Genomic DNA, 144,179 nt, shown 5'->3' on the forward strand with positions numbered 1-144,179 from the left:
AGCCCACCAGGCTCCCCAAAGAACACTGGAGCGGGTTGCCTTTTCCTTCTTCAATGCATGAAAGTGAAAAGTGAAAGTGAAGTCACTTAGTCGTGTCCGACCCTCAGCGACCCCATGGACTGCAGCCTTCCAGGCTCCCCCGTCCATGAGATTTTCCAGGCAAGGGTACTGGAGTGGGGTGCCATTGCCTTCTCCGCAAGGCTTCTCTAAGAAGTGGTAAATTTCTTTCAGTCGAGATATGTAAATGGTGATTAAAGTAACACTTGTTAGGAATATTCCAAGATGCATATTAGCTTTAGGCATAGTGAGTGAGGAATAGGTAATGAGAAACTAGAGATTAAATCTCCTTAACTTTTTCCAGTCCATCCAAATTTCCCCATTGCAAGTCTGAGTACCCATTGGAATAATGCAATAAGTAGGTTCTCCTTAAAGCCAATTCTAGCCCAGAAGTTCTCTTTAGATTATTTCACCTGGTATAGTTTTTGTGATATTTCTCTTTATATTCATTACAGTATGTTACTTTTATCCCATGTTAGAATTTACAGATGAGAAAAGTGAGGCTTTGAAAGGGTATGTAGCTGGCGTGTGATGTAGCAGAATTTTTATTTTAGATAATTTTGACTTCAAAACCTCTCAATCATAACAAATACTATGTGTAGTATCTTTCTTTGGCCTATAAAACATGGGGTGCTCTTGTAGACTGGATAAACTGTACGATGCTAGGGAACTAATAATACCTTTGACAGGTTTGGTGTGGGATTCCTTCATAGCTCAGTAGGTAAAGAATCTGTTTGCAATGCAAGAGATGTGGATTTGATTCCTGAGTGGGAAAGATGGGCTGGAGAAGGAAATGGCAATCCACTCCAGTATTCTTGCCTGGAGAGTCCCATGGACAGAGGAGCCTGGGGGACTGCAGTCCTTGGGGTCTCAGGAGTCGGACATGCCTTAGCAATTAAACCACATATTCTTGACAGGTTTGTAAGCAGAACACTCAAAAGGAACATTTGAGATTGTCAGGTTCCCAACCTGGCTCTGTGATCTTAGCTGGCTTCTGTGAGTTTATGAGTAAAATTAATTCAAGAATCAGGGACAAAGAGGCAAGGGTGAGAAGGCAAAAGAAAGTCTGAGAAAAAATATATTTTTAAAATGTAATGATATTTACCCAATATCCAATTACCCCAGGCTGCCTGCCCATGTATAATGCAACTCTATCTTTAATCCATTACAGAATGCTCTCAAAATGAGCTGGATGAGCAGAAATGTGATGAACATGTAAAACAACCCAGTAATATTTATACAAATGCAAACAGGATGACCATCTCCAGAGGAAGGAAAAATGCCCTTGGTGGTGCAAATTTCAATTTCCCATGTCTCCACATCAAAGTAAGGCCGAGTGGCCCTCTATAATTAACTGGCAGCTCTGTTTACTTCTTTATTCCTTCCCCTAGGATAGGAAAAATGCAATCAGAAAATAGTATTTTCTTTATTTTTTTCCATTGCCCAAGCTGACTGAATTTTTCTAAATTAAAATGGATCTGGATAAGTAAAGGTCAGTCCAGCTTTGACACTTTCTTCATTAACAGTAAATCGGCATCTAGCTGTCTTTGCTCCTGGCTTTTTTGCTATTTCAAGATGCTTGCAAATGCCATCAGTATCGGCTAGTGAAGCATAGAATATATATCCAGAATTGTCAACAGCAGAGGCAGGCAAGAGGCATTATTATTTACTTCAGCAAGTATTTATTTGATATGCATAACAGTACTGTAAATATACTCACTTGATTTAATACCATACTGTTGACTCTAGAGATAAGGACTTTCTGCAGAAAACAATGAGACAACTGTACATTTCTGCTTACTAAGGGGCTTTGGTTTCTCCAGATACAAAAGTGTGAAAAGTCACACAGTCCCTATGATGTGCTATTGTATTTCCCTCCTTAACTAGATATGTCTATAGTGACACCTTTTTATGGCCCAAATGTATAGGTTCTCTGGAGAGATTGTATAGATTTCTTTTAATAAATATGGTCTGAAGTGAACAAGAAGAAAGGAAATAGTAGAACAATTTAGGGGACAATTAAAATGGAGCAGGAAAAATCTGACAGTGAATCATGAATCAGTATTTGGGCCTGGCCTGTTTTAGGAATATAGAAGGAACTGATTACATATTTAACCACTAGTAGAATCCGGCACGGAGAAGGCAATGGCAACCCACTCCACTACTCTTGCCTGGAAAATCCCATGGACGGAGGACCCTGGGAGGCTACAGTCCATGGGGTCGCACAGAGTCGGACACAACTGAAGTGACTTAGCAGCAGCAGAAGCAGAACCTGGCAACTAATTGAATGAAAGTGAAAGTGTTAGTCACTCAGTTGTGTCTGACTCTTTGTGATCCTATGGACTGGAGCCCACCAGGCTCCTCTGTCCATGGGATTCTCCAGGCAGGAACACTGGAGTGGGTTGCCATTCCCTTCTCCAGGGGATCTTCCAGACCGAGGGTTCAAACTCTGGTCTCCCGCATTGCAGGCAGAGTCTTTACCATCTGAGCCACCAGGGAAGACCTCTAATTGAATGAAGAGGAGTTTAATTCTGAAAACTTATACAAATTTCATATTTAAGATGTGGGACACAAGTAAACATGATTGAATCTGTAAATTCACTTATGTATTCCTGAAACCAGAACAACTAAACATTAACTGTGACTGGTAGTGAGTATATTTGTGAATTTTTCCACAGATTAAAAAATCTATTTTTGTTATTTACTCACTTTTTATTATAGAAGAATTTTGGATTTAGGAAAAAGAAAAGTAAAGAAAGTACATAACTCCCGTACCCAGTTTTCTCTGATTATTAGCACCTTGCTTTACTATCATGAGTTTGTATAATTAATGAACTAATATGTATACATTACTGTTAACTAAAGTTTACTCTTTATTTGTATGTCCTTACTATTTACCTTATGTCCTTTCTTCTATTCCAGGATCCCATTCTGGATACATTATATTCAATAGTCATACCTCCTTAGAATCTCCTTGGCTGTGACAGTTTCTCAAATGTGTCTTGTTTTTTGATGGCCTTGAGAATTTTGAAGGGTACTAACCAGGTCTTTTGAAGAATGTCTCCCAATTGGGATTTGTCTGTTGTTTTTCTCACTTTTAAGTGAAATTTGTGTGTTTGGGGGAGGAAGATCACAGACATAATGTACCATTTTCATGACATCATGTCAAGAGTAAATACTATTAACATGACTTATCATAGTTGATGTCAACATTAATTGTCTGACTGAAGTGGTGTTTATTAGTTTTCTCTCCTGTGAAGTTAGCCTCCTCACCAATGGAAGTCACTTAAGCATTAGGGAGTTTCTAGGAAGACAGAGTAGCTACAAAAATTAATTATTTTTTTTTCATTTGCGATTTAAGGGATTTTATTTTGATGAGAATATCACTTTTTTGTTTTATGAATTGTACTTTTGATGTCAAGTTTAAGAATGGTTTTCTCTAGCTTAGATCCTATAGAATTTCTCCCATGTTGATTTCTAAAAGTGTTATAAATTTCATTTAAATTTGAGATCTATTTCGAGTTATCCTTGTGCAAGGTCTGAGCTTTAAGTCAGGTTTGTATTTTTAGTCTGTTGATATCCAATTGCTTCAGTACCATTTGTTGAAGGGACTATTCTTCTTCTACAGAATTGCTTTTGGATGTTTATCAAAATCCATTTGGGCATATTTATGTGCTCTATGTCTGGTTCTCTATTCCACTGTATTGATCTGGGTGTCTTGTCTATACTTCTGCTATTATGACATTCCCCTGCTACTGCAACTATCTAACAGACTTTAATATTGGATAGAGTAATTTCTCCCACTTTTTTGAAAGATTGTTTTAACTGTCCTAAGACCTCTGGCTTCCCATATAACTTTAGAATTAGCTTGTCTATACCACTAAACCGGGGATTCCCCAGTGGCTCAGTGCTAAAGAATCTGCCTGCAATGCAGGACACACAGGAGATTCAGGTTCGAGCCTTGGGTCAGGAGGATCCCCTGGAGTAGGCATGGTAGCCCACTCCAGTATTCTTGCCTGGAGAATCCCATGGACAGAGGATCCTGGTGGGCTGTAGTTCATGGGGTTGGCAAAGAGTAGGAACACAGATGAACGACCAAGCATGCATGCATGTACATATCACTATAGGAATCACATTAAGCCTAGAGATCAATTTTCAGGAGAAATTGATACGTTTACTATGTTGAGTCTTCCAATTCATGAACACAGTATGCCTCCCCATTTGTTTGTCTTCTTTGATATGAGAAGAATTTTCTTAAAGATTTTGTTGTTTATGCCTGTTTGCAGGTCTGTATTGAAGGCTTTTAAAGTGTCCATGCCCTATTTCTGGGAGGCAACCCAGAGAACCCAATGTGTCTTTTTTTTTTTTACTTTTTGAAGTCTTTCCATGGTTTTGTTGTTATTATCTGTTGTTATTCTCAGAGATTTTTAGTTGTAAGAGAATGGGCTAGGAAATGAGAATACTCCATCTTGGCAGAACCAATAAGTACTTTTTTAATTAAAAAGAATGTAACAAGTTGAAATTTTAAGCTGAGTTTGTTACTTAGCTTCTGTCAGCCCTGTAGTGTATAAGACATATAGATTATTAGCCTTAGCCTTCCCCACCACACACTTGTGCTTAATGGTCACACACAGAAGACATTTGCTTCTCTCATGCTCTTATTCTGTAGACACTTCAGATCAGATCAGATCAGATCAGTCGCTCAGTCGTGTCCAACTCTTTGTGACCCCATGAATCGCAGCACGCCAGGCCTCCCTGTCCATCACCAACTCCCAGAGTTCACTCAGACTCACGTCCATCGAGTCAGTGATGCCATCCAGCCATCTCATCCTCTGTCGTCCCCTTCTCCTCCTGCCCCCAATCCCTCCCAGCATCAGGGTCTTGTCCAATGAATCAACTCTTAGCATGAGGTGGCCAAAGTACTGGAGTTTCAGCTTTAGCATCATTCCTTCCAAAGAAATCCCAGGGCTGATCTCCTTCAGAATGGACTGGTTGGATCTCCTTGCAGTCCAAGGGACTCTCAAGAGTCTTCTCCAACACCACAGTTCAAAAGCATCAATTCTTCGGCACTCAGCCTTCTTCACAGTCCAACTCTCACATCCATACATGACCACAGGAAAAACCATAGCCTTAACTAGACGAACCTTTGTTGGCAAAGTAATGTCTCTGCTTTTTAATATGCTATCTAGGTTGGTCATAACTTTCCTTCCGAGGAATAAGCATCTTTTAATTTCATGGCTGCAGTCACCATCTGCAGTGACTTTGGAGCCCAGAAAAATAAAGTCTGACACTGTTTCCACTGTTTCCCATCTATTTCCCATGAAGTGGTGGGACTGGATGCCATGATCTTCGTTTTCTGAATGTTGAGCTTTAAGCCAACTTTTTCACTCTCCAAAGTAGTGATTTAGTTCATCATGAATCTATTGCATGATTTAGCTTTTAAGTATTCAGTTTTGTATTAGAAAGAATCTCCACACTGTGAAGAGCCAAGGCTATTCCCAAACCATCCCCAGTATCTTGCCTCTGATGCTATAGTCCATAGATCTGTTCTTCATATGATCACACTTTTAAAATCAGAGGACAGTCAGAGTAGAGGCCTATGTGTTAGTAGATCAGATACAGTAACTTAATTATGGACACATTAGGTGTTCTTTGGTTCCCATAACTTTTTCTTTGAATTAAGAACAATGAGTGTTTAAAATCTATTTGTCCACAAATTGGAGAGGGATATGTAAATAAAAGCACAAGAAAGCATCTCAGGAATCATCCAACAGTGGAGCTACAGGACCAGAGAAGGAACGGATCTAAGAGTTTTATATGCTGTAGTTATAAAAATGTGTAGCAGCAACAAAAAAAGGCCATGTTTAAGAAAATTGTCAGTGTTCTTGGAACATAAATGAGGAAATCCTACCATGTATGAATATTTTGTGTCCTTATCTATGTATGGTATTATTTTGACTTAAATAGAAAGTTAAATTCACAATCGCTTTTTCCCTAAATCATATTGATTCTCACTTTTTATAAAATTCCTTCGATATAAACATAACAGTGCAGTATAATAAATCATTACATAAAAAGTCATCAAGTCATCAAACATAAACCTACGTGTAAAACTGTGGGGTAATAAGGACTTACTGAGATTGCCTTATAACAGCTTTTTCTTTCCTAAAAGCATTTATTAATTATAATAAAATGTTGGATTGTTACCCGTGTGCAATAAGCTATTTGATTAGTGTATACATGAAGAATAGAGTAGAGCCATTTTGATTTCTCTTTTGGATATTTCATTGTGTTTAGTATAAACAGCCATAAAAACTATGCTGCTGGTGGTGATATACTACTGTTATATAAACAATAGTACAAGTATCCATTTGCAGAAGTAGGAAGGATTAGATGCATTTTTGTAAGAGTTAAGTATTTGTAAGAGTTAAGTCTTTCCATGGTTTTGTTAGAAACTATGTTTCTAACCCCCATGTTCTTAGAAATTAAGGTTAAGTTGGAAATAGGATAGTTCAGGAAAGGGTTTAAAGAGGATGAATAAAATAGGAAGACTTAAGAACAAAAATCACATACTGGGTCTATCAAGTTTCTGTGTCTTCAGATAGTTGTACCAGTTTTTGTCAGGTGATTCTGAATCATCAGAAAGGTTAGATGCAAAATTCTTGGGGTACAAAATCAAATTTCTGAAAATGAGCCTTGAAGTATTGATAAATCTTCCTGGACATATTGTAAGATAACCATACTTTAAAGATTCATCCCCTTGGTACATTACCTTATTCTTTTTTTTAATTTTTTTTATTTTTAAACTTTACATTATTGTATTAGTTTTGCCAAACATCAAAATGAATCCGCCACAGGTATACCATGCTCCCCATCCTGAACCCTCCTCCCTCCTCCCTCCCCATACCCTCCCTCTGGGTCGTCCCAGTGCATCAGCCCCAAGCATCCAGTATCGTGCATCGAACCTGGACTGGCGACTCGTTTCGTACATGATATTATACATGTTTCAAGCCATTCTCCCAAATCTCCCCACCCTCTCCCTCTCCCACAGAGTCCATAAGACTGATCTATACATCAGTGTCTCTTTTGCTGTCTCGTACACAGGGTTATTGTTAGCATCTTTCTAAATTCCATATATATGCGTTAGTATACTGTATTGGTGTTTTTCTTTCTGGCTTACTTCACTCTGTATAATAGGTTCCAGTTTCATCCACCTCATTAGAACTGATTCAAATGAATTCTTTTTAATGGCTGAGTAATACTCCATTGTGTATATGTACCACAGCTTTCTTATCCATTCATCTGCTGATGGGCATCCAGAGAAACAGAAAGTGGTATACATAATACATGTACATAGGCATCTCCTATCTGTCTATCTATCTGTCCATCCATCCATCCATTTATGGAGGGAGGATTTTGAAGAAGATTTTGGGGATTGGCTGGCCTGAGGTCTATAAGACAAGGTGTCAGGCTCAGGACAGAATTGATGTTGCATCTTGATACATAATTCCTTCTAGGAAACATTTTTTTGTTTGTTTACTGTTAAGGTCTTGATACCCCACACTGTTGAGACTAATTTCCTATACTTAAAATTAGTAATTGAAGATGTTAATCACGTCTGTAAATTACCTTAACAGTAACATTTAGGTTAGTATTTGATAAAATAACTGGGAGGGCACCAGGCATGTCATCCAGTTATGTGGAGTGGCTGAAGGGCACATTCTTGCTAGTCAGAACCTGATAAGATATGGTCCACTGGAAAAGGGAATGGCAAACCAGTATTCTTGCTCAAGAACCCCATGAACACAATGAAAAGGCAAAAAGATATGACATCAGAAGATGAGCAACCAAGTTGGTAGATATCCAATATGCTAATGAGGAATAGTGGAGAAGCAGCCCCAAAAGGAACGAAGAGGCTAAACTAAAGCAGAAATGTCGCTTAGTTGTGGACATGTCTGATGGTGAAAGTAAAGACCAGTGCTGTAAAGAACAGTATTGCATAGGAACCTGGAATGTTAGGTCCATGAATGAAAGTAAACTGGATGTGGTCAAGCAGGAAATGGCAAGAGTAAACACTGACATTTTAGGAATTGTTGAACTAAAATTGATTGGAATGGGCAAATTTAATTCAGATGACCATTATATCTACTACTGTGGGAAAGAATCCCTTGTAAGAAATGGTAATGTCTTCATAGTCAACAAAACAGTCCAAAATGCAGTACTTGGGTGCAGTCTCAAAAACAACAGAATGATCTTGGTTCATTTCCAAGGCAAACCATTCAACATCACAATAATCCAAGCCTATGCCCTAACCACTAAGGCTGAAGATGCTAAAGTCTAACAGTTCTATGAAGACCTACAAGAACTTCAAGAACTAACACCAACAAAAAGATATCCTTTTCATCATAGGGGACTGGAATGCAAAAGTAGGTAGTCAAGAGATACCTGAAATAACAGCAAGTTTTGCCTTGGAGTACAAAATGAAACAGGGCAAAGACTAACAGGGATTTGCTAAGAGAATGCACTAGTCATAGCAAACACCCTCTTCAAACAACACAAGAGATGACTCTACACAAGGACATCCCAGATGGTCAACACCAAAATCAGATTGATTATATTCTATGTAGCCAAAGATAGAGATGCTCTATACAGTTAGCTGGAGAAGGAAATGGCAACCCACTCCAGTATTCTTGCCTAGAGAATCCTGTGTACAGAGGAGTCTGGTGGGCTGCTGTCCAGGGGGTCGCATGGAGTCGGACATGACTGAAGCAAGTTAGCATGCATGCACGCATTGGAGAGGGAAATGGCAACCCACTCTGGTATTCTTGCCTGAAGAATCCCAGAGATGGAAGGGCCTGGTGGGCTGCTGTCTATGGGGTCACACAGATTTGGATACAACTGAAGAGACTTAGCAGCAGCAGCAGCAACATACAGTGAGCAAAAACAAGACCTGGAACTAACTATGGCTCAGATCATCAGCTACTTATTGCAGAATTCAGACTAAAATTGAAGAACATAGGGAAAACCACTAGGCCATTCAGGTTTTACCTAAAGAAAATCCCTTATGATTATACAATGGAAGTGAAAAATAGATTCAAAGGATTAGATTCTATCTTCAGGCAATCTGGAGGTTCATAATATTGTACAGAAGGTGGTGATCAAAATCATCCCCAAGAAAAAGAAATGCAAAAAAAGCAAAATTGTTGTCTGATGAGGCCTTACAAATAGCTGAGAAAAGAAGAGAAGTGAAAGGCAAAGGAGAAAGGGGAAGATATACCCTACTGAATGAATTCCAGAGAATAGCAAGGAAAGAAAGTGAAGAATTCTTAAGTGAACAATGCAAAGAAATTGAGGGAAACAATAGAATGGGAACGATTAGAGATCTCATCAAGAAAATTAGAGATACAAAGGGAACATTTCTTTCAAAGATAGGCACAATAAAGGACAGAAAAGGCAAGGACCTAACAGAAGCAGAAGAGATTAAGAAGAGGTGGCAAGAATACACAGAAGAATTGTACAAAAAAGGTCTTAATGACCCAGATAACCACGATGGTGTGATCACACACCTAGAGCCAGACATCCTGGAGTGTGAAGTCAAGTGGGGTTTCGGAAGCATTACTATGAACATAGCTAGTGGAGGTGATGGAATTCCAGCTGAGCTATTTCAACTCCTAAAACATAATGCTGTTAAAGTGCTGCACTCAGTATACCAGCAAATCAGGAAAACTCAATGGTCACAGGAGTGGAAAAGTCAGTTTTCACTCCAATCTCATAGATTGGCAATGCCAAAGAATATTTAAACTACTGCACAATTTTACTCATTTCACACTCTAGCAAGATTATGCTCAAAATTCTTCAAGCTAGGATGTACTCCCTTAGCAGTACATGAACCTAAAACTTCCAGATTTACAAGCTTGGTTAGAAAAGGCAGAGGAACGAGAAATCAAACTGCCAACATCTGTTCAATAACAGAAAAAGCAAGGGAATTCCAGAAAAACATAAACTTCTGCTTTATTGATTAGGCTAAAGCCTTTGACTGTGTGCATCACAACAAACTGTGGGAAATTCTGAAATAGATGGGAATACCAGACCACCCTACCTATCTCCTGAGAAACCTGTGTGCAGGTCAAGAAGCAACACTTAGAACTGGACATGGAACAAATGACTGGTTCCAAATTGAGAAAGGAGTCCGTCAAGTCTGTATATTTTCATCCTGCTTATTTAACTTACATAAAGTGCACATCATGTGAAACATTGGGCTAGATGAATCACAAACGAATCAAGATTGTGGGGAGAAATATCAACAACCTCAGGTATGCAGATGATACCACTTTAATGGTTGAAAGCAAAGAGGAACTAGAGAGCCTCTTGGTCAAGGTGAAAGAGGAGAGTGAAAAAGCTGGTTTAAAACTCAACATTCAAAAAGCTAAGATCATGGCATCCAGTCCCATCACCTCACTGCAAATATATGGGGAAAAAGTGGAAACAGTGACAGACTTTATTTTCTTGGGCTCCAAAATCACTGCAGATGGTGACTGCATCCATGAAATTAAAAGACAGTTACTCCTTAGAAGAAAAGTTATGAAAAATCTAGAAAGCATATTAAAAAACAGAGACATCACTTTGTCAACAAAGGTCTGTATAGTCAAAGCTATGGTTTTTCCAGTAATCGTGTATGGATGGGAGAATTGGACCATAAGAAGGCTGAAGGCCAAAGAATTGATGCTTTTGAAATGTGATGCTGGATAAGACTCTTGAGAGTCCCTTGAACTGCAAGGAGATGGAGCCAGCCAATCCTAAAGGAAATCAATCCGGAATATTCATTGGATGGACTGATGTTGACGCTGAAGCCCCAATAATTTAGCCACCTGATGCAAAGAGCTGACTCCTTAGAAAAGACCCTAATGCTGGGAAAGATTGAGGACAAGAGGCAAAGTGGGTTATGGAGATTGAGACGGTTGGATGGCATCACTGACCCAATGGACATGAATTTGAGCAAACTCAGGGAAATAGTGAAGGATGGGGAATTGTGTTATGCTGTCTTTCATGGGGTCACAAAGAATCAGACATGACTTAGCAAATGAACAACATAGCTTAATCTTGTTAGTATATAGAAGTAACCACCAAAGTTTCAATATACTGTCCTTCACTATGGCAGTGTAATTGTGGTAGAAGAGAAACATTTCAAAACTGGTAAGATGCTGAGTTTAGAGCTACTTTGGCAAGATAACATCTTCTACAAAACTGAGGAAATTATATCTTGACTTGATGAGGGTATCCTCTCATATCTGCTCACATGTTGACTTCTTAGGGGCTATATATATCAGAGAAAATTCATAGTTAGTGTTTTTCTCCCCAGTTAGGATTCTAATGAAGACTTGTTTTGGAATTAAATGAATAGCCTAGAGCAAAATCAGCTGTACCTAGTCTGACCCAAGTTTGGCTGCATTCCAGCTTTTTGATCTAGGGACCTTGTTCGATGCTTGAGTTACAGGTTGTCCAATGTAATCAAAGCTGTACCGGTAGATTACACATTTCAACAACTGACCTGGAAGCGTATTGAATAATTAACCTCCATCGATACTAGAAATTTCGGTCTCCTAGCAGGCTTCACATACTGTGATTCACAGGGTCGCAAAGAGTTAGACATGACTTTGCAACTGAACCAAAACATGCTCGTCCCTAAAAAACTGTACTGTTTTTCTAACTTCATATGGGAAGGTGATATTTATTAAATATCTGTAGTAGATTAGATGTTGGCACAAGTGAGTTATCCTGAATTGTTTATAGGCTTTGTAGAAGAGGTAAATATAAAAACGTAACAATATCCTCTATACATTGAGTCATGAAACTGCATGCTGATTTAATTAAAGAATTATAGCTTAGGATGACAAATTGATTGGGAGAAAGAAGGCCATTACAAATGATATCTTTGGCAATGTGGTATCTGAATCTTGAAATATAAATAGTGATCCATGCGATGGACAAGTCAAGAATATTAATAACAATAGCAAACATTCATGGAATGCATACTTAACCTCTAACACAAGTTTATGCTTTATGAGCATTATATTGTTAACTCTAAGAGGTATTTGCTGTTATTATCCCATTCATACAGCTTAAGAAGTGTGACCTAAGAGAAGCTAAGTGGGGGACCAAACATTTAAACCCCCACAGTCTGCATCTAGATCACTTATTCTTGTCTGTGATTCCTGCCTTCCCTATAAAAACATAGAAGACAATCTATATTATGATGTAAGAGGACAACCTGTGCAAATGGTGTGAGGGAGCAGAGCTGAATAATGACAATTACAGGAGGGGCCACATAATGAAGAAGCTCAAATAAAATTTAGATTTTGTCTAGAATACAGTGGAGGACACTGAAGGATTTCAAGAGTAGGAAGGCATGTTCAGACATGCCTTGTAAAAGTTACTGTGGCAGTCATGCAGAGACAGAGGGTGTAGGCTAGTGAAATAAATGACACAGAGACAAAACAGACTGATACAAGATGAGGTGAGAAATAAAAAAGCATGAAAAAGAAGCAGTAAAATACAGAGAGCAGACAAGAATAAAGAGTCATATTGAAGGTAGAGAATTTCTAGGGTTGGATGACAGATGGCAAGCAGATGGCAAGTCATCTCTGGGATGACTCCAAGATTTCTGGAACAGATGAATGATTGTAACTTTCATTGAGATGGGGAGTAAAACAAGAGAATAAGTAGATTTTTCAAGAAGGAGTAGGACTTCAGTTTTCCTTATTCATTTAAATTGGATGGACTTCTGGCCCTGTGCTATCCAATATGGTAACCATTAGCCATACACAGTTACTTAAATTTAAATTCATTAGAATTAATTAAAATTAAATCTCAAGACCTCATGTCCACTAGCCACATTTCAGATTCTTAACAGTAACATGTTGCTAGGGGGTGGTCATTGTATTGGACCATAGATTATAAAAAATTTATATTATTGCAGAAAGTTTTATCAGAAAACATTGCTCTAGAGCATGCAAGTAAAGATATTTGTTAGAAACTTGAAAATGTTTTCCTGGGATTCAGAGTGCCATTAAATGCGTTGCCTCAGGAGGTAATCCTTTTCTAATCTTGGAAGAGATATCTTGAATGAAGATGTCAGATGAATATTTAGGTTATTACATCCACAAGTGTCCTTGAATGGGTTCCCGCGGCTGCATTGTTTGTTAGGTTAATACATACAATGGTTATTAAATGTGATAATAATGATGATTATGATGGAATTGCTTTGAGAAAAACAGTAGTCACTTTTTAAATATTAAATTTATTTTGATACAATGCTCTAAACTTTTCAAAGCAAAACCCATCAAAATACTGCAAAGAGTTTTTAGTATTTTTAAATATCTGTGTAGTTATATGAATACATAATTTGTAGGTATTAATATACATTTGACATTTTTGGCTCAGCTTTGGTTTGATGTAGATAGAGAAGTAATTAATTTCTGCTTTTACAAACATTTGGATTATAACACAGTTATTTAATCTTATGCTTTTTAGATATAATTTACATACCATAAAGTACTCCAATTTTAAGTGTATAATTTCAAAGATTTTCAGAAAATTTACAGTTTTGCAACTTTTACCACAATCTAATTTTAGAACATTTCCATCTCCCCCCAAAAGATCCTATGTGCCCATTTGCACACTTCCCATTGCCACCTCTAGCCCCAGGCAGCCACTCTTTACATTTTGTTTCTGTAGGTATTCCTTTTTAGCACATGTCATATAAACACAATTGTCACCATAAGTGGTTACTATGAGGAGTTTATATAATATTTAACTCTTTCGGAAGCTATCAACGTAACTGTGCCTTTTATATTCTCAGCAGAGGGTTCCAGTTTCTACAGATTCTCTCAAACATGTCTCTTTATTTTAATCATTCTGGTAAGTGTGAAGTGGTATTTAGCTGTGATTTAAATTGCCTTTTTCTGATGACATGATTTTCAGCATCTTTTCACGTGCTTACTGGCTATGAATAGATGCATTTGATGAGGTGTTTTTTAAATATATGTTCCCATTTTCTTCCTCTGATACTCTTCACTTAGTGAGAATATTGTGGGCATGCAGGTGCAGCTTGAATGTGAAGTTCCTTCCTCTACATTCTCATTATTTGTATGTCCGAGAGGGAGCAGTCCTTTGCTTTTTACTTTTTTCCTGTGTGTTTTTCTCTTTTTATAATATGATGTGGGAACCTCTCTTTAGTGTCAGTGGGCATGTCTCAGAATACTTATGTATGTATACATACATAAGATGATTTACCGTGTAAGCAGATATTAGTATAAAGTTATTTTTTTACCTAACTCCTTGTTTCAGCCACTCAACATAGGAAAAAATCCTAATAAAATATAATAACATCATGACTAGTGGCATTTTCTGCCCCAACAGCCCTAGGAAGCCAGACCATTGAGTGAAGCCCTGAGAAACTTTGAGGATCTCTGATTCACTTATTTGGACACATCTGGCTGAGGGTAAGAGTAAAGCATAAAAGGTATTACACTGGTTATTCCTTCTGTAGTAAAAGGTTTTTTTTTTTTTTTTTTTTTAAGTCCACATCAGTCCACCAGCCCATACACTTGGAGTCCCTCCAGATATTGAACATTGATACATCAGTTAGGAACATTAAATATATAGCCCGTGACTTTAAGGAGTTGCCATAAGCACCTATCAGGAATGGTATAAAACATTTTGAATGGAATTAGCCTTAAATCAAGCCATTCTCAAACCGTGAGATAATCTTAGGCTCTAGGCATCATATGGCCTCCAAAACTGGGTCTTTATTTCCTCCTGAGGTCAGTGCTGCCAGGCCTCTAGGCTGAAATTTTCAGTCAGTTGTTCTTCCTAAGGCCCTGGGGGTGGACCCTGTGCTCTGCTCTGCTCTGCTCCATATTGTTGTTCTGGGCTTCCAGAGAAAACACTGTCTCTTGATTAGAGTTAGCTACCCATTTGCAACACCTACCTTCCCAGTTGTCAGCCTGATTGACAGGATTTACAAAGGTAAACAAATCATAGGGCTCACAGAGCTTATGCAAAATAATCAGAAATAACTGAAGATTCATAACTATATATATATATATTTGTAACTGTTATGGGTTTGTCAAAAGAAAGTATTGGGATGGTCAAGAAGTTTGTTTGTTTTTTTTCCATATGATGTAATGTAATGTTTGACCAACCCAAAATATAGCATAAATGCATTTCACATTGGCTGGGAAGACTCACAGTCTGTCTGGATGCAAGTGCTGCTTCATGACTGCCTGAAGCCCACGGTGATTAGAAGAAAGGCTTTCTGTGAGGTAGCATCCTCCTCTGGCAACTGATGATGAAACCATGCAGGAGGGGAGAAAGGACACATGATCTGGGATAAATCTGCAACCAACTCCCAGCTTTTGTTGTTGTGCAGTCGCTCAGTCATGTCTGATTCATTGTGACCCCATGGACTGCAGCATACTAGGCTTCCTAGTCCTTCACCATCTCCCGGATTTTGCTCAAACTCATGTCTATTGAGTCAGTGATGCCGTCCAACCATCTCGTTCTCTGTCAACCCTTCTCCTCCTGCCTTCAATCTTTCCCAGCATCAGGGTCTTCTCTGAGTCGGCTCTTCACATCAGGTGGCCAAAAGTATTGGAATTTCAGCTTCAAAAACAGTCCTTCCAATGAATATTCAGGATTGATTTCCTTTAGGATTGATTGGTTTGATCTCCTTGCAGTCCAATGAATTCTCAAGAGTCTTCTCCAACACCACAGTTCAAAAGCATCAATTCTTGAGCACTCAGCCTTCTTTATGGTCCAATTCCCAGCTAGAAACTGATTTCTTTTTTGATGTAGCATGGGTTTGGGGGTGAATTTACTAAGTGTATTTATACTAAAGATGTGCTGTTTCATATATGATTTTTTTCTAATATTATAATAAAAGTATAAAATGTTTTATTTTTTGTTCAACCTTCAATATCAGGTATGGTTCACAGTATCCTAGGCACATTTCTTGAAATGAGGGTCGGAAACGACTGAGCGACTTCACTTTCATTTTTCACTTTCATGCATTGGAGAAGGAAATGGCAACCCACTCCAGTGTTCTTGCCTGGAGAATCCTAGGGACGGGGGAGCCTGGTGCGCTGCTGTCTATGGGATCGCACAGAGTAAGACATGACTGAAGTGACTTAGCAGCAGCACGCTGTTAAGGATACTTTGCATTCTTCATAATGGACTGGTGGAAATGTGACCCATTTCAATAGAAATCTGTGTATTTATGGTAGCACAATCCTAAAATAATAAAAAAGTTCTACAATGGTTTTCTGTTTTGAAGTTTGTTCCATAATTAAATCTAAATGCCTACTATTCATTGAATAATTTATGACAGTTTTCTAAAAGATATGTTTTTTGGCATCTTTCTATGCTCATCTTTTCTCTTTTGTCTATTTTTTTCCAACAGAAGCAAATAATGTAAAAGTCAATACATCTAAGAACTGACTTTGTGTCATTGGTTCTTAACCCTCCTAATGCTTTCCTTTGTGTGAGCATGTTTTTGTCCTCTCACAGTTGGGAACCAGGATATCTTTGTTGATGTGATAGTAACAGCAGCTCTGCATTGCTCTCAAGCCATGGTAAAGAGGTGTGCTAATTGGCTCCATTTTCAATCCACTTTCCCAAATATAATCTATAATATGAATATATGAAATATTTAGCATGATATTGACAGTTATGTCAACTGAAAATAATCACATTTCAGGAAAGAATCTCAGAGGGTACAAAAGAAACAAAGACTTACCTTTTATTTTTTTATTTTATTTTTAAACTTTACATAATTGTATTAGTTTTGCCAAATATCAAAATGAATCCATCACAGGTATACATGTGCTCCCCATCCTGAACCCTCCTCCCTCCTCCCTCCCCATAGCATCCCTCTGGGTCGTCCCAGTGCACTAGCCCCAAGCATCCAGTATCGTGCATTGAACCTGGACTGGCATCTCGTTTCATACATGATATTTTACATGTTTCAATGCCATTCTCCCAAATCTTTCCACCCTCTCCCTCTCCCACAGAGTCCATAAGACTGTTCTATACATCAGTGTCTCTTTTGCTGTCTCAAACACAGGGTTATTGTTATCATCTTTCTAAATTCCATATATATGCGTTAGTATACTGTATTGGTGTTTTTCCTTCTGGCTTACTTCACTCTGTATAATAGGCTCCAGTTTCATCCACCTCATTAGAACTGATTCAAATGAATTCTTTTTAATGGCTGAGTAATACTCCATTGTGTATATGTACCACAGCTTTCTTAAACATTCATCTGTTGATGGACATCTAGGTTGCTTCCATGTCCTCTACCTTTTAAAATGAAGAATCTCAAATAAAAATAAATAAATAAAATGAAGAGTCTTATAAATATTAATGAACTAAACTGACCTAAAAGAAAACCACAGACTACTCTCCTTCAATATGAAAATGCTGAATGACACAAACAATGCAGCAAGTTTTCAAGAACCATAGTTATTCACAGAATCAAGGATTCTCTGAGATTCCAGGGGATACACTGCAGGGTTTCTTTAAAGACTGAGTTATTCGTGTATATTTTAAGTATAATTCAATTTTTTAAATTCTAAATCACCTACAGCCTTATAGGAACATACTTATTACTCTCATACAAATCCAGATTCAAATGACATTAAAATCTGTAGCCCAGTATGTTGGCTGCTATAAGAAAAGAAGTACTATAAAAACAGCTGTTATTTTTAATCATTAAATGTTCTTTGTGAAGTTAATGTGCAGCCCTGGGAGTGTTCCCACTAGTCACCTGCCTCAGGTCAGGCTTTTAGAGCTGGAGTTCTTCCTCTAATGGCCCCAGATAGAAAGAAAATTCTTGAAGAGTTCAGTTACAATCAAGAATGATAATAGGGGAGTTCAGGGTCCCCTTATCACTCCAGGAGGACACTCTTTGAAGTTACGTGAACTTTATTTCTTGTTTGTAAGTTTATTCAGGTGTTTGTTTTAGATTTTCATTTTTTAAACATGTTGGAAGCTATTGCTCATCATGTTTTTATAACTGAGCAGATATCTCGATGCTGCTGGTCCAGAAGAGTTTGAAGAAATACATCAAAATGAATGAGGAACTGTTACCATCTCTCTTGCCACAATTTTCAGTGGGTTAAATTATGAATGCGTGCGTCTAAGCAGTCTACATTAAAACATATTCACTTTTTAAATGTATGATGTTATAACAGTATAATAATTAATATGAAAATGTCTATTTTAATCTAATTTTTAGACAAAGTTAAAAGTATTTCAGCAGAGCACAGGAGTATTTTTAATGGGAAATACACATGTAGTGGATAATACTGTAAAGACTTACCCAGAATGTCTACAGAGGTTCTTTTTTAGGTGGAGGGAGTATGATTGGTTTTTGTGTTCATTTCCTCATTGATTTTCATGTTCAGATTCTTTTTCAACAAATTTATTTTAAATATTCAATACAACTATTTGAGGAAAAAAGTTGTTTTGAAGTTTCTCTTCTTATGACAACACTATTTTTAACGGAGGTTAGTTTTGTTTTTCCCCACCCCCCCCCCCCTTGAGATTGATGATTATTATCAGGAACTCATATGTGAAAATTAAAGTTTAGATTTTTTTTTTCACCACCAAGAGTTAATTAGCCAAATTAACTAGCTTTTGTAATTTAAATGTGAAAGGATAGGGGTATTTTAAACTGTATCAGGGACCACTTCTCTGACTGGAATGAATATGTGCTCATCTATAAGCTAGAAGAATTGTGTTCGTTTGCAAGGAGCTGCAGCTCATTTTTCCTCATCCTTCTTGGGAAATAGTGAAGGTGTGTGTGATTATTGCAGAAAATGTTCCTTCTGTTTGTTCCCCTATCAAATATGGCCTGGGCACATGGAATCAATGTGACAGTCTGAACAACTGTCCCACCAGAGGAAACTTTCCTGTTCTGAGAGAAGACAGCCTGGCTTCGAGGTTCTGAAGTCCACCTGGGACAGTTTCCACTCTCCTGTCTTGGTGGATGAGCCTGGAGACCTTATGAGAGCCATTAACTGGGCCAAACCACAGGGAGGATCTAAAACTCTCAAATCTCATTATCAAACACAAAGACTGACCTCAAACGAACTCATCCTGTAACACTGGGACCTTACACCAGTCCTTATTTCAACCTCCTTTTCTTGCCACCTTCTCTGAAATCTTCTGCATTCAGGTTGTACCAGACATTGTCCTCTCCTGCATTCCCATCTTCAGCCAGTCTTTCTCCTGGGGTGTTCTCCCCTCCCCTTTTGCTTATTAAAACTGTGCCCCAATCCAAATATCACATTTTCAAGAAGCTTTTCTTAAAAAGAAGCTTTGCTTGACCAGACTTTGACCTAACATGATTTTGTCCCAGGACCATATACCTTCCCCCCCTTCTCTTCTTGCAGAGTAGGCCCTGTGACCATCAAGGACATCTCAGTGCCCTACCCCCACTTCACACTGTGTAAGAGACCTTACACAGTCTCTTTCATTGAATACAAATCAGTTAAATGAAATAGTAGACAAAGATAAAAAGGAATTCCTATACTATATGTTTCAACAAAACAGGAATTCCTATACTATATACTGAAAGATGAACTCCCCAGATTGGTAGGTACCCAATATGCTACTGGAGACCAGTGGAGAAATAACTCCAGAAAGAATGAAGAGATGGAGCCAAAAATAACAGTTGTGGATGTGACTGGTGTTGGAAGTAAAGTCCGATGCTGTAAAGGGCAGTATTGCATAGGAACCTGGAGTGGTAGGTCCATGAATCAAGGCAAATTGGAAATGGTCAAACAGGAGAAGGCAAGAGCAAATGTTGACATTTTAGGAATCAGTAAACTAAAAAGGACTGAAATGGGTGAATTTAACTCAGATGGCCATTATATCTACTACTGTGGGCAAGAATCACTCAGAAGAAATGGAATACCCATCATAGTCAACAAAAGAGTCTGAAATGCAGTACTTGGATGCAGTCTCAAAAACAACAGAATGATCTCTGTTCATTTCCAAGGCAAATCATTCAATATCACAGTAATCCAAGTCTATGCCCCGACCAGTAATGCTGAAGAAGCTGAAGTTGCACAGTTCTATGAAGACCTAAAAGACCTTCTAGAACTAACATCCAAAAAAGACGTCCTCTTCATTATAGGGGACTGGAATGCAAATGTAGGAAGTCAAGAAATAGGAGTAACAGGCAAATTTGGCCTTGGAGTACAGAATGAAACAGGGCAAAGGCTAACGGTTTTGCCAAGAGAACACACTGCTCATAGCAAACACCCTTTTCCAACAACATAAAAGAAGATTCTACATGTGGACATCACCAGATGGTCAACACCGAAATCAGATTGATTATATTCTTTGCAGCCAAAGATGGAGAAGCTCTATACAGTCAGTAAAAACAAGACTGGGAGCTGACTGTGGCTCAGATCATGAGCTCCTTATTGCCAAATTCAGACATAAATTGAAGAAAGTGGGGAAAACCACTAGACCGTTCAGGTATGACCTAACTCAAACCTCTTATGATTATACAGTGGAAGTGAGAAATAGATTCAAGGAATTAGATTTGATAGACTGAGTGCCTGAAGAACTATGGATGGAGGTTCATGACATTGGGCAGGAGGCAGGGATCAAGAGCATCCCCATGGAAAAGAAATGCAAAAAAGCAAAATGGCTGAGGAGGCCTTACAAATAGCTGTGAAAAGAAGAGAAGTGTATAGACTTTAAAACAAAGGCTGTGAAAAGAGACAAAGACGGTCACTACATAATGATCAAAGGATCAATCCAAGAAGAAGATATAACAATTATAAATATATATGCACCCAACGTGGGAGCGCCACAATATGTAAGACAAATGCTAACAAGTATGAAGGGAGAAATTAACAATAACACAATAATAGTGGGAGACTTTAATACCCCACTCACACCTATGGATAGATCAACTAAACAGAAGATTAACAAGGAAACACAAACTTTAAACGATACAATAGACCAGTTAGACCTAATTGATATCTATAGGACATTTTATCCCAAAACAATGAATTTCACCTTTTTCTCAAGTGCACATGGAACCTTCTCCAGGATAGATCACATCCTGGGCCATAAATCTAGCCTTGGTAAATTCAAAAAATTGAAATTATTCCAAGCATCTTTTCTGACCACAATGCAGTAAGATTAGATCTCAGTAACAGGAGAAAAACTATTAAAAATTCCAACATATGGAGGCTGAACAACACTCTGCTGAATAACCAACAAATCACAGAAGAAATCAAAAAAGAAATCAAAATTTGCATAGAAATGAATGAAAATGAAAACACAACAACCCAAAACCTGTGGGACACTGTAAAAGCAGTACTAAGGGGAAAGTTCACAGCAATACAGGCATACCTCAAGAAACAAGAAAAAAGTCAAATAAATAATCTAACTCTACACCTCAAGCAACTAGAAAAGGAAGAAATGAAGAATCCCAGGGTTAGTAGAAGGAAAGAAATCTTAAAAATCAGGGCAGAAATAAATGCAAAAGAAACAAAAGAGACCATAGCAAAAATCAACAAAGCCAAAAGCTGGTTCTTTGAAAGGATAAATAAAATTGACAAACCATTAGCCAGACTCATTAAGAAACAAAGGGAGAAAAATCAAATGAATAAAATTAGAAATGAAAATGGAGAGATCACAACAGACAACATAGAAATACAAAGGATCATAAGAGACTACTATCAGCAATTATATGCCAATAAAATGGACAACGTGGAAGAAATGGACAAATTCTTAGAAAAGTACAACTTTCCAAAACTGAACCAGGAAGAAATAGAAAATCTTAACAGACCCATCACAACCACGGAAATTGAAACTGCAATCAAAAATCTTCCAGCAAACAAAAGCCCAGGTCCAGACGGCTTCACAGCTGAATTCTACCAAAAATTTAGAGAAGAGCTAACACCTATCCTACTCAAACTCTTCTAGAAAATTGCAGAGGAAGGTAAACTTCCAAACTCATTCTATGAGGCCACCATCACCCTAATATCAAAACCCGACAAAGATCCCACAAAAAAAGAAAACTACAGGCCAATATCACTGATGAACATAGATGCAAAAATCCTTAACAAAATTCTAGCAATCAGAATCCAACAACACATTAAAAAGATCATACACCATGACCAAGTGGGCTTTATCCCAGGATGCAAGGATTCTTCAATATCCGCAAATCTATCAATGTAATACACCACATTAACAAATTGAAAAATAAAAACCATATGATTATCTCAATAGATGCAGAGAAAGCCTTTGACAAAATTCAACATCCATTCATGATAAAAACTCTCCAGAAAGCAGGAATAGAAGGAACATACCCCAACATAATAAGAGCTATATATGACAAACCCACAGCAAACATTATCTTCAATGGTGAAAAATTGGAAGCATTTCCTCTAAGGTCAGGAACAAGACAAGGGTGCCCATTTTCACCATTACTATTCAACATAGTTTTGGAAGTTTTGGCCACAGCAATCAGAGCAGAAAAAGAAATAAAAGGAATCCAAATTAGAAAAGAAGAAGTAAAACTCTCACTGTTTGCAGATGACATGATCCTCTACATAGAAAATCCTAAAGACTCCACCAGAAAATTACTAGAACTAATCAATGATTATAGTAAAGTTGCAGGATATAAAATCAACACACAGAAATCCCTTGCATTCCTATACACTAATAATGAGAAAACAGAAAGAGAAATTAAGGAAACAATTCCATTCACCATTGCAATGAAAATAATAAAATACTTAGGAATATATCTACCTAAAGAAACTAAAGACCTATATATAGAAAACTATAAAACACTGCTGAAAGAAATCAAAGAGGACACTAATAGATGGAGAAATATACCATGTTCATGGATTGGAAGAATCAATATAGTGAAAATGAGTATACTACCCAAAGCAATCTATAGATTCAATGCAATCCCTATCAAGCTACCAACAGTATTCTTCACAGAGCTAGAACAAATAATTTCACAATTTGTATGGAAAAACAAAAAACCTCGAACAGCCAAAGCTATCTTGAGAAAGAAGAATGGAACTGGAGGAATCAACCTACCTGACTTCAGGCTCTACTACAAAGCCACAGTCATCAAGACAGTAAGGTACTGGCACAAAGACAGAAATATAGATCAATGGAACAAAATAGAAAGCCCAGAGATAAATCCACGCACATATGGACACCTTATCTTTGACAAAGGAGGCAAGAATATACAATGGATTAAAGAAAATCTCTTTAACAAGTGGTGCTGGGAAAACTGGTTAACCACTTGTAAAAGAATGAAACTAGACCACTTTCTAACACCATACACAAAAATAAACTCAAAATGGATTAAAGATCTAAACGTAAGACCAGAAACTATAAAACTCCTAGAGGAGAACATAGGCAAAACAGTCTCCGACATACATCATAGCAGGATCCTCTATGACCCACCTCCCAGAATATTGGAAATAAAAGCAAAAATAAACAAATGGGACCTAATTAAACTTAAAAGCTTCTGCACAACAAAGGAAACTATGAGAAAGGTGAAAAGACAGCCTTCAGAATGGGAGAAAATAAAGCAAATGAAGCAACTGACAAACAACTAATCTCAAAAATACACAAGCAACTCCTATAGCTCAATTCCAGAAAAATAAATGACCCAATCAAAAAAATGGGCCAAAGAACTAAATAGACATTTCTCCAAAGAAGACATACAGATGGCTAACAAACACATGAAAAGATGCTCAGCATCACTCATTATCAGAGAAATGCAAATCAAAACCACTATGAGGTACCATTTCACACCAGTCAGAATAGCTGCGATCCAAAAGTCTACAAGTAATAAATGCTGGAGAGGATGTGGAGAAAAGGGAACCCTCTTACACTGTTGGTGGGAATGCAAACTAGTACAGCCACTATGGAGAACAGTGTGGAGATTCCTTAAAAAACTGGAAATAGAACTGCCTTATGATCCAGCAATCCCACTGCTGGGCATACACACTGAGGAAACCAGAATTGAAAGAGACACGTGTACCCCAGTGTTCATCGCAGCACTGTTTATAATAGCCAGGACATGGAAGCAACCTAGATGTCCATCAGCAGATGAATGGATAAGAAAGCTTTGGTACATATACACAATGAAGTATTACTCAGCCATTAAAAAGAATACATTTGAATCAGTTCTAATGAGGTGGATGAAACTGGAGCCTATTATACAGAGTGAAGTAAGCCAGAAAGAAAAACACCAATACAGTATACTAACGCATATATATGGAATTTAGAAAGATGGTAACAATAACCCTGTATACGAGGCAGCAAAAGAGACACTGATGTGTAGAACAGTTTTTTGGACTCTGTGGGAGAGGGAGAGGGTGAGATGATTTGGGAGAATGGCATTGAAATATGTATAATATCATATATGAAATGAGTCGCCAGTCCAGGTTCGATGCACTATACTGGATGCTTGGGGCTGGTGCACTGGGATGACCCAGAGGGATAGTATAGGGAGGGAGGAGGGAGGAGGGTTCAGGATGGGGAACACATGTATGCCTATGGCGGATTCATTTCTATATATGGCAGAACCAATACAATATTGTAAAGTTTAAAAATAAAATAAAATTAGAAAAAGAAGTAAGATCTGAGACAAACATAAAAAAAAAAGAAGAAGAAGAGAAGCGAAAGACAAAGAAGAAAAGGAAAAAATATACCCATTTGAATGCAGAGTTCCAAAGAATAGCAAGGAGAGATAAGAAAGTTTTATTCAGTGATCAATGGAAAGAAATAGAGGAAAACAATAGAATAGGAAATACTAGATATCCCTTCAAGAAAATTAGAGATACCAAGGGAACTTTCCATGCAAAGGTGGGCACAATAAAGGATAGCAATCATATGGACCTAAAAGAAGCAGAAGATATTAAGAAGAGGTGGCAAGAATACACAGAAGAACTATACAAAAAAGATCTTCACCACCCAGATAATCATAATGGTATGATCACTCACCTAGAGCCAGACATCCTGGAATGAGAAGTCAAGTGGACCTTAGGAAGCATCACGAATAAAGCTAGTAGAGGTGATGCAATTCCAGTTGAGCTGTTTCAAACCCTAAAAGATGATGCTGTGAAAGTATTACACTCAATATGCCAGCAAATCTGGAAAACTGAGCAGTGGCCACAGGACTGGACAAGGTCAGTTTTCATTCCAATCCCAAAGAAAGGCAATGCCAAAAAATGTTCAAACTACTGCACAATTGTACTCATCTCACACAATAGCAAAGTAATGTTCAAAATTCTCCAAGCGAGGCTTCAACAGTACATGAACCGTGAATATTCAGATGTTCAATCTGGGTTTAGAAAAAGCAGAGGAACCAGAAATCAAATTGCCAACATCCCTTGGATCATTGAAAAAGCAAGAGAGTTCCAGAAAAACATCTACTTCTGTATTATTGACAATGCCAAAGCCTTTGACCATGTGGATTACCACAAACTGTAAAAAATTCTTCAAGAGATGAGAATACCAGACCGCCTGACCTGCCTCCTGAGAAATCTGTATGCAGGTCAGGAAGCAACTGTTAGAACTGGGCATGGAACAAGAGACTGGTTCCAAATCGGGAAAAGAGTATATCAAGGCTGTTTATTGTCACCCTGCTTATTTAACTTATATGCAGAGTATATCATGTGAAATGCCAGACTAGATGAAGCACAAGCTGGAATTAAGATTGCTGGGAGAAATATCAATAACCTCAGATATGCAGACAACACCACCCTTATGGCAGAAAGTGAGGAAGAACTAAAAAGCCTCTTGATGAAAGTGAAAGATGAGAGTGAAAAAAGCTGGCTTAAAACTCAACATTCAGAAAACTAAGATCATGGCATCTGGTCCCATCCCTTTATGGCAAATAGATGGGCAAACATTGGAAACAGTGACAGACTATTTTGGGGGGCTCCAAAATACTGACGATGGTGACTGCAGCCTTGACATTAAAAGACACTTACTCCTTGGAAGAAAAGTTATGACCAACCTAGACAGCATATTAAAAAGCAGAGGCATTGCTTTACCAACAAAGGTCTGTCTAGTCAAAGCTATGTTTTTCCCAGTAGTCATGTATGGATGTGAGACTTGGACTATAAAGAAAGCTGAGCACTGAAGAATTGATGCTTTTGAACTGTGGTGTTGGAGAGGACTCTTGAGAGTCCCTTGGACTACAAGGAGATCCAACCAGTCCATCCTAAAGGAGATCAGTCCTGAATATTCATTGGAAGTACTGATGCTGAAGCTGAAACTCCAATAGTTTGGCCACTAATGTGAAGAACTGACTCATTTGAAGACCCTGATGCTGGAAATATTAGATGCTTAATAAAAGCCTGATAATAAATTAGTGGCTAATTGTGAAAATCCATGTTCCGTATAGTCTATCTTCTATTTCATACATTTCCCCATTTTCTCTCAGCTACCACTTGTTTTTCATTTACATTTTCATGATCCTTCACTTTCCTGTAGTAGAAGGTTGTGATATCTTCTCAGAGTGGAAAAGACTTCCTTCTGATTAATCACCTGAAAGCAAGAAGCTACTCTGTATACAATATGTGATTGTACAATAACAAGAATAGTGTACAAAAAAATTTCAGAGTACCTGTTCAGAGTGAGTTATGAGATACAGAATGGGAATACAAAGAAACAGTGGTGATGTTGCTTGAACATCAGGCTCAGGCCATATTTAAAGCAAGGTGTCCATGGAATTTTCACTGGTAGCAGCATATAATCTCCCTTTTCCCCAATTAGTCAGTATATCAGTTTTCCATCATTGCTATGATAAATCATGAAGAACTTAGTGGCTTAAAGCCCACAAATTTATTCTCACTGCTCTAGAGATCAGAAGTCTTAAACCAGGTTCCCTGGACTAAGTCAAAGTGTTGGCAAGCCTGGTTCCTTCAGGGAACTCTAAAGAAGTACTGCTTTCCTGATTTGGTCTTGTGACGGGAGGCTGTCTGCATCTCCTGGCTCACTGCCCCTTCCTTCATGCTGAAAGCCAACAGGGCAGCATCTTCTCTCCTCTCTGACTCCTGCTTCTATCCTTGTATCTCTTTGACTCTGACCCTCCTCCTTCCCTCTTATAAAGGCCTTGTGGTTATATTAGACTATGCAAATAATCCAGAATAATCTTTTTATCCTTAAATTATTCATGTCTGCAAAGTCCCTTTTACCATGTAAAATAGTGTGTAATACTTCGTGGGAATTGTATGTGTGCTCAGCTTTTCAATATCTGTACTCAACCACCCTTGTCCTTTAAAATACTTCCTCCATCTTCACTTAATCCAAAATATACAGTGAATCTCTTCCCCTCCTGCTAATGTGTCACTTTCTCAGCCCTTTCAAAGAGGTCCTCCTTCCTCCTTCGAACTTTTTCACTTCGAGTTCTTTATATACTTCTGTCATGGCCATAATTTGTATATGCCCTAGCACTGTGGCTGATATGTATTAAGTACTCACTAAATATTTACTGAAAAAGCAGATGAATGAATGAATGAGTATATTAAATATCTGAGTAGTTTCTAGAGGAATCCTCTATAGTAAGTGTTTTCCCATCACTATGCACCACAAAAAAGTCAAGTAATTTGAATAAGCCTCAGAATTATTTTCATAATCAGGAGGAAAAAAACCGAAATTGTGACTTTTTTTACATACTTACATTTTATTTTCTAGAGTACACAAATAAGTCTAAATTCATCTTTTTTGGAACTTGAACAAGTTGGCTTAGATTACAGGTTGTCACCACATCTCATTATAAGTAAAGTAAACTCATATGCTGGCTTCCTAGGAGAGTCCCAATTTATGCTTGTTATTCTGTATTAGATTTCAAAGAACCTTCCTTCCCTTTCAATAATATTCTGAGTTGGGTGATGAATTATAATGTCACCCTAATTATAAGGAAAGTTTACTTTTATGGTTATAGGGATATTAAACAGTTGTATAATAAGGGGATTCAAAGGTAGTTAACCTTGTCTACAGACTATCTCAAGAGCATGCTAGCATCATTTAATCCATATGCAACATATACCTTCTCTTTCAAAAATGTTTATGGGGTGTCACCTGTGAACTTCTGTTTTATACCCTTCTACATAATGTTTTGCTTATTTCCTGCCCCACGTGCATTCTCTTTCCTCTTATTCCTGCAGTTCAGGCCATGACCACATTCTATAGACAAAGGTTCTGCAAGATTTAAGAAGCACAAGTTAAAAATTCAGAACAACTCTTTACTGTTTAGGTGATAAAAATTTAAATCATTGACTATGGTGAGCTTAAAAATGTGACACCCTCTCCCCTCTCCCAAGGCAATCCATCTCCTAATTCCCAGGAGCTCTTGGGTTCAACAGTAAAGAAACTGCCTGCGATGTAGGAGACACGGGTTTGATATCTGGGTAGGGAAGCTCATCTGGAGGAGGAAATAGCAACCTACTCAAGTATTCTTGTCTAAAAAATCCCATGGACAGAGAAGCACAATGGGCTTGCAAAGAGTCGGACACAACTGAGCCACTAAACCACCACCACCACCACCACCACATGTGGCAATAAAGGGAAGAGACAAAATTTAGAAAATATCTTTCTTGTCTTAGAGTTTGGATACTTCTGTATTTTGAGCAACAACACAAGAGATGACTGTACACCTGGACATCACCAGATGGTCAATACTGAAATCATATTGGTTATATTCTTTGCAGCCGCAGATGGAGATGCTCTAGACAGTCAGCAAAACAGGACTGGAAGCTAGCTGTGGCTCAGATCACGAGCTCTTTATTGCCAAATTCAGACTTAAATGGAAGAAAGTAGGGAAAACCACTAGACCATTCAGGTATGAACTAAATCAAATCCCTTACGATTATACAGTGGAAGTGACAGATTCAAGGGATTAGATCTGATAGAGTGCCTGCAGAACTATGGACAAAGGTTTGTAACATTGTACAGGAGACCCTGATCAAAACCATCCCCAAGAAAAAGAAATGCAAAGAGGCAAAATGGTTGTCCGGGGAGGCCTTACAAATAACTGAGAAAAGGAGAGAAGCAAAAGGTAAAGGAGAAAAGGAAAGACATATCCATCTGAATGCAGAGCTGCAATGAATAGCAAGGAGAGATAAGAAAACCTTCCTAAGTGATCAATGTAAAGAAATAGAGGAAAACAATAGAATGGGAAAGACTAGAGATCTCCTCAAGAAAATTCAAGATACCACGGGAACATTTCATGCAAAGATGGACACAATAAAGTACAGAAACTGTATGGACCTAACAGAAGCAGAAGGTATTAAGAAGAGATGGCAAAATTACACAGAAGAACTATACAAAAAAGATCTTAATGACTTAATGGTGTGATCACTCACCTAGAGCCAGACATCCTGGAGTGCAAAGTCAAGTGGGCCTTAGGAAGGATCACTATGAACAAAGTTAGTAGGGTGATGGAATTCAAGCTGAGCTAATTCAAATCCTAAAAGATGATGCTGTGAAAGTATTACACTCAATATGCCAGCAAATTTGGAAAACTCAGCAGTGGCCACAGGACTGGAAAAGGGCAGTTTTCATTCCAGTCCCAAAGAAAGGCAATGCCAAAGAATGTTCAAACTACAGAACAATTGCACTCATCTCACACGCTAGTAAAGTAATGCTCAAAATTCTCCAGGCTAGGCTTCAACAGTACGTGAACTGAAATTTCCAGATGTTCAAGGTGGATTTAGAAATGGCAGAGGAACCAGAGATCAAATTGCCATCATTTTTGGATCATAGAAAAATCAAGAGAAGTCCAGAAAAGCATCTACTTCTGCTTCATTGACTACGCTAAAGCCTTTCACTGTATGTATCACAACAAAGTGTGGAATATTCTGAAACAGATGGGAATACCTGACCACCTTCCCTGCCTCCTGGGAAATCTGTATGGAGGGCAAGAAACAACAATTAGAACCAGACATGGAACAATGGACTGTTTCATATTGGGAAAGGAGTGTGTCAAGGCTTTTACCCTGATAATTTAACTTTTATGCACAGTACATCATGCAAAATTCAGGGCTTGATGAAGCACAGGCTGGAAACAAGGTTGCCAGGAGAAGTATCAATAAGCTCAGATATGCAGATGTCTCCTCCCTTATGGCAAAAAGCAAAGAGGAACTAAAGAGCCTCTTGATGAAAATGAAAGAGGAGAGTGAAAAAGCTGGCTTAAAACTCAGCATTCAGAAAATGAAGATCATGTCATCCAGCCCCATCACTTCATGGCAAGTAGATGGGGAAACAATGGAAACAGTGAGAAACTTTATTTTTCTGGAGCCCCAAATCACTCCAGATGGTGACTGCAGACATGAAATTGAAAGACACTTGCTCCTTGGAAGAAAATCTATGACAAACCTAGAAAGCAAATTAAAAAAGCAGGGGCTTCACTTTATCAACAAAGGTCCATTTAGTCAAAGCCATGTTTTTTTCCAGTAGTCATGTACGGATGTAAGAAAGCTTAGTACCAAAGACTTGATGCTTTTGAACTCTGGTGTTGGAGAAGATGCTTGTGAGTCCCTTGGAATGCAAGAAGATCCAACCAGTCAATCCTAAAGGAAATCAGTCCTCAATATTCACTGGAAGGACTGACACTGAAGCTGAAGCTCCAATATTTTGGCCACCTGATATGAAGAAATGACTCATTGGAAAAGATTCTGATTCTGGGAAAGATCAAAGGCAGGAGGAGAAGGGAATGATAGAGGATGAGATGGTTGGATGGTATCACCAACTCGATGGCCTTGAGTTTGAGCAAGCACTGGGAGTTGATGGACAGGGAAGCCTGGTGTGCTGTGGTCCATGGGGTTGCAGAGTCAGATATGACTGAGCAACTGAACTGAACTGAGCTTATCTTTTGAACAGTTGTTTGCAAAACATAGGGTGAGAAAATAGAACTGATATTAATGTTCATAATGTGGGGCTATTGTATGTATAGGGATGGGAATTGAAATAGAAATTCTAGGTCATGACCTGTATGAAAGAAAGATAATGTCCTTAGCTTGGAGTATATTGAGTTTGAAATTCCTGTAGAACCCGCTGATAGATGGACATGCTCAGAAGTTTTAGTTAGGGCTGGAGAGTGTAGAGAGATGAACAAAATAAGGTAATTGCAGCCAAGGAAATGAAGACCATGTGTAATAGTTAGATTTCTACTTATCTTCCAAGGCCCAGCTCAAACCTAAATCTGAGCACAGTTTATGGAACCGTATGGACATTCAATGAGAGCAGCTACTTGACTGACTGACTAAAAGAATTAATTTCTGCAAGAAACTTTTCCAACAGCTTCATCCCACAGTGAGTGACCTTTCCCACATCTCCGTTCCTGTAGCATTCGCCGCCTGGGCCACTCATTAGGCAGCCATATGTATCTCCTTCTGTTGGATCTCACTCTCTGCTTATGCTCTGTCTTACCAGCTGGCTAGGCAGCTACTTAAAGACAGAGCCACCATGTAAGCATCTTTGTATTCCCCACAGCTTCTAGCTAATCCTCTTGCCTGACATCAGTGCTAAAGAAAACTCTTTGGAACAACACAGAGCAGCCAGAAGCTTGCTGTAAAGTCCCCACATACATTTATGATCTGCAAAAGGGAAGAAACAGTAGTAAAAGCAATTGTAGTTGAACACACAAAATGAGTTAATTGCTAGTCTAATTTCTTTATCCATTAACTCAGGCAATTCCTGAGGGGACAACCAAGACAGGTTGCTATTATTTTCCTCTTTGAACTGATGAGGAAACTAAAACCCAGAGACTTTAAAAATGGCCCTAAAGATACAAATCTAGACAGTGATGGGTCTGACCCCCAAATCCATTTAAGACTCATAAACCTATGTTTTCTTAAGTGGGTCCACCTGTTTTCTCTTTGGCTACTTCATCCCTTTCAGAACACCCAATGTTCCTTATCATTTTTTGGAGTCAGGAATCTGGAAGTACAGGGGACCACAGGCATGTGAAGGGCCATCTTCACTCCATTCCATGCAGGGTAGGGGCCTTCAGATCACAGCAAGCCTCAGGCCCGGGTACATATCAAAGGAAAGGGCAACACAGATCACAAGAAAGTCTTGATCTTGCTCCAAGAACGTGGTTACCAGGGCCCCTCACAGTGTAAAGCTGCTGTTGCCACTCTTCCAAGAGTGAAAAGGCCAGGCCGGATGAAAGCAGACCTACACTTCCTGCCAAGAGAAACAGCAGGAGCTGGCCTAACCCTTGCCCAGAGCAGACTGTGTCAGTAATAGTGGCCATACTTTCAATCTCCTTAACCCTTCCATCCCTAAAAGGAGGTTTTATCTTAGGCTGCTATGTCTTCTCCAACCCTCCCCTCACCCCTCAAGATAGGTTGTATTTTAACAGCCTCCCAAAGAAATCTACATATCTTGAGTCTATTTTCTAAGTCATAATAAGCCCAAATACTGTGCTTTGTGTTTCTTAATAATTACAAAAAAATTAATATGCATAACTGCTAACAGTAGTTAGTTATAGTATTTATTAGAATAATGTGTTGAGCTCAGTTTTAAGCAATTTTTCTATTTCTAACTTTATAATCCCACTATAAAAAGTAGGTTTTATATCCCCTATTATCTGATTACAAAAATTATGTTCATAGAACAGAATCCTAGATAATATTCTAGAGTTTTTAATGTCATGTCTGGACTTGAATTCAAGTTCAGTTTTTCCATATTATTCCATTATACCACAGATGCTGTTAAAAAGCAATGGTTAGTATGGTAGAACTTTAAAGCTTATAAACCTATTCCATCAGAGATCAGATCAGATCAGTCGCTCAGTCGTGTCCGACTCTTTGCGACCCCATGAATCACAGCATGCCAGGCCTCCCTGTCCATCACCAACTCCCGGAGTTCACCCAGACTCATGTCCATGGAGTCAGTGATGCCATCCAGCCATCTCATCCTCTGTCGTCCCCTTCTCCTCCTGCCCCTAATCCCTCCCAGCATCAGAGTCTTTTCCAATGAGTCAACTCTTCGCATGAGGTGGCCAAAGTACTGGCGTTTCAGCTTTAGCATCATTCCTTCCAAAGAAATCCCAGGGCTGATCTCCTTCAGAATGGACTGGTTGGATCTCCTTGCAGTCCAAGGGACACCTATTCCATATGCATTATCTAATTTTATCCCTATAGGAATTCAAGAAAGTAGGAATGGCAGGCAGTGTTCTCTTTTATAGATGAAGAAACTGAGGCTCAAAACAGTTAAACTATTTGTCTGAGGGAATGTGGAAAGTTAGTGGCTGAGTCAAGAGTCAGGAGTTTCTTGTGGAATGTTCCTGGATGCCTCCTTCCACTGCATCAAGACAGGCCATCAATAACCAAAGGCCCATTTAATAAGTGCTTCTGTTCTCTCAATGACAGGGAGATGCTTTAATCTAGTTTTATTATATGAACATATTGACAATCAAAAAGGCAAATTGCAGGCACTTAGAAGCCATGAAGTTAACACAGGAGAAAAAGGCTGCACTGGCAGGGTACCCTGAAGTCCAGGTCCTCAGGACCAGCATGTAGGTAGCTGGCCCCTGGCTTCAGGGTCCCTGAGATGTAAACTTGGAAATTCAATGTGAAAGTGGCTTATGACACAAGTTTTAGCATCAGAGAAACCTAGGCTGGGTTCTAGGTCTGGTTTGGGCCTCTGTGGACCTGATGGCCCTTGGCATCAGATTTCTGGTCTCTAAAGAGGGATACGGATAGTGCCCAGTTCATGGGGCAGCTGTGCTGGCTAATGGAAATAATACTCATAAGGCATTTAGCTCAGAGCCCAGCATAAATAAAAAAGGAGATTAGAGGTATTGACAGACTTGGGGCTAGGAGGGAAAGCTTGGGGCTAGACAGGGGGTGCTGAATGTTTGCTTTTTGTTCTGCTTTTTGCTCAAAATTGATTCTCAGTGGGTATTATCAAATTTATCTTATTTTCCCTACCCTTTCATTGACACAGCCTCTGAAAATTCACAAGGTACTTGTCACAGGAATTAGCTCACTGAATCGTCACAGCCAGTCTTAGAGAGATGCTGTGAAGGAAGTAGAGATCTGAGAGAGGGAGAGGGGCTTGCCCATGTTTATACTCTGAATATCTGGCAGGGCAGCAGCCAGAAATCACCTCTTCCATCTTATTAGCCCATTCTGGTAGTTTGTCCTTGACTCCTATGGAAAGAAAGATAAGCCACAAATATGAGTGTCTGAAGGACATCAAAGGATACCCACCCATCTCCCAGTCATGATTAAGACTTTCCTATGAACATTTTGGCACTGGGGAGCTCCCTGATATGTGCACCTTACCTTTATCAGTTTCTCTCTGAGGCAAGAAGTTGCCATCTTCCTTTCTATAACACCTTTATCTTATAGCTCAATGCCTGGCACATAGTAAAAATGTCCATAAATGTCTGTTAAGTGATCTGGTTAAATTAGAATATTATATTCACTGGAGTTAATTTAATTTACTCCAGAGTTATGTTTCTATATTCTTCGTTATGAAGTTTCCATTTATTGGTTACCCATTACTCAAACTTATAGTTTGCCGAGTATTCCTCATGGTGTATGTGATCAAAAACTTGAAAAAAATTCAGTGTTGGAGATAACACATCTGTCATTTTTCAAAGGACTAAACTGAGGCATAGAGAAATTAAGTAACTTGCCCAGATGTATATACCTGGTAAGATGATGGAGTCAGGCTTTGGTTCCAGGAAGTGTCATGTCAGAACTCATATTCTTACCACCACTTATACTATTTCTCAGTATTGGTTGATTCTGTCATCTAATCACACAGAGTGGGTCCACAATAAGGAAATTTTGTTCTTGATAATAATGATGGCTACTAATAATGTTGACTTGTGAGGTGATCAGGAGGAAAGCTGTTCTCCCAAGTTGCAGGAAAGTGAATTGTTTCTAAATGCATAATTCCTAACAGAGTTTAGATTCTACAAACGTTCAGTGAAAGAGAAGAAAAATTACAGACGTGATAGAATTCAGATTTATGCTACTGGTTTGTTCTGTTTAAATTGCATCTTTTGGTCTGTGAGATCTGAAAACCCTTTTCTATCAGTATAAGCATTTGCACCCTTCAAGCATGCAAATACTTAAGGGATCTCATTAGAATTATATTATTTTTATCTTCCATAGTAGTTCACCTCTAATCATAATTGGCCAGTTGGTAAATGTCCCCAAAGTTTGTCTTTTATATATATATATATATATTTTATCTGTACTAGAAATGTCATTTGTCTTTTATTCTCATGAAAACAGGTGATATGGCCCAACAGACAAAGAGAAAGAAATAGGAGACGCTATTCTACATAGGGTGAAATAGATTTTAGAATGCATAGTATCTGTTTCCGGAGAAGGCAATGGCACCTCACTCCAGTACTCTTGCCTGGAAAATCCCATGGATGGAGGAGCCTGGTAGGCTGCAGTCCATGGGGTTGCTAAGAGCCGGACACGACTGAGCGACTTCACTTTCACTTTTCACTTTCCTGCATTGGAGAAGGAAATGGCAACCCACTCCAGTGTTCTTGCCTGGAGAACCCCAGGGATGGGGGAGCCTGGTGGGCTGCCGTCTATGGGGTCGCACAGAGTCGGATACGACTGAAGTGACTTAGCAGCAGCAGCAGCATCTGTTTCTTCTCTAAATGTTTCAAATACTGCTTCCAATTATTTTGGGGTCCATGTGTAAATCAGACTTTTAGTTTTTTTTTAATTTATGCTTTATTTGCTTGTTTTTAATTACATAGAAGTTTCTCTTTCATCTTGGCATAGTTGAAATTTAAAATGCTGTTTAAAAAAAGAAGCATTGAATTTTTAATAATTTTTATTAAAAGGTTAAAGACCTTTTCTTCTAATAATTAATTGGGCTTTGACAGGAACCCAGAGACAGGTCATTTTAAATCAGCTTTCATAATAGATACGACTTGAAAACAATTAAGCAACTTCCCATAGGTCACTTAGTAAAGTCTGCTGCTGCTGCTGCTAAGTCACTTAAGTCGTGTCCAACTCTGTGCGACCCCATACACGGCAGCCCACCAGGCTCGCCCATCCCTGGGGTTCTCCAGGCAAGAACACTGGAGTGGGTTGCCATTTCCTTCTCCAGTGCATGAAAGTGAAAAGTCAAAGTGAAGTCACTCAGTCGTGTCCAACCCTCAGCGATCCCATGGACTGCAGCCTTCCAGGCTCCTCCATCCATGGGATTTTCCAGCAAGAGTACTGGAGTGGGGTGCCATTGCCTTCTCTGTAGCAAAGTCTAGCTAGGTGTAAAGTAGTAACCATACCCTTAACTCCACCAAGGAAGGTCCACCTCGTACACTAACTTACAGAATAAAAGCAAGTCTGGGACAATGAAGTTATATCTTATAATTCTCAAACTCCATGGTCTTTTCCAGAGTTATCCAACATTTATGATTTCAGACTCATTGGGACAGACTTTAGATTATAGAAGAACAGACTCCATGATTTAGCTATCACAAAGTTTGGAGTGGGATCTGAAAGGCTATAGGTGCAAGAAAAACCCAGGTGAATCTGATGATTAACTAGGCTTGGGCATCATTGATTACAGCTACTTGCAAATCACTCCAGCCTAACCCAGCTCATAATTGACTAAACAGCATGGACCAGGGGAGAGAGTATCGGAGAGCTCAGTTTTACTTTTGCTTTAGATGCTACCTGGTGAGCTCTGGACAGTTCACCCCTCCCTCACCCTTTTCCTTCACTGTATCAAGGTGAGAGCTGGATGACCTTTCTAGCTGTAATCTCCTGTGATAGGACAAAGCAGTTTAGAATGAAAATATGTGATTATCTTGGCCAATTCTGTGCTTCCTTTTCTGTTTTCATTTTCTTTTCCATCCAGAAAGCAAAGCTCATAGTCACCCTCAGATATCTTCTGCCTTTGAGGTAGGCCTGTGCCAAGAAAGCCTGCAAATAAAGTGATGTAAATGCCAGTCCTTATAGACCGCTCTCTACATTCATGTCACAGACAACAAGCACATTTTCAGAGAGTGGAAGAAATACCCTGGGTTTATAGGAAGAAAAGATGAATTTTTGAAGAGCTGAGAGGGTCTCTTATGGAATTTTGAGATTACCTTTACCCTTTGAAACAACTCTGCTGAAAAATATGAGATTTTGAGAAGGTCTCTTTGGCATATTTTTGGTCTGTAATTTTGTGTTTGTTTTTTGTTTGCTTGTTATTGTAAGAGAACTGAAGCTGTGAACTAAACAGCAGTGTGTGTGTGTGTGTCTGTGTGTGTGTGTGTGTGTGTGTGTGTGTGTTGGGAGCAAAATGGGAATTAAGAAAAAGAAGAAAAAAGACTTGAGAGTAAGTGGGATTTTTCTTTCCGAGCAGATCTTCAATAAGAATTAGATAAGGGTGTTGGAGATAGGACCAAGGGATGCTATTTCCTTAAATATGTGTTTCTCCAAATCTGTTTTGTGGACTATTAGCATAAATGTCTGCAGACACTGTTAAAAACTATCTGTATTTTGGCGCACAAATTTGGAGAATAAATAAAGGAAGCCGCATGGTTCACATTAAAATAGTAATGACACTGGTAAGTTCCATAGTTACAGTAAATACTTGCTAAACTTAATTATCAAAATGCATCTTCTGCCCCCTCCGCAAAAAAAAAAAAAAAAAAAACAGTTATGAAGGACCTAACTAACTAGTGTTCTGTAGAAACCAGGCTGCTGCCAGTTAGAATTGGTTGCGCTGAGCTGTATAATGCAAATGTGAAAGATGTTCCTGGTTTCCACTAACCTAGTAGTCATGGAAAAAAATATATCTTCTAAATCATGTTTGTCTTGGGCCAATAGCAAAGAGGAATGCTGTTAACTGAGGAAGAATTGTTTTTTTTTTAACTGAAGTCACAGTAATTTACTCTGTATAGTAGTTGCAGGGTGAGGGAAATACTTTAAACCAACTAGAATCTGTACCCTTAACTGGGAGCAGGGTGGGGGTAGAGTGATGCCTTTCCTAGAGATATTGAGGTGCTAAACTGAATTGTATTCTTCAGGTGTTTTTAAAAGGCATATAATTGATCCAACCAGTCCATCCTAAAGGAGATTAGCCCTGAGTGTTCATTGGAAGGACTGATGTTGAGGCTGAAACTCCAATATTTTGGCTACCTGATGCGAAGAACTGACTCATTTGAAAAGGCCCTGATGCTGGGAAAGATTGAGGGCAGGAGGAGAAGGGATGACAGAGGATGAAGATGGTTGGATGGCATCACCAACTCAATGGACATGAGTTTGGGTAAACTCCGGGAGTTGGTGATGGACAGGGAGGCCTGGCGTGCTGCAGTCCATGGGATGGCAAAGAGTTGAAAACGACTGAGCAACCGAACTGAACTGATAATTGTTTCAGTAAATTGTAGACAATTGCTCATCCATGTCCCATATCTTCAGCTGAAAATTTTAATTTAGAAGGTCAGCAGGTGGTCACCATTTGTGATTTAGGGCCTTCCAAGCATGCAGCTTTCTGTTGTTGCAGAAGAGTGAGATTCACAGGATCAATTAGCCTTAAGAATCCAATTGCCTGTTGGATTTGCATCTTTTGATTACTCGAACAATGAAATGAGTTTCTAGGTTCTAATGCTGACTCTTCCACCCATATGATGTTGGATATGTAAACCAGTTCCTTCCTGTGCATAATGGATGTTCGTTCTCATGTCTGCTCTGCGAAGATCAAAAATACTAAATGACATGCATACTTGAAAAAACTTTGTAGATCAAAACACTAGTGATTTCTAGTCAGGCAACTGCTAGTTAGTAGAGTATTATCTCTGAGCTGGAGCTGAACCCATACCATCGCTCTGGTTTGCCAGCTGATTCCTGTTAAATCTGGTAGGGAATAGTAATAAGGGCCTGGAAAGCTGATGTAAAAAGGGTTTTCTCTGTTTTGCTTCTTATTATCCTTTTGCTTCTTGTCTTTTTCAACTTCCTATCCTGTTAGCAACACCCCAGCAGTTTCTTCACTCTGGTGGTGACAGGTTAAAGTGTCAGTAGTTGATCCCACAGAGCTTTCCCATGGGTTGCATAACTAGTTTCTTTGGATCCCTCAGACTCCAGCACCCTCCTGCTAGTACCTCTTCAGAGTTCCACATCCTGGCCAAGTGGGGCACTTCAGCTTTGAGAAACCAACACTTTCAAGGAGTAACCTCTTCTCACAGGTCTGAATTTCTTTTCTGCAGGACTATGAATTTTAAAATTTAAATAATTCCAGTCTCTTCTCATTGTTCCTCAGGCTTTGGGTTGGTAGCTTGTTTTGGTAGCTGTTTTGTGTGTACGTATGCGTTTTAATTGAAGTACAGTTGCTTTACAATGGTGTGTTAGTTTCTGTGTACAGCAAAGTGAATCAGCATATTCATCCGCATATATCCCCTCTTTTTTGGATTTCCTTCTCATTTAGGTCACAAAAGAGCACTGGATAGAGTTTCCTGTGCCATAGAGTATGTTCTCATTAGTTCTCTATTCTATACATAGTACTGTGTATATATCAATCCAACTCTCTCAATCCATCCCACCTCTTGGTATCCATACATTTGTCTTCTATGATTGTATCTCTGTTTATTCTTTGAAAATGAGTTCATCTATGTAATTTTTTTCTCGATTCCACTCATATGCATTAATATGTAATATTTATCTTGCCATGTCCTGTCTCTTCAATTCGTCAATAACTAAATAGTAACACTCTGCCTCGAAGAAGGCAATGGCACCCTACTCCAATACTATTGCCTGGCAAATCCCATGGATGGAGGAGCCTGGTAGGCTGCAGACCATGGGGTCGCTAAGAGTCGGACACGACTGAGCAACTTCACTTTCACTTTTCACTTTCATGCATTGGAGAAGGAAATGGCAACCCACTCCAGTGTTCTTGCCTGGAGAATCCCAGGGACGGGGGAGCCTGGTGGGCTGCCGTCTATGGGGTCGCACAGAGTTGGCCACCACTGACGTGACTTAGCAGCAGCAGCAGCAACACTCTGCCTAAAAGAGCATGTTTTTTTTTTTTTTTTCTTGGACCCTTAATGATAAAGTAAACTTATAAACCAGGATTGTTTCCTTTCTCCCTGCCCCCAACATACTCATGTTTGCTTTGTACATTTAAGCACATAGGCATAGTCTTAACTGCTACAGAAAAGTCTGGTCTCTTGGTTCATCATTATAAAGATCTTATTCATAAACATTTTATTCTCTTGGTCTATCTTAATGCTCACACTTTTGCTGGAGACATAAATCAAATATTTTACTTTGCTTTTAAAACTACAGGATATCTCATTTTATCGCAGTATGAAGATAGAGTATAACTTACAAATTGAAGTTTTGTGGCAACCCTGTATCAAGCAATTCTATTGGTGTAATTTTTCCAACAGCATTTGCTTGCTTGGTGTCTGTGGCACATTTTTTGCGAGAACTGTCAATTCTCACAGTATTTCAAAAATTATATTTGTTTGGAGATGTGATGTTTGTTACTATTTAAGCATTTTTAAAACAATGTGGTGCTTTCTAAAATAAGATATGTATATTGGTTTAGACATAATGCTACTGTACACTTAAACTGCAGTTTAATGTAAACTCTTAAGTAGTGGGAAACCAAAAATTTATATTACTCACTTTGTTGCAATATTTGATTTATTGCAGTTGTCTGGAACCAAGTGTTTGATATCTTCAGGGTATGCCTGTTCTTGAATTTAAGTGTAACAGCTTTATAAGATGAAAACCATATCTTGGCTTCAAAGTTGAGAAGTAATCAGAAGTAGTAGCAGTTATGAAAACTTGAAAGTATACTCTAAAGGGTGTCAAATCCAGAAATGATAAAAATCAAAACCAGATTGGTAAAATAGCACTTGTTGTCCACTCGTAGAACAGTTTGAACTGGATGTCTTCACATTCCAGACTGATATGAAGCTCAGAGGCATAAAGTTACAGGATGGCTTATAAAGTGAAAATGAAAGATTCCCTTAACCTTTGCAATGACTGGAAATTACAGTTGGGGTTTCTAGATAGCAGAAGAATGGTTAAAAATTATTTATCTTATACTATTTTAGAAAGATGAATTAAATTTATTTCTTGAATATCAGAGGCATTTGCAAGAAATAACCTAAGTTGCACTTATGTTCATGAAATAAGCTAAAACTAGATTTGCTTACATGGCTTAAATGGTTTCACTGCTCAGAATTTGTTTAGTCTCAATTTTGTACTGTACTTTAACAGGGGTAGAGTTACCAACAGCAAGTTTCTGTGCCAAATGCATAGTGAGGCCAAAAATATGGAAACATTGGCTTTGGAGCTCTTTCTGGTTACAGGCAATATTATTTTACAAAAGATGTACAGCACAGGCAGTAAAGCACAGAAGTTAAAGTAAAAGTGAACAGATCTAATAATGGAGTCTGATTTGTTCTTCCATATACAATACTGATTCCCTGGTAGCTCAGCTGGTAAAGAATCTACCTGTAATGTAAGAGACCCAGGTTCAATTCTTGGGGTGGGAAGACCCACTGGAGAAGGGATAGGTTACCCACTCTAGTATTCTTGGGATTCCCTGATGGATCATCTGGTAAAGAATCTGCCTGATATTTGGGAGACCTGGGTTTGATTCCTGGGTTGGGAAGCTCCCCTGGAGAAGGGATAGGCTACCCAATCCAGTATTCTTGCCTGGAGAATTCCATGGACTGTATAGGCCACGGGGTTGCAAAGAGTTGAACACAACTGAATGACTTTCACTTTCTTTCACTTTCGTACAATAGTTGGCCTCTTATTATCTACAGCTGATTGTTAATATGGGAAAATGTAGGCTCAATATTTGTATTTTTAATAAACATCCAAAACTTTTTATTTGAATCTCCTAATCTTTAAATTTTGGCCACTTTAAAAAAAAGTTAAATACTAAGAAGGCTACTTCTGTGAACCTGTGAAGCTCTCCTCAGAACCAGATTTGGTCCCCTGAGCATCAGTTGCCAACTTTTATTTTAGACAATCTCAAACCTTGTCCATCAGCCTGGTTTGAATGCATATGATATGATATTCATATTAGTAGCAGAAGAGGAAGAAAAGGACCCTCTAATCAAGAGGAGAGACTCAGTTATGATTAGAAGCAATTGATCACTAATCATAATTTCAAAATGTTCCATGGCTGAGTAAGTGGTCTTATTTCTGTAACAACTTGGGAAACTATAACATTGTAAGAGTCCCTGTTGAGAAATTCTAGGAATTTAGAATTAGAAGGATATTCTTAATTATATTTAAGTAATTAAAACAGTTTTAACACTTCCCTCTTAAGATAGACTTTGAAATACTAACATCTAGTTTTAGACAAGTATATGGCATAAAAAAAAAATTTGTAACAATTCACTGCTACTCTCTAGGGTATGCTGGATAAGGTTGGGATTACGTTGATGGAAGGAAACTCAGAATGGCCTTTAGAGAAGCATGCCTTGAATTCTCTAGATGAATGAACTTGGTCAGAAAGGATTAAGATATATTCTTGCATATGGTGGCAGATGGTGACTATAGTATTTATACTAGATTCCTATTTGGCTTGTAAAGAAACTTTTAATCATTACATCAAATTCCTATTGTTACCTGCTTGGGGGAACCACCAAACACATGCTATTTTTTTTACTTTCTCTTCATTGGCACAATTACTTCCATATGTGGGCCTGGATGTCTTCCCCTCTGTCCATATTATCAGTTCCTGTTTTTAGAGGACAGCTTCTAACCTCTTAAGAGGCCTTTTCAGACTTTGTTAATAAAAATCCATTATTTGTCTTTCTATCACAGCATTCTGTTTATATGGCTGAATTTCATGGCTCCATATTTGTTCTTAAAATATTTCAACCAAGACTTTCTGTGTTGTTTGTTTAGTAGCTAAGTTGTGTCTGACTATTTGCAACCCCATAGACTGTAGCCTACCAGCCTCCTCTGTCCACGGGATTTTTCAGGCAAGAATACTGGAGTGCATTGCCATTTCCTTCTTCAGGGGATCTTCTAGACCCAGGTCTCCTGCATTGCAGGCAGATTCTTCCCTGACTGAGCTATAAGGGAAGCTCAACTCATGACTCAGGATTCAGTTCAGTTCAGTCGCTCAGTCGTGTCCGACTCTTTGCGACCCCATGAATCGCAGCATGCCAGGCCTCCCTGTCCATCACCAACTCCTGGAGTTCACCCAGACTCACGTCCATTGAGTCAGTGATGCCATCCAGCCATCTCATCCACTGTCGTTCCCTTCTCCTCCTTCCCCCAATCCCTCCCAGCATCAGAGTCTTTTCCAATGAGTCAACTCTTCGCATGAGGTGGCCAAAGTACTGGAGTTTCAGCCTTAGCAGGATTACAAAACTAAAAACTGATATCTACCTCCTGAGCTATACATTGGTAATACTTACCCTACTATGGCACTTATTTGCCACACAGCCATGGTCAGAAAACATCAACTGCAATTGTTTCTATTCTTATACAAGTTTTCACTTCTCCAGTGGTTTCTCTGTCAACAAATGGCATTATCATCTAACCTGATAAAATCCATGAATCCAGACATTCTTCTGATGGAAAAAATTTTCATGTATTGAGATATGGGGAATTCATTCCGGTTTATGCTGGATTTGGCTTGAACTTTGTTAACTAAAACGGCATGTCTTATGGCCCATCAAACAGACATTGTACATCTGCTTTAACCACTAAAAGGATGCACTTATGATTCAAAATGCAGTAACTGTGGTTTAGGCATTGAGAATGGAGCTGGATACACTGGGAATGTGCTTTCAGGTCCATTGTTGCATTTCTAAGAATTCCAGTTTTCTGTACTCTCTCAAACTTGAGGACATGACCAACCATTCCCAAAACAGTATCTTGCTAGCAGCTGCCAGCCATAACTTTATGGTCTCAAGTTAACTTTACGCAACAATTTCAGACCACCCCCCCCCCAGTCCTTGCTTAACAAGCACCCTTAGTTCTTGCTTGCTCCAACTATAATTGTTAAACAACTCCTGTAACTAACTGTACCCTTGTGGTTTATAAACCTCTCTCTTTTCATAGTCCAGTAGAACACAATTCAAGTGCCTCTTGAATCTGCGTTTCCCAGGCTGTAGTCTCATTTCTGTTCAAATAAAACTTTTATATTCTTATTGTCTATGGATTAATCTATGCTTCCTTCTCCTTATTATCCAAAGGTAATAAGTCACAACCTTGGGAGTTTCTCAGGTGAAATCTGAAAGACTGAACAAAGTGACAGGCCATGGCAGATAAGTAGATGGCTGCTGCTGCTGCTAAGTCGCTTCAGTCATGTCCGACTCTGTGCGACCCCATAGACGGCAGCCCACCAGGCTTCCCCGTCCCTGGGATTCTCCAGGCAAGAACACTGGAGTGGGTTGCCATTTCCTTCTCCAATGCATGAAAGTGAAAAGTGAAAGTGAAGTCGCTCAGTCGTGTCCGACTCTTCTCGATCCCATGGACTGCAGCCTACCAGGCTCCTCCGTCCATGGGATTTTCCAGGCAGGAGTACTGAAGGTGGGTGGCATTGCCTTCTCCGAAATAGATGGCAGGGTTCATCAAAGGAATTTATTTGGCTTGCCCTGGGTGGCTACAAAATTACTGGATCATATCTTCAACAGCCCACCAGAGTCTTAAAAGCTTATACAGAATCCTTAACTTGGTTCAGACACCTATTTAGTCTAGGTGATCTTGTCAATACCTTATTCTCTCAAGGCTGTGTCCTTGAACTAGCTTCTAGTATGGGATTGGTGTAGGCAGCATGCCTATTGCAAGGACAAAGAGGTGGGGATGAGCCTGTAGTTGCCTGAGTCCAGTTTAGGTCAACTGGAGGGCACAACTTGTACATACCTCCTCCATTGGTCTCCAATTCTGTCTCCTTTTAGTATCTTAAATGGAAGGGGTAAATTATCACCAAGACTTAGAGATATGTTAACCACATGCAAAAGGGAGCCTTGTTTGGTTCCTGGTTTAAAAATTAACTGTTTAAAAAAGATAATATTGGAGACTCTGAACAATGACTGGATGTTAAGTGATACTAGGAAATTGTCAGTATTTTTCAGTTGTAATAATGGTTATGTTTGAAAAAATTCTTTTAGAAAATACTTAAATATTTATAGATGAAAAGATAAGTATGATTTGGTTTAAGAATCTCGTGGGATGAGAAGGAGCTGGGAATATAGACAACAAAATATTGAGAAACACTTCTTAATATTTAGATATATGTCATTATTTCTAAACATGACCTACTTGGCATTCCCAGTGGTAATCACCTTAGTTCTTCCCATTCCCACTGTGGAATACACCAATTACCTCTTACCTATGTTCCTACAATAGTTTTGAATTGGTCTTACCTTGTCAAATTTATCTTCTAAATGATTATAAATGTTTAATTCTAAACATGAAACTTACTTTTTTTTCCTGAAAACATGTTTTATCCATTCCCCTTAAAATCCTCTGGGTCAAATAATTTGAACTTCATGCCATTTTTCAAAGATATTTATTATCTGGCTTCTCTGATTCTTTCTCTCTTTACTACCCATGTACACTTCTTCTGTAAACAGAATTTTCATTTCATTGAACTTTGACATAATCATCTGTCTCCTGTCATATCAACTCAATTGGGAAGCCATTCCTGATCTCTAGCCATTTTCCAACATGTATTTAGTATTTTCATGCTTTTCAGCTATTTGCTTCATTGTTATTCTAGTTAGACTCAAGGATGTTAAAGAGGTTATAAGCCACTTGCCAGTTTCTATAAGTTGGCAGTATTTGCATGAATCTGTGAGAGGAATCTGAGTCTTCCCCTGGCTTTGGGGAGGGGCAGGGTTTGGGGAGAGGTGTGGGGTGGGATATGCTGTGAATGATTGAATGTCTGCCAAGGAAAAGAGTGGAAGGGAGTGACTGAATGCTTGCTTTTGTGACCACTGATCTGTTTGGAAACAATTGGTGTGTTATACCCATGTGCTATGTTAGATCCATGGTGTCTGATATTAACCTTAAAAGGTACATAAAAAACAATGAAGTTACTCATTTAGTCTTTATGTAAAGACATAGAATACATGGCAGTAACCACATAAACTTGTGTCTATTTAACTTTGGAATTCTTGCCTCTTTTAAGAGAATAAAGCAAATATTCAATGGCCAGTGTTCTTGAAGCTATTTCCCCAAAGTTTAGAGTATCTAGTCTTAAATTATAAAAGTAGGATGTAAAAGAAGACTGTTTTGCTTTCAAACTAGAAGCTATTTTGAAATAAGGCATAGAACACTAAATAACTGAAAAGAAATTAAGTGCTTGACTATGGTCTATGTTCATAATTGTTTTGGGAAAGCCAATTAGAAATGGAGAAGACTTTGGAAATTGATGTTGATCTGAAACAGACTGCTAGATATTTCTCTAGCGAAAATGGGTTTATTTGAGATCAGCAGAGAATTACAACCAGAGGTTTGTAATTATGGCTAGTCAGTCAGGGCAAAGGAAGGAGAACCCATTTACAGGAAGGAAAAGAAAGTTGGGAGGGCTCCAATAAACAGAGCCCATGACTTTTCATTGTCTGAGTCCTTGCCAGGAAAGAAGAGTCTTCTTATGGTTGGAACTCTGCTACATTCACAAGGTATGTGTGTTCTCCCTTCTGGCCTCTCGTCTCTATTGAGGCTTCTGTTTATTAATTTATATGTCTCTTATTTTTACCCACTTATATGTTGGCCATAATTTAGCCCTGCTTTGCTGCCAGAGGTGAAGTGATTTGCACCTTACATCTCTTTTTGGGGCTTATTGCTTTTTGGATATCTGTCTATCATGTTGCCTTGTGAATTCAGTTCTCTTGAGCTCCCATATGCATGATTTTATTGACTGTTGAGTTTGTTTTTGTTGTTAGACTGCATCATGGACTCGGTGGACATGAATTTGAGCAAACTCCAGAAGACAGTATGGATAAAGGAGCCTAATGTGCTGTGGTATACGGGGTCACAGAGTTAGACACAAGTTAACTAACTGAACAATAACAACAAATATTTCTCTGGAGCATTCATTCTATAGCCTACAAAAAAGCAGAGCAGCTCTGGTTTCCCATTTTGCTGCAGCTGTGACTAGCAGACCTGAGATCCTGGTGACACAGATGGAAAGACTGAGTACTCTCTCATTGGAGAGCTGAGTCCCTACAAAGGCTTTTTCTTAGACTCACGCATACTAATCTTGTCTATTTCTAGTAACAGGTGCCTCTAAAGAAAAAACAGAGATGATAGTTCCATCTTTACACTTGCTTTATAAGTCAGGTCATGTATAGGGGAAATCTGTGAAATCTTAAGTATGCCAATATGGACACAAATCCTGATTTTATTTTTCTACTTATTTTTGTGAAGTTGGAAAAACTAATTATTTAGTCTGAACATTATTTGTGACATTCATATAGGGGGAGAGACAGTTCTAACCAACTTTGTGGTGTGTATTAGATGTGTCCAGCACAAAATAGGTACTCAGAAAATATTAATGGTAGTGGTGATGAGGATGGTGTCATGATGCCAGTGATGGCGGTGGTGATGTTGCTGACAAGTAACTGAAGAAGATAGCTCTAAGCTCTCCATTTGTCTATTCACATTAAGCACAAAACTGTGGACCAATACGTGCATACCTCTTTAGTCTTCTTGTCTCTGAACCCCTCTTACAAGCTATGCTGCACTTTTATAGTTATTGCTGTGTACCCATGCTGAAGCTATATCCTGTTCTAGCTTAAAAATCTTTAATTACTTAAAATGTAGAAATCATCCATTAGGAAGCCTGGCACATAGTAAATACTATTAATATATATGTATTAGCAGCTGTTAACATTACTATTTAAATTGTATAATTAAGCATCTATTTCATACAACTATTACACTTTAAGTTTGGCCTCATTTGTTCCCTATAAATCATCTGCATAATATCTCTAGATTTCTCAATTGTTTCTCTTGTGGTCAGGTTTCTATAACTTTCACTAGCATTTAATATGTAACCTCTTAGAATGTTAGGCCTAGAATTGACCCTGTTGCTATTATTCTAAACAATACACATCATGTATCTTTTACTTTCCTGAAACAAAGTAATGTCTTAAACTCATTTAGTTTAGCATGACTCTGTAACTGGCTGCCAACAAGCTTCCATGGAGCTGCCAACTCCGTGTAAGCTTGTCTCTCAATATTCTAATATGGTTCACAGTCTTAGTGTAATTTATCAGAATTGGAAAGTAGAACTATCTCCAAGTTTTTCAAGGGTTTATAAATTGTTAAATATTTTGGTTCTCTTTTTTCCCTGTCCTGTGGAGGTCTCAACACACTTTGACCATGATGACAACTTTCCCCCTTAACTATGGTTTGAGTCTTCTCCCACCATCTGGCTTCTGCTTCTATAGGCCAACCTAATTTTATACAGAATGATGTCCTTTCCTGATAGGGTTGTCATTGAAATAGGAGGCTGCGTGTGGTGCTTATGGTTTTGAGTAAAATTTTATATTTGAACAGATTCTGTACTGAGCACTTTACATAGAAAATTGCATTTGATCTTCACAAGGTTATGCCGTGGACAGGAAAACCAGATTTGACTGAAAGGTAGTAGTCAAACTGCCCAAGGCCTCTAGTCAAGCTGCTGCTGCTGCTAAGTCGCTTCAGTCATGGCCAACTCTGTGAGACTCCATAGATGGCAGCCCACCAGGCTCCGCCATCCCTGGGATTCTCCAGGCAAGAACACTGGAGTGGGTTGCCATTTCCTTCTCCAATGCATGAGAGTGAAAAGTGAAAGTGAAGTCGCTCAGTCGTGTCCGACCATTAGCTACCCCATGGATTGCAGCCCACCAGGCCCCTCCGTCCATGGGATTTTCCAGGCAAGAGTACTGGAGTGGGGTGCCATTGACTTCTCTAGTGTTCATCTAAGCACTCTGAGACCTGGAATAGGTTATATGCTTTCTGCATATTTCCCCAGGATCTAGCATCAATTCTATGTGCTTCTGAATTCCATCAGATTGGCAATATTGGCCAGAAGTGAACACTTGTAGACTAACCACACCATCCTATAGAAACACAAGTATTAGAACCAAGAAAAGGAGTCAGAAAGGATTTTAAACCCTGGTGCTAAGCACTAGATCACCACGTGTGTCTCATGATTTATGTGTGAAATGTCTGTAGTTGAGAGGAGGTCACTCAGACATTTAAAGAGCCATTGAATTTGAATAATGTGTGCTCTATATTTAATTCATGAAAATGCAAACCCTAAAAATTGGTACAAAAAGGTCAAATTCCACATATTCAGAGTAGTTTTTCCTTTAAGCTCCAAATAAGTACAAAATTAATTTGGAAAGAACATACTTTAACTACTGGTGATTCTTTTTTTTTTTTTTTCCCACTAAGGGTAAGGTATGTATTCTAAAACAGCTGACCACACTCCAAAGTTCCAAAAAGTTACTCCTTTGTGGGTACCTCTCCACCCAGGCATCTAAGCTATTCTAATAACTGTGCACCTAATTCACTAATGATCTTCTGACAAATGGTTTTCAGACTTTGTCTTTTATAAAACTGGCTGCTGTAGTACAGTTAGAGGAGAGGTGGTGAATCTTCAGTTTGGATGTAAGCCTGTGAAACCAAAATCAAGGGCTATAAAGGTCTCCAAAAAAAAAGTTATGTATTCTTTGACAGCATGATTACTATTCTGTTATTTTGGGAGGCTGTTTTAAAGAATCACTTAATATTTCATGCATACATCACTTTTACTACCAAATATCATTTGGTGACATTAGTTAATTTAAAATTGTTAATATGCCATTTTTTAAGTTTAATTCATGAGATACCATTAACTAGACAGGTTATCCATATTGAAAACCAGTATAAATATTTCTGTTGGAAATTGAAGACTAACAAAATTAAGATGACTATCTTTGATAGATTTTATTACTTGAATAATACGGTAAGACCCACAGATGAGATGAGTAACACAGAAAAGGCTTTTCTATTCAGTGTTCCAAAGAGGAGGGAATATGCCATGACCTGGTGGTAAAGAAAGGGTGGTACCTGTGGACAAAAGCCTTCCTTGTAGGTTCTTTGGGAAAAAATGATAAAACAGAATTAACAACTTTAGAACTGAATAGTCTGTATAATTTCACAGTGTTCTGGGGCAGAGAAGCTGTCCCTAGTTGTCTGATAGCTGGTCCTGGAGCTAACTGGGCAGGTAGATAGTGGCTCAGTGAGAGAGCACCATCAAGGAGGTGGCTATGAGTACAGGCCCTTGACTAGTTTGTTTGCATTTGAAAAGTACTGGCACTGGGCAGACTACTTACCATCTCTAGGATTTTCAGAGAAGGCAATGGCACCCCACTCCAGTACTCTTGCCTGGAAAATCCCATGAACAGAGGGGCCTGGTGGGCTGCAGTCCATGGGGTCGCTAGGAGTCGGACATGACTGAGCGACTTCATTTTATTTTTTCACTTTCATGCATTGGAGAAGGAAATGGCAACCCACTCCAGTGTTCTTGCCTGGAGAGTCCCAGGGACGGGGGAGCCTGGTGGGCTGCCGTCTATGGGGTCGCACAGAGTCGGACATGACTGAAGTGACTTTGCAGCGGCAGTAGCAGCAGGAATTTCGGTAGCCCTTGGAGGAGGAATTCTTCCTGGGTCAACAAAACTCCACATGTCCAAGCATTTGAATAGAGAAAACAGAAGGCATGGTTATTACAATGACACTTATCAAGACTTAAGAGCCAGAGCACTAAAATCGCATTGGAAATGTTCAGAACAATGTGTTTTTTTTTAAGAGGAAATTTCCCTTCTAGCAATACTCATCCTTACTTTATGATAAACTACTAACAACTTTGAGGTGTGACACACATGGCACATATTTACATATACAATTTAACTTTGACATATGTATGCACCTATGGAACCATCACCATTAACATAATGCACTTATTTATAACTTTCAAGAGTTGATTTGTAACCACTTGTAGTTCATCAGTCTTGACCCTCTCTATTCACACTTTCTATTTCCCAATAACCAACTAATATGATTTTTTTCATAATGGAATAGAATACATTTTATAGAATTTTCCATAAAATGTGATTTTTTTTTGGTCATGCTTCAACTCAACATTATTATTTTTGAGATTTATATCTACTGTTCATTTTTTTAAAAATTAGTTTATTTATTTTAATTGGAGGCTAATTACTTTACAATATTGTAGTGGTTTTTGCCATAGATTGACATAAATCAGCCATGGGTGTACATGTGTCCCCCATTCTGATCCCCCTTCCACCTCACTCCCCATCCTATCCCTCAGGGTTGTCCCAGTGCACTGGCTTTGAGTGCCCTGTTTCATGCATCAAGCTTGGACTGGTAATCTGTTTCACATATGGTAATATGCATGTTTCAATGTTATTCTCTCAAATCATCCCACTCTCGCCTTCTCCAACAGGTTACAAAAGTCTGTTCTTTATATCTGTTTCTCTTTTGCTGTCTTGCATATAGGGTCATGATTTCTATCTTGCTAAATTCCATATGTATGTGTTAATATACTGTATTGGTGTTTTTCTTTCTGACCTATTCACTCTGTATAATAGTCTCCAGTTTCATCCACCTCATTAGAACTGATTCAAATGCATTCTTTTTAATAGCTGAGTAATATTCCGTTGTGTATATGTACCACAGCTTTCTTTATCCATTCATTTGCTGATGGACATCTAGGTTGCTTCCATGTCCTAGCTATTGTAAACAGTGCTGTGATGAGCATTAAGGTATACACGTGTCTCTTTCAATTGTGGTTTCCTTGGTGTGTATGCCCAACAGTGGAATTCTAGGTCGTATGGGAGTTCTATTTCCAGTTTTTTAAGGAGTCTCCACACTGTTCTCCATAGTGCTGTACTAGTTTGCATTCCCACCAACAGTGTAAGAGGTTCCCTTTTCTCCACACCCTCTCCAGCATTTATTGTTTATAGACTTTTTGATAGCAGCCATTCTGATCTGTGTGAGATGGTACCTCATTGTAGTTTTGATTTGCATTTCTCTGATAATGAGTGATGTTGAACATCTTTTCATGTGTTTGTTAGCCAGCTGTATGTCTTCTTTGGAAATGTCTGTTTAGTTCTTTGGCCCATTTTTTGATTGGGTCATTTATTTTTCTGGTATTGAGCTGCACGAGCTCCTTATATATTTTTGAAATTCATTCTTTGTCAGTTGCTTCATTTACTATTGTTTTCTCTCATTCTGAAGGCTGTCTTTTCGCCTTGCCTATAATTTCCTTCATTGTGCAAAAGCTTTTAAGTTTAATTAGGTCCCATTTGTTTATTTTTGCTTTTATTTCCATTATTTTGGGAGGTGGGTCTTAGAGGATCCTTCTGTGATTTATGTCAGAGTATTTTGCCTATGTTTTCCTCTAGGAGTTTTATATTTTCTGGTCTTACATTTAGATCTTTAATCCATTTTGAGTTTATTTTTGTGTATGGTGTTAGAAAGTGTTCTAGTTTCATTCTTTTATAGGTGGTTGACCAGTTTTCCCGGCACCACTTGTTAAAGAGATTGTCTTTTCTCCATTTTATATTCTTGCCTTCTTTATCAGAGATAAGGTGTCCATAGGTGTATGGATTTATCTCTGGGCTTTCTATTTTGTTCCATTGATCTATATTTCTGTCTTTGTGCCAGTACCATACTGTCTTGATGACTGTAGCTTTGTAGTATAGTCTGAAGTCAGGCAGGTTTGATTCCTCCAGTTCCATTCTTCGTTCTCAAGATTATTTTGGCTATTTGAGGATTTTTGTGTTTCCATACAAATTGTGAAATTATTTTTTTCTAGTCCTGTGAAAAATGCTGTTGGTAGCTTGATATGGATTGCATTGAATCTATAGATTGCTTTGGGTAGTATACACATTTTCACTATGTTGATTCTTCCAATCCATGAACATGGTATATTTCTCCATCTATCTGTGTCATCTTTTACTTCTTTCATCAATATTTTATAGTTTTCTCTATATAGGTCTTTTGTTTCTTTAGGTAGATTTATTCCTAAGTACAGGCCACCTCATGCAAAGAGTTGACTCATTGGAAAAGACTCTGATGCTGGGAGGAATTGGGGGCAGGAGGAGAAGGGGATGACAGAGGATGAGATGGCTGGATGGCATCACTGACTCGATGGACTTGAGTCTGAGTGAACTCCAGGAGTTAGTGATGGACAGGGAAGCCTAGCGTGTTGCGATTCATGGGGTCGCAAAGAGTCAGACACGACTGAGCGACTGAACTGAACTGAACTGATTCCTAAGTATTTTATTCTTTTTGTGTCAAAATGAATGAAATTGTTTCCTTAATTTCTTTCTTTTTTCTCATTGTTGGTATATAGGAATGCAAGGGATTTCTCTGTGTATTAATTTTATATCCTGCAATTTTACTATATTCATTGATTAGCTCTAGTAATTTTCTGGTGGTGTCTTTAGGGTTTTCTATCTAGAGGATCATGTCATCTGCAAACAGTGAGAGTTTTACTTCTTCTTTTCCAGTATGGATTCCTTTTATTTCTTTTTCTTCTCTGATTGCTGTGGCTAAAACTTCCAAAACTGTGTTGAATAGTAGTGGTGAGAGTGGGCACCCTTGTCTTTTTTCCTGACTTTAGGGGAAATGCTTTCAATTTTTCACCATTGAGGATAATGTTTGCTGTGGGTTTATCATATATGGCTTTTATTATGTTGAGGTATGTTCCTTCTATGCCTGCTTTCTGGAGGGTTTTTATCATAAATGCGTATTGAATTTTGTCAAAGGCTTTCTCTGCATTTTTTATCAAGTAGATTTTGGCATTTTGGTTTCCTGTAATGCTGCTATGAAGTTCATATATAAGACTCTGTATGGATATGCTTTCATTCTTAAGTGATAATCTGGGAGTAGAATTGCTGGATCACAAGGTGTTGTCAACTGAAATTAAAAAAAAAAAAAAAAAAGACCCAACCTAAAATTTGAGTTATGTTATTCAGTGGACAAAACTGAGGACATAAGTTTGGGACATAGCATCTCCAATAACTCTGATTGCTATTGGAATGGTGGGGAGTCAGGATATATAGATTTTTCAACAAAGATGAAGGTGGTCAGAACTTCAGAAGATGACTGTTAATTAAGGAAAACCAGATTATCTCAAGGTAACGAATTTAGCATGTTTCAGAATATGGGAAGATGCAAAAGCCTAGGCTCATTAAAATCACTCCTTTCATATGCACCTCAGCTGCCTGGAGCCAATACCCTGTGTTTTCTTGTCCTGCATTTTCTTAGGGTGCACCATGGGGGAGAGGGTGACTGTTGTGTGATAAATTGATAGCAGGATTATATTTTATCCTAAGTTCTCTCAGGGCTTATCATCAGGGCAGGCATAACACGATGGCTTGATGCCTGCAACATCCTTTGTTTACTAATATGGCAGGCAATGTTTTTCATTTACATTCTCTATGTATTTTTTTAAAGAAGTTATCTGTTTTCCAAAGAGGTTGAACCATCTTGAATTCCACTGGCACTTTGTGAGAAATCTGGTTCCACCATATCCTAAACAATTAGTTTGGCAGTAGTATTTTCCTTTTCAATCTGAATTGAAATGGTCTTAAAATGGCCTTAAGAAAAAGCCTTAAAACGACTTTTTTCTTACTTTTTACTCCTCTGAACAGAACCTCCAGTTCAGTGGAGAGGTGAATGCTAATGTAAATACCCGGTAGACAACAATAGATCATATGTTACCTATGTACCATCCCTAGAACCTAGCACAAAACAAGCATGCCGTAGGTGCTTTCTGGATAGTCATTAAAGAGTTCATAAGACTGTCTTCTCTACCATGGTCAGATCTGTGATGTGGGGAGAAAGCTTTTTGTGTTCTGTGAGGAGTGATTCAGATTGTGCAAGAATGTGAGAGACCATGTAGGAGACCAGTCCAGGCAAGAAGCAAAGATGGCTTTGGGTGGTTATCAGGATGTATTCAAGCAAACTATCAATAAAAAAGATAGGTGGGAAAGGAAACCTAGCATTATGTCTGGTACACAAGTGGAACTCAAATACTTGTTCTGAGTGGTGATGAAGGAGGGAAGGGGAAGAAGAATCAGAAGTTAAATTTTACATGTAAATCAAAGAATCAAAGTTCTATGTTTCCCAGTGGTATTAGTGAGAATCCAGATAGACTAATGGCAACCCATGCCAGTATTCTTGCCTGGAGAATCCCCATGGACAAAGTAGCCTGGCAGGCTACAGTCCATAACGTCGCAGAGTCCAACACTATGAAGCGGCTTAGCGAATACACACAGGTAGACTAAACTTCCTCCCAAAATGTGTTGGCTCCTACTTAAAATATCTCTGAACACTTAAAGTCATGTCTAGTTAGCAGTATTTCTCTCATAAGACTGGATGCTTCCCTTTTGATCAAGTAATATTCATGATAATTCCTTTCTAAACCCCTCTCTAAAATTCATTTCCATATTTTAGGTATAATAATTACTATCAAGTGACAAATGTCCTTTCCATAATTTTTTTAAATAACATCAGCTTAAAATGATCAATTCTGAGACATTTCTGAGAAATGAACTATTTCATTTGATGTATACTATAATTCCTTAGTTAAGAATAGACAAGATAATTGAAATGGACTAATAAGCTCTAGTGTATAAGCTTAAATTTTATTTCCCTGGCACGGATCAGATAGAGTTGATTATTCAGTGTGCAAAAGATAGGATTGAGCAGGTTTTCTGACTGTGATGCTGGTTGCCTATGTAATAGTAATCTGCCCTTGCCTGTGTGTATATTTAGAGTGCAATTCATAGGAAAGAGAAAATGCCCTTCACCAGCTGGAGGTCTCAAGTCTAATCTTATTGGCCTAGAGTTATACTCAATATCTGACTGACGAATATTTCCTGCCACATGAATAAACAAAAATGTCACAGTCCTCAGCAATTGCAGCCTTCCAATGTGAGCTGGTGGAGAAGGAAATGGCAACCCACTCCAGTATTCTTGCCTGGAGAATCCTAGGGACCAAGGAGCCTGGCTGCTGTCTATGGGGTCATACAGAGTTGGACACGACTGAAGTGACTTAGCAGCAGCAGCAATGTGAGCTGGTGAATCCTCAGAACGCTGGGCTGGAAGAAGCACAAACTGGAATCAAGATTGCCAGGAGAAATATCAATAACCTCAGATATGCAGATGACACCACCCTTATGGCAGAAAGTGAAGACGAACTAAAAAGTCTCTTGATGAAAGTGAAAGAGGAGAGTGAAAAAGTTGGCTTAAAGCTCAACATTCAGAAAACTAAGATCATGGCATCTGGTCTCATCACTTCGTGGGAAATAGATGGGGAAACAGTGGAAACAGTGTCAGGCTTTTTTGGGGGGCCTCAAAATCGCTGCAGATGTTGATTGCAGCCATGAAATTAAAAGACGCTTACTCCTTGGAAGAAAAGTTATAACCAACCTAGATAGCATATTGAAAAGCAGAGACATTACTTTGCCAACAAAGGTCCGTCTAGTCAAAGCTATGGTTTTTCCAGTAGTCATGTATGGATGTGAGAGTTGGACTGTAAAGAAGGCTGAGCACCGAAGAATTGATGCTTTTGAACTGTGGTGTTGGAGAAGACTCTTGAGAGTCCCTTGGACTGCAAGGAGATCCAACCAGTCCATTCTAAAGGGGATCAACCCTGGGTGTTCTTTGGAAGGAATGATGCTGAAGCTGAAACTCCAGAACGAAGGGCACTCAAAAAGGAGAAGAATACCTGTGATCTAGTAGCTATCAGACCACCATAGCCACTCCAAGTGAACACCAAGGAAGCTCAGGATGTGAAAACACAGGATACTGGCCCCAGATAGCTAAGATGCACATAAGAGGAATGATTTCAGTAGGCCCAGATTCTTGCGTATTCCAATACACAGAAAAACACTAAATTCCTTAATTTGGAATATCTGGTTTTCATTAACAATAATCTTTCAATGTTGACACTTTGTTGCAAAATTTATGTATAATTTCTGTATAACCAGGTTGCCTCCTTGAAGCAGTTCTGTCAGGGTTACTGGAGATGTGTCTCCCAGGTTTGAAGTCCTAAAAATTCCCATCGAAAAAGACATAACTCTCAACTTTAAGGCTGTGAATATTTTTTAATTCAACAAGACACTGTGCAGATTAGTACTTTGCCTCTACAGTCTTCTAGCAGATCATAGAACTCTGTTGGCAAAACTTGTGAGACTATTTCTAAAGACAGCAGACATTTATGGTATCTCCTGTATTTTAAATACTTCTATTCATCTGTCATCTGAGCCCTCTTCTAGAGATGAGAAATTATTAATATCATTAGCATAAAATAATTGGGAAAATATGAGTTTGAATTGACTAATATTGCCATGAAGAACATAGATACTAAAAATAGAGAATAATGGCCCTTAACTGAGCTTAATATGTAGGGCATTAAGGAGACTTGACCAAGGAAGTCTGTAAAACTAGGGATAAAACAAATAGCAGCTTGTAAAATTTTAAGCTTTTTGTATTGAACCATACCTCGACCAGAATATTTAGAGAGCGGCATCATGAAAATGGCTTTGGGCTTGAAGTTAAGAAATATGAATCTATGAGATGTCTTTGCAGGACAGGTTGTATAGAAAGTATATGCTGAATATTATTAAATCCAGATTTTTACTGGACTATTAGCTATACAGAACAAACAGGACTGATGTGGAAGCATAGGATTTGGCCAGGGAAGTGGAAAAAATATGACAGCCTTACCAAGCATTTGCCCTTAGGGCACAGAAGAGCAAAGATTACCTATTAGAAGAATTCCATGTTGGGTGAAATTGTACAGTTGATTTACTCAGTCATTGGTTCAGATAAGATCAGATCAGTCGTTCAGTTGTGTCCGACTCTTTGCGACCCCATGAATCGCAGCACGCCAGGCCTCCCTGTCTATCACCAACTCCCGGAGTTCACTGAGACTCACATCCATCGAGTCAGTGATGCCATCCAGCCATCTCATCCTCTGTTGTCCCCTTCTCCTCCTGCCCCCAATCCCTCCCAGCATCAGAGTCTTTTCCAATGAGTCAACTCTTTGCATCAGGTGGCCAAAGTACTGGAGTTTCAGCTTTAGCATCATTCCTTCCAAAGAAATCCCAGGGTTGATCTCCTTCAGAATGGACTGGTTGGTTCTCCTTGCAGTCCAAGGGACTCTCAAGAGTCTTCTCCAACACCACAGTTCAAAAGCATCAATTCTTTGGTGCTCAGCCTTCACAGTCCAACTCTCACATCCATACATGACCACAGGAAAAACCATAGCCTTGACTAGACGAACCTTTGTTGGCAAAGTAATGTCTCTGCTTTTGAACATGCTATCTAGGTTGGTCATAACTTTCCTTCCAAGGAGTAAGCATCTTTTAATTTCAATAAGACTTGCCCTTAAGTATCATTGTCTTGTTCAGCAATTGGCTAAGATCATCACATACACAATAAAACCTCAGTTCAAAGATTAAGATGAATCCTGAAGAAGTTACTAACAAAAGTTTCCAGGTACTTTTTGCAGCTGTCTTGAATTATCCTAGTTTGAAGAGAACTTTGGTGGATCCACAAACATTGTGATACCAGCATATACCAACCATGAGTGCTAGTTTGATTAGGACTACAGACTTATGTAGCCTGATTTTTAATTTTTCTTCAGAAAAAATAATACACATTAACATAACCGTATATAATTACATTACAGAAGGCATTGGTCCGCTAGTTTTTTTTTTTTTGTTTGTTTGTTTCTGTTGTTTTGTTGCTGTCATATAACCCCAAAATACTTAATTTAGAAGGATGACATCAGGCTATGGTATTGAGTCAGGAGGGTTACTCTATAATAGATTAATAGGAATACTTTTCTCAGACAAGAGAAATCAAAGGATGTTCAGACAAGGGGATAGGAGTAAACAATGGCACCAGGTGAATGAAATTCAGGTGGCTAAATGTGACGTTTTCCACAGTGGTATATTCTGTAATACAACTGACCAGAGCCCCAGCGTGTACAGCTTGTGGTGGGCCAGGTGCTCTGGACACAGCTGTACCTCCAAGGCAGTGACAAAGGTCCAAAAAGATTGGCTACTTGTTTCAAATCCTTCTGTGTGACCTGCTTCTGAGCATGGACCTGCCACCGGCTGGAGCATATAGGATTTTGAAACGTATAAGTGTCCAAAGAGGGAGAAGCTCTAGTAGTGGAGAGTTACTTGGGGTAGAAGTCTGCCAACCAGAGTGGAGAATCTCATTTTCTATAATGCAAAGGTAATAGAACATCATTCAAAATATTACTGAATTTCTCACTTCTTTTAGATGAAAGTGAGTGTGAGCTGAGTGACTGGGATGTAATTGAATGGACACAAGAAGGGCATCAGGAGATCTAACCTTGTGCTTAATTCTTATTCTATCTTCTTTTATGATCCTAAGTTAATCCTTTTCTCACTTGATTTCATTAGAAGTTATTTGTTCTATTTAAACTAGTATTTTATTATAAAGTCTTTTAATTTAAGTGATAATAGTTAACCTTGTAGGAATGTTTGGAAGAAGGCTCAAGAACACTTCCAGGGTTTGGTAATGTTCACTTCTTCTGAATGGCAATTACATGGGTGTATTAACTTGGGTAGGAAATTCATCAAGTTATATCTGTGCTTAAAAAAAAAAAAAAAAAAAAAACACCACCAGTCTAGTAACGATCTTAAATCCTTACCGAACAAAAGGTCAGATAAAAGTATATTTCTGTCTATCCTGCTTTGTGGTCATAATCGTAGGGGTTACCCATTTCCAGAAGAAATCTGAGATGAGAAGTAACTGTTGGTAGAAGAATAACAATAGTAACCTCAGCATTAAACCAGAATGGTCCATTCTTGTAGTTAATCCTTATTTAAATAATGATTTAATGTGTTTTTTTTTTTCCCTTAAATAAGACCTGAATACTTCATTGTGAAATTGTGTTGAGGCATTATATATTTAATAAATTTGAGGCATTAGCAGAAAGCTATAGTTAGTTATCAAGACCTTAGAATCTTAGCAGCCATATTATCGCTCTGTGGTGATATTATTTCACATCACCATGAAACAGCTTATTAAGCTTGTCAGAACAGAGAGACTAGAGCATATGAACCAGATTGCAACCTATCTTTTTAGAACAGATCACATTTAGATAAATGTAGCCCATCATTTGTCATTAAACCAAAATTTCACTTACACTAGGGCTGTGTTTTAAAATGAGAGTGTTCAAAACAGTTGAGAGTTAGGAAGAAGGAACTCGTATATTTTTGGCACTGAACTCTGGTGGTTTCAGGCCATAAAACTAGAGTTGGGACCCACTGAAATATGGTCATATTGAATCCCTCCTCTTGAAGAAATGGAAGAATGAATTGGAAATTTTGAGATACAGTCCCTTGAACAAAATTGAGAGCAAAGACTATCCTACAAATATCAGTGCCAAAAGGGCTAAGTTAGACTGCTGTTTTTAGGAGAGGAATCATAAGGGTATAAATTATACAACCATTTTGGAGAGTTATCTGGAAAAACTTAAAAAAATGAAGTTATATGCAGGCTAAGAGTCAGCATTTCTACTACTAGACATGACTACATCAAATGTACACAGATGTTTCATTCCAACATGGTAGTAACAATGGAATTAGGGTTATTTCTAGTTTTCACTAAAAACAGAAAGAACATTGTGTGATCATAAAAAGGATACTAAAACTAGTGGAAATGAGTGCAATAGAAAGACATGACTGAACATGAGTTTACCTTACAGACACTTATTGGTGAAAAAGCAAGTTGTAGACACTGGGTAAAAATATTTTATAAAGCTTAAAAAACATGGAAGAGGAATGTCCTATATTACAGGAATCCACATATGAGTGGGAAAGAGATGAATGGGAATGATAAACATCAGACTTGTTATAGCAATTACCTCTGAGAAATTGAGGGACAGGTGCAGTTTTGCAATGAGTCCAATGTATATGGTTACTCATTAGTTGTTTTGCTTTTTTGTTTGTGTGTCAAATATTTAGAAAATCTGGGAAGATCAAATTTGTATTTCTTTACTTATCCATTTACCCACATACTCATTCATTAAGTATGTGTAGCTTCTACTTTGGATGTGTACATGTGTGTGTGTGTGTGTGTGTGTACACGCACAGTCAGTCGTGTCCAGCTCTTTGGGGTCCCATGAACTGTAGCCCCTCCAGGCTTCTCTGTCCATGGGATTTTCCAGGCAAGGATACATACGGAAGTGGATTGCCATTTCCTACTCCAGGGGATCTTCCCAACCCAGGGATCGAACTCACATCTCTTGCATCTCCTGGATTGGCATGTGGATTCTTTACCACTGCACTACCTAGGAAGTCCAGTTTGGATGAGACCATCATCTAAAAGCTAAGAAAGCAGAAAATTATAAGCCATCTCCTTTTCCTCAAAGAGTTTATATTTCAGCTGGGATTATAAATCTATCAGAAATGGGTATTTAATATCTAAAGTATCCAATTATTTTTAGAAACAAACTTTAGTTTTTAGAGTATTTTCAGGTTTACAGCATAAGTGAGCAGAAATCACAGGAAGTTCCCATATAGCATCAACCCACCCACAAACGCACAGCCTACCCCATTATACACATCCAGCACCAGGATGGCATATTTGTTATAACTGATGAACCTGCACTGTCGTGTCTTTCCCATAAGCCATAGTTTACTTTAGGCTTCACTTAGTATTGTATAGTCTATGGGTTTTTACAAATACATAACACTTCTCTGCCATTTTGGTGTTATAGAAAATGTTCCTCTGATTCGTATCCATCCTTCCTCTTACCCACAACTGACAATCACTGGTATTTTCACTGTCACCTTAATTTAACCTCTTCTAGAATATCATGTAGGAGAAGGCAATGGCAACCCACTCCAGGACTCTTGCCTGGAAAATCCCATGGATGGAGGAGCCCAGTAGGCTGCAGTCCATGGCATCGCACAGAGTCGGACACGACTGAAGTGACTTAGCAGCAGCAGCAGAATATCATGTAGCTGAACTTATACAGTAGAAAGTCTTCAAATTGGGTTGTTTTGCTTAGGAATATGCATTTAATATTCCTCTTCATCTTTGCATAGCTTGATGGCTCATTTTTTTTAGTGCTGAAAATAAGTTCATTTCTTGGGTATACTACAGTTTATTTAGCCATCTACCAGATGAAAGAAATCTCAGTGTATCCAAGTTTTGACAATTACAAAGCTTCTATAAATATCCATGTTTAGGTTATATGTGGACATCAGTTTTCAGCTCACTTGGAACATGTTCCAAAGAACATGACTGCTGGATCTTATGGTAAGCATAATTTTAACTTTGGAACAAATTATGGTAGTTTCTTGTAAAGTGTGTACTACTGCATTCCTACCAGCACTGAATGAGATTTGTTTTTGTTCTAGATCCTCATCAGAATTTGTCAGTTTTGAGTTTCGCAATTCTATAGGTGGGTAGTGCATTTTATTGTATTTTATTTGCAGAACTCTAACTGCAAATAAATTGCATATGGTGTTGGGCATTTTTAATCAGTATATATTCTGTAAGGTGTCTGATCAGGTGTCTTTACCTTTTTAAGTAGCTGATTAATATCTGTGTTGAATTAAGAGTGTTTGTGTATTTTAAATAACTGTCTATCATATTTCACAAAGATTTCTCCTAGTCTGTGGTGTATCTTACTCTCTTGGCCATTTCTTTTGTAGAGCAGATTTTAATTTTAATGCATTCCAGCTTGTCAACTTTGTCAAGAATTATGCCATTTTGATTTGTACCTAAAAGTCACGGGGATACTCAAGGTCATCTAATTTTTTCTCCTGTGTTCTGGTAGTCTTGAAATTTTGTGTTCTATGTTAGGTCTATGATCAACATATAGTTAAGTTTTGTGAAAAGTGAGATATATGTCTATTTTTCTTTTCTTCCTTTTGCAGGCAGGTAGATGTCCACTTCTTCTACTAGCAATTATTGAACTCTTATCTTTACTCCATTTATTGACTTTTCTCTTTTTGTCAAAGAGGAGTTGGCTACATCTTGTGACTTTCTGGGCTCCTTATGCTGTTTAAGTGAACTGTTTGTAGTATTTTTTCTGACATAACAATTACTGAAGCTTTATACTAAGTGCTGAGGTTGTGTGGCGTCAGTCGTCTTTGTTCCTCTCCATTGAGTTGGTTATTCTGGATCTTTTGCTTCTCCCTATTACTTTTTGAACAAGATAATGTTCTGGGATTTTGATTTGCATTGCATTGACTCTAGAGGTCATTTTGGAAAGAACTGACATCTTTGCAGTATTGAGTCTTCCTATTCACTGACATGGACTATCTCTCCATTTCTACAGAAGGAAATGGCAACCCACTCCAGTAGTCTTGCCTGGGAAATCCCATGGACAGAGGAGCCTGGTGGGCTACAGTCCATGGGATCGCAGAAGAGTTAGACACAACTTAACAACTAAATAACAAACAAAAATCTTTCCATCTGTTTAGTTACTTTCTTTATTTGATTAGTTTTATGGTTTTATTGGATGTTTTTGCTAGTTTTATACCTACATCGTTGAGGAGGGTACTGTTAATGTAAAGGATAATGTGTTTTTTAGTTTCAAATTCCAGTTGTCCATTGCTGGTATATAGGAAAGCAATTGATTTTCATATAGTGTCCTTATATCTTGTATCCCTACTTTAATTATTGCTTAGGTTTAGGGCTTTTTTGGTCATTCTTCAGATTTTATATGTAGAAAATAATAGCACATGTGATCATTTTTATTTCTTCTGTATTAATCTCTATGACTTGCATGTCCTTTTCCTATTGCATTAGTTAGGAGTTCCAGATATTCAAAAGTTGTGTGAGGGAACATCTGGCCTTCTTCTTAATCTTAACAGAAATGATTCTAGTGTCTAACCATTAAATATAGTGCTATATGTAAGTTCTTGGTAGATATTTTTATCGTGTTAAAGAATTTTCCTTTTATCCCTAGCTTGCTGAGAGTTTTTCATGAACAGATTTAAAAAACTGTCAAATGTTTTTTCTTTATCTTTTGATATAATCATATGGTTTTTATCCTTAGCATCTTGATATGTTGTATTATATTGATTTCTGAATGTTAAACCAACCTTTCATAACTGAGATATTCACACTTGATCATAAAATATAATCCACATACATGGAATTCAATTTGTTATTATTTTATGGAGGATTTTTGTGTCTGTGTTCATGAGAGATACTCAACTATAGTTTTCTAGTTGAGAAATTTCATTTTTGTTTGTTTTTGGTATCAGAGTAATGCTGTCCTTGTAGAAAGAATTAAATATTTCCAGTGCTTCTATCTTCTGAAAGATTATAGTGAAGTGGTATAATTTTCCTTAGAATTCACAAGTAAGTTAATCTGACATTTTGCTTTCTCTTTTGGAAGATTATTCTGCTTTTTAATAACCTTGAGGACTGTATTTCTTTTTTTTTCTTTCAGATTCATTGAGATATAATCAATATACATGGCTTTAAATTTAAATTGTACAATTAAATGATTTGACTTACATCAGGAAATGATTACCATAATGGGTTTAGTGAATATCCATCATCTCAAATAGGTACAACATTAAAGAAACAAAATATTTTTTAATTGTGGTGACAATTACTGGATTTATTCTCTTAATAATTTTTGTATGTAACATTCAGCAGTGTTATCTTAATCATGTTGTATATTACTACTACTTCTACTTTACTTCTCTTCAGTTCAATTCAGTTCAGTCGCTCAGTCATGTCCAACTCTTTGGGACCCCATAAATTGCAGCACACCAGGCTTCCCTGTCCATCACCAACTCCGAGAGTTCACTCAGACTCACGTCCATCGAGTCAGTGATGCCATCCAGCCATCTCATCCTCTGTCGTCCCCTTCTCCTCCTGCCCCCAATCCCTTCCAGCATCAGAGTCTTTTCCAATGAGTCAACTCTTCGCATAAGGTGGCCAGAGTACTGGAGTTTCAGCTTTAGCATCATTCCTTCCAAAGAAATCCCAGGGCTGATCTCCTTCAGAATGGACTGGTTGGATCTCCTTGCAGTCCAAGGGACTCTCAAGAGTCTTCTCCAACACCACAGTTCAAAAGCATCAATTCTTTGGTGCTCAGCCTTCACAGTCCAACTCTCACATTCATACATGACTACAAGAAAAACCATAGCCTTGACTAGATGGACCTTTGTTGGCAAAGTAATGTCTCTGCTTTTGAATATGCTATCTAGGTTGGACATAACTTTCCTTCCAAGGAGTAAGCATCTTTTAATTTCATGGCTGCAGTCACCATCTGCAGTGATTCTGGAGCCCAAAAAAATAAAGTCTGCCACTATTTCCACTGTTTCCCCATCTATTTGCCATGAAGTGATGGGACCAGATGCCATGATCTTCATTTTCTGAATGTTGAGCTTTAAGCCAACTTTTTCACTCTCCTCTTTCACTTTCATCAAAAGGCTTTTTAGTTCCTCTTCACTTTCTGCAATAAGGGTGATGTTGTCTGCATGTCTGAGGTTATTGATATTTCTCCTGGCAATCTTGATTCCAGCTTGTGTTAATTTGATATATTTCATTTTAAAAAAATTGGTCCATTTTTATGTAAGTTATCAAATTTGTGGGCATAGGGTTGTTCATAGTATTTATTATCTTTTTAATGTCCATGGTATTTAAAATGATGTTTTTCTTGTTTCTGATATCATTACTGACCCTTTTTTACTGATCTATCTAGGGGTGTATCAATTTAATTGATATTCTCAATGAACTCCCTTTGGATTTCATTGTAGTTTTCCTGAATTTAGTCTTCAATTTTCTTTATTTCTGCTCTAAATTATTTTTCTTTCCCTTGCTTTGAATGTAACTTTCTCCTTCCCTAAGGCAAAAGTTAAGATTATTAAATTTTAGATAATTTTTTTTCCTAACATGTTGTCAATGGCTCCTACAAATTTTGATAAGTTGTACTTTTTTTTGTTAGTTCAAATTTTTTTTTTATCTAGGTGTTATTTATGAGTTTTTTTGTTTAATCTCCTTGTGTAGTGGGATTTCTATTTATTATTCTGTTACTGATTTATAGTTTAATTCTATTGTAGTTTGACAGCCTACATTATATCCTTTCTTTTCATTTGTTTAGGTGTGTATAGCCCAGATGGAGTCTATCTAGTGACTTTTCCATATCAGCTTAAATAATGTATGTTCTACTTTTTGGAAATAGTCCGTAGATGTCAATTGCATACAGTTGATTTATAATGCTGTCAAGTTCAATTATATCCTATGATTTTGACTGCTGTATACATTTCTAATAGTTAAAAGTCTCCAACTATGATAGAATTGCAGGAAAATAGATTTCCTACAATTAGCTTTTGCTCCATGTTTGAAATTCTCTTGTTAAGGATTGTTATGTCTTTTTGGAGATTTAAGAACTTCATCTGTATGTAATGCCCTTGTTTATCCCTGAGAAACTTTCCCTTTTTGAAGTTGTTGCTGTATCTGAAATTATTGCAAACTACTTGCCCTTTCTTTACTAATGTTAGCATGGCATATTTCCCCATTTTGTTTTTTAACATATGTATATTTAAATTGTGTTTCTTATTGACAATATGTAATAGTTTTTTTTTTAATTGAGTCTAACAATCTGTATTAATTGGAGTATTTATGTTTAAAGTGACTATTGATGCAATTGGATTAATATCTATCATATTTGTTACCATTAGCTATACATTGCTCTTGTTTTTATATTCCACTTTTCCCACTTTTGTTTTTAATTAAGCATCTTATGATTGTTTACTCTCTATTTCAGCATAGCATGCTCAGTCATGTCTGACCCCATGGACTATAGCCTGCCATGCTCCTCTATCCATGAGATTTCCCAGGCAAGAATACTGGAGTGGGTAGCCATTCTTTTCTCCAGGGGATCTTTTTGACCCAGGGATGGAACCTGTGTCTCCTATTACTCTATTCAGAGTGTATCACTATACTGTTTTACTGCTTTTTTTTTTTTTAATTAGTTGCCCTAGGATTTTCTATATTCACTTACAACTAACCTGTTTCCTTTCAAATAATACTGTGCCTCTTTATTAGTAGTGTAGATATATTTTATCATACTGAATATTCCTAACTTTTCTCTCTTATTCCTTATATCTTTGTTGTTGTTCATTTCACTTATACAAAATCATCCATACTTAGGTACACACACATATAACGTACATACTTGAATACATTATTGCTGTTACTTGGAACAAACTCTGCTAAGAATATGAAAAATGAGAGGCTAGCCATTATTTTTTACCTTCTTCCTTATTAAGTGTTCTTCCTTTTATATCTAAGTTTCTGACCTATATGATTTTCCTTCAATCTGAAAAGCTTAATATTTCTAATTGGGAAAGTTTACCTGAAATGAATTCTCTCAAATTTTGCCTACTGAGAATCTTTTATTTTCTTTTTTACTTATGAAGGATAATTTCTCAGGGTACAGATTTGTTGATTTTCCTGTTAATTCTTTAAATATTTCACTTCAGTCTCCTTGCTTACAGGGTTTCTGAGAAGTCTGATGGAGCTCTTTCAATTTTGATTGATTATTTTTCCTGTATTTTGGATATGCTATGCCTAAGTGTGTATTCTTGCTATTTTTGCCTTTTTCTTATTTGGTGTTCCCTAAGGGTCCTGGATCTGTGGTTTGGTGTCTGACATTAACTTGGAGAAATCCTCAGCCATTATTACTTCAGATATTTGTTTCTTTCTCCTTATGGTATTTCCATTATGTGTTCAGTTCAGTTCAGTCACTCAGTCGTGTTCAACTCTTTGCGACCCCATGAACCACAGCACGCCAGGCCTCCCTGTCCATCACCAACTCCCAGAGGCCACCCAAACCAATGTCCATTGTGTTGGTGATACCATCCAACCATCTTATCCTCTATCATTATGTGTAAGTAACAACTTTTTCCCAGAGTTCTTGGATACTAACTTTTTTCTAGATGTTTTTTATTTGCTTTTCAGTTTTGAAAGTTTCCACTTATGTGTAATCAAGTTCAGATTCTTTTCTTAGCCACATTCAGTCTACTTGGAGCCCATCAAAAGCATTCTTTACTTTTATTAGTATTTTTTTTGCCTCATTTTTATTTATTTACTTATTTTGATTTTTTTTTCATCCCTCTGCTTTCATCATCTTTCTGTTTTGGTATGTTGTCAATTTTGTCCATTAGATTACATAGGATATTAATCATTATTCTTGTTCTTTAAAATCCTGATGTCACTCTAACATTCTTGACACATCTGACTTTGGTTTTGATGTGACTCAGTTTCTTTGGACTATGCTTTCTGACTTTTAGCATTCTTTGTATTTTTTTCTGCAATAGCTAGACATGATGTACTAGACAAAACTATAGTAAATATGTTATTTATGTAATGAGTCAGCAAAAACAAGACCGGGAGCTGACTGTGGCTCAGATCGTGAACTTCTTATTGCCAAATTCAGACTGAAATTGAAGAACGTGGGGAAAACCACTAGATCATTCAGGTATGACCTAAATCAAATCCCTTATGGTTATACAGTGGAAGTGAGAAATAGATTTAAGGGAAGAGATCTGATAGACAGAGTGCCTGATGAACTATGGACGGAGGTTTGTGACATCGTACAGGAGACAGGGGTCAAGACCATCCTCAAGAAAAAGAAATGCAAAGGCAAAATGACTGTCTGAGGAGGCCTTACAAATAGCTGTGAAAGGAAGAGAAGTGAAAAGCAAAGGAGAAAAGGAAAGATATAAGCATCCGAATATAGAGTTCCAAAGAATAACGAGGAGAGATAAGAAAGCCTTCCTCAGCAATCAGTGCAAAGAAATAGAGGAAAACAATAGAGTAGGAAAGACTAGAGATCTCTTCAAGGAAATTGGAGATATCAAGGGGACATTTCATGCAAAGATGGGCTCGATAAAGGACAAATGGGATGGACCTAACAGAAGCAGAAGATATTAAGAAGAGGTGGCAAGAATACACAGAAGACTGTACAAAAAAGAGCTTCATGACCCAGATAATCATGATGGTGTGATCACTCACCTAGAGCCAGACATCCTGGAATGTGAAGTCAAGTGAGCCTTAGGAAGTATCACTACGAACAAAGCTAGTGGAGGTGATAGCATTCCAAATCCTTAAAGATGATGCTGTGAAAGTGCTGCACTCAATATGCCAGTAGATGTGGGAAACTCAGCAGTGGCCACAGGACTGGAAAAGGTCAGTTTTCATTCCAATCCCAAGAAAGGCATGCCAAAGAATGCTCAAACTACCACACAATTGCACTCATCTCACACGCTAGTAAAGTAATGCTCAAAATTCTTCAAGACAGGCTTTACCAATACGTGAACTGTGAACTTCCAGATGTTCAGGCTGGTTTTAGAAAAGGCAAAGGAACCAGAGATTAAATTGCCAACATCTGCTGGAACATTTAAAAAGCAAGAGAGTTCCAGGAAAACATCAATTTCTGTTTTATTAACTATGCCAAAGCCTTTGACTGTGTGGATCACAATAAACTGTGGAAAATTCTGAAAGAGATGGGAATACCAAACCACATGACCTGACTCTTGAGAAACCCTGCAGATCAGGAAGCAACAGTTAGGACTGGACATGGAACAACAGACTTGTTCCAAATAGGAAAAGGATTATGTCAAGGCTGTATATTGTCACCCTACTTATTTAACATACGTGCAGAATACATCATGAGAAATGCTGGGCTGGAGGAAGCACAAGCTGGAATCAAGATTGCCGAGAGAAATATCAATAACCTCAGATATGCAGATGACACCACCCTTATGGCAGAAAGTGAAGAGGAACTAAAAAGCCTCTTGATGAAAGTGAAAGAGGAGAGTGAAAAAATTGGCTTAAAGCTCAACATTCAGAAAACTAAGATCATGGCATCTGGTCCCATCACTTCATGGCAAATAGATGGGGAAACAGTTTTGAACTTTATATTTTTTTGGCTCCAAAATCACTGCAGATGGTGATTGCAGCCTTGAAATTAAAAGACGCTTACTCTTTGGGAGGAAAGTTATGACCAACCTAGATAGCACATTAAAAAGCAATGACATTACTTTGTCAACAAAGTTCCATCAAGTCAAGGCTATAGTTTTTCCAGTAGTCATGTGTAGATGTGAGAGTTGGACTATAAAGAAAGCTGAGCACCGAAGAATTGATGCTTTTGAACTGTGATTTTGGAGAAGACTCTTGAGAGTTCCTTGGACTGCAAGGAGATCCAACCAGTCCATCCTAAAGGAGATCAGTCTTGGGTGTTCATTGGAAGTACTCATGCTGAAGCTGAAACTCAAGTACTTTGGCCACCTGATGCAAAGAGCTGACTCTTTTGAAAAAACCCTGATGCTGGGAAAGATTTAAGGCAGGAAGAGAGGGGACAATAGAGGATGAGATGGTTAGATGGCATCACCTACTCAAAGGACATGAGTTTGGGTAAACTCTGGGAGTTGGTGATGGACAGGGAGGCCTGGTGTGCTGCACTTAATGGGTCCCAAAGAGTCAGACACGACTCAGTGACTGAACTAAACTGATGTAATGTGTGTTAAGGGAGTCAGGGGAAAAGAAGTGTTCTGCAATGTTGTCATTTTGTGTTAGTGTTCTAGTGAGCCTGTGCCCTTATTGTGTAAACTTCAATATATTTCTTAATACCTGCTACCTCACATGGGACAGGATGAGTGGAAGGGGCTAAATTTGTGTATTTCCCTTTTCCCATGTAGAAGACTAAAGGTAGCTGAAGTTGGGTATTTCCTTTTCTCCACTCAGGACAGCTGATTTAAAAAACAATGCCAGTTTTAGGTTTTGGTAACATTTACCTTGATGGCATTCTCTGTTAAGAGCAGACCTAGGGTACTTTAACATGACTGTTTTCCTCTTCCCTTGGCTGGAAGCCAGAGAGGAGTTTTCTGATTGTCACATGAAGACCTGGTAGAACCCTTGGAGTGAAAACTCATGAAAATATGGGGACCAGTCACGACTGTGTCCCTCTGGAATTTTTAATCATCACATTGAGCTTCAGCAATGTATCAATTACAACTTAGGCTTTCCTGCCTTGTTGCTGTTTCCCACAGAGGTTTCTGCTAGTGGGTTTCTCCTTTGGTAAATTATACTTCCCTGTATCCCTCCTGTCTTTCCCCATTTGGAGGGATGGGGAATGATTTGTATTGTGATTTCACTCCTCTGATTGATCTTAGATGACTCTTTTTTCCTACTTTCTTTGGCCATTTATGTGTTGGGGCAGAGTAACTTAGAAGCTTCTTACCTGACAGAAATCAAAAGTCCTCTCAGCTATTCCATAAAGGTATTAACTTTCTAAAAATCACTAAGCAATAGCATACAAATAACCAGTATCCTAGAAACATGGCAAAAAAATGAGGGAGATATAAGGAGTAAGGGATTTCCTGGTGGCTCAGACAATAAAGAATCCACCTGTAATGTGGAAGACCTGGGTTTGATCCCTGCATTGGGAAGGTTCCCTGGGGAAGGGCCTGGCAACCCACCCCGGTATTCCTGCCTAGAGAATCCCCATGGACAGAGGAGCCTGATGGACTATAGTCCATGGGGTCACCAAAAGTTGGATAGGACTGAGTGACTAAGCACTGCACAGCACATAAGGAGTAAAGCAATACCAACGTTACAAGCATAACTGTTTTTACTTAGACACCTTGCTTTTTCTCCAGGCTATGGTAAAATTCATTAAATTGACAAGTACTCCTACTCAATTCTAGATTATTTAAAAAATTCTCTGTAATCACCAAAATTCTACAAAGAGTAAAATTTGTTGTGTTGACTGCCTTTTTATTATGTCTTGTTCCGCACAGTAGATTTTCAGATAAGTAAATTAAAGCATGGAAGTATTACACTTTGTCTAATGTCCCTAGTGGCCATTTTCAAGTCTGAGTTTAAGCTGTAGAGCCAGATACTTGGCCTCTAGCCTAATAATTTTATGTTTTTGGAGCTAGCCTAGCTTATTTATGTACCAGTCCCATAATGTGATAATGGAGGAATGAGGAAGTCCCCCAGGGTATAGATTCCTGGGTTCACTGTACATTTAATTTCTGTCAAGAGCTGTCCTTCACAATTTCATAAAATGTTCTACCTCAAGAAACCCTGAAAAAGATCTCTTCATCTATTCTGAAATTTCTTTATATATTCCTAGGCAATTCTCTGAGGTGTTTGTCAACTACTGTTACTCAAATAAGATGTCATGAATAGATGTATCCAGGATATACTAGGTTAATTAAAATGAATCAGGTTTCCATTCTGCAGGATTTTCAATCTTTCAAATGCTAACATGATAGCACATCTGAGAGAAGATGGAGTTTGCAGCACTTCCTGAACATTTTCATCCATAGAACCATATAGCTTTTATTTTATTGCAAATAACTAGTCCTATTTTGGGAAGTACAGGTTTAAACAAACAAAAAGTTTTACTGAAGAGACGTCTAGGGCAAAGAGGTACAAGGATTTATTGGTGGTCATACAGTTGATGAGTGGGTGATGGAAGAAACTGAGTAGGGAAAGAAGTTCAGGGAGATAATGAACTAAAAATTTTATTCAAAGAGCTACAACATGTTGCAATACTTCACAGTTTGCCTAATGATAACAAAACTAAACTTGATGGCAAAACAAACTAGGAAGTGATGTGCATAAATTATGTTTCATACTTTTAAAAGTTGTCCCTCGTAATATTACAGACCCATATGGAAAGCTCACATATTGTTTTTGGCAAAAATGATAACTCTTGCGTTAAATTTCTATTTGACATCTGGAGTACAAAAGAGATTTACTTAGGTAGTTATTCCCGTATTGTTGTGTCCAACTCTTTATAAAACCATGGACCACAGCACACCAGGCTTCCCCATCCTTCACGATCTCCTGGAGCTTGCTCAAACTCATGTCTACTGAGTCGGTGATACTTCCGACTGTCTTGTCCTCTGTCATCCCCTTCTCTCACATAGAAATGTTTTAATTTAGCATGTGTTAAATTATACTATAGGTCCAGATTATTAAAGAAGTTCAAGCTGCTCTACCTACACTTGGCATTTTCTATGAGGGCACTAAACAGAGACCCATCTGGGTTAAATAGCAAGGTCTCACAATTTTGAGTGGATGTATTTGTGCGTGTATGTGGCAGAGCTGGGACAGGCACCTAGTTCTCTTCATTCCTGCAGCACAATACTTTCAATCCTGTTGTTGACATTGACATTACAATGTCAACTTTTGGGCAATGACAACACTATATTTGTAGTTCAACTTTATTTTTGTAGGAAAGAGGGGTGATCCAAGAATACAAAACACATACACAATACATTTTACCCTGTTCTGCTATCGCAGGCTGTGTCTATTACATGCTTAAAGTCCCTTAAATTCAGCTTGTTTAAAACAACTATATCACCAGTAACTGCTTCTACTTGTCATGGGCCAGTATTGAACAAAGCCATTTGTTATGGATCTGTCATTAGCGTGCTCAACACTCCTGGGGAACAGGATTGACCTTGAAGCAGAATAAACATATTCTGTGTCTGCAAGGACAACATTCCTAACAAAATCAATGTAAGACCAGATGTAGATTTGAACCAATAAAAACTCAGGGAAAGAATACTCGCTCTGTATTAGAATATGACTTCCTGTGTAATAAGTGATCTTGTAAAATTTTACAACATTCGAGTATATCCTAGGAGGCTTTTTCTTATTTCTCAGGTTGGAATCAAACTAAACAAAGAAGGTAGATAGGCAAATAAAGGAGAATAGAATTGCCTGATTAAATTTCGTCCTATTTTAGCTGAAAATAGTTTCATAAGAAAAAAATTAAATTAAAAACCCTTCAGTTAAAATATGCTTTATTAGCTTGAGTGTTTTATTTCTAAATTTATCCAAAGCTAGAATGTGTGCTTTAATTTTCTATTCTAGCTTCCCAAGAACTGATAATTTGTCTTGAATTTCTTCCATCCAGTACCTATGTATCTAATACACCCTGAACCTCAGAAACCACTGCAAGGGATAAGGTTAAGATTAAGATAAGGTAACCTTAAGATAACTTGCAAGATGGTAACTTATCAGTAAAAGCCAGCTCACATTAAGGGAATGGAACTTGGAGAAACCTTTAAAACCACTTAATCAGTAGTTCCCTTTACAAAGTTTCTGTGTGCGGAAAGACATTCAAAGCATAGGAAATAACAGAAAACAGAAAGGTATATTTGTAGCTTTCTCAGCTTCACGGTTTAGACTTTTGTTCAGAACCAGCTTCAGTCTTATTTTAAATGAAAGTTTTTAACATGATCTGTGAAGCAGTAAGATTCTAGCAGGTAGAATTCATTGAGGGAAATAGTTTCCTGCAATAATATGTGATTTATCCACTAACATCTCTGTGCTATATAGAGGAAAGTATTCATGCGGTTGTCATTAGTTTAAAAGCTGCTACAGTTTTGTCAGTATAATTTTAAGCCATTTAAGATTGTGAGTTGGAAAAACATATTTGAATAGGTATATAATTGTTTCCAAAGTAACAGCCTCTGCATTTTTTTTCTTTATTTTGATTTTTTAAAAAAAATATTTTATTGGAGTATAGTTGATTTGCAACGTTGTATTAGTTTCAGGTACACAGCAAAGTGAATAAGCTGCACACACGCGCACACACACACACATACACACACACACACGTATCCCTATGTTTTAGATTGTTTTCCATAAAGGCCATGCATGACAGAGTACTGGGTAGAGTTCTCTACTGCTATATAGTAGGTCCTTATTAGTTATCTATTTTGTATATACTAGTGTGTATATCAGAGAAGGCAATGGCACCCCACTCCAGTACTCTTGCCTAGAAAATCCCATGGATGGAGGAGCCTGGTAGGCTGCAGCCCATGGGGTCGCTAAGAGTCGGACACGACTGAGCAACTTCAGTTTCACTTTTCACTTTCATGAATTGGAGAAGGAAATGGCAACCCACTCCGGTGTTCTTGCCTGGAGAATCCCAGGGACGGGGGAGCCTGGTGGGCTGCCATTTATGGGGTCGCACAGAGTCGGACACGACTGAAGCGACGCAGCAGCAGCAGCAGCAGCAGCAGCAGCAGCAGCAGTGTATATATGTCAATCCCTGTCTCCCAGTTTATCCCTCCTCTCCTTACCCCTGGTGAACTTAAGTTTGTTTTCTATCAATACATCTGTAACTATTTCTGTTTTTTAGGTAAGTTCATTTGTATATTTTAAGATTCCAGATATAAGCAATATCATGATAATTGTCTTTCTCTGTCTGACTTACTTTACTTAGTATGTTTATCTCTGGGTCTATTAATGTTTCTGCAAATGACGTTATCTCATTCTTTTTATTGCTTATATTCCATTGTATATATGTACCATATCTTCTTCATCCATTCCAATGTTAGTGGACATTTTTGCTGCATCTATGTCCTGGCTATTATAGAAAGTGCTTCAAGGAACATTGTGGTGAATATATCTATTTGAATTATGGCTTTTTACAGATATATGCCCAGGAGTTGGATTGGTGGATCTTAAGGCAACTCTATTTTTAGTTTTTAAAGGTACCTTTGTACTGTTCTCCAAAGTGGTTGTACCAGTTTGGAACCATGCCTTTTTATTTGTAACTAGTTACACTAAAACAGAATCAGCCCTTTTCTACAGATGTGAAAAACAAACACCTTCCAAGTCCTTCATTAGAAGAAAGAACATTTCAGATCCAGTTTTGCCTGGCCCTGAGTATGAAAAAGATATCTTAATTTCTCTCTTAAATGCTTATCTAATTGATTATCCAAAAGTATCAGTTGAGTCTCTGAGATTCCTATTGTTTTAAGGTTATTTCTCCAAATTTTATACGAAATTATTTTATCCTAAATAATTCTTGCTAAAATTTAAGCATGATGTGTTTGTATTCAAGGAAACTTCCTAAAACATATGCAAATATATACACACATACGTATAAAATAGCAAAAAGAAAATCAGAAGGGGAACACTCAGAACACTTGAAATTAACTTAATAGAATATATTGTATCTTTCTTAGAGAAATTATTAAATGTTTAAAACATTATGAAAAATGTTGGATATAAAAGTAGCTCTTGAAAGAGAATTACAAATAGCAGGGTAGGTCAGGAATATCAAAATAATCTGCTTTAGATTTAAAAAGCAAAAGAATAAGATGAATTTGTTTACCTATATGGGTAAATTGTGTATATTCCTGTTTCATAAGGTTATGGGTTCATATACACTGCAGACTAAGAGGCCAGTCATGCTGTGTTCCAACATAAGTTTCTACCTGGAAATTTTCTGGACTCATCTTTCTGAGATACGCCTAAGTTAAGAATTGAGTGAGTGTCATGCTTTCCCCATTTACCAGCCTCATTATTCTGAAGTGGGTAGGCAAAGCAAAGTGAAAAGTGGTATATTGTTACTTTAGGGGAAATACATATTTTAAAGGTTCTCAAAGGTTTTACTATGTCTGCTAAGCCTTGACTGGGTTTTTCAACATTTGTCCAGATGTGTGAGATACTCTTCCTCTTGTAGTTGGGTCATTGCAGCACTTAGGTACAGGTATTGCTATAGCCACTATCATTACTTGGCAACTCTGTTTACTGAAAACCAACTCTACAATTAGGACTGTGCCAGGAAACTTACAAGTACCTCATATACTTGCAAGGCAAAAGAAGTGCCCATGTTTCTTGGAGCAGTCATTGCTTAATATACTAGCTCAAGGTCTTTGAGAAATTCTTTTACTTTCTGAATCTCTCTCTCTCTCTCTCTTTTTTTTTTTCCATGTGTAAAGTGAGTCTTCTAGTGTCATTGACCTATAGGGTTTTTTAGTATTCAAGTGCTCAACACATTTCCTGAAACACATGGTATCTGATAAGGCTTTAATATCTAGAATATTTTCAACAACCTAATTCAAAATGGAGAAAGGGCTCAAAAAGCCTTCTCTCCAAAGAAGATGTGCAAGTTTCCATTAAGCACATAAAAAGATGTTCATCACTAATCATTAGAGAAGTGAAAATCAAAAACTACAATGATATACCACTTGATTCCAACTAACATACTAACGTGCATCCAATTAAAAAATAAATGCTGGTTTAAAACTTAAAAAAAAAATCCTAAAATTTAAAAAAATCAAAAACTAAAATCATGGCGTCTGATCCCATTATTTCATGGTAAATGAATGGGAAAAAGTGGAAACAGTGGCAGATTTTATTTTCTTGGGTTCCAAAATCACTGTGGACAGTGATTGTAGCCGTGGAATTAAAAGATGCTTACCTCTTGGAAGAAAAGCTTTGACACACTTAGGGTGTTGAAAAGTAGAGAAATCACTTTGGCAAATGAAGATCCTTTTAGTCAAAGCTACAGTTTCTCCAGTAGAGTTGGACCATAAAAAAAGCTGAGTGCCAAAGAACTGATGCTTTCAAATTCTGGTGCTGGAGAAGACTCTCGAGAGTCCCTTGGACTGCAAGGTGATCAAATCAGTCAAGCCTAAAGGAAATCAACCCTGAATATTCATTGGAAGGACTCATGCTGAAGCTCCAATACTTTGGCCACCTGATGCAAAGAGCCAACTCATTGAAAAAGACTCTGATATTGGGAAAGATTGAGGGCAGGAGGTATAGGGGCATAAGAGGATGAGATGATTTGATGGCATCACCAACTCAATGGACAGAAGTTTGAGCAAACTCAGAAAGATAGTGAATAGTGAAGGACAGGGAAGCCTGGTGTGCTTCAGCCCATGGGGTTACAAAGAGTCGGACATGACTTAGCAACTGAAAAACAATCCAAAACAAAACAATACTGACAATATGTGGAGAAACTTGAACCCTTCTGTTCTGTTGGTGGGAATGTAAAATGATGTAACTCCTATGCAAATCAAAATGGTGGTTACAAAATGTTAAAAATAGAATTATCAGATTATTCAGCACCTGTATTTCTGAGTCAAAAGAATTGAAAGCAGAGTCTTGAGAGGTTTGTTCATAACAGCATCATTTGCAATAGCTAAAATGTGAGTGACTGAAGTTCTGTGAATCCATGAATTAATAATCAAAATGTGGTACATATGCACATTATTCAGTCTTAAGGAAACTCTAACTTGCTACACTACATGTGATACTTGGGGGTATTTAAGTGAGATGAACCAGTCACAAAATACTAATACCGTATAACTTCAGTTGTGTAAGGTATTCAGAGTAGTCAAAACCATAATGACAGAAAGTAGAATAGTATTTGCCAGGGGCTGGGTGAAAGAGGGAACAGATAGTTACTGTCTAAAGGATATAGAGTTCCAGCTGTACAAGGTGATGAGTTTTGAGGATGGAAGATAGAGATAGTTGCACAACAATATGAATGGACTTAATACCCCTAAACTGAATACTTAAAACTGATCAAAACGGTACATTTTGTGTATTTTCCTACAATAAAAATTGAAAGAAAAAAATCATATCCGATTCTTTAGAACTTTGCTGATGCTACTACATACAGGACTTTGTACACTTTGAAGGCTGCCTGTGTACCTACCTCTAGCAATTTTAAGCATTTGGGGAAAGACTTTTACTCCTCTTGTATCACTTTTAAGTTAATAACTTGTTAATTCAATAGTAACTTATTAAATCCCTTCTGATATGCTTGACACTATGATAAGCCTAATTTACCTTCCTAAATATTCATAACACATTCTTTAGATTTCAAAACCTTAACATATTCTTTAGATTTTAAAAATGATTCCACTCATTTTGCTTTATTTAAGAAAGTGTTTTGAACTATTTTGGTTTTACCTTTTGCTAGTTGCTTCTGTGTAACTCGTCTGTTCACGGACAACGCCGTCAGTGTGTTAACCTGTCTTTGATAGATTCTCTTTCTGTGCCTTCATTTTTATCTTTTTTTTTTTCCTGTTCTGAAGAAACTTAAAAAAATATATCTAGTTCTTATTTTTATTTTTCTGCAATTCAAATTCTGTTCTTGAAAGCCTCCAATGTGAATTGCTTTGTTTCCTAGTTATCTTTTGTTACTTCACTCACATGGTTTTATTTCTCTTTTATCCTTTTACCCTGTTGTTTCTCTTTTTCTCTCTTTGGATTTATATTTCAGCCATGTATTCATTAATTCCTGAAATTTCTTTGGGTTTATATTATTTTAGTCATCTTTCCAATACCGTTCTTTGCCATGATCTGCATTTTCATGCATTGAACCTAAATTATTCATATTTTCTTTAGTACAAGTGAGAACTTTTAAAGTGGCACATAAATGGCGTTTCTTGCTCCATATCTGTTGCTATAATTATCAAATTCCTTAATAGGAATTTAAGGGATGATTCGATTTTTTTTTTTTCTGATGCCTACTTTATAAGCAATAAAACTAAGGTAATATGAAACTTGCCTAAGGAAACACAGCTAGTAAACAGTAAGCAGAGTTAGGCAGTTAGCTTATACCAGACGTTGCTTTTAGAGTTCATGGCATGGGACCCTGTCAAATACTTTTCTTTTACTATTTATTTACAAATACTATAAACAGAGAAATGCATATATAGCATAAGTTTACCACTTAATGAATATTTATAGAAGGAACACACTTACATAACCAACCCCTAAAATATGACCAGCTAACCAGAAGCTTGCTCGCTCTTTTTCCTCTTCCAGCCTTCTACCAGACCTTGTGGTTTATCAGGGTTCTACTTTTAACAGTAAAGAATAATTTGTTTGTTTTTGTACCTTATAAAAATGGAAAATACAGGATCTACTTTGCTTTCTTTCTTTCTTCAGTCAGTTCAGTTCAGTCACTCAGTCATGTCCAACTCCGCAACCCCATGGACTGCAGCATGCCAGGCTTCCCTGTCCATCACGAACTCATGGAGACTGCTCAAACTCATGTCCATCGAGTCAGTGATACCATCCAACAATCTCATCCTTGTCATCCCCTTCTCTTTCTGCCTTCAATCTTTCCCAGCATCAGGGTCTTTTCCAATGAGTCAGTTCTATGCATCAGATGGCCAAAGGTTTGGAGCTTCAGCATCAGTTCTTCCAATGAATATTCAGGACTGATTTCCTAGGGTTGACTGGCTGGATCTCCTTGCACTCCAAGGGACTCTTGAGAGTCTTCTACAAAACTACAGTTCAAAAGCATTAATTCTTTGGCGCTCAGCTTTCTTCACAGTCCAACTCTTACATCCATACATGGCTGCTGGGAAAAATCATAGCTTTGACTAGATGGACCTTTGTCCTCAAAGTAATATTTCTGCTTTTTAATGGGCTGTCTAGGTTTGCCAGAGCTTTTCATCCAAGGAGCAAGTGTCTTTTAATTTAATGGTTGCAGTCACCATCTGCAGTGATTTTAGAGTCCAAGAAAATAAACTCTTGTCACTGTTTTTATTGTTTCCCCATCTATTTGCCATGAAGTGATGGAACTGGAGGCTATGATCTTAGTTTTCTGAATGTTGAGATTTAAGCCAACTTTTTCACTCTCCTCTTTCATTTTCATCAAGAGGCTCTTCAGTTCGCTTTCTGCCATACGGGTGGTGTCATCTGCGTATCTGAGGTTATTGATATTTCTCCCGGCAATCTTGACTCAAGCTTGTGCTTCATCCAGCCCAGCATTTTGCATGATGAACTCTGCATATAAGTTAAATGAGCAGGGTGAGAATATATAGCCTTGACGTACTCCTTTCCCAATTTGGAACCCAGCTCATTGCTCCATGTCCAGTTCTAACTGTTGCTTCTTGAGCTGCATACAGATTTCCCAGGAGGCAGGTAAGTTGGTGTGGTATTCCCATCTGTTTAAGAATTTTCCAGTTTGTTGTGATCCACACAGTCAAAGGCTTTTTTGACTTAGTCAATAAAACAGAAGTAGATATGTTTCTGGCATACAGTCCATGGAATTCTCCAGGCCAGAATACTGGAATGGGTAGTCTTTCCCTTCTCCAGGAGATCTTCCTAACCCAGGATTGAACCCAGGTCTCCTGCATTGAAGGTGCATTCTTTAACAACTGAGCCAGAAGGGAAGCCCATTTCTTTCTTAAAAGATATTCATCATATCCATCTAGTAATTTTTGTTGCTATGCAATATTGCCGTTGTGAGCATATTCTTCAATTTTTCCATTCTAATGTTGATATGAATAGTTGTTTTTTTTTTCCTATAACAAATACTGCTTTATTCCTATATTTTCATTTTGCTTAACGTTTCCAGTAAGTATAACCATAGGCTTCCTGGGTCATATCATGTGTTTTATTAGATTACCCTGAATAGTGTAATGGATGTGCAAATTAACTCACCAACAGTGTGTTAGAACTCTGTTTTATTGATAGCTTGAATATCTCACAGCCAGTGGTTGGTGCTTATCTTTTAATTTAAGCCATTCATATTTTATTTTACTATGATGTCTAAAGTTGAATATATTCATAAATTTATTGCCTGTTTTGGCATGATTTTTTTTTTTATAAAGAGACGAGCCTTTTTTTTCCATTTTTTTCTGTTGGGTTCTATGACTTTTTCTTAGTAATTTGTAGGTGTTCTTCACAAATTGTAAATTGCAGTGCCTTTGTCATATGTACTGCTGCCAGTATGTTCTGCCAGTAATTTGCCTTCTACTCTTATGTTGTGTCCTTTAGGGAACATACATTTTTGTTTTAGTACATTTCGGTATGTTTTCCTTCTTGTTATAGTTTTTGTGTTCTATTAAAGGGCTTTACTCACTCTACAGTAAAATGATGTCCTCTATTCTTTGTGTTCAAAAAAGATTTTTTACCACTTCTTGTATTTATATCTGACATCAATTTGGAACTTATTTTTTTTTTATTTTATTTTTTAAACTTTACAACATTGTATTAGTTTTGCCAAATATCGAAATGAATCCGCCACAGGTATACCTGTGTTCCCCATCCTGAACCCTCCTCCCTCCTCCCTCCCCCTACCATCCCTCTGGGTCGTCCCAGTGTACCAGCCCCAAGCACCCCGTATTGTGCATCGAACCTGGACTGGTGACTCGTTTCATACATGATATTATACATGTTTCAATGCCATTCAAACTTATTTTTAAGAAATGAAATTAATGTCTCTATATATCTTCTAATCTGAATTACCTGGGTGAGATGACCATTTCCCCCCACTTTACTGCAGTTAACTTTGTCAGTGTGAGAAGTCTAGCATAATTTTTGTTATTTATGTGTATACTAATTCTAGATGTTTGATATTTGAATGCTTATTTTTTTGCAACTTAATGCTCTTGTAAATGGTATCATTTACAATTTATTTGTGTGTGTATGTAGAATAACATTTTGGAGTATTTAATCATGTGTTCTGTGACTTTGCTACATAGACCAATTACTATTAATGTTTTGTCTGATATCATTTTGATTTTCTAGATAAGCAGACTTGTCTTCCATAAAGTATAATTTTATTATTTTAAAAGCCATAGGGTGTTTTTTCATTGTTTTATTTCATTTGCTAGTACTCCTAGCATAATATGAAATATAAGTTGTAATTTTTAAACTTAAAAACACACAACAAGAGAGGAGTGGGCTTAGTTTTATTCAGTGTCTTACTGAGGACTGTAGACTGGGAGACAGCCTTTCAGTAACTCTGAGTATATTGCTCTCAAGAGATAGGGGAAGAGCCAGTAGATATATGAATTTGGGGGCTAGGAAATGCATATAGTCAAGCACACATCTTCTAAAATATTACTGCTAATCATGAAAAACAGATATCTTAAGTTAATGATTTTAGTCTTTTTCTGTGTGTGGGAAGATGCAACAATCTGGGGTCACCTAGAAATGCTTCCTGAGATGTACATTTTAAGTGTCTAGAGGTCTGTTTATCCAAAGCACACAATGGTTCATCCTGTTTTTTTCATCCTGAATTCCAATCAGGGCATACTGTGAGTGGGTTACTGTAGTTGGTTTCTACTAAATTCTTGTATAACTGGATTATGAGTGACAATTTTTGTTCTTTTTGAAATTCACATGTAATAGAGATTATTTTCTGTTGCCTACTCTCAAGGGGGAAGCGTTTCAGTATTTAAGTATTGTGGGTTATCAGAGGTCACCTGTCAAGTGTTGGCATTCACGTCTGGTTCTGTGTGAGAGGGCAGCAATCATCTTCCTTCCTATCACTCAGTGTTTTTTTTTTTTTTTTAAATAATCTGTCTCATGTTTTCACTAACCATTCTGTGGCTGTCACTAACATTGTCATCACTGTTACACTGGTGGTTCTTTTTTCTGTAATGCAGCCACCAATCCAGATTCCATGGAGAGATTCTGATGGAGGGTATTTCCTTCAAGATGATGTACAAAAGTACAGAGACCTCATGGTTGAGTTCAAAATTTGTTTCTAGACAAATTGATGGCCAAGACACATTATATACTCCTTAGGTATTGCTCTCCCAGCATCCACCAGAATAATATGATATCCTCAAACACTTCCTAACCCAGTGCCACTCAGCTCTGTGTCCACTGCTTTTGAGGGTTTCCTGGGGTCTTCCTCTCTAGTTGGTATGAAATTTAAATTGTGGAGATTTCCCAGAACATTGACGTTCACAATGTTTTCTATTTCTTTGGAATAAGAGTGGCATCTTCAGCCTTAACTAGCTTCCTGGATTCTCTGGCTGCTAAAGGAATTGGTATTTTTAACTCCAGTATCTTCTGCCTCTGAGCTCATGAAGAGATTCATCTGATCTACTATATAATGTCCAAGTCATTTTTTTGCCTCATTCAGGCCAAGAGTTTCTCTTATTAATAGAATTCAAATAAAATCTGAAGCTAAGGAATATAATTCACATTCTGAGTAGGGGAAATTTTGCAAGCAGTCTTTAAAATTCTGCTTCTTCACAATTTGCCATTGTTCAGCTCAGAAAGCAAAGCTGTAGAATCTCTTAATATTGTGGTAATTAATACCCAATGTGTAATGTCTCATTTTATTCAATTTATACTTAGTGTGCCCTGCCAAAATGTAATAAAGAAAACACTTAAAAAGCCACAAAGGTATAAATTATTAAAACATTTCCTCCTGAAGCATGGTTTTAAATAATACTTAGTGCAATGTCATCTAGGGCATTTGGAGATTATAGTTTACTAATAAATATCTTGGCTGAGGTTCATTCTGCAGGCAGGGATAAATGCAAGTTAGATGTATCTGTCTTCAAAGGTGAATAGATGCCTGCACAGGAAGGGTGTTGGATGCCTTTCATTTGTCCTAAGAAAGCTTGGTTGGTGAGACTTTCTGGAAAAATTGAAGAGAGTAGTGAAGGGTGGGAACTAGGAGCATCCCTGACCCCAAATCCTTTCAGAAAGGATACTTGCTCCAGGATAAGGATAAGCAGAGAACAAGTAGAAGACATGCTCTCAAGATTTGTTAGGATAGGGAGAGAAGATACGGAGAGTGCTAGAGGTAGAGAGATGCCAGCCTCTACGGAGATCAGATAGTAGGAAAGAAGAAAACCAAAGGTCATGGATCATGGTTTTTACTGATTTCTCTCTTTTTAAAAATCTTTAGATGTGAATAGAATGGTCTCTTAATAGTTTCACAGCAAAAAGTCTGTGTTTCCCTAAATAGCTTAGTATTTTTCCTACTTTTCTGATCAAAATGAAGAAATATTAAATGTTCCAATGATACTGGACACAACAGAAACAGAAGAGACCTATTTATAATGTCATATTTTGTTGAAAAGCTTTCACAGGTCCCAACTATAAACCCCATACAGAGCCCACAGGGGAAAAAAGAAGGAAAGGTGATATGAACTGCTTTAGCCAGAGTAAGCCTTTCTGTAGCACAGGTGCTGAAGTTACTGTTTACAAATGGCATGAGGTTGTTCTCCAGACGTGGGCATGTACAGCAGCTCTTGATCCCCTTATGGAGGCCGTTTTTAAGGGTGTGACTCCACTCTGCCTGGAACAAGTATCTTTTCTGAAAGGCTCTCCAGGAGTATCCTGGGAAATTCTGTCATATCCAAATGTGACTTCCTGGTTGGAGAGGAACTCATAGACAGAAAACTCAATTAAAAGCAGTTTTACAGCTTAAAACTAAAATATAATACTCCCAAATGCATTCTCTATTTAAAAATGAGTAGGTCAGACTTGGTACTTCAACATTCCATTGCCTTATCCTTTAATTCCCCTCTATTTTTCTATCCCTTCTTTACATTCATTCTCCCTGGAGAGTCTATTTCAAATCATTTTGAGATACATAACAAAAATAACTTTTGTGCCTACATACTTTGGTTCTTGTTCCAATTGGAACTTGTTAAAACAAAAAAAAGTGGGATTAGTTCTCACTGGTTGAAGCTTAGTTTTTCTACTGTGTTTAAAGTGAGTAGAGGGAACTTGTAACTGACAGCTTGTCTTATTTTAAAATCTGAAACTTTGTACAGGAAATATTTAAGATACTTTTATTGTAGCATTTTTGTCATAGGAAAGAATAAGGAATAACTGAAACTACCAAAAATAAAAGAATAGTTGTATAAATGATGGTCTATCAACATTGTATTAATGGAATGCTATGCAGTTGTTCAAAAGCATAAGATAGAACTACATAATGATAGGAGAAGATTTATAAGTCTTAAGTGAAAAAGGAAAATTACAGACTAATATGAACAATCCAAAACCATTTAGTAAACTCTCAATAATGTATACACACAAATGTAAGATGCACATACATGCATGTATAGAAATAGATCTGAAAGGGTGCGCATCAAAATGATAACTATGAGTACTTCTGAGAATGTCCCAAAACTGTGAATGGAAAGAAGACATAGATTAAAAGAGTATTGTCATGTGTGATAAATAAAAAGAATACAAAGACAATAATAGTCTATATGTTACCTCTGAGAATTAACCAGATAACATCTTGTCTATTTGTTTTTGCTCTTTTTGGTTAAAAGTTACATGCAAATTATAAAGAATTTAAACAATGATGAAAAATATCAAAGTGAATTTGAAAGCCTAATCTTTATATTAGGTGAGCATGATTCAAGACAGCTCTAAGTATGTAAATATGCAGATACACATTCATTAAAAATAATTAAAATCAAAATTCATAAAAGATGCATTAATGCCAAGTTCACTTAATTATAAGGGGGAGAAACTGAAACAGTTGCTGAATTTCAAGTAAATGTCTCCTCATCACAAGATGTACCGTTTCTTAATTTATTCCTTTACGGTTAAGATAAAGGTATTAAAGATGACGATAGAGTCATTACGGGTTTCTTGTTTTGGTTTTCATATTTATTTTTAGACTAAGATTTTTCTATGAAAGATGAAAATTGCTCTCTCACATTAGTTCTTATAATCCCTTTCCTTTAACTGTTTATTTTTGCGAGCTATGCTAATATTTTACTGTTTTTAACATTTTTTTCTGTGATCATCAATTCAATTTAACACAGAGTCTAAATAAGAATGGATCTGCTTCTCACCATCAGTTCCCTTTTTAAAATCAGTTTCTTCAGTCCTGAGTTCTTTGTTTATACTGCTATACTTTAGACAGATTTTAAAAGATTTTTTTCCCAAAAAAATGAGTTTATGGGCATTTTATTCACTGAGGAATTCATATTTGGGCCTCTTAGATAGCTGTTATCCACACTTTCAGAACACAGATGTTCATCTTTTATTTTTTGTTATTGACTTTTTATGTAGGGAAGTCTGAGACTTGTTATATTTAAGGGATTTCTGTGAAAAATCTACTTTTTCTTCATATATGACAGAAAATTTTGTTCTTATTCTTGAGTAAAGTAGCATAACTTGTATGAGTTAGGATTAAATGCTGATTGTCAAATTTTTATAACAGACTGTATGTTCCTCTAATATTCAAGTCATGTATGGATGTGAGAGTTGGACTGTGAAGAAAGCTGAGTGCTGAAGAATTGATGCTTTTGAACTGTGGTATTGGAGAAGACTCTTGAGAGTCCCTTGGACTGTAAGGAGATCCAACCAGTCCATCCTAAAGGAGATCGGTCCTGGGTGTTCATTGGAAGGACTGATGTTGAAGCTGAAACTCCAATACTTTGGCTACCTGATGTGAAGAGCTGACTCATTTGAAAAGACCCTGATGCTGGGAGGAATTGAAGGCAGAATAAGGGGATGACAGAGGATGAGATGGCTGGATGGCATCACCGACTCGATGGACATGGGTCTGGGTGGACTCTGGGAGTTGGTGATGGACAGGGAGGCCTGGCATGCTGCGGTTCATGGGGTTGCAAAGAGTTGGACACAATGAGTGACTGAACTGAACTGAGTATTCCAGTTTTAAAAATCGATTTTAGAGAAATATAGATATTTCAATTTCTTGAACTCTTTTGCTAACTGACACCAAATTTTACCTGGGGACATCTTTAAAATGTCCTCTAATTATTTGATCTCTACTTACTTCTTCATATTTGAACATGTTATATTTTTTCTTCTGTACTAATTTAACATTTTAGTGGCAACTATGTTTCATGCTTTTTACAAGTTGTTCATCAAGTCAACCTTGACACTGAATTTATCTGAGGTTTATACTAATCCCCCTCATCTACTTCTGTTGTTTTTTCCTCTTGTCTTTAAGGTCCTCTTTCATTAAATGGAAGTTTTTGTTGGTGTTTCTATTGCGGTGAGACTTGAGGAGATCTAATTAAAAATAAAACCTCCTCCGAACTCAGAAAACTCCTCCAAAACATTAAGGATAAAGAATGTCTTACTATTGAATAAATATTAAAACAGAATGGCAATAGGATAACAATAGTAGGTAACCTTTCCCAATATTTGCCATGTTCCCCACTCAAAGCTAATTGGTTGACATTCAGCAGTGCATTTAGTTCTCATAAAATCTTTATAAGGTGATTTTTAAAAAATTCTCATTTTACAATGAGGCTCAGAAATAAGAGTAACATATATTGTCACACAACTGGTGGAGACTGCATTTAAGCTTAGGTTTCTCCAACTCTAGAAAGCCTATTCTCACCACTTTGTCTTATTGCTTTCTTCCTTCCAAAGTTGTTTATGATACATCAGTAATACAACTTACGTTAGAATATATAAATATAAAAACAGCATTGTTGGGGGCCAGCGTGAGGCACTCTGCCCATGGCAAAGGTCATGAGGAAGGAGGCTCGACATATGCAAAGGCGGGATCCAGCCTCAGGAGTCCCCCTGGAAATCCTCGAGCATCTACCCCCATAACCAGAGCCTGCCTACTTTACTACTTTGTGCTCTACACCTCTGACTTTACGGGGGGCTGTCCCCCACCACCTCTTTCAGAGAAGGAGTTAACTTAGAGCTCCAGTTAATAATAATTCCTGGGCGTGATAAGAGTGTTTTAACCTACAAACTCCCCTGAAGGTTCTCTAGCCTGCCTGACAGGCTTGTCCGGCCACATGTGATTGCTCACAGCGTCCCAACCATCAGAGGCATGAGATGCTTTAAACCTTCTAAAACCAGGTTCTTTAGAGAAGTTAGAAAATTATTAGTATAAGTATAGTGGGCTGATTAGAAACTGTATTGGTGAAGGGTTTTTCATTTGTTGAGCCAATGTTTACTGCTAAGTCTCCACTTCCCCTGCCCTTACACACATTAATGAATATATAGAAGAAATAAGTATTAACCTTTGATATAAATCACGTTAGACCTTAGGCCAAGTAAATTCTTTCCTTAACTAAAACCCACTACACCCTCACCCTATAGGAATGTAACTTTATTTGAGTAACGTCTGTTTTAAGAATAATCACCCCTGGAGAAATAAGTGTTGACTGACCGCTGTCACAAGGAGAGGGTTGTAAATTGTCAGCAGGCCCCCCTGGCCAGAAGATGATGTAACACCCCTAAGACCTCTGTATACATTTGTGTGAAGCATCTGACTTTAATAAAAGTCAGGACTGCTGTCCCCGCGTGACTTTTGTATAACATCTCAGTGTATAAAAACAGACTCTTGAAAATAAAGAATTGGAATCAATTCCTTGAAATACTGGTCTCCCCATGTCTCTCTCTCTCTCAAACTCTGGCTGAGTCTCCATCTGGAGAACGGAACCCACCATGCTTACTAATTATGCCTCGGCTTCTAAGATCCGACTGGGGAGGCCTCAGTGTCTCCTCTCCTTCGGGAGAACGGAAGGACGCCTGCGGCCTATGTAAGTGGTGCAAGCTACTTGTCTTGAAGTTTTATTGGTCTCCCGCGTAAACCAAGCTACTCAGCCTCTTTTCTCCACTGAATTTTCCTACTGAGCTATCCTCATTCTATTACTCTTTATATCTTTGATGAATATTTAAATAGTCGCTGACGCCGTCTCCCCTTCGAATACCCTGGATCAGCCGGGGCTGGACCCCGGCACAGCATGTCATTATTTTATTTTTGTCCTTGCATTAAAACCTATGTGATGTTTCCTTTTGTCACAGAAAACTGTCTGAGCCTTGTAAAATGAAGTATAATACTGAGCATTATAAAATGAAGGTTCCTACTGAAGTTTTTATCTTGAATATGATTTACTTACTTATTCATTTTACACTTATTCAATAAAAATTTTTAACTCCCTTACATGACAGAAATCTTCCTACATGGTAAGAAGAGATTATGAACTAATAAAAACACCCCTCAAATTCCACTGGGAGTGATTATAAATAAAAACATTAAAATTAAAGAAAATATATCTAAGAAGTAAGGAATGTAAAATATTTTCTTTAAGAAAAAAAGATATGGTATTTCAAGAGGTGATTTTAGAACAGAAATTTGAATAAAGTGAGGGTGAGAGGTGATTGCAACCATGAAATTAAAAGATGCTTACTCCTTGGAAGGAAAGTTATGACCAACCTAGATAGCATATTAAAAAGCAGAGACATTACTTTGTTAACAAAGGTCCCTCTAGTCAAGGCTATGGTTTTTCCAGTGGTCATGTATAGATGTGAGAGTTGGACTACAGAGGAAGCTGAGTGCATAAGAATTGATGCTTTTGAACTGTAGTGTTGGGGAAGACTCTTGAGAGTCCCTTGGACTGCAAGGGACTTCAACCAGTCCATCCTAAAAGAGATCAGTCCTGGGTGTTCATTGGTAGGACTGATGTTGAAGCTGAAACTCGAATACTTACACCTGATGCGAAGAGCTGACTCATTTGAAAAGACCCTGATGCTGGGAAATTTTGAGGGCAGGAGGAGAAGGGGACAACAGAGGATGAGATGGTTTGATGGCATCACCGACTCAATGGACATGGATTTGGGGGTACTCCAGGAGTTGGTGATGTACAGGGAGGCCTGGCCTGCTGCGGTTCATGGGGTTGCAAAGAGTCGGACACGACTGAGCGACTGAACTGAACTGAGAGAGATGTTAAGGCCTAAGGAGGTAACTTTCCAGGTCACATAAAGGCACATTTAGAGGTCATGACATGAGAAATAATTTAGAATGTTCAATAAATAATAGGTTGAGTTGAAATGGATTAGAAATGTTTTGCAGATTTTGCCCTGGCAAATTTTTAAAAAAATCTTTCATGTTATATTTTTCTTTGTTTTGTGTTAGAGAACATTTAAATTCTTGGTCACCTGTAAGTTATTAAGTCACAGTGACTTAATGATACTAGCAATGGATATGCAATTAGAGTTTATACATTATATACTTGGCATATTTTCGAGATCTAGTTTTGTGGAAAATAACTCCCATATGACCCTTATTCCATTCTCATCTATATGATTATCAATAAGGAAGTAGCCATTTTGAATTATAGAACCATGATTGCAGAGAGGCCTCTGATCCAAAATTTTTGTATCTTCCTCTCAATAATGTATTTAGCACCAAAAAAAGGTGTCAGAGCTGTTTTCTTTTTTTCTAATTGCTGAAGGAAAAACAACCAAAGCTGTGGAATCCCTTCTTGTTCCCTTCTACCATGTGGAAATTGTATTTAAAAGAGAAATAAAATGAACTATAAAGAGGAAAATATACACGAGTGGTATGAGAAAGTACTGCTGATATATATTCAATCCCTAGTTCCATTTCTTCCTGAAGTCTTGCAGTCTTCTCATCACTGAATTACCTGAGATACTACAATAATATTTTTTTTATTCTTTTCCTTTTGATTAGGTTATTTTGAACTGAGTTTATTTAACTATACTACTGCTTTTTAACATGTACAATTTTATCTGATTATAGAAATAATTGTTAGTTGCTCAGTCATTTCCGACTCTTTGTGACCCCATAGACTATAGTCTTCCAGGTTCCTCTGTCTGTGGAATTCTCAAGGCAAGAATACTTGAGTGGGTTGCCATTCCCTTCACCAGGGGATCTTCCAAACCCAGGGATTGAACCCAGGTCTCCTGCACTACAGATAGATTCTTTACTGTCTGAGCCATATATCCCTATATGAAAAGGCATTTTCTTAAGGCATTTGTATCAGGTTCCTCATCTATTAATTCTTAATGTCTGTATAAGATCATGTAAGTAGTAAATTGAATACCTTCATTCAGATTGCTAAGGCACAGAAAATCATGTACAAAAAAAGCGATGACAGATTTAGTGTATAGGACTTGCATTACTGACAATTTCTTTGACTTTTTATACCTAAAGATTGAAGGCAAAAGGAGAAGGGGTTGGCAGAGGATGAAATGGTTAGACAGAATCACTGACTCATTGACCATGAATCTGAACAAACTCCAAGACACAGTGAAGGACAGAGGAGCCTGGCATGTTGCTGTCCATGGGCTTGCAGAGTTGGGCATGATATAGTGACTGAACAACAAGAGCAATGGATGGCAAGGGAATTTAATTCAGATGATACTGACCTGCGGAGTTACAGTTGGGCATATTAAACTGCATGCCAGTGAATACAGGAAGGGAACTGAGGAGAGACGCAGATGAGCACATGTTCGCTGCCCGTTGCTGTTCAGTTTCTAAGTCGTGTCTACTTTTTGCAGTTGCTTCATTATCTTGTGGTTCTTGATCATGGATTTGGTTGTTTTTCTAAGGACAATGGGCTTCTCTGGTGGCTCAGTGGTAAAGACTCTGCCTGCCAATGCAGGAGACCCATGAAATGCAGGATCGATCCCTGGGTTGAGAAGATCTCCTGGAGGAGGAAATGGCAACCCACTCTAGTATTCTTGCCTGGAAAATTCCATGGACAGAAGAGCCTGGCAGGCTATAGTCCATGGGGTCACAAAGAGGTGGACATGACTGACCAAACAAATACAAGCAGTCTGTCTACAATTTAGGTACCTGCCTATCTTTGGACTTCCCTGATAGCTCAGCTGATAAAGAATTTGCCTGCAGTGAAGGAGACCCTGGTTTGATTTCTGGATCAGGAAGATCCCCTGCAGAAGGGATAGGCTACCCACTCTAGTATTCTTGAACTTCCCTTTTGGCTCAGACAGTAAAGAATCTACCTGCAAAGCAGGAGACCTGGGTTTGATCCCTCTTGGGAAGGTCCCCTGGAGGAAGGCATGACAACTCACTCCAGTATTCTTGCCTGGAGAAACCCCATGGATAGAGGAGCCTGGCAGGCTACAATCCATGTGGTCACAGAGTTGAACAGGATTGAAGGACTAATCATAGCATAGCTAAGTCCAAGTAGGTTAAAATTCAGTATGTTTGAAAGAGGAAGTTTGGTTTTAGAGAAGGAATGACATCAGCTGCTGGGATAGTAGAAGTGCAGACAGACTGCACTAGAAGAATACTTTTTGAGTGTTTTTTATTTAAATTCTCTGGCTCATTACTTCCACTAACTTCCTACTCATAAATTGACCTCCGTTGGTATGTATTGTCTCAATTTTCTCTTCTGTTAAAATGAAAAATGTGCCACTTAAATCTAATTATTCTATTGTGTATCTCTACTTATCCTAGCCTCCTATTTAGAAATTCTGCTCCCCTGGTTAGACCACATTCTTTCCTATATTTTCACTTCTCACACACACACACACACACACACACAGCAAAATGTAATTTTCTTCAAGTTCCTGTCTTGTTTCTAATTTCTCTTTATAGAAGAATATTTTGAAGAGTGGCATATATTGGCTCCATTAATCATTTCTCATCAGTTATTCCCATGGCCACAAATACTGTTCTATGATGAAATTCCAATTGATTTTTCTTAATCCTTATTATCCTCAAACTCAGTTCAGTTCAGTTCAGTCACTCAGTCATGTCTGACTCTTTGTGAGCCCATGGACGGCAGCATGCCAGCCTTCCCTGTCTATTACCAACTTCTGGAGCTTACTCAAACTCATGTCCATTGAATCAGTGATGCTATGCAACCATCTCACCATCTGTCATCCCATTCTCCTCCCACCTTCAATATTTCCCAGCATCAGGGTCTTTTCAGATGAGTCAGTTCTTCACATCAGGTGGCCAAAGTATTGGAGTTTCAGCTTTAGCATCAGTTCTACCAATGAACACCCAGGACTGTTTTCCTTTAGGTTGGACTGGTTGGATCTCCTTGCAGTCCAAGAGACTCTCAAGAGTCTTCTCCAGCACCACAGTTCAAAAGCATCAATTTTTCTGCTCTCAACTTTCTTTATAGTTCAACTCTCACATCCATACATGACTACTGGAAAATACAAAGCTTTGACTGGATGGACCTTTGTTAGCAAAGTAATGTCTCTGCTTTTTTAATATGCTGTCTAGGTTGGTCATAACTTTTCTTCCAAGGAGCAAATATATTTTAATTTCATGTCTGCAGTCACCATCTGCAATGATTTTGGAGCCCCCCAAAATAAAGATTTGGATTAAAGATTTACTGAGCATGGCCCCATCTATCAGAACAAGACCCAGTTTCCTCCTCAGTCAGTCTCTCCCACCAGGAAGCTTCCATAAGCCTCTTATCTTCCTCCATCAGAGGGCAGACAGAATGAAAACCACAATCACAGAAAAACTAACTAATCTGATCACATGGACCACAGTCTTGTCTAACTCAATGAAACTATGAGCCATGCCATGTAGGGCCACCCAAGACAGACGGGTCATGGTGGAGAGTTCTGTCAAAACATGGTCCACTGGAGAAGGGAATGGCAAACCACTTCAGTATTCTTGCCTTGAGAACCCCATGAATAGTATGAAAAGGCAAAAAGATAGGACACTGAAAGATGAACTCCTCTCAAACTCAGGGTAGAATTCAACATTACTGAACATTTTTTATTCCTTAAAATATCCTCTTAGTTTTTCTCCCAACTCTAAACCATTTCCTCATTATTTATAATTGATCTCAGTTTTTAAATTACAACCAATATTTATCTTTCTCTCACTCTGTACAGTGTCTTGAATCACCTGCACTTCCATGGCTTCTGTGGCTGTTAGTATTCTGATTAGTCTACATTCTGTTTCTCCATCTAGGCTTAGCCTCTCATCTAGATATTAAATATATCCTTTTATGAGTGTGACACCACAAATGAGACTATAATATCCCTCCCCACCAACAATGACTGTCAATACCATCAACAAAGTTTCTTAAATCAGAAAATGAGAAGTCATCCTTGACTCCTTTTTCCCCATTGGCTTTACATGTTTAAGAGCATCAGGTTGACCATGTAATTACATCCCTACTCTCTCTCCATCTCCACTGTCATAGATATCTTGATGCACCATTCAAGTCTCTTCTTCAGAATGTAGTCACTGTTCTTTTAGTTTCCAGAGGTATTGCCTGATGCTAGCTCCCATGAGTCTCTCTGTTGCAACGGCCCCCATTTGAGGGGTTTAATTTCATTCAGTGTTAAGCTCCTCCCCACATACAGCCCATAGCCTATGACAGGTCCATTTGCTTTAAAAAGGAAAAACACTCTTGCCTCACTGTGAAATTGCCTCAGGGATTCCCAGGTGGCGCTAGTGGTAAAGAACCCGCCTGCCAGTGCAGGAGATGCAAGAGACGTGGGTTCCATCCCTGGGTTGGGAAGCTCCCCTGGAGGAGTAAGTGGTGGCCCACTCCAGTGTGCTTGCTGGGAGAATCCCATGGACAGAGAAGCCTGATAGACTACAGTCCATAGGGTCGCAAAGAGTCAGACAGGACTAAAGTGACTTAGCATGCAGGATTTTTAAGGACTAGTTGAGACCTGTGTTTTATCAGCAGCATTATTTAATCTCTTCCTCTGCCCAAGCCTTCTTCACTCACCCAGCTTCTCCAATAAAGACCTGCATATTGATTTCTCTGTAAGAATCTGTTGTGAGATTAACTATCACTTTTTCCTGCACTAGTTTCTCTTGCTTGCCTCCCTGACTCTACTTTTGTACTTCTGGTAAATTTGCCACACTGTAGCTAAAGTGATCATACTAATATCCCACTTGGTTCTGTGGAATCTTTGCTAAAAACAATAACATAAATTCCAATTATAGTTAGGAGAGATTTTAACATCTACTTTACATGATAAATGTGAGATCAAGGAGTATGCCTGTCTTATAAATTCCATAATCTCAAATTCCTGACATTTAGTAAATACTTAATATTTTAATATAAATACATGATTGGTTATGTACCCTATGCCTGAACTCCTTTATCAATAATAGTGAGGAAAAAAAAAAAAAACTAGTAAACTAAATAATCTAATCCTACCTTCTGCTTTGCCTTGAATTAGCTACACGACCTTATGTTACTTTGGAAGAATTTTGCAGGCAATATAATTAGGAGATTTTTCAGATAGCTGATTTCCAAGAAGTCTACAAGAATGATATTATGCAGTGTTTATGTCTATCAAATTATTTATCAACCTGTGTCTGAGTTCACAAGTAAGCAAGTGAAGAATATAAGAACAGTTTACAATGATCAATAAAGTATTATTTTTACTTGTCTGAATTATTCATATTGCCCTTAAAATGAGAAAATGCTCCCCTATCTCTGTCCCCATCACTCTTTAAGTACTGAATTAGGCACCTGGAATACATGTGCCAGATATTCAATACATGAGTACTAAGCAGAGGTTAACTAATGTCTCCAGGATAAAGCAGAGCAGAGATTAAAACAAAGCTGTGTAGATTTTGGTTAGCTTGTAATCACTAAGATGTACTTTGTAGAAGGTCACAGTGGTCAAACCATAATTGCAATGTAAGATTATTTTTCTTGCTAAGTGAGTCAAAATGTAAATATTCATATGTTGAGGAAATATCTGTTAATTTCATGTTTATAAAAAAAAGAGCACTGGTTGGCCTTCAGTTAGTTCAGTTCAGTCACTCAGTTGTGTCCAACTCTTTGCCATCCCATGAATTGCAGCACGCCAGGCCTCCATCACCAACTTCTGGAGTTCACTTAAACTCATGTCCATCAAGTCGGTGATGTCATCCAACCATCTTATCCTCTGTCATCCCCTTCTCCTCCTGCCCCCAATCCCTCCCAGCATTAGGGTATTTTCCAATGAGTCAACTCTTTGCATGAGGTGGCCAAAGTATTGGAGTTTCAGCTTTAGCATCAGTTCTACCAATGAACACCCAGGACTGATCTCCTTTAGGATGGACTGGTTGGACCTCCTTGCAGTCCAAGGGACTCTCAAGAGTCTTCTCCAACACCACAGTTCAAAAGCATCAATTCTTTGGCGCTCAGCTTTCTTCACAGTCCAATTCTCACATCCATATATGATCACTGGAAAAACCATAACCTTGACTAGATGTACCTTTGTTGGCAAAGTAATATCTCTGCTTTTCAATATGCTATCTAGGTTGGTCATAACTTTCCTTCCAAGGAGAAAGTGTCTTTTAATTTCATGGCTGCAATCACCATCTGCAGTGATTTTGGAGCCCCCAAAATAAAGTCTGCCACTGTTTTCACTGTCTCCCCATCTATTTCCCATGAAGTGATGGGACCAGATGCCATGATCTTAGTTTTCTGAATATTGAGCTTTAAGCCAACTTTTTCACTCTCCTCTCACTTTCATCAAGTGGTTTTAGTTCCTCTTTTCTTTCTGCCATAAGGGTGGTTGGCCTTACCTGTGTGTAATTTTACAAAACAGTAAACTCCTATTGAAAAATTTGGAAATCATCTCTTATGCAGTAAATGGTAAATCACTAAAAATCTCTCTTCAGTAAATAGAATTTCAGTATCCTGGTGTAAATTCTTCTAGAGTCAAGATAGTTTCCTTTTCCTAATTTAGTAATCTTTAATATAATAGACAATTTTAGGTAATATTTGATAAGTTTAGTAATAAACTTATATTGCCAGAAAGATATATCGATAGAATTCCAGGAAGTGACATACTACCTCTGGAAACCTTGACTCAGTGGAGCCAAATGTATTAAGACTCCTATGATTAATGGTTTCAGAACTGTTAATGATCAAAATAAATGCTCATCGCCATGCTAAGACAGATGTGTTAGTCTCCGAACACAGTAGCAACTGTGTTGATTGCTGTGGTGACAAAGAAATGCAATCACAGTGGCTAGAGATGTTACTGTTAATCATGGGTGTAATCTTTCTTACACACTTTCTTACTTTACACACATGAGTTGAATGTTAGTGGGGAAATTGTGGTGGAGAGAAGGTGACCTTCAAGGTTTCCCCACTTAACTTTTAGAGACTTGATTTCTGTGCAAAATGTAAATAAGACATGCAGGTCATTTAGCAGGATTGTATATTGTTAATGTCTTGGCTTCTGTGATTATATTTGGTTACAGAAAATGTTAAACATTTGGGGAAGCTGGTTGAAGGGTAACACAGATACTCTTCATTTAGCAAAAAATCTGCAAAATTCAGCTCTCTTATTGCAAAATAAGACAAGGGTGGCTTTGGACCAGACATGTATAATAATTAATCCCTGGCCCTGTTACTGTAAAGAGTCATCACTCTGTCTTTGGATCCCAGTCTGTTCGTCCATTAGAGCAGAGTGTCACAACTTCTGAATGAAACTGAGGTTGTTAGCTCATTCCAAAGCATACCACAATTTTAGGAAGTATAAGTGCTTTTATGAATGGTGTCACCTCTGTAAACACTAGACTTCTATTTCTCTGAAACCTGAGCATTGCCATTACTGCCTGGAGAATGGGATGAGAGTAGAATATTTACAGCTTAAAAGGCTTGGTAATAAATTATTAACCTCAGCAAAATATGTCAACCTAGTTTACAGAAAGAATGGCACATCACTACGTTTTCCCTGTTAAAGTGAGCCATAGGCCTTCTGTCTGCCCCTTCTGGTAACCTGAATGGTCTAGGTTGAGGACACTTGAAGTTTCATCAACCCGTCAGAGGCCCTAAATAACTGAAGTTCAAGAAAGCACATCTTGCTTGTATGGTTTGTGTTTGTTATGTGAGGGTGGCAGTATTGTTCAGTCGCTCAGTCATGTCCAACTCTTTGTGACCCACGGACTGCAGCACTTCAGGCTTCCTTATTCTTCATAATCTCCCAGAGCTTGCTCAAACTCATGTATATTGTCAGTGAGGCTATCCAACCATCTTCCTCTGTTGTCCCCTTCTCCTCCTGCCTTCAATCTTTCCCAACATCAGGGTCTTTTCCAATGAGTCAGCTCTTCACATCAGGTGGCCAAAGTACTGGAGCTTCAGCCTCAGTTCAGCATCAGTCCCTCCAATGAATATTCAGGATTGATTTCCTTTTGGATTGACTGGTTTGATTTCCTTGCAGTTCTAGGGATTCTCAAGTTTCATATTTCAGTGTATAAGCCTTAAGAGAGAGAAGCTTTTATTTGTATTTTGGATGATGAAGAAGCTTAAGTTAATGAGTCCTGTACCCATGACCAGGTATTCATCTAGAAGGTTTGGATATTCAGAGCTAATGGATAGCCAGATGCCTTTGGAACACATAAGACTTTGGCTCTCAAATCTCTATTTTATGTTTTATGAGATAAGGAAAAGGCAAATGGGAGACTAAAGGGAAAATGATCTCAGAAAAATAGGAAAAATGAGATAAATAAAAGAAAGTAAAATAATAGTTGCTAAAAATAAATTATAAGAAATTAAAATCTGAAATCATGATCTTTCTGTAACTGGCTGGTTGTCTACTCCTTGGGCAGTATCTAATGTGATGCTTAATTTTATTTTTTGGGGCGATCTATTGGAGATGCATCTGCTCTGTCTCCTCTGATTTAAGAAACTAAAAAACCCCAGACATTCTAACATCTTGACAGGCATTCCAAATCACACTGGCTTTAACTCCCTCTGATTGTTCTGACTTTCCTGAAGCAGCTCTGGGGTCTCAGCTTGCCTGGCTCACAGGCCTTATGCATCAGTTTTTGACTTCTGAGGATAAGAGAAAGATTATCTAACATGAGAAGTTGTGAAACAGTCCCTCAATTTTCCCTGGAGAGATGGCTGTACAGTCTCTCTCAGTGGGTTATGTTGTGAGTGCTCCCTCTTCTTCCAAGTCATTGATTAAAGAGACTCTGGGGTCTCTTTAATGACTCTATCTGAGAAACCATCCATTCATGCTTACTTATAACACTTATTACTATTATAATTTTCTTTACTACTGGTGTTCTCATGATTCAGAACATCTTCCTTCTCTTTTAGATCATTGTCACTCCATGATGGTGGTTCTAACTCTGAAAATTTAAACCAGGCAATAAGTCAAGAAACACCTGGAGTAACAGGCAAATTTGGCCTTGGAATATGGAATGAAGCAGGGCAAAGACTGATAGAGTTTTGCCAAGAAAATGCACTGGTCATAACAAACACCCTCTTCCAACAACACAAGAGAAGACTCTATACATGGACATCACCAGATGGTCAACACTGAAATCAGATTGATTATATTCTTTGCAGTCAAAGATGGAGAAGCTCTATACAGTCAGCAAAAACAAGACCAGGAGCTGACTGTGGCTCAGACCATGAACTCCTTATTGCCAAATTCAGACTTAAATTGAAGAAAGTAGGGAAAACCACTAGGCCATTCATGTATGGCCTAAATTAAATCCCTTATGATTATACAGTGGAAGTGAGAAATAGATTTAAGGGCCTAGATCTGATGAACTATGGAATGAGGTTCATGACATTGTACAGGAGACAGGGATCAAGACCATCCCCATGGAAAAGAAATACAAAAAAGCAGAATGGCTGTCTGGGGAGGCCTTACAAATAGCTGTGAAAAGAAGAGAAACAAAAAGCACAGGAGAAAAGGAAAGATATAAACATCTGAATGCAGAGTTCCAAAGAATAGTAAGAAGAGATAAGAAAGCCTTCTTCAGCGATCAATGCAAAGAAATAGAGGAAAACAACAGAATGGGAAAGACTAGGGATCTCTTCAAGAAAATCAGAGATACCAAAGGAACATTTCATGCAATGATGAGCTCAATAAAGGACAGAAATGGTATGGCCCTAACAGAAGCAGGAAGAGATGGCAAGAATACACAGAAGAACTGTACAAAAAAGATCTTCACAACCCAGATAATCACGATGGTGTGATCACTGACCTAGAGCCAGACATCCTGGAATGTGAAGTCAAGTGGGCCTTAGAAAGCATCACTACAAACAAAGCTAGTGGAGGTAATGGAATTCCAGTTGAGCTATTCCAAATCCTGGAAGATGATGCTGTGAAAGTGCTGCACTCAATATGTCAGCACATTTGGAAAACTCAGCAATGGCCACAGGACTGGAAAAAGTCAGTTTTCATTCCAATCCCAAAGAAAGGCAATACCAAAGAATGCTCAAACTACCACACAATTGCACTCATCTCACACGCTAGTAAAGTAATGCTCAAAATTCTCCAAGCCAGGCTTCAGTAATATGTGAACTGTGAACTTCCTGATGTTCAAGCTGGTTTTAGAAAAGGCAGAGGAACCAGAGGTCAAATTGCCAACATCCGCTGGATCATGGAAAAAGCAAGAGAGATCCAGAAAAACATCTATTTCTGCTATGCCAAAGCCTTTGACTGTGTGGATCACAATAAACTGTGGAAAATTATGAAAGAGATGTGAATACCAGACCACTTGATCTGCCTCTTGAGAAATTTGTATGCAGGTCAGGAAGCAACAGTTAGAACTGGACATGGAACAACAGACTGGTTCCAAATAGGAAAAGGAGTTCCTCCAGGCTGTATATTGTCACCCTGTTTATTTAACTTATATGCAGAGTACATCATGAGAAATGCTGGACTGGAAGAAACACAAGCTGGAATCAAGATTGCCGGGAGAAATATCAATAACCTCATATATGCAGATGCCACCACCCTTATGGCAGAAAGTGAAGAGGAACTCAAAAGCCTCTTGATGAAAGTGAAAGTGGAGAGTGAAAAAGTTGGCTTAAAGCTCAACATTCAGAAAGATCATGCAATCCAGTCCCATCACTTCATGGGAAATAGATGGGGAGACAGTGGAAACAGTGGCTGACTTTATTTTTCTGGGCTCCAAAATCACTGCAGATGGTGATTGCAGCCATGAAATTAAAAGATGCTTACTCCTTGGAAGGAAAGTTATGACCAACCTAGATAGCATGTTAAAAACCAGAGACATTACTTTGTCAACAAAGGTCCGTCTAGTCAGATCAGATCAGTCACTCAGTCGTGTCTGACTCTTTGCAACCCCATGAATCGTAGCACGCCAGGCCTTCCTGTCCATCACTAGCTCCCGGAGTTCACTCAGACTCACGTCCATCGAGTCAGTGATTCCATCCAGCCATTTCATCCTCTGTCGTCCCCTTCTCCTCCTGCCCCCAATCCCTCCCAGCATCAGAGTCTTCTCCAATGAGTCAATTCTTCACATGAGGTGGCCAAAGTACTGGAGTTTCAGCTTTAGCATCATTCCTTCCAAAGAAATCCCAGGGCTGATCTCCTTCAGGATGGACTGGTTGAGTCTCCTTACAGTCCAAGGAACTCTCAAGAGTCTTCTCCAACACCACAGTTCAAAAGCATCAATTCTTTGGTGATCAGCCTTCTTCACAGTCCAACTCTCTCATCCATACAGGACCAATGGAAAAACCATAGCCTTGTTCCATTGGTCATATATGGATGTGAGAGTTAGACTATACAGAAAGCTGAGTGTGGAAGAATTGATGCTTTTGAACTGTGGTGTTGGAGAAGACCCTTGAGAGTCCCTTGGACTGCAAGGAGATACAACCAGTCCATCCTAAAAGAGATCAGTCCTGGGTGTTCATTGGAAGGACCAATGTTGAAGCTGAAACTCCAATACTTTGGCCACCTGATGTGAAGAGCTGAGTCATTTGAAAAGACCCTGATGCTGGCAAAGATTGAGGGCAGGAGGAGAATGGGATGACAGAGGATGAGATGGTTTAATGGCATCATCGACTTGATGGACACGAGTTTGGGTGGACTCCAGGAGTTGATGATGGACAGGGAGGCCTGGCGTGCTGTGGTTCATGGGGTTGCAAAGAGTCGACCATGACTGAGAGACTGAAATGAACTGAACTGAACATAGATTTTGGAAATGTTCTTGGAGAATTCAAAGTCCTATAAGGGACTCAGAAGTCCACAACAATATTTTACTAATATATTGTAAACCTTATAATTCTGGTTATGGTAGAGTTGCTTTCAGACTCACTTTTGTATCCTAAGAAATTACAGATATTGGCCAAGATTATAAATCCACTATCTTAAGGCATTAGATGTTGGACTGAGTGGGGTGTTTTTCCTTGAAGAAAGGAAGTTCATTAGATGAGTATTATATTCAACCCAAATGTCTGCTAGAAACAGTTCGCAAATGTGCTAAATGTTGGAGCATGAGCAGAGAGTTATAGTTTCATTGTATGGATGATATAGCCAAGTTTAGAGAAGTCAAGATAACTTCAGTTTGCAAGACAGGGTACCCTAAAGAAGTACCTGAAATTTTCTTGGGATTTATTCCTTTGTCCTTTGGTAAATTCTAAGTGGCATGTGGGCAGAGTAAGTTTACACAGGGCCTAGCAGAATCTACATGAGGAGTTGAGATCTGGACAAAAATTTCAGATGTTGCAGCCACCTGGGGATATGTTGAAGTTTTGACCTAGCTAGAGTGAAAATGATTTAAACAATAACATGAGTTTTCAGTTGGGATCCTAGAATGGCTAAAACCAAAAACTAATCCTTTACAGGATCAAATCTAACAATTAAACTGTTTTTCTTTAAAAAATGAAAACACATACAAACACACAGAATAGATATTTATACAGTATATATGTGCACACAGATAAATATGAAGTATTTGTATATATACACATATAGTATAGAATAAAGAATATTTTCAAAATATAAGCAGATATGAATACACACAGAAAAATATAATATAGTAGAAAAAAATCAGTAGTTACATATGAGACAGACATTGGAATTGGCATACATGCTTTAAAAATGTTGACTTTAGAGGAAAATTAACTAGATAAATATAAATTTAAAATGTTCACATAGGAATTCTAATTCTTAAAATATTTGAAATTTAAAATCCAGTGGATGCATTTAGAAACAGATTGTATGTAATAAAAGTTTAAAAGTAAAACCAAAGATGGTTGAAAAAAAGCATGCAAAGATAAAAAAGAATATGATAGAACTATGAGAAAATATCAAACATTTTATCACACATATAATAGTAGTCACAAAATCAGAAGAGAGAAAGTGCAGCAGAGAAAACATATCAAGAAATAATGACTTAATAATATAAGTCATATTAACCCAAACATTCAAAAATCTTAGAGCCACAAACAATAAATAAAACTAAAACCTAAGACATCATAGAAAAACTGCTGAAAATCAAAGTATTACAAGGAGAAAGATAGACAGTAAATAATAGACTTAGGTTTGATTCTTCAGGAAGAGAAAAAATCCAAAATATGTACTCATCCTACAATATAGTTTCAAAAAAATGGAGAAAATTGATATAAAAAGCAAGTGATGGTGGGGTGGGGTGAGGAGAAGGGATTAATGGACAAAAAACAGAGGATATTTTAGGGCAGTGAAGATACTGATACTGTAATGATGGATACATGTTATTCTGCTGCTGCTGCTGTGTCACTTAGTCGTGTCGGACTCTGTGGGACCCCAGAGATGGCAGCCCATCAGGATCCCCCATCTCTGGGATTCTCCAGGCAAGAACACTGGAGTGGCTTGCCATTTCCTTCTCCAATGCATGAAAGTGAAAACTGAAAGTGAAGTCTCTCAGTAGTTTCAGACTCCTAGCGACCCCATGGACTGCAGCCTACCAGGCTCCTCCGTCCATGGGGTTTTCCAGGCAAGAGTACTGGAGTGGGGTGCCATTGCCTTCTCCAAACATGTTATTCTACATTTGTCCAAACCCATGGAATGTAAAATACCAAGAATGAACCCTAATAAAACTATGGACTTTGGGTCATTATCATGTGTCAGAATAGGTTAATCAACTGTTACAAATATACCCCTCTGAGAGATGTTGATAATATGCATTTCTTTTTCATCTTAAAAAAATGTGTTGAAGAAATGCAAGATGGTGATCACTTACATAAAACTCACTCCTGGGGTTATATTCTTTTTATTTATATGTTTTTTCCCAATAAAGTTTTAATTAAAACAAGAACAGGAAGTACTTATGTAATTTTCAATACTCCTCTCAAGGTAATAGATTAAATAGAAACACAGATCAATGGAAAATATAGAATCCAGAAATAGAAAACTTGAAGAAAACATAAGAGAAAATCTAGGTGATCGTTAGTTTGGCAGTGATTTTTAATATACAGCATCAAAAGCAGAATGTATGAAAGAAAATAAATTGATATGTTGATCTTTATTTAAATTGAATCCCTGGGTCACAGCTTTGCCAGTAGAGGGGTCCCACCTGAGCAGAAATGACCAGGCACTGGTACACTCACCACGCTTAGTCACTGGTTGGAAGCTGCCTGAGGATGTATAGTGTTGAATGAAAAATTCAGGGAGATTGTATAGTTGCTAACACTTGGAGGTTGCTAGTGCCAGCAGCACTTCTTGAAGCTGAATGGAAAATTCTTTTTCTTAAATTAAAAAACATATTGGAATATAGTTGATTTATAATTCTTAGATGAATATCTGAGCAGAAAAAGCAGGAAGAAAGTCAGCCGGCAACACTTATGGCTCTGTTTGTAAGGTGTCTTGTAGTGTTTCCATTTAAAGTAGACCATTACCCCCATCAGGCCATGATTCATGACCTGTACACTTTTTACATAATTCATAGCTTGCATTCTGTTTGGATACTGAGTTGGTCCTATTAATGTTCAAAAAACAAAGACAAAAGCGCTTACTAATTTCCTACTCTGGTGACAGGCACTGGAGTACAGTTTTGATGCTGGAGAAATAATGAGAAAATCTAGTCCCTTTTCCATTTCTGCATGTGGCCTCAAATTTGCCTCAATATAAGTGAATAAAATGTTAAGTTGTCATGTTACTAACATTTCTGTGCCAAGAATCCTTTATTGGGAACCTCTGAGGTTACCGACTGAGACCTATTTAACTCTGTATGTCTTTGACTTTCCAAGGCACTTAATAGTTATCTTTAAAAGGTTCATCTTGCTGGGAGGATAAAGCAGAAATATATTAAAGAGTTAAACATTATATATATATATATATGTATATATTGCATTAATGAAACAATACAAACGGGATTACAGGTAATTCATTCTCAACAGACAGTGTTAAATGAAATGGAGTTTTGAGTACAGAAGAGAAAAATAGAACACCTAGCTATTTTGCCACAAATACTCCACACTTTCTTTCCAAAATTAGGAAAAAAGGTAGGAAAAATTCTAAATTATTTTGGAAAGAAACATGCAAAAACATTGGAAAAAGAAGTGTATGGAGAGTGTGGGAAAGGTAGAGATCAAGGCGCTTTTTCAGCCCAGTGTTTACCATCGTATAAATTACTGTTTAGTAAGTTGGTAGTTGGTAAGTGAGCACCTCAGATTAAGGTGAATGAGGGTGAACGTGGGGATGAGGGTTGGGTGACAGACTCATAATTTTGGAAACAATAACTGGCCTGCAGTAGGCACCTCTTTTGAATTCACGGTCATGGTTTTCACATGTTGAAGAGTTTTGAAAATATTCTGTTCCCAGGATTAATGACCACAGCATCTCACTGGGCACCGAGGAAGCTATTTTCTCTCATCTCTTCATTTAAAGTTGATTGTTTTTACCTTCAGTTTACTATCTTAGTGTTCTTGGTAGTTTTACACATTTGTTAGCTTTTTTTAAAAAAAATCAACCATTTATTTTAAACAGAAATCAAAACCATCTCCAGATTTAGTTTTTGCTAACAAGTAGGGTCAAGGTCAATGATTGAGTATGTTTTGCTATACTGCCCATTTAAGACCATCCCAGTAACCTTGGCTGGTAAATCATCTGTGTGTTGTTCTGCAGCTTTTAGAATTAAATAATTTCTTCATCTAATTTTTCTATTTCCCCTGAAGAATAAAACCTTGAGATCCTATCTCAGTTCATGGAGCTGCAAAGATATTAATCCTTTTACACTCTTGCCAGAGAATTCTACCATTTGTGTTTCCAATTCCCATATTCAAATAGGCAAAAGCAGTGAAAGATGTTGACTTTGCAGGTAATATTCTCCTTGTGACCTTTCTGAGGGCATTACAGAGAGTGGGGAGCCTGGATGTAGACAATGAAGGCAAGGAGCAACTCTCAGTGTGCACTTTTATACTCCCTGCAGTTATTATCAGAACAGCTTTTGTGTGAAAATAGGGCAGGAGAGATCCAGGTTTGGTGGGGCCTAAAATGTGTGAATCAGGCACTCTCTGTTTTAAACAAGATGACATAAATACAAATTTAGGAATAAAGTTTCAGCTTCATTAGTTCCCAGTGATTAGTATTTTATCCACTGTAGTTAGTGCAAAGCTACAGAAACTCAGGACCTTGTGAGTGAATTTCACAGAGCAGTTAGACCTCAGAAGAGACTCCTATAGGCAAGTCGGGAGTGGTGAAGGAGGGCTTAACATAGGAGCGAAACATGGTTCAGTTCACCCAACCTACCTGGACCCAGCCTGACTCTCCCTGTTTGAGGTCTTTCATGTTGGGCTTTTTGGGTCTTGAACCTGACAGTTCAATGTAAGCCATTATGTTAACGCCCACTGTTGAAATTGGTGTTCAACTCAGAATGTTCAGAAAGGTTGAGAACACAACCTTTTGTTTCTGATTCTCCTTGTGTCTTCCACTGTCTACCATAATATGCATGAGAAACTTCACTAACTTAACCTTGACACGATGGTAATAGTCACAGTCCAACTTATATGTTTTCCAAGACCCTGTGTTTTTCTCTCAGGACATCATTACAATAAATTTACTTTCGTTTCTGCCAGCATTTAAATGTTTTTCTCCTGTGGTGCTCAGGAACCATTTCCTTGCTCTGAACTGAAGTCACATCCTTCATTCATTGCAGAGACCTGCAACCAGTGGATTCTTTATGCACTAGTTCCATTTATTCGTGACTTTGAATGATGCACCTTCCGAATGATTGATGATTTCTGCCTACCTGTCTAATGCCAGGAAATCTCTTCACTCTAGTAATCCAAAAGTAAATTTGAATTTAAACATCAATTAGAAACTTGCTCTGTAAGGGGAAAATGTTAAACGAGGACCTCTTAATTTGTTATCGTGTCGGTTCTCAGGTGTTAATGTAAGCAGTGTTTAACAGTGCACTACCTGTGGGGAAAGACATTTAAACAAAGACGGACATTGCAGCTTAGACTTTGCACTTTGGAAAGATGTATTTGCATTTCCAAATATGTGTGTGTGTGTGTGTGTGTGTGTGTGTGCGCGTGCACACGTGTGCATTCTTATGCATTCTTTATCTATCTCTGTCTCCTCACACTGAGAATACAGGGAAAGCCTAAGGGTAAACTGGAAAGAATGACCTGGAAAATAGAAGCTACTAGATCATTAGTTAGTGCTGTGTTTTGTATATGTAAGAATGTGTGTTAAGTGCTATTACAAAATTCAGAGCCAGTTAAGAAGGCACTAGTGAAACTCTTAGAACATATTTGATTTAAAAAGGCAGCAAACAAGTTTTCACATGGAAACTTTTTTTTATCTTGGAGCAGATAAGAGGTAATAGTTCTAATAGTTTAGAAAATCTGTCTACACACCTCTGAATTCGAGCAGGTTCCATTTGATTATTTTCAGTGCCTGATAGTTCATTATGATGAATCTATTTTCAACAACATATACAATCATTTACCTGACAAAAGTGTATAGCATCACCACTAGGTACCAAGTTCTAGTCTAGGTACCAGAAATAAGACAGTACACAAAAGAGAAGGTTTCTATTCTGTCAGAGTTTATAGTCTAACTGGAGGAATATATTTCCATGTGTTTAATTATAATTGCTGTAAAGAGTAAGGAATAAGAAAGTCTAAGGGAATGGCTACCTACTACAGTATTCTTACTGGAGAATCCCAAGGACAGAGGAGACTGGAGAGCTACAGTCTCGGGGTGTCAAAGAATTGGACACAACTGAGCAACTAATACCTGAATATGTACAAAGCAAGTAATATTTACAATGATTCTCCTATTTGGAATTCAACTACCGAAGGACCTGAAAAGATGCATCTAATGGTTTTTAAACATTAGACCACCTGACCTGCCTCTTGAGAAACCTGTATGCAAGTCAGGAAGCAACAGTTAGAACTGGACATGGAACAACAGACTGGTTCCAAATAGGAAAAGGAGTACATCAAGGCTGTATATTGTCACCCTGCTTATTTAACTTCTATGCAGAGTACATCATGAGAAATGCTGGGCTGGAGGAAGCACAAGCTGGAATCAAGATTGCCGGGAGAAATATCAATAACCTCAGATATGCAGATGACACCACCCTTATGGCAGAGAGTGAAGAAGAACTAAAGAGCCTATGATGAAAGTAAAAGAGGAGAGTGAAAAAGTTGGCTTGAAAATCAACATTCAGAAAACTAAGATCATGGCATCCAGTCCCATCACTTCATGGGAAATAGATGGGGAAACAGTGGAAACAGTGACAGACTTTATCTTTTCGGGCTCCAAAATCACTGCAGATGGTGACTGCAGCCATGAAATTAAAAGACGTTTACTCCTTGGAAGAAAGTTATGACCAACCTAGATAGCATATTACAAAGCAGAGACATTACTTTGCCAACAAATGTCTATCTAGTCAAGGCTATGGTTTTTCCAGTAGTCATGTATGGATGTGAGAGTTGGACTATAAGGAAAGCTGAGTGCTGAAGAACTGATGCTTTTGAACTGTGGTGTTGGAGAAGACTCTTGAGAGTCCCTTGGACAGCAAAGAGATACAACTAGTCCATCCTAAAGGAAATCAGTCCTGAATATTCATTGGAAGGACTGATGTTGAAGCTGAAACTCCAATACTATGGCCACCTAATATGAAGAACTGATTCATCTGAAAAGACCCTGATGCTGAGAAAGATTGAGGGCAGGAGGAGAAGGGTACGACAGAGGATGAGACGGTTGGAAAGCATCACTGACTCAATGGCTATGAGTTTGAGTAAACTCTGGGAGTTGGTGATGGACAGGGAGGCCTGATGTGCTGCAGTCCATGGGGTCACAAAGAGTCAAACACAACTGAGTGACTGAACTGAACTGAATATTCATTTAGAATTTCTGCTATTGATGCAATGTAAAGGACGAGGGGGAAAAATATTTGGCTCTGGTGACTGTAGGGAACTCTTGTGGGCTACCTGCCCCTTGTTGTTAGTTTGCTTGTGTGTGTGTGTGTAATTTTTTTTTTTTTTCTGAGGATCCAGGGTTCAAAAACTGATAACCATTGAGGAAGGCAGAAATGAGGGCAGAGGGTATGGGAGTCTTCAGAAAAGCAACAGCTTTTTACAATGTAGGGCAAACTCAAACCACGTTCTTAGTTCAGTTGGCTCAACTGCCCTCCCACCAGGTTTTGTTCAAACCTTGGTTATGTATGGAAATACATTACAGATAGCAATGGATATTTTTAATGGGTTAAATATCACCTATGTTTGCTATTGAAAATAATATTCATTCTGCTGCTGTCAGGTAAAAATTTCTACAGTTATCTGTTGGGTCTTGCTAGTTTACAGTGTTGTTCAAGTCTTCCACTTTCTTACTGATACTCTGACTAGATTGTGAATTATTGCAAGTAGGTATTGATATCTCAAACAATATTGAAAATTTTTAATTTCTTACTTCAGCCCAGTCATATTTTGCTTCACACATTTTAAGGCTCTGCTGGTAGGAGTTTATCTGTTTATAATTTCTATCTTACATATGGATTGATGCTTTTTATCATTATAAAATATGTTCCTTGTCTCTAGACACATTTTTTAATCTTTTTTGTTTTTTATTTCTTATTAATTTTTATTGGAATATAGTTTTTTATAATTCTAGACACATTTTAAATGTACTTTATCTAATATTAATATTGCTACTCCAGCTCTTAAGTTTACTGTGCACATTTCATATATTTTATTTTTATATAAATAAAAATAATATTTTATATATTTTTATATTTTCATATGTATAAAATAATAATTTTATATATTTTCATCCTCCTGTGTTCAATGCCTTTTTGTCTTTGAAAATGTCTCTTTTATAAAGCTTAGTCTTGGATTTAAAAGAAAAATCTGACAGTCTCTGCGTTTGGATTGGATTGCTTAATCCATTCAAATTTAATGCTGTTATTTGTATGATTGGTGTTATTTCTGACATTTTGGGTTTACTTTCTATGCATCTCATATCCTTTTGTTCCTCATTACTTTTTATTGCCTTGTCATTTCTAACTGCATATTTTCTAGTGTACCATTTTAAAATTATTTTTATTGGAATGTGGTTGAATTACAGTGTTGTTAGTGTCAGGTGTATAGCAAAGTGAATCAGGTATATGTATACAAATATCCACTCTGTTTTAGATTATTATCCCATTTAGGCCATTGCAGAGTGGCATTTCCTGTGCTATACAATAGTTCCTTATTAGTAGTGTGTATATGTCAATCCAGGTCTCCCAATTCACTCCTCTCCCTTTATCCCCTGGTGACCATAAGTTTGTTTTCTACATTTGTAAACTATTTCTATTTTGTAGATGAATGCATTTGTACCCTCCTTTTTTTTTCCACGTTAGTTGGTGATGGACAGGGAGGCCTAGGGTGCTGCAGTTAATGGGGTTGCAAAGAGTTGGGTATGACTGAGTGACTGAACTGAACTAACGTGTTAGTCGCTCAGTCATGTCTGAGTCTGTGATCCCATGGACTGAAGCCTGCCAGGCTCCTCTGTCCATGGGATTTCCCAGGCAAGAATACTGGAGTGGGTGGCCATTCCCTTCTCTAGGGTATCTTCCTGACCCCAGGATTGAACCCAGGTCTCAAGCACTGCAGACAGATTCTTCACCGTCTGAGCCTAGATTCCACATTTAAGTGAAATCATATGATGTTTGTCATACTGAATGAAGTAAGTCAGACTCAGAAAGATAATTGCTAGCTCTATCCATGTTGCTGCCACTGGAATTATTTTGTTCTTTTTTGTGGCTGAGTAATATTCCATTGTATATGTGTTCTACATCTTCTGTGTCTATTCCTCTGTCCATGGACAATTAGGTTGTTTTCGTGTCCTGGCTGTTGTACATAGTTCTGCAGTGAACACTGTGGTGCATGCAACTTTTCAAATTATGGTTTTCTCCAGGTATATACCTAGGAGCGGATGGCTGGATCATATAGTAGCTGTAATTTCAATGGGTTGGCCAATAAGTTAGTTCAGATTTTTCCATGAGATGTAACAGAAAAGCCTGAATTAACTTTTTTGGCCAACCTAATAGTTTAGTTAGAAAACATAGGCAGAATACTTGCTTACATAAATTGCAGCAAGACCTTTTTTGATCTCCCTGTTAGCGTAATGAAAATAAAAACAAAAATGGGATTTAATTAAAATTAAAATCTTTGCCTAGCAAAGGAAACAAAACAAAAAGTAACCATCAGAATGAGAGAAAATATTTGCAAATGAACTGACCAAGGGATTAATCTCCAAAACATACAAGCAACTCATGCAACTCAGTATTAAAGACAAACAAACAAACAAAAAAAAACAAAACAAAAGTCCAGTCAAAAAATGGTCAAGAGATCTAAAGAGACATTTCTTCAAAAAAGACAAATATATGGCCCAAAAGCACATAAAAGATGCTCACAGTTACTAATTATTAGTGAGATGCAAATCAAAACTACAATGAGGTATCACCTCACATCTGTCAGAATGGCCATTAACAACAACTTTACAAACAATAAATGCTGTAAAGGATGTGGAGAAAAGGGAACCCTCCTACAATGTTGGTGGGAATGTAAATTGGTACAGCCACTATGGAGAACGGTATGGAGTTAAATTGTGCAGATTAGATGGTGCTACTGTTGACCAGGGTTCAAAGTTTTTTGCAGTTATCATTATTACCCTACTGTTTTAAAGAATTAAGCTGAGAGTACTAATAAGCATCTGAAACTCTATGTATGTTTCTCAAAAAAGTAGATAAAATTCTAATCAAGTGTTCATGTTATACCAAAAAAATTAAAGATGAAAACAAATAAAAAAAAAAAGTAAAAAACTAGCTTAAATTTCCTTTTTAAAATTTATTGTATTTGCTTTTTAATTAATGCTTTTCCTAGAAATTATAAATTTTTTCTTAACTGGTTTGAAATACTACAGATTATTTTCAATTTTATACAAAAATTTTTCTCTGGTACAGCTTTATTCTCTCCCTCTTTTGTGCTATTACTGTCACAGAAATTATATCTTTATAAATGTCTACATAGTATTACAAATTTTCTGTATTCAACAAACAAAATTATAATTTATAATAAATTTACTGATATATTTACTTATGTGTATTTGGATGACTATATAGTTACACTTTATTTCAGTCTAAAAGATTTTTTGTTTTTGTACACCGGGTTATTGTTACCATCTTTCTAAATTCCATATATATGCGCTAGTATACTGTATTTATGTTTTTCCTTCTGGCTTACTTCACTCTGTATAATAGGCTCCAGTTTCATCCACCTCATTAGAACTGATTCAAATGTATTCTTTTTAATGGCTGAGTAATACTCCATTGTGTATATGTACCAAAGCTTTCTTATCCATTCATCTGCTGATGCACATCTAGGTTGCTTCCATGTCCTGGCTATTATAAACAGTGCTGCGATGAACATTGGGGTACACGTGTCTCTTTCAATTCTGGTTTCCTCAGTGTGTATGCCCAGCAGTGGGATTGCTGGATCATAAGGCAGTTCTATTTCCAGTTTTTTAAGGAATCTCCACACTGTTCTCCATAGTGGCTGTACTAGTTTGCATTCCCACCAACAGTGTAAGAGGGTTCCCTTTTCTCCACACCCTCTCCAGCATTTATTATTTGTAGACTTTTGGATCGCAGCCATTCTGACTGGCGTGAAATGGTACCTCATAGTGGTCTTGATTTGCATTTCTCTGATAATGAGTGATGTTGAGCATCTTTTCATGTGTTTGTTAGCCATCTGTATGTCTTCTTTGGAGAAATGTCTATTTAGTTCTTTGGCCCATTTTTTGATTGGGTCATTTATTTTTCTGGAGTTGAGCTGTAGGAGTTGCTTGTATATTTTTGAGATTAGTTGTCTGTCAGTTGCTTCATTTGCTATTATTTTCTCCCATTCTGAAGGCTGTCTTTTCACCTTGCTGATAGTTTCCTTTGATGTGCAGAAGCTTTTAAGGTTAATCAGGTCCCATTTGTTTATTTTTGATTTTATTTCCAATATTCTGAGAGGTGGGTCATAGAGGATCCTGCTGTGATGTATGTCGGAGAGTGTTTTGCCTATGTTCTCCTCTAGGAGTTTTATAGTTTCTGGTCTTACGTTTAGATCTTTAATCCATTTTGAGTTTATTTTTGTGTATAGTGTTAGAAAGTGGTCTAGTTTCATTCTTTTACAAGTGGTTGACCAGATTTCCCAGCACCACTTGTTAATATTTTGTATCTCAAATCTGCTAGTAACAAATTGTCTCAGTTTTCATTTATCTGGGAATTTCTCAATTTCTCCCTCCCTTTTTAAGATAGTTTTCTCAGATGTAAAATTCTTATAGTCATATTTTTTCATCTTTTTGTCTGTGTCATCCCACTGCCTTTTCAACTCCATGATTTCTAATAAGCTACCTATTATCAAGTCTTCTCCTGGTAAAAATGAATTTTATTTTTCTTGCTGTTTTCAAGAATTTGTCTTTTGCTTAAAGTTTGTTTATGACATCTTTAGGTGTGGTTACATTTGAGTTTATTCTCTTTGAAGTTTATTGAGCTTCTTGGCTTGTAGATTGTTTTTCTTTTCCAAACTTGGAAAGTTTTCAGCAATTATTTATTTAAATAGTCTTTATTCCATTTTGTCTCTATCTTTTCCTCTAATACTGTGTTTATGAAAATATTGAGATATTTGATGGTGTCCTTCAATACTGAGTCTTCTTTTTTTTTCATTTTTTCCTATTTCTCAGACCAAGTAATTTCAAGCTTTTTTTTTTTAAATTTTAAATCTACCATCTCAAATGTGCTATATTATTTTAAAAATCAAAGCTTTTGTACTTTTTAACTCTAAAATCTGTTTGATTTTTAAAATCATATCCATCTCTTTTTTGATAATCTATTTGGTGAGACATCATTCTCATGCTTTCTTTAGACATGTCTTCAATTAATTGGATTTAAAGTTTTTGTTTAGTAAATCCAACATTTTCAGGGATAGTATTTATTGAGTTTTTATTCCTATGAAAAATAATAAACATTATTTTATATTTCCTTTTTCTTTATATGTCATGTTATCTTTTGTTTAAATCTCTCCAGTCATTTTTTTTTTTTTTTGGATAAAGCATCATCAGATTGTTAAAAGTTTTTGGTTAGTCTTCAAAGTTCCAAAAAAGTTTATTTTACTAATTGTTTCCTAGTGTTCTCATTGCTTTTATGAAGAAGACCTATTTCCTATGTTCTTATGCCCCCACACTGGAATCCCTTCTTTTTTTCCCCCTAATCATTTTTAAGCACAATATTCTAGTGATCTGAAGGCCAGAGATCTGTGAAGATTTTCTTTTTTTATATTATTTTTGTTATATCCAGAGGAAGTTGTTATCTTTATTCACTAGCATCCTTTCTTGCCATCAAAGAATATTCATGTAGGTGGAAGCACTGAATAACTGTTGATACATCAATATGAACTAATGTCATGTTTATTTAAAATTTTCTTAGGTATATTGTCGCAATGTGTTTTACTTTGCATGCAATGCCAAAAAATATATGAATAGTCAGTTTTAAGGACAAAGACACGTTTCTCTTCATATCTTTTCAAATCCCATATCTGCTGTGGCATGATTTCTCTAAAAGGCAGTATATTGATTAGGTGGTACTTTGGTATTGAAAGTGAAGGTATTAGTCACTTGGTCATGTCTGGCTCTTTGCAACCCCATTGACTGCAGCCCTCGCCATGGATTTCCCAGGCAAGAATACTGGAGGGGGTAGCCCTACCTTCTCCAGTGGATTTTCCCAACCCAGGGATAGAACCTGGGTCTTCAGCATTGTAGGCAGATTCTTTACTGTCTGAGCCTCCTTCTGATTCTTTACTGTTTGAGCCATCTACTGGTATTAGCACTTTCATTTCTGTAAAATCAAATTGTCACATGAAATGCCCAGGAGACACATCCTTGAGATAGTCCTTCTACCTGGGGCTTTTACCATTTTTTTTTTAACAATGTTTAGGTGAATTCAATTTTCTGAGGCTGTAAATCATTTCTTTCTGCCCCAGGTGTCAGATTTTTCTTTAATTTCAGGTCTTCTATGACTTTATGAAGTCAAAACAAAAGATCATGCAATGACATCAAACAAAGGAGTGTTTTCACTAGAATTTGGGAGAATGTAATAAGGAATTTTAGATAATTATTTACTTGGACTCTGAAGCATTATTGGTGCACCAGATTCCTGGAACTTCAAAATAACAGCATCAAGTTTAGTGTAAAGTTCTGTTTAACTTATAACTGAGCACCTGAACTGACTGACCTTAGCACTGGAAATCAAAACCAGAGTTCGTTTAGGCTGAACTCTAGAAATCAGCCTAGTAAGGCTGAACCTGGAGATGTAAGCCTATGTGATTTCACCTGTTCCAGCCTGTCTCCTCAGATAGAAACAAATTCTTGAGATGCTTTTTATTGTAAGAAATTGAACTGAGTTAGTAATACCTGGTACTCACCTAAGAGTCAAATTCCATCTCTTCCATTCTCTTTCTCTACCCTCTTCCTATGTTTTTCTTTCACTTGTTTTGATTCAGCAAATATTTATTGACTCACTTCAGTTCAGTTCAGTCGCTCAGTCGTGTCTGACTCTTTGAGACCCCATGAATCGCAGCATGCCAGGCCTCCCTGTCCATCACCATCTCCCGGAGTTCACTCAAACTCACGTCCATCGAGTGGGTAATGCCATCCAGCCATCTCATCCTCTGTCATCCCCTTTTCCTCCTGCCCCAATCCCTCCCAGCATCAGGGTCTTTTCCAATGAGTCAACTCTTCGCATGAGGTGGCCAAAGTACTGGAGTTTCAGCTTTAGCATCATTCTTTCCAAAGAACATCCAGGGCTGATCTCCTTTAGAATGGACTGGTTGGATCTCCTTGCAGTCCAAGGGACTCTCAAGAGTCTTCTCCAACACCAGTTCAAAAGCATCAATTCTTCAGCGCTCAGCTTTCTTCACAGTCCAATTCTCACATCCATACATGACCACAGGAAAAACCATAGCCTTGACTAGACGAACATTTGTTGGCAAAGTAATGTCTCTACTTTTCAATATGCTATCTAGGTTGGTCATAACTTTCCTTCCAAGGAGTAAGTGTCTTTTAATTTCATGGCTGCAGTCACCATCTGCAGTGATTTTTATTGACTTCTATGTGACAAATTCTAGGGTATACAACTTTATTAACACAAGTAAATAATACTGACACCATCTTTCAGGGAACTTGTTTTTATGAAAGAAGGTAGCTACTTTTTTTCTATTTCTGTTTCTATTCCTACTAAATATGTCTACAATAAATGACAGGGATAATACTCTAGAAATTTTGCTTTTTTGCTAATGCTTGGTGATTCATATTATGAAAATAGTCAGTTCTTAGATCAGTACTAAGGCTGGATTCGGCATCTGAATGTGTCCCACGTATTTCATCTCTTTTCTTTTTGACAGTGTGTATGTTGCTTTTATTCACCTCTGTATTCATGTGGAACATGAATTAATACTGTCCGAAGCCTTTGAGGCTTGAAATAGTAGTAAGAGATAATGACCCATGGAGTAGTGAAGCCTTTCTTTCCCTCTGCTCTTCCCACAAACTACCCCCACATTCTTTGGTTTTCCTGATGCATGTGTTCTCCTGAACTGTTGTGAAGGAGTTGCCAGCATTCCATTTCACCTTTGTGTGTAAATATCTTTGAAAAGCAGAGGCAAGACCAGAAAGTGGATTTTCTTCGATGAATGTGGTGAATGAAAACAGAGCATGGCAACTGGCCCTCTGAAGGGTGGGGAGGGATAAACCATTTCAGGAAAGGGTGAAGAGTCTGGATTTTAGTTATGTAAAATACATATTTATCCAGAAAAAACAATAAATAAAATTTAAAACTTTATTTTGTTTTAAAGCATTCTATCCATTTATCTATATGCTGTGCTGTGCTTAGTCGCTCAGTCATGTCTGACTCTTTGTGACCCCATGGCTCCCCTGTCCATGGAGATTCTCCAGGCAAGAACACTAGAGTGGGTTGCCATGCCCTCCTACAGAGGATCTTCCCAACGCAGGGATAGAACCCAGGTCTCCAGAATTGCAGGCAGATTCTTTACTGTCTGATCCACCAGGGAAGCCCTTATGTATCTGTACTCCATGACAAATACAGTCATTCTTTTCACTATTTAACCTTAGATAAAACAAGTTTTTCTGTTCTGCAACTAAATTAATATATTTTTTTCAGGACAAAGATTCCCATTTCAATAAGCTTGTCATTTCCACAAAGACTTAATAAGGAGCCATGAGATTTTTCATGTAGATTTGACTTTTCTAGATGAGAGATGATAATTTCTGATATTTGCATAGTACATAAGACATGACAGACTTTAATATTGATACATAATATTTTATTACACACTCAAAACCAGTTCTTTAATTCCTTTATGGTAAGTAACATGCTTTGTATGATTTCAATTCTTTTATATTGTCAAGATTTGTTTTATGAACTAGGATAGGGTTATCTTGTTTAATGTTGCATGCACACTTAAAAAAATCTGTTTTTTACTATTTGGGTGTAAAATATCCTATGAAAGGGATTAGAACCCATTGATTGATTATATTATTTAATTATTTTGTATTCTTTGAGGATTTTGTCTATAAGTTTTATTTATGACTAATAGAAACTCCACCACTATAAAAACAAAACAAAAAAACAGTTCTGTGAAATGGAGGCCATAAGAACCATTATCCTTATTTTACTTTTTGATAGAAACATATTCACATAATATTGAGTATCTACTATGTGTTATTGGCTTCCCTGGTGGTGCTAGTGGTAGAGAACCTGCCTGCCAATGCAGAAGACTTAAGACTCATGGCTTCAATCCCTGTGTTGGGAAGATCCCCTGGAAGAGGTCATGACAACCCACTCCAGTATTCTTGCATGGAGAATCCCATGGACAGAGGAACCTTGCAGGTTGCAGTCCATAAGACCACCCTGTGTGTTATCACTGTGCTATATATTGCATATACATATTTGAGGAATGCATTTCTTGCCTATTAGAAACTCACATCTAATAGGACATTCAAGCATGTGGACAAATAATTAGAATATGATAAACTGATTCTGTTAACACTGTATTATCTTACATGCAAGGTACTAATGAGTGTTAGAAGTTGCCATTATTATCACTAAGGATCCCATGTTTCCAGTCAACTCCAATGGGGAAATAAAGGGATAGTGTATATTTGTGCAGTAATGCTTGAGCTGAAATATAAAGAAGATAATTTTACCAGGAAGATATTGTCAAGAGGGAGGAAAACATTCTCTAAAAAGTGATAATTTTATGCAAAAGTATGACAGCATGCAATAGTTTGAAGTATTGTGTTTTCATGTAATTTCATAGGAGGTGACATGCCTTTTCCAAGATCATGCAACTATTCCACAGTAGACATTTGGTTTGAATTCACTGTCCTTTTCATAGCAATCCTTCTCTCCAGTTGCAAATGGCCAGACTATGCCTATCACAATGCTTTGAGAGTCTTTAATAGACTGGTGTCAAACCTCCCTCAAATGTGAGCTCAAAACAAATCATCTTGGATATTATGAGTTCCATTCAACATTTTTTTGCCAAGAGGAATACCTCTTTAACAGAAAATTGAAACAACTGTGCTCATGGAATTATTATCACAGGAATAATTAAGTATAATTGAAAAAAAGTAAGCCAATTTGCCATAGGTTTTAGCTATTGCACTGACTGTTTAAGTTTAATGAGCTTCTTGATTCCCTAGGTGTTCAAGCAGACTGCCCTCTAAAATATGGTTTTGTTTGGCAATTTATCTCTGTTCACCTCTCCAATTTGAAACGGAAACCGACCAAGTTGCTCCAATCAGGACTAAAATAATGAAGGATGGTCAATTTATAATCAAATTATTATTACTGTTGGGAACAGATTAATTTGGTATAAATTTATGAGTGAGTTACCTTTGAGCAATAATTAGCTCATCATCTCAGAACTTATTATCATGTTTCTGAAGCTGGTTAGAGGATACAGTCTCTTGCTTAGAGTCAATAGTCTTATTTCAGATGTTCTGGTAATTTTTAGTAGTGTGCTTAGAAACAGTGAATACTTTCATATATCTGTTGGCCATTTATATGTGTTCTTTGGAAAAATGGCTATTTATGTCTTATGCTCACTTTAATTATTTGCTTTTAATATTGAGTTATATGAGATTCTTATTTATTTTGGATATTAACTCCTTCAGATCAGATCAGATCAGTCACTCAGTCATGTTCGACTCTTTGCGACCCCATGAATTGCAGCACGCCAGGCCTCTATTGATACTATTTGTAGACTGTTGTTGTTTAGTCACTAAGTCATTTCCATCTGTTTGCAACCCCAAGGCCTACAGGACCCAGGCTCCTCTGTCCTCCATATCTCCCTAAGTTTATTCAGATTCATGTCCATTGAGTTGGTGATGCTATAAACCCCATCTCATCCTCTGAAATCCCATTGTTCTTTTGCTTTCAATCTATCGCATTATCAGGATCTTTCCCAGTGAGTCATCTATTTGCATCAGGTGGCCAAAATATTGGAGCTTTAGCTTCAGCATCAGTCCTTGTAATGAAATTTCAGGGTTGATTTCCTTTTGAATTTGAACTGATGTCCATCTGAATGCAGAGGTCCAAAGAATAGCAAGGAGAGATAACAAAGCCTTCTTCAGCAATCAATGCAAAGACATAGAGGAAAACAATAGAATGGGAAAGACTAGATCTCTTAAAGGAAATTAGAGATACCAAGGGAACATTTTATGCAAAGAAGGCTCAATAAAGGACAGAAATGGTATGGACCTAACAGAAGAAGAAGATATTAAGAAGAGGTGGCAAGAATATACAGAAGAACTGTTCAAAAAAGTTCTTCAAGACCCAGATAATCATGATGATGTGATCACTCATACTCACCTAGAGCCAGACATCCTGGAATGTGAAGTCAAGTGGGCCTTAGGAAGCATCACTATGAACAAAACTAGTGGAGGTGATGGAATTCCAGTTGAGCTATTTCAAATCTTGAAAGATGATGCTGTGAAAATGTTGCACTCAATATGTCAGCAAATTTGGAAAACGCAACAGTGGCCACAGGACTGGAAAAAGTCAGTTTTCATTCCAATTCCAAAGAAAGGCAATGCCAAAGAATGCTCAAACTACTGCACAATTATACTCATCTCACACGATAGTAAACTAATGCTCAAAATTTTGCTCCAAGCCAGGCGTCAGCAATATGTAAACGTGAACTTCCAGGTGTTCAAGCTGGTTTTATAAAAGGCAGAGAAACTAGAGATCAAATTGCCAACATCCAATGGATCACAGAAAAAGCAAGAGAGCGCCAGAAAAACATCTACTTGTGCTCTACTGACTATGTCAAAGCCTTTGACTGTGTGGATCACAGTAAACTGTGGAAAATTCTGAAAGAGATGGGAATACCAGACCACATGACCTGCCTCTTGAAAAACCTGTCTGCAGGTCAGGAAGCAACAGTTAGAACTGGACATGGAACACAGACTGGTTCTAAATAGGAAAAGGAGTACATCAAGGCTGTATATTGTCACCCTGCTTATTTAACTTATATGCAGAGTACATCATGAGAAACGCTGGGCTGGAGGAAGCACAAGCTGGAATCAAGATTGCCAGGAGAAATATCAATAACCTCAGATATGCAGATGACACCACCCATATGGCAGAAAGCAAAGAAGAACTAAAAAGCCTCTTGATGAAAGTGAAAGAGGAGAGTGAAAAAGTTGGCTTAAAGCTCAACATTCAGAAAACGAAGATCATGGCATCTGGTCCCATCACTTCATGGCAAATAGATGGGGAAACAGTGGCTGACTTTATTTTTCTGGGCTCCAAAATCACTGCAGAAGGTAATTGCAGCCATGAAATTAAAAGACACTTACTCCTTGGAAGGAAAGTTATGACCAACCTAGACAGCATATTCAAAAGCAGAGACATTACTTTGCCAACAAAGGCCCATCTAGTCAAGGCTATGACTTGTCCTTCCAAAGAACACCGAGGACTGGTCTCCCTTAGGTTGGACAGGTTGGATCTCCTTGCAGTCCAAGGGACCCTCAAGAGTTTTCTCCAACACCACAGTTCAAAAGCATCAATTCTTCAGTGCTCAGCTTTCTTTATAGTCCAACTCTCACATCCATACATGACTACTGGAAAAACTATAGCTTTGACTAGACAAATCTTTGTCAGCAATGTATTGTCTCTGCTTTTTAATATGTTGTCTAAGCTAGTCATAGCTATTCATGCAAGGAGAAAGCATCTTTTAATTTCATGGCTGCAGTCACCATCTGCACTGATTTTGGAGTTCAAGAAAATAAATTCTGTCACTGTTTCTATTGTTTTTTCATATATTTACCATGAGGTTATGGGACCACATGTCATAATCTTAGGTTTTTGAATGTTGAGTTTTAGGCCAGCTTTTTCACTGTCTTTCACTTTCATCCAGAGGTTCTTTAGTTCCTCTTCTCTTTCTGGCAGTGTCATCTACATATCTGAGGTTGTTGATATTTCTCCCAGCAATCTTGATTCCAGCTTATGCTTCATCCAGCCCAGCATTTTGCATGATGTACTCTTCATATACATTAAATAAGTGGGTGACACAGCCTTGATGTACTCCTTTCCCAATTTTGAACCTGTCCATAGTTCCAAGTCTGGTTCTAACTGTTGCTTTTTGACCTGCATACAGATTTCTCAGGAGGCAGGTAAGGCAGTCTGTTATTCCCTCTGTTTAAGATTTTTTCAGTTTTTTGTGATCCAACAGTCAAAGACTTTAGCATAGTCAATAAAGCAGAAGTAGATATTTTTCTATAACTCTTTTGCTTTTTCTATGATCCAATGGATGTAGGCAATTTGATCTCTGGTTCCTCTGCCTTTTTTAAATGCAGTTTGAACATCTGGAAGTTCTTGGTACACATACTGTTGAAGCCTCTGTTGGAGAACTTTGCTAGTATGTGAGGTGAGTGCAATTGTGTGGCAGTTTGAGCATTCTTAGACGTTTCCTTTCTTTGAATTTGGAATGAAAACTGACCTTTTCCAGTCCTGTGTCACTGCTGAGTTTCCCACATCTACTGGCATATTGAGTGCAGCACCTTCACAGCATCATCTTTTAGGATATGAAATAGTTCAGCTGGAATTCCATAACCTCCACTAGCTTTGTTCATAGTAATGTTTCCTAAGGTTCACTTGACTTCACATTCCACGATGTTTGGTTCTAGTTGAGTGGTCACTCCATCGCCGTTACCTGGGTCATTAAAATCTTTTTTGTTTAGTTCTTCTGTATATTCTGTTTCTTTTGTATAGTTCTTCATTACTTAGCCTGCTTTATTTACAAATATTTTTCCTGTTCAATAAGTTGCCTTTTTATTTCACTAGTGGTTTTTTTTCACTGCATAACAGATTTTATTAGGCCTCATTTTTTTGTTTTGGTTTTATGCCTCTCTCTTTTGATCCAAAAATATTGGTATATGTAAAAATGTGTTCTGTCTATGCTTTTTTTCTAGGAGATTTATGATTTCAGGTCTTACATTAAGGTCTTTAATCAATTTTCAGTTTATTTTTCTATATGGTATGACAAGATGTTCTAATTTCAGTCTTTTATGTGTAGCTATCCATTTTTCCCAGCACTAATTATTCAAGAGACTGTTTTTGCCCATTATATATTCTTGCCTCCTTTGTCATTGACTAATTGCCCATAAATGTGTGGATTTATTTCCACGCTCTCTGTTTTGTTCCATTGATTTGTCTTGTGCTAGTACCATGCTAGATTTTTAATGTCTGAATTCAAGAAAATTTACATGTCCAGCTTTGTTTTTTCTAATGATTGCATTGGCAATTCAGGATATTTCTTTGGTCCATGTAATATTTAGAATTATTCTAGTTCAGTGAAAAATGTCATGGAAAATTTGATAGTTCAGTTTAGTCATTCAGTCGTATCCGACTCTTTGTGACCCCATGGACTGCAGCACACCAGGATTCCCTGTCCATCACCAACTCGCAGAGATTACTCAAACTCAGCCATTGAGTTGGTGATGCCATCCAACCATTTTATCCTCTGTTGTCCCCTTCTCCTCCTGCCCTCAATCTTTCCAAGCATCATGGTCTTTTCAAATGAATTAGCTCTTCACATCAGGTGCCAAAGTATTGGAGTTTCAGCTTCAACATCTGTCCTTCCAATGAACACCCAAGACTGATCTCCTTTAGGATGGACTGGTTGGATCTCCTTGCAGTCCAAGGGACTCTCAAGAGTCTTCTCCAACACCACAGTTCAAAAGCATCAATTCTTCAGTGCTCAGCTTTCTTTATAGTCCAACTCTCACATCCATACGTGACTACTGGAAAGCTATTACATAGCTTTGACTAGACAGACAAAGTAATGTCTCTGTTTTTTAATATGCTGTCTAAGTTGGTCATTGCTTTTCTTCCAAGGAGCAAGTGTCTTAATTTCATGGCCGCAGTTGCCATCTGCAGTGATTGCTTTGGGTAGTGCAGACATTTTAGCAATTTTAAGTCTTCCCATTCAAGACAATGGATTATCTTTCCATTTCTTTGTATCATTTTCATATTCCTTCTTTAATGTTTACAGTTTTCAGAGTTTAGGTCTTTTACTTCCTTACTTAAGTTTATTCCTACGTGAAACAGCTTCCTATTGTTCTTTTAGAGTACAGTATTTGGGACATAGTGTCTGCCTGTCCCCAGTGGCTTTAGTGGGAGTGTTGGATTTTATGAGAATGCAAGTTGCATCTTGAGCTTCCCTAATGCCTCAGCTAGTAAAGAATCTTCCTGCAATGCAGGAAACCTGGGTTCAACCCCTGGGTTGTGAAGAGCCCCTGGAGAAGGGAAAGGCTACGGATTCCAGTATTCTGGCCTGGAGAATCCCATGGACTATATAGTCACAAAGAGTCAGACATGGTGATCGACTTTCACTTCTCAAGTTGCATCTTTCTTCAGGGTGTGCTGTCAGCTGTCACCTTGATTGGAGGTGGCAAGTCTAGGGCCAGAGCCAGATGTGAGCCAGAGCTTCACCTATGTTCGGTGACTGTCATCACTCTATCAAGGGCAGTGTCAGGTCCCAAGTAACTGTAGCAGAAGGCCCTTGGTTGGATTCGAGTCTGTTCAATTTCTTTCAAGTGTGTGCTCTCTCCCTTCTGAGCACTTCACCCTCAACCAAGAGCAGTATTGGCATGGGCACTAGGCAAAGACCAGAGTGTGGGCTATGACAGTGATGCTCTCTGGCTGCTGTTGGTGTTCTAGACTGTCTCTGATGTGCCACCTGTGTAAGCACCAGCACTTGATGCCCCACCCTGCTCAGTTGCCTCTTTGGGTTTGAGCTGCATCAGTGTCTCATAGCCAGTCTTTCCTTGATCATAACAACTTTCACTCTAGGGCGAAGTGAGCTGAGGCTAGCAGGGCAGGAGTATTTGCTCAGCTCAGGCTATGGTGTTTGTTAGGGCTAAGGGCAGTGTGGGATACCAGTCAGCCACCTATGTGGTTTCAATGTGCCCTCCATGAACTGCCTATGGAGCAAGTAAATGTTCATGCGTTCCTCATGAAAAAAGTCCAGGCTTTTCTTAGGCTTCCTGCTAGTCCCATAGCCCTCCAACCAGCCAAGTGGACTTATCTTTCCTTCTATGGACCCCTGGGCTGGGGCACCCAATATGTGGCTGAAACCACTCACTCCCCAGGGAAGATGTCCACTCACACAGTTTCCCTTTTCCTCGAAGTCCTCTCCCAGGGAATGGGTCCTGAACTGATGGCTTCTGTTTCCTTCTTGCATATGGACCTTTCTTACAGCCTTGGTTGTGCAGGGAGTCTTTCTCCCAGTCTCTGGCTAGTTTTCAGTGAGAATTTTTCTACATGTAGATGTGTATTTGACATGTTCCTGGGGGTTAGGGGTGATTGCTATGTCCTTCTGCTCTGCCATCTTGACCTGAGTTCAGCGTGGATCCCACTTTAACAGTAGTTCTCTGGTTTTGAATTTCACTGTGGCTGTTTACTGACCTCATCTGTTGAGGCCTTGTTTGCCTGAGTGAGATGACTGTGCTCTTCACTCCCCTTCTCCATTGTGAGAAGCTGTTGAGTGGTGCAGGCTTGCATCTTTGGGATGGTCCAGGGTGTCACAAACCATCACAGTGAGGACCCTGGTGTTAGCATTCAACTAGTTTCTTGGAGAAAGTGAAGTAAAAGCTCCTGTGCTGCCAGTTTGAGCAAAATGCAGTAATTTCCAAGAGGGAGTTGGCTATAGCTTTTCCTAAGGTGGTTGTGGTCAAGTCAATGCAAACCCAGCATTTTTTGACTCACGCACATTTTAAGACATTAAGTTAAAAATGACAGGAATATTTTAACTATCACATGCTGGATGAAGTTCATAAAATATATGGGAAATTAGTACAGATATTTCTGCTTGGAAGAGCAGGGTTCCTGAGAACCATAGTGCCATGAGGCATTATCTTGCTCATAAGCAGTTCAGTGGTCATTTTGAGTGAATGTAGGAAGCTTCTGTCCTTTGGCAATTCATCTTTCGCCACACAGATAAAACCCCTATACAGAATTCTCCATTTTGAAAGATACTTTTGTTTGCCAGTACCGCAGGATCAATAAAAACATTCAAAATGAGTTGTTAGCCAGCTATTGTACATTCATAATATGCATTGAGAATTTATGTTCAGAGAGTGCAGTTAAGTGGTTAAGGGTGCTGCATGGGTCATCTCCTTAACTCCCACTGCCTCATGTGAAATCCTCTTATAAATAAAGGAAGCTGAAGCAAAGAGAGGGTAAGTCTGCACAGTTAGTAAATGGAGCTGCTGCTGCTGCTGCTAAGTCGCTTCAGTCGTGCCCGACTCTGTGCGACCCCATAGATGGCAGCCTTCCAGGCTCCTCTGTCCATGGGATTTTCCAGGCAAGAGTAAATGGAGCAGTGGGTTGTAAATCTGGGAGGATGTGACTCCAAAGTTCACACCCTCAATCTTCATGCTTTCCTGGCACCTGTCAAATATGGTGTGCATAATCAAGCACTAGAGAAAACATATCCATCCTTCTCACTTCTTCATTTCTATAAAAAGCGTGGTTCTCTTAACAGGCACCCCTAGTGGGTGTATCACTACCCAGTACTCTCCCGGTGGGGAACATGCTGAAATCGGTTCTTATAGACTGACAGCTGTTGTGAGGGAGTGTTGAATCCACCTGGGTTTTATCTCCTTGTAGTTACCTCTCAGAATAAACTGCTCATTTTAACTCTGGTATCAGGAGATAAAGAAAGCATCTTATGTTAGAGTATGTCTGGCTAATTTGTATTTGGACCACAGAATAAAGGGCAGATCTGTATCTTGGCTCTTGGAGGCATCAGTCATCTGGCCATCTCTAAGCTTTTCAGTCTAATCCTTAACACTCCTCTTCGTCTACCATATCCTGCAAGTTTATCTGGATTACCACATGGCCACTACGCTATGCTAAGTCGCTTCAGTAGTGTCCGACTCTGTGCGACCCCATAGACGGCAGCCCACCAGGCTCCCCCGTCCCTGGGATTCTCCAGGCAAGAACACTGAAGTGGGTTGCCATGTTCTAAAGAATTAGGTTCTTTACTTCCCAACTATACCTGTTAAGAGTAAGAGGAATAACACTTGTCAAATATAACTTTTGGTTTGATGATGAGTCCAATTCTTTCCCAACTTATTAACCTATTTACAACAATGAGAAGAGGTTTACAAAAACTAACTTCTTTTATGAACTAAGAATTCTATGCCACTTTTAACCAGTAAAGACCTACTGTTTAGCACACAGAACTCTGCTCAATGTTATGTGGCAGCTATGGATGGGAGGGAAGTTTCAGGGAGAATGCATACATGTATATGTATGGCTGAGTTACTTCACTGTTCACCTGAAACTATCACACCATTGTTAATCAGCTATACCCCAATACAAAATAAAGTTATTTTTTAAAAAGGAATTCTATGCCGTTTTTATGGCACCGGGAGATTAGGAGACCAAGACCCAGGAGGCTATTCTTACATCCTAAGGAAAGCTTAGTCTTGCTTCTATTGTGAGAGACTTAGAATTAGCTATTGACTGAAGTAACCATTTTTTTTCCTTCTGCTTTGAAACATTAGACACATACACCTGTAATCATAGTAAAATTTTAAAGTCATAAAATATTTACCATGCCATGTCTAAGACAGATGACACATAGTGTATTACTCAACAGTTTAGTAAATTATAGATACAGACACTAAAATTGATGTTTTCAAGTGAAAACAAACCTTTCCTTAACAATATAGTCCTTTTATCTGGACTGTTTTTATTTTTATTTTAAAAGTGTTTTCTGCACACCTTTTAGAAGATAGACATAAATCTAGGCTATAATACTTTCTGACAGGCATTCGTACATATTCTGTCTTTTGACTGTATCATTTATCTAGATTCCTGCTGTTCCTTACAGTATATGGCTGCCTCATAAAAGGCTATTTCTAAGAACCTATTTGCTAAATGAATAAACTATTTTTAAAGTAAATTTCTCAAAGTTCTGAGCAACTCCCCTATGGTTTTGGTGTCTCAATGAAAGGACTGGCTACATCAATACATTCTTAGTCCCTGGAAAATAAGTACGTAGCTGTAGGCATTGCTAAAATATGAACATGTCAGTAGCTTTTCCTTTGTAGATTATTGAAACTGTTTACTTGTTTTTTTGTTTTATTCATTTTCTCTTTAAGTCATATTGTGTCTGCTACTTTTTTCTTGTTCAACAATTATTTCTTTTCTCTTTTTCTTTCTTGCAGTACCCATAGGTGTCAAAGTATTTATATGTGTTTAATAGTACAGAAGCTTTAGAAGGAAAAAAAAAAAAAAAACATACTTGCAAAGAAGAAAGTAAAAGAGTTGAGAATTTTGGATCCCAAAACACACAGAATCTTTCTATCTTCCTAGGATAGTATGGTATGCCATATGAAGAAATAAAAAACGTTATTCTGGAGGTTAATGAAGACATGTTGAATGAGCCCTTAATTCAGAATCTTGTAAAACAAGATTGTTGTAAAACAAAAAACTGAGAAGAAGGTACTCAGTGAACTAGCAGAGCTGAAGAATGAATATGATGACCTCTATGAACCTGAACAGTTTGGAGTTGTGTTGAGCTCAGTGAAAATGTTACGGCCTTGTCTCAATAACATTCTTTTCAGGCTCACATTTGTAGAACATGTAAACAACATCAAACCTAGCATCATAGCAGGAACTCTGGCCTGTGAAGAACTGAAGAAAAGTGAAAGCGTTAACGGAATTTAGAGTTAGTTCCTTTGGTTGGAAATTACATGAACTCAGGCCCCAAAATGCCCAGTCTTTGGGTTTTAAGATCAACTTTCTCTGTAAGGTAAGAGAACATCTTATGATGCCAATTTACAATAATAATCTCATCCATGAGAGGGAAGTCACTTTAAACACCAATAGTATGTAAGCCAAAAAAGTATGCTTTAAAAGGATGAATTTTATGGCATGTGAGACCTAGGTTCAATCTCTGAGTTGGGAAGATCCCCAGGATAAGGGAACAGCCACCCACTCCAGTATTCTGGCCTGGAGAATTCTATGGACAGAGGAGCCTGGGAGGCTACAGTCCATGGGGTCACAAAGAGTCAGACATGACTGAGTGAAGTCATCATAAATGGATATTTGTTTATTGAAACTAATTTATAAAGCTTTATAATTGTATTTTAGGTTCTGTTTTGGGAACAGGATAAAAAATAATGAGGCTTAAAAATGTTCTCTGAGAGCTCATGGAGTTCTCAATATTGTGAAAGTGACGATTCTTAGTCAAATTTTCAAGCAAAACCAATGGACAACTATTGAGCACCATTTTATAAAGCAGAGTTCAGCAGAATTTTTCTGTCAATTGCTAGATAGTACGTACTTTAGACTTTGCAGGCCATAGACAGTCTTCTTCACAACTAATACTTAACTCTGCTATTGTAGTATGAAAGTGGTCATGAACAATATATGAATCAATTAACATGGTTGTGTTATAATAAAACTATTGAAAATAACAGGCAACAGGGCATACTGGTCTATGGTTATCTTTGGCTAATTCTTCCATACAAACGAATAAGGATAGCATGGTTCATGGTAAGAGGAGTGAAAAAAGTAGCAGGCAGTCTTAAATTCTCATTTACTGATCCAATCACTTACTCTGTGCCAAGCATTGTAAAATTGAAACTTCTTTTCTTAAAGTTCACTGCCTACCAGCTCCAATCAAATACTCTGCAACCTGATCTTTTGTATCATCCCTCAGACCCTGAAAGATACCACCTGTATTCTGCAAATAATGGGGCCAAATTTGGAGAAAATAATTTTTGTAATCTAAAACAGTAGAATTTTTAGTAACAAAATAGAATGATGGTTATCAGGAACTAGGAAATTAGGTGGCCTGGGGAGGTGTTAAGGGTTACAAACTTGCAACTAGAAGATGTACAAGTTCTGGAGCACTAATGCATAGCATAGTGATTATAGTCACCCATACTATATTATATACTTCATTGCTAAGAGACTTCGTCTTAAATGTTTAGATCGCACACACGCACACATAGAAATGATAATTATGTGACCTGATAAAGGTGTCAGCTTAAGCTAAGATGTTAATCATATTATTATATATAAATCAGTCAAATAAACATATTAGACATCTTAAACTTCAGTTCAGTCATGTCCGACTCTTTGCAACCCCGTGAACCACAGCATGCCAGGCCTCCCTGTCCATCACCAACTCCCGGAGTTTACCTAAACACATGTCCATCAAGTTGGTGATGCCATCCAGCCATCTCATCCTTTGTTGTCCCCTTCTCCTCCAGCCCCCAATCCCTCCCAGCATCAGGGTCTTTTCCAATGAGTCAACTCTTCACGTGAGGTGGCCAAAGTACTGGAGTTTCAGGTTTAGCATCAGTCCTTCCAATGAACACCCATGACTGGTCTCCTTTAGGATGGACTGGTTGGATCTCCTTGCAGGCCAAGGGACTCTCAAGAGTCTTCTCCAACACCACAGTTCAGAAGCATCAATTCTTTGGCCCTCAGCTTTCTTCACAGTCCAACTCTCACATCCATACATGACCACAGGAAAAACCATAGCCTTGACTAGACAGACCTTTGTTGGCAAAGTAATGTCTCTGCTTTTTAATATGCTATCTAGGTTGGTCATAACTTTCCTTCCAAGGAGTAAGCGACTTTTAATTTCATGGCTGCAATCGCCATCTGCAGTGATTTTGGAGCCCAAAAAGATAAAGTCTGTCACTGTTTCCCCATCTATTTCCCATGAAGTGATGGGACCAGATGCCATGATCTTAGTTTTCTGAATGTTGAGCTTTAAGCCAACTTTTTCACTCTCCTCTTTCACTTTCATCAAGAGGTTTTTTAGTTCCTCTTCAGTTTCTGCCGTAAAGTTGGTGTCATCTACATATCTAAGTTTATTGATATTTCTCCCAGCAATCTTGATTCCAGATTGTGCTTCTTCCAGCCCAGAGTTTCTCATGATGTACTCTGCATATAAGTTAAATAAGCAGGGTGACAATATTCAGCTTTGATGTACTCCTTTTCCTATTTGGAACCAGTCTAGAACATGTCCAGTTCTAACTGTTGCTTCCTGACCTGCATATAGGTTTCTCAAGAGGCAGGTCAGGTGGTCTGGTATTCCCATCTCTTTCAGAACTTTCCACAGTTTATTGTGATCCACACAAAGGCTTTGGCATAGTCAATAAAGCAGAAATAGATGTTTTTCTGAACTCTCATGCTTTTTTGATGATACATCGATGTTGGCAGTTTGTCTCTGGTTCCTCTGCCTTTTCTAAAACCAGCTTGAACATCTGGAATTTCACAGTTCATATATTGCTGAAGCCTGGTTGGAGAATTTTGAGCATTGCTTTACTAGCGTGTGAGATGAGTGCAATTGTGTGGTAGTTTGAGCATTCTTTGGCATTGCCTTTCCTTGGGATTAGAATGAAAACTGACCTTTTCCAGTCCTGTGGCCACTGCTGAGTTTTCCAAATTTGCTGGCATATTGAGTGCAGCACTTTCACAGCATCATCTTTCAGGATTTGAAATAGCTCAACTGGAATGCCATCACCTCCACTAGCTTGGTTCGTAGTGATACTTTCTAAGGCCCGCTTGACTTCACAATCCAGGATGTCTGGCTCTAGATGAGTGATCACACCACCGTGATTATCTGGGTCATGAAGATCTTTTTTGTACATTTCTTCTGTGTATTCTTGCCACCTCTTCTTAATATCTTCTGCTTCTGTTAAGTCCATACCATTTCTGTCCTTTCTCGAGCCTATCTTTGCATAAAATGTTCCCTTGGTATCTCTGACAAAATGTTGTCCATTGGAGAAAGGAATGGCAAACCACTTCAGTATTCTTGCCTTGAAAACCCAATGAACAGTATGAAAAGGCAAAATGATAGGATACTGAAAGAGGAACTCCCCAGGTCGGTAAGTACCCAATATGCTACCGGAGATCAGTGGAGAATAACTCCAGAAAGAATGAAGGGATGGACCCAAAGCAAAAACAATACCCAGTTGTGGATGTGACTGGTAATAGAAGCAAGGTCTGATGCTGTAAAGAGCAATATTGCATAGGAACCTGGAATGTCAGGTCCATTGGTTTGGTTTGGTCAGTTCAGTCACTCAGTTGTGTTCGACTCTTTGCCACCCCATGAATCGCAGCACTCCAGGCCTCCATGTCCATCACCAACTCCCAGAGTTCACCCAGACTCATGTCCATCAAGTGAGTGATGCCATCCAGCCATCTCATCCTCTGTCGTCCCCTTCTCCTCCTGCCCCCAATCCCTCCCGGTGTCAGAGTCTTTTCCAAGGAGTCAACTCTTTGCATGAGGTGGCCAAAGTACTGGAGTTTCAGCTTTAGCATCATTCCTTCCAAAGAAATCCCAGGGCTGATCTCCTTCAGAATGGACTGATTGGATCTCCTTGCAGTCCAAAGGACTCTCAAGAGTCTTCTCCAACACCACAGTTAAAAAGCATATATTCTTTGGCCCTCAGCTTTCTTTATAGTCCAACTCTCACATCCATACGTGACCACTGGAAAAACCATAGCCTTGACTAGATGGACCTTTGTTGGCAAAGTAATGTCTCTGCTTTTCAATATGCTATCTATGTTGGTCATAACAGGAGATGGTAAGAATGAACGTCAACATTCTAGGAATCAGCGAACTTAAATGGACTGGAATGGGTGAATTTAACTCAGATGACATTATATCTACTACTATGGACAGGAATGCCTTAGAAGAAATGGAGTAGCCATCATGGTCAACAAGAGAGTCCAAAAGCAGTACTTGGATGCAATCTCAAAAATGACAGAATGATCTCTGTTCGTTTCCAAGGCATACCGTTCAATATCACGGTGATCCAAGCCTATTCCTCAACCAGTAATGATGAAGAAGCTGAATTTAAATGATTCTATGAAGACCAACAAGACATTTTAGAACTAACACCCAAAAAAGATGTCCTTTTCATTATAGGGGACTGGAATGCAAATGTGTGAAGTCAAGAAACACCTGGAGTAACAGGCAAATTTGACCTTGGAATATGGAATGAAGCAGGGCAAAGGCTAATAGAGTTCTGCCAAGAGAACGCACTGGTCATAGCAAATACCCTTTTCCAACAACACAAGAGAAGATGCTATACATGGATATCACCAGATGGTCAACACCGAAATCAGATTGATTATGTTCTTTGCAGCCAAAGATGGAGAAGCTCTATACAGTCAGCAAAAACAAGACTGGGAGCTGACTGTGGCTCAGATCATGAACTCCTTATTTCCAAATTCAGACTGAAATTGAAGAAAGTAGGGAAAACCACTAGACCATTCAGGTATGACCTAAATCAAATCCCTTATGATTATACAGTGGAAGTGAGAAATAGATTTAAGGAACTAGATCTGATAGAGCCTGATGAACTATGGACAGAGGTTCCTGACATTGTACAGGAGATAGGGATCAAGACCATCTCCATGGAAAAGAAATGTAAAAAAACAAAATCGTTGTCTGAGCAGGCTTTACAAATAGCTGTGAAAAGAAGATAAGTGAAAAGCAAAAGAAAAAAAAAGAAAGATATAAGCATCTGAATGAAGAGTTCCAAAGAATAGCAAGGAGAGATAAGAAAGCCTTCCTTAGCGATCAAGGCAAAGAAATAGAGGAAAGCAACAGAATGGGAAAGACTAGAGATCTTAAACTTATGTAATGTTTTATGGAGTTTATATCTCAGCAAAAGTACCATGGGTCATCAGAAAATAATTTTCAAAAGTGAACACACATTTGAGAGTTTATTCTGTATCTATGTGATTAGTTTACATGTTGAGGCAGAATATGAACCTTAGAAGAGTCCCTGGTGATCAATTCTGATGCCACCTGGTTTTACCAGTTTCACAACCTGTACCATTCCCAATTATCTTCTTGACTCTAGGTGACTATGATAGGACTATTCACACTCCTTCAAATACCTGAGTAAGCAACTATTATACATCAACAGCACTATTTTTGCAAAGTAATAAATAGTTTTATTTATTCCTCTCTAGGGTTTTTAAATTATACTGGTCCATCACTAAAGCACTGGACTCGTGTTTGTACTATAGAAATATATGATATAGGAGGCAGCTTTGCATGTAATAATCTTGTATACTTGCACATTAATCATTTCATGGATTATAAGATAAATGTTGACTATCCTTTGATTTATAGATAGTCTAAATGTTCAAAGTATACTAATAAGACTGAACTTATTATTCATTTTATATATGCAAAAGTGAACAGAAGTAGTAGTCTAACTGTTCTCCAGATACACTGTATTATTGAATATATTGTATATAAATACAGTTAATTAGCTTTCTGTCATCACCTCTGAGGACTGAAACTGACACAATTTTTGATATCTTTCTAATACCCATCTCATTGAGCTTTTCCTGGTTACTATCTCTAAATTGACTATTTTTTAATCATATAAATCCTTCAAATCTTTTATTCATTTTAAACATTATCACATATGGGCAGGAATTGTTATTCATATACTAATTCTCTGAAGTACTTAGCATGTTAATTTTTTTTTTCTCAATTCATTATGTTTAACTGTGACTGAACTTTGGAAGGTCCCTGACAACCTTAAACTTGGAGCCAGGTCCTCCCACATTGCCTTGGTAATGTGAGAAAATATAATAATTGAGACTATTTCTATAGTGTAGTCTGATCTTGGTCTCTGCTGTCAAGTTAATAACATGAATCTAAACTTCTCAATTGAGATAGGATTTATAGTTAAGAGTATTTTAATTAGCATTTATGAAATGTGTAAAAATAACTAAAGATAATAGGTCAATTTTAATTGTAGTATAAATGTTTCTTTTTCATTTTTTTAAACAGTTTCTTCTGTTATATAACATGATAATGTTAAGGACCAGGTTTTATATATATATACATACCACATATATGTGGCTTTGTATATATGTGTGGTATTGTATATATGTGGGTGGCATTATATATGTATGTATATGGCATTGTTAGAAATGACATGCATGAATCATATATATAACCATGGTTATAGCATCATATATAAACCATACATATAACATTGCTGGAAATTAATGAAATATGAATGAATGAAATATAATTTGCATAAACACTGTAATCTAATGTATCATGGGCATGTGGGCTAACAATTCTCAGATTGAAATATAATGTAGACGATTTGAACAACAATGTGTGGGTGACAGATAATGGGAGCTTATTTTATAATAAGCTTCTCATTATAAAATATAAATTAGAGATAAATAAGGTAGGAGGCTAGAATAATACATATAATTATGGATGAGAGTTGGAGACATCAATATGAACCATGTTTAGTTTAATATAAATATAGATGATTACACATAAAATATTTATATATATCAGAGATTAGACCAGATCAGTCGCTCAGTCGTGTCCGACTCTTTGTGACCCCATTAATCACAGCACTCCAGGCCTCCCTGTCCATCACCAACTCCCGGAGTTCACTGAGACTCACATCCATCGAGTCAGTGATGCCATCCAGCCATCTCATCCTCTGTCGTCCCCTTCTCCTCTTGCCCTCAATCCTTCCCAGCATCAGAGTCTTTTCCAAGGACTCAACTCTTCACATGAGGTGGCCAAAGTACTGGAGTTTCAGCTTTAGCATCACTCCTTCCAAAGAAATCCCAGGGCTGATCTCCTTCAGAATGGACTGGTTGGATCTCCTTGCAGTCCAAGGGACTCCCAAGAGCCTTCTCCAACACCACAGTTCAAAAGCATCAATTCTTTGGTGCTCAGCCTTCTTCACAGTCCAACTCTCACATCCATACATGACCACAGGAAAAACCATAGCCTTGACTAGATGGACCTTTGTTGGCAAAGTAATGTCTCTGCTTTTTAATATGCTATCTAGGTTGGTCATAACTTTCCTTCCAAGGAGCAAGTGTCTTTTAATTTCATGGCTGCAGTCACCTTCTGCAGTGATTTTGGATCCCAGAAAAATAAAGTCTGACACTGTTTCCACTATTTCCCATCTATTTCCCATGAAGTGGTGGGACCGGATGCCATGATCTTCGTTTTCTGAATGTTGAGCTTTAAGCCAACTTTTTCACTCTCCACTTTCACTTTCATCAAGAGGCTTTTGAGTTCCTCTTCACTTTCTGCCATAAGGGTGGTGTCATCTGCATATCTGAGGTTATTGATATTTCTCCCGGCAATCTTGATTCCAGCTTGTGTTTCTTCCAGCCCAGCGTTTCTCATGATGTACTCTGCATATAAGTTAAATAAACAGGGTGACAATATTTATGCTTGAGGAACTCCTTTTGCTATTTGGAACCAGTCTGTTGTTCCATGTCCAGTTCTAACTGTTGCTTCCTGACCTGCATACAGATTTCTCAAGAGGCAGATCAGGTGGTCTGGTATTCCTATCTCTTTCATAATTTTCCACAGTTTATTGTTATCCACACAGTCAAAGGCTTTGGAATAGTCAATAAAGCAGAATATACATGTGTGTATACATGTGTTAGCATGCACAAATACAAATCTCTGTTTTGTCTGGTGAAATGGCTTAATGAAACAACACTCCAATAATAAAGGGCATACCTAACATCCAGATCTTGATTTCTAATCTGCTCTTCAATAAAAAGGAATAGAATTCTTTAAACACAGAGCTGATTTTAGCACTGGAACATGACATAGACTAAAGTCTCGAGTATCTTATAGTGCCAAAAAAATGTTTTGAAAAAAGAAAAAGGACCATTGATGGGAATATGTTATAGGGACATAGGAGTCAACTGAAAGATGAAAAAAAGATAAGAAACAAAATAAAGTAGTATTGGTTTATAACCTAAAATATAGATCCGAGTCCATAGTGATAAAAATAAATAAGTAAGTAAGTAGTGGCGAAGCGACGGATCTCTTATTCAGATAAATTCCACATAACTATGGCAGATACTCTGCCCTAAAGGATAAGAGTATGATTTCCCATTTCTCAAGTCACATTGTGACTCACTTCCTCCAAAGGTACACAGTGTGAAAACGGGGTGAAGAGAGTAATTTTACAGTACAGAAAACCAACAGTTACTATCTGAGCCATATGATCAAGGTCAACATCTGTGGTGATAAATCACATTGATAGTATGAACTCTTGATATGATATAATGAAAATGGCACATTACCACTCTGGTCTTTCTCCAGAATTCCATTGAAAGTGAAAGTTGCTTAGTCATGTCTGACTCTTTGCAACCCCATGGACTATACAGTCAGTGGAATTCTCCAGGCCAGAATACTGGAGTGGGTAGCCTTTCACTTCTCCAGGGGATCTTCCCAACCCAGGGATCGAACTCAGGTCTCCCACATTTCAGCAAATTCTTTACCAAGTGAGCCACAGAGGAAGCCCAGAATTTGGGAAAACAATGGCCAAATCCTAGGGAGAGGTATTTTACATTATATCTTACCAGTTATTCTTGAAACTATCAAGATCATCAGAGAATAGAAAAGTTTGAGAAACTGTCAGAGCCAAGAGGGTCCATACATGGCATGAGGACAATAAGTAATGTGGTCTCCAAGAGAGGATTCTGGAACAGAAAAAGACTGTAGATAGAAACTAAAATCTTAATAAATCATAAACCCTAGTTGACAACAGGATATCAACCCACATTTATTAATGTGACAGATATGCTATGCTAATTTATTAACATATACTTAGCTATGTCATAATGGAAACACTTGATACTATATTTTCAAGTATTTTTAGAACTTAAACTACTAAAATTTTATTTTAAAAATGTAGCAACATGGTTAATTTCTTCTTAGACATGGGGCACATGTCTGCACCTAAACTTCTTTGAGACAGATTTTTTTGCACATGTCTAACTATACCATGTGGAAAATTCTGAAAGAGATGAGAATGCCACCACCTGACCTGCCTCTTGAGAAACCTGTATCAGGTCAGGAAGCAACAGTTAGAACTGGACATGAAACAACAGACTGGTTCCAAATATGAAAAGGAGTATGTCAAGGCTGTATATTGTCACCCTCCTTTTTTAACTTAAATGCAGAGTACATCATGAGAAATGCTGGGCTGGAAGGAACACAAGCTGGAAGGAACACAAGCTGGAATCAAGATTGCCGGGAGAAATATCAATAACCTCAGATATGCAGATGATACCTTCCCTGTGGCTCAGCTGGTAAAGAATCTGGCTGTAATGTAGGAGACCGGGTTCGATCCCTGGGTCAGGAAGATCCCCTGGAGAAGGAAATGGCAACCCACTCTAGTACTCTTGCATGGAAAATCCTATGGACAGAGCAGCCTGGTAGGCTACAGTCCATGGGGTTGCAAAGAGTCAGACACAAGTGGGCAACTTCACTTCACTTCACTTCACCACCCTTATGGCAGAAAGTGAAGAAGAACTAAAGAGCCTAAGATGAAAGTGAAAGAGGAGAGTGAAAAAGTTGGCTTAAAGCTCAACATTCAGAAAACTAAGATCATGGTATCCAGTCCCATCACTTCATGGCAAATAGATGAGGAAACAGTGGAAACAGTGGCTGACTTAATTTTTTGGGGCTCCAAAATCACTGCAGATGGTGACTGCAGCCATGAAATTAAGACACTTACTCCTTGGAAGGAAAGTTATAACCAACCTAGATAGCATATTAAAAAGTAGAGACATTACTTTGCCAACAAAAGTCCATCTAGTCAAGGCTATGGTTTTTCCAGTAGTCATGTATGGATGTGAGAGTTGGACTGTGAAGAAGGCTGAGCGCCGAAGAATTGATGCTTCTGAACTGTGGTGTTGGAGAAGACTCTTGAGAGTCCCTTGGACTGCAAGGAGATCCTACCAGTCCATCCTAAAGGAGATCATCCCTGGGTGTTCATTGGAAGGACTGATGTTGAAGCTGAAACTCCCATACGTTGGCCACCTGATGCGAAGAGCTAACTCATTTGAAAAGACCCTGATGCTGGGAAAGACTGAGGGCAGGAGGAGAAGGGAACGACAGAGGATGAGATGGTTGGATGGCGTCACCGACTCAATGGACATGAGTTTGGATGAACTCTGGGAGTTGGTGATAGACAGGGAAGCCTGGAGTGCTGCGGTTCATGGGGTCACAAAGAGTCAGACACGACTAAGCAAATGAACTTAACTGAACTGAACTATACCCTGGCTGTTCAGACTGCTTGGGATTTAAGCAAACTCTCAAAAGCTCAGTGTACAATAAAGCAACATGTCAGTTAATCATGACCCAAACCGTATTTTAAAACCACACATGTATAACTTTGTTTTTGTTTCTCAACATTCTTTCTAAATGTGCACAGTAGGTGATCTTATCTGTCCCTAAATGAAAACTCTTCCAGGATTGGTATTTATATCCTGACATCTTAGTTTTTGGAAAATTGTATAGAAGCTTTAAATAACATCATTTCATTAATCTTATTTCCAATATTTTTGCCAGACTGTTGAAATACATTCATATGTATTCAAGTATTATTCAGTTTTCAGATATTATTTCTATTAGAAATTTGTTATACATTATTATGCTAGTCTTTCAGTGGTTATTATAGGAATTACTATACATGTCCTTGATGTATTATAGTCTACTTAATACTTTAAATAATTTATAAATGATACAAGAGATTTATCTATGATTAGCTTCATTTCCTCCATAAGTATGATCTCTGCACTACTGTTAACATATTTTCCTTCTATGTGTTATAAAGTTTATGGCTCATTGTTGTTATGTTTGTGTTAATATTACAATTTTCTATATAGAACCACATAATCAACATTTCTTCCAGTACCAGGCTTTATTCTGGAAATTCTTTCAGCCTATACCAAGTTTTTTTGCACTAAATTGTACACTATTTCTTGTATGATGGCATCTAACAACACAAGATTTGCCAGAAAATATTATTATTCTGTCTTATTTTTTAAGGACATTTGCATGGAGTATATAAGTCTGGTTGCTAGGTTTGTATTTTTTTTTTAATATTTTCTTTTCACTTTTTAAAGTCTTTTTCAGTTGTCTTCTGATATCTATAGGTTGTGGTAAAGAGACAGTCATAATCTTATTGCTAGTTAAATTAAATTGTCTTTATTTTATATCCATTATTATGACTTTCTATTTCTTTGGATTATGGGAGTTTGTACTAGAGGTACTTTCCTTTGTGTTTATCTAACATGGGTTTTACTGGGTTTATTTAATCTGGAATTAATGTCTTAGTTTTATAAACATTTCAGCTATTATTTTATTAAAAATATTTATCCTTTATCTTTTGACTTTTATATTTTTCCTTTCACAAATACAAGTCAGTATGTATTTTGATCTTTGACTGTTTTTTCTACATGTTAAATGCATTGTTTTGTTTGTGCCATTTTTTTCTGTTTACATTTTATACTGATCTGTCTTGAAATGCATTAATCTTTCTACTCCATCCTTATACTCATCCAATGAATTAATTCTACGTACTTTAAATTTCAGGATGTTCATTTTATTCTTTTTTTTTAATTTTATATCTCTGAAATTCTCTACCTTTAAACTAATCTCTCCATGTTCCCTTTATTTTCTTATCATGAAAGTGAAGTGAAATGAAGTGAAAGTGCAAGTCACTCAGTCATGTCCGATTCTTACGACCCCATGGACTATACAGTCCACGGAATTCTCCAGGCAGAATTCTGGAGTGGGGAGCCTTTCCCTTCTCCAGGGGATCTTCCCAACCCAGAGATCGAACCGAGGTCTCCTGCATTGCAGGTGGATTCTTTACTAGCTGAGCCACGAGGGAAGCCCAAGAATACTGGAGTGGGTAGCCTATCCCTTCTCCAGCGGATCTCCCCAACCGAGGAATCAACCGAGGGTCTCCTGCATTGCAGGCGGATTCTTTACCAACTGAGCTACATTTTTATCAAGGGGTATTATGTAATACATAAAGTATATGTGAAAATGTTTATAATGATCACTAAATCTAGCATCTCTATAATCAGTGAGATTATTTTTTCATTGAATAATATCGTTTCTCTGCCTCCTTACTCTTCAAGTATTTTTAATTTAATGAAAAATGTGTATATAAAAAGTAAATATTTAATGATTTGATTTTACTCAAGACAGATTTTTTTCCTTTAATTTTATTAGAAAATCTAGTGAGAAGCTGATAATTTCAGTCTATTCAGTATTTGGGTAGGTTCAGGACTGGATTGCAGCTTTCAATACATAAAGGTCTGGTTTCTATTGTCTCATATATAAAACCTCTTGTATTTTTGTTAGAGTAGCCTCACACATTTTTGTTTTCTAAGCACTGCAGGTTTGTAGAAATTTTGCTCTGTATTGTAGTAGCCAGCTTTCCAGACTACTATGCCACTTTGTAACTAAGTAATAATCCTGTGGAGAAATCCTCCAGTGCTTCAATAATAATATTTTATTTTTTATTTATCTGTTTGTCACAAACTATTATTTTCCCTTTTATTTTTCTCACTAGTAAAGACTTTTCTCCCATTGACACACTCAATCCTCAGTCTATGCCCCAAATCTGAAAATGCTCTTGGAGAAGAAAGCAGCCAGAATTCTCAGCTCACCTATGAATGACTCTTCCTCACTGAAGTTTTAGTTCATCTAGTTTTATTTGTCGGAGAAGGCAATGGCACCCCACTCCAGTACTCTTGCCTGGAGAATACCAGGGACAGAGAGCCTGGTTTGCTGCTGTCTATGGGGTCGCACAGAGTCCGACACGACTGAAGCGACTTAGCAGCAGTAGCAGCAGCAGTTTAGTTTGTATTAACAGCTCTCTGATAACTTTTATATGAACTTTCATTTTATCTACTTTTATTTTGCTTGCTATAGTGAGATTGATGATCTGCCATTACCTGTCTTCTACCTGGAAATGGAAGAAGATAATGCTATTATGTCATATTTTACTTCTTCATTGATTATAGAAGTTATTCAAAAACTTATTTATAAAATGGTCATACCAAGTAATATAACTGAACAATATATTCAGAAAGAAATTATATTGATTTGGCTGGGAGGCTGAATCTATGATGTTGGGTAAATGTCTTTTTTCTATGAAATGTAAATAATGCCTTCTCCCTACTTATCTTTCAGAGAAACTCTGAGAGTTTTTAAGTTGGAAAAAAAAAAGTTGCATAATGCAGGGAAATATTTTTTGTATTTCCAAGATGTTCATAAAGTGGACAACTTTTACAACATTCTTTTAAGTTCATTAAAGAGTCTTAGCCCACTATTTAGAGATCAAAGGACTTAATCCTATTTTTAAGCCACTTTAACTTGGTGTATTGCATAGCACAGAGATACTGTGGGTTTAGTTCCAGAACACTTGAATAAAGTGAATATTGCAATAGAGCGAGTGACACAGTTTTTGGTTTCCCAGTGCTTGGTTTACTAGGCTCTATTAAGTGTAAAATAGCATTATGTCTAAGAAAACAATGTACATAATTTCATTTAAAATACTTTTTTGCTAAAAAGAATGGTAGCCGTCAACTGACAATGCAGGGTTGCCACAAACCTTTAATTTGTGTAAAAATAATACCAGTATTCAACATCTATGAGCCACAGTAAAGCCAGTGCAATAAAATGAGATATGACTGTATAATCAGAGATTGGTTTCAGTTCTATGCCAAAATATGTTGATTCTTGATTATATTTTAAAGGACAATCCCAGGATAAGAGATAAGAATCAACATATTTGCTCCACTTAGCTTTTTTGTTTGACTTTATAATAAAAATGACCTAGTATAGAAGTTTTCTTTTCAAATGATATTTGAGAGAGCCTTTTGAGACCTAATAAGTCATTGTTCTAGGCTATATTTCAAAGCAGTATCTCTTTATTTTTTTTTTAATTTTTTCCTAATTTTATTTTTAAACTTTACATAATTGTATTAGTTTTGCCAAATATCAAAATGAATCCGCCACAGGTATACATGTGTTCCCCATCCTGAACCCTCCTCCCTCCTCCCAGCAGTATCTCTTTAAAACAGGAGAATTTAAATTGAATATATATATATATATATATATACACACACGTACATACATGTATGTGTATAGTGGGGCTTCCCTTGTGGCTCAGCTGGTAAAGAATCCGCCTGTAATGTGGGAGACCTGGGTTCCATCCCTGGGTTGGGGAAATCCCCTGGAGGAGGGAAAGGCTACCCACTCCAGTATTCTGGCCTGGAGAATTCCATGGACAGTCCATGGAGTCGCAAAGTGTTGGACACGACTGAGCAACTTTCACTTTCATGTGTATAGTATATATGCATATGTGCATATGTGTATGTGTACACACATGCATGCATGTATGTACACATATATACACATATGTATATATGTGTATGTGTGTGTGTATACTATTACAAATTGAGAAGAGTTGTATAAAACATTTAATCTTGTAAAAGACAGTCTAATTTCAAAACCCAGTTTCCCCACTAACTAGATGTAATCCCATGGATCCCATCAAGAAGGATACTAGTGCTTGTGCTCAGTCGTGTCTGAGCCATGACTCTTTGTGGTCTTATGGACTGTAACCCGCCAGTAGACTTCTCTCCCTATGGGATTTCCCAGGAAAGGACACTGGAGTGGGTTGCCATTTCCTTCTCCAGGGGATCTTCCCAACCCAGAGATGGAACCTGAGTCTCTTGCATTGGAGGGGGATTCTTTACCACTGAGCCATCAGGAAAGCCCAAGGGTACTAGTAATCTTCGCCTTAGAAAATCTTTCAAGTATATTTATTGTGTATGCATGAATGGCACCCCACTCCAGTACTCTTGCCTGGAAAGTCCCATGGACAGAGGAGCCTGGTAGGCTGCAGTCCATGGGGTCGCTAAAAGTTGGACACGACTGAGGGACTTCACTTTCACTTTTTCACTTTCATGCATTGGAGAAGGAAATGGCAACCCACTCCAGTGTTCTTGCTTGGAGAATCCCAGGGGCAGGAGAGCCTGGTGGGCTGACGTCTATGGGGTCACACAGAGTTGGACACAACTGAAGTGACTTAGCAGCAGCAGCATGTGTATGGACATATATTCACTATTATTTTGTA

At 37.9% G+C, this 144,179-nt stretch overlaps 1 long non-coding RNA gene across 1 annotated transcript; it reads left to right on the forward strand.

Annotated features, from left to right (window-relative positions):
- Positions 1 to 36,600: 36,600 nt before the first annotated feature.
- LOC147344299 (uncharacterized) lies at positions 36,601 to 87,656 on the forward strand. The gene is made up of 2 exons (XR_015155568.1): positions 36,601 to 36,847; positions 86,863 to 87,656. It is a non-coding gene; the product is annotated as an uncharacterized LOC147344299 (long non-coding RNA).
- The last annotated feature ends 56,523 nt before the right edge of the window (positions 87,657 to 144,179 follow it).

The sequence above is a fragment of the Bos grunniens genome, chromosome 26, assembly GCF_055505025.1.
Source record: "Bos grunniens cultivar Pamir isolate PY7600 chromosome 26, Bosgru_T2T1.0, whole genome shotgun sequence".
NCBI classification, from domain to species: domain Eukaryota; kingdom Metazoa; phylum Chordata; class Mammalia; order Artiodactyla; family Bovidae; genus Bos; species Bos grunniens.